Genomic DNA, 141,535 nt, shown 5'->3' on the forward strand with positions numbered 1-141,535 from the left:
GCTTAACGTTTTTCAACAAAACACTGTGCGTGTGGCGCTATGTTAACCACCAATCCTCCAGACCGTTTCTTAAAAAAATGTCATGCGTTTTCCTCTTGCTTTTGCACGTGCGTGTTCTTTTTAACCCCTAAACAGTAGGCTATGTGAACATAATAAAGAAGAATTTGACCCATATTTTATCATCTTAGGAATTATTAAATATTATCCAATAAATACGATGAGGACCATTAATTTCATCAGTTTTCAACCCACATTTGAGTCTTAATGCTTTGCCGAGCACGTGTGACGGTTTGGCAGTGTTGTTATTGCGGAGAACCGGTTCAGACTGGTGCTGTGCAGACACTGATGGGCTTCATAATAAAATATTTAATTACATAGTTGATATGTGCACAATACAGCAAAGCACTATTTTATTTTGTAATGTAGCCTATTTAATGTTTACTCGAAATGCATGCCATAGGATGTGGAATTAGAGATTGCTCCCGGTCTCTACCGTACCACTTGAAAAGCTTCGTGATTATGACTATTTAAACAATAAAGACTGTAGAATTACCCTATGCTTGTTTTCGGTTTTGCTATAGACGACATGTTTGAGAAGGATGGAGGTATGTTATCATCTCTGGGCGTTTGTGATTTTTAAAACAGCTGCAGTGTCATCTCACTGTAAGAGGAAGTTGAAGTACAGCAATTCTGCAGGACCAGAGCGAACAGCTTCAAACCGGTTTCAGCGCTTGGCAACAAAAGCTCAACCATATTGTCCGGGTCTCATTCAGCAACAGAGGATGCCACATCAACATATACCGCTTCAGGATTATAGAAGAAGCTACAGTAGGTTTATAATAGAAATTATGGTTGGGCTATGATATTTTTATTTTGCGGCGTAGCGCTGTCCATCTCCACAGCATACTGCTGAGTTTACGGCAACTCTACAACTGCAGGTGCCAATTAAATATAAAGGTAAGTTTCATAATCCTTGCAGTACTTTGATGAAATAATACAAGTTGTGTAAAATGTGTGATCTAGTGTCTACATTACATGCATTGTTAATATAGGCCTACTTATAAACATGTAGGCCTAATAACATATCAGATAATAACCTGGTAAAAATTTAATGTCTCCGCTGCGATTTATTTATTTTGTCAAAAATGTTTTGTCTGAACAAAGGAGACACAGGATAGGCTTCTTCTGAATTCCAGCGTTTTTCTTACACCAAATACAGTTTCGGATTTTTGAATATATTTATACTATGTAACAGAAGTTCCTAAAAGAGATGTGCGCTCTTGGCATCATCACCCGGTAGATCAAAGCGCGTGAGCATGGCTCCGAGCTGCGCGGTTACAGTAGCCTACACAAGTCAGAAGCGCCACGCTGCTAGAATTGGTGTAAAAAAAAACAACTCAATATGTGAAGTTAACAATCAAAAGCCTTATCCAGTGTCTAGACAGGGTTTCAGTCATGGAGCTAATAATCTATTATTTGTTACTTATATAATGTTTTATATATTTTGATTTATTTATACACTAGTTGGGGTTTCTCTTTGTCATAGTATGAACTAATATTTGTTGATTTATTTCTGTTTCTCTGGCCTTCCTCCAGGACTGCTGTCTCCAGTGTGAGTCTATCAGAATGAGTTCTCCTCAGGGCAGTAACAACATTAGAAAGCCCCTGGATGGGGGCTGGGGCTGGGCCATTGTAGTGGCCTGCTTCTTGGCTCAACTCCTGGCCTACGGCTCACCACAGTCTGTGGGTGTGATCTACCCAGAATGGCTTAGTGCCTTCCAGGAGAGCAAGGCTATGACAGCCTGGGTGGGCTCTCTTGTCTCTGGAGTGGGACTCATAGCAAGTAAGTAGCGAGTCCGAGGTTGTGCAAGTTAGTTTGTGTCTGTGTAGAAGTGACTTGTTGTTTGTGTGCATTGAATTGTGTCCGCAAGGATAATGACTTCACATCCAGAAATGAATAATCAGTTCAGTCAGATATTAAGTGACTCTAGAAATAGATGTGATCACATTTAGACAGGACACATCATTTGAGTCATCCACTCGTTAGTACCTGGTATTCCTAACTGTTTCTTCATAGCTTCAGTGAGCAGGGCTTGGATACATCTTCTGTTCCTTTTCTCACCCTCTCTTACTCCTCTTTTCCAGGTCCTATCTGCAGTGCGTGTGTGGTCAATTTCGGGGCCCGGCCTGTCACCATCTTCAGTGGAGTTATGGTCTCTGGGGGTCTGATGCTCAGTGCCTTCGCACCCAACATCCCCTTCCTCATCTTCTCCTATGGCCTTGTCGTCGGTAGGTCCCCTCAAAACCCACAAGTCATCAGTTCAATCAGTATCGTTCATAAGTTGAGACACCACATATAAAACTCACTATTTCTAGAAAACTCTGATCGGACAATAAATATGACACGACACGATAAAGACCTCTGTATACATCTGATGAAGGGAAAAAGACAATAACTAAACAGCAAGAACAAGGATTATTAAGATGATAATCAGTCTGTTGTGTGAATTCTTTGTAATAACAGTAGATGTTATGAGGCGTGTGTTAGTGTGTGGTATTCAACTGTATTTAGTTATATGTGTGTGGGTTGTGTCTAACAGGTCTGGGCTGTGGACTGGTGTATGCCGCTACCCTGACTATCACCTGCCAGTATTTTGACAAGAGGAGAGGCCTGGCTCTAGGAATTGTCACCACAGGTAACTAGACTGCCTGTACCAGGCCACTGTCAGTATTCATAATGCAAAAAGCTTCCTAACATCAGATAAGTGAAGTAAAAAAATTATGACAGTAGGAAAAATAAACAAGAAGATGAACAATCTTTGTGTTTCTCTTCTCTTTCCTCCTCTTCCTTGTCTCCAGGCACTAGTGTAGGGGGCTTCCTCTATGCCACGGCTCAGAACGAACTCATCGAGCTGTTTGGCCTTGAAGGATGTCTGCTCATTATCGGCGCCCTGGCCCTCAACATCATCGCCTGCGCTGGCCCCATGAGGCCCCTGGTACTGCCTGCCTACTACCTCCGCCAGCGGGCAGCAGCTCTGGAGCAGGCAGAGGGGCACCTGTATGATAAGGCTCTGCTGGCAGAGGAACCTATCAAACCTGCCAATGAGAAGCAGCCACAGGCCTGTCACATGCTAATTACCATAGAAACCAAAGACCCTCTGGCCTATGAGAAGAGCCTGCTAAGTTGTTCCGCCCTGGTGAAGCTAATTAAGACGAAGCAAAAGGACTACTGCAGGTAACAGAGTTAAATGTGTGGGACTGTGTTGTACTGATGTGTTGTATTCAATGACTACTATCCAAACCCATGGATCCATGATTTTGCTTTCTTTCATGTTGTTGCTGTTTCTGTATTCATACCGACCTTGTCCTCCTCTAGATACATATATTCCACATCAGAGCTGCTCCAGGACCGTGTCTTCATGGCGCTCTGCGTCTCCCTCTTCCTCTACGCCCTGGGGGCCTACCCCCCCCTCCTCTTCATGGAGGACGTGGCTCAGACCCGTGGCCTGGTGGAGACGGTCAGCGTCATCCCCCTCGTCTCTATCACCGCCATCTGTGCAGGCGTGGGCAAGCTGGCCCTGGGCGCCATGGCCGACCTGCCCTTCGTCAACAGCGTGCTGCTGTACGCGTTCACCCTGACAGGCAGTGGCAGTGCCCTGCTCCTCATCCCGGTGACGCGGTCCTACGCGGGGCTGCAGGTGCTGTCGGCCGCGCTGGGCTTCTTCTCTGGGAACTGGTCCCTGACGCCCTACGTGACGACGGAGGTGGTGGGGATCGAGCGCTTCACCCAGGCCCACGGCATCCTCATGCTGTTTGGGGGCTTCGGCATCATGCTGGGATCCCCTGTTGTAGGTGAGGAGGAGTGTGTATGAAGGTGTGGTGTGTGTGTGTGTGTGTGCGTTTGTATGTGTGTGTGGTGTGGAGGACTTTCATCTGGTCTTAGATGGTAGGTAGGAGATGGCAGTTGGGGTACTTTAAAAAACGAGTGTACATAGACAAAGAACAGCTCTGGGCAAGCCACTGAACAGGTTCAACTGAACAAACGTATTTAAGGTTTTGTTGCCTTTGTGTTTGTTTCAGGCTTCTTATATGACTGCACCCGGTCTTATGACCTGGCTTTCTACCTCAGTGGGGGAGGAGTGCTCCTGGGGGGGCTCTGTCTGTTCCTGTCTGCCCTGCCCTGTCTGGATCGCCCCAGACCCCAACCCCCCCAGCCACAACCAGACCTTCTCCAGCCTCCTGAGGTCCTTCGCCCAGAACCTCCTCATCCAGACCCAGAGTACCCCAGCACCTGTGACATGGTAGCCTCTGTGGCCTAAAGTGCTGACATGGTCTAATTGTTTCTGAATGGTTCAAATACAGTGTAATTATAATTGGAGGTTTTTCAGTTTCTGTCACAGTTGATACAGGGAGTGAGTTATGTGAGTTGATAGCCTTTGTTTTATGCAGTGGGTTAGGTGAGGATTCATGAATTTAGATTAACTTCTTGTACTCATTCAAGTGAAAACTTGAATGTAATAAATAGACTATTTTCTGAACAACTTCATGCTGAAGATTTTAGACACTTTTTCCGTGCTCCTGTGTACAACATGCCAGTCACAACATGTTGGGAAGTTTCAGGAGGATGCAGTTGGTCTCACTGGCAGACCGTACAGTTTTATGGACTGACCTTGTTTTCTTGTTGCCCAAGCCTTGTAAACAACACCACCAATCATTAAGAGCCACACAGTTAGTCCAGGACATGTTTACAGTACGAGTGAAACTGTCATTCAAAAATGCCCGCTAATGAAAAGGCCCTCTTTGACTCTTTGATGATGAGGTGTGTGTGTGCACATTAGGGGTTTAGTCCCCAAGAAATAACTGACAAGATCTGAAAGCAGCATGCTCAAGGCTTCTTTCTGTTGTTGTTGTTGTTGTTGTTGTTGTTGTTGTTGTTGGATAAGCTAAGGGTCGGCCGGGTTGTTTTCAGTATGCGGAGGCTTGAATACTAATACAACCTTTAGTATTTTTGTTGGAACATATGCACATGTGTTTTTGACTGACTATCATCAGTCAGTTTTACTGCCTGTCATATATCTGGGGGGTATTCCAGAAAGCTGGTTATGTGACATAACCGGGTACGTTAACTCTCCATCTGACACACAATGTTGCAGCAACTTACTGGCAATGTTGCTACAACACTGGCTGTCACATGAAGAGTTAACTTACCAAGGTATGTCGTATATCCTGCTTTCTGGAATACCCCCCTGCAGTATCTATCTAACTCGGATCTGTTGTCGCTGTCGTTGTACTGTATGTGATTCTTTATTTGTTTTGTGGATGAAGTTCTGCCCTTTACTGCATGTTCTATTTGGTGACCATTGAGGTCTAGACCTGGTTCCCTTGATTTAGTTCAACCAGCGCATGGAAACCAGTGGAACAGTCCCAAAAGTACAGACTAAATCCAACGCACCTCATATACTGTGTCGTCCGGATTATCTGAGTTTATTTGACTCAGGGTAGATGCATTTGAGGTGAGGTATGAGAACAAGATGGATGTGCACTTTATCCTAGCAGAACATGGAGTCCTTCTGACTACCTAGTTAGGACCGCTGTAATTTATTTGTCTGACCACACACTCTCATACCAAAGTGCTTGATTCTTAATCTACCACTGCTAACTCTCCTATTGTGGAATATAATTTCCCTCCCTTAAATTAGAATGTGCTCACTCAAAGGATTTGAAGAATTCTCGAGAAATGTATTTATTTTTGGGAGATGCTAATATGAGCTGTCAATCGGATCAGGCTGACTATATTTTGAACTGTAAAGCAATAAAAATGGAAATGGTTCACCGCATCAGATGAGCAGTTTGACCTAGGGGATTGTTCTGAAACAAGCACATTGATAATGATTCTTATTTTTCCTGACATGATCCCTTCAACCCTGTCAACAATGTCTAACTTGAAAAATTAGTTTTTTTTTTTTAAGATAATGGCTTGCAATGTCACCCATCTTTATACCACAGATATCCTTGTTGCCTTTCTTTTGTGACCCAATATTTCCATCGGTTGAGAAAACACCTTTTTGCCATTTTATTTATATACTGTCTTTTTGTATGTTTGTATCTGTTTGTATGTATTTTTTTTTAAATAAAGTACATTTTGACACTGAGAAGTCACCTATTGTCTATTGCTGGTATTAATTTTCAAAGTTTTGACGGTCAGTTCAGTCAAAATATTTGTTGACCTGCAAAATAGAGAGTTTGTGGAATTGGGATTTGGTTGATATTTCTATTGCATGCATGTGTCCCTCCCTCCTCTCACATAAAGATATTCCAACCCTCCCTTAGTATATGTGGTTGTATACAAAAGGCTCTTTCATAGCTGAGGGGTAGGGGGAGAGGCAGGCAGAAGGCTTGTTTTTACCCAAGAGCCTCTGGTATTTAACACTACATCTACTCATCCCAAACTGTACCCCACCCCTCCATTCACCCTGCTCAGTTCCACACCCAGCCATTCACCCTGCTCAGTTCCACACCCAGCCATTCACCCTGCTCAGTTCCACACCCAGCCATTCACCCTGCTCAGTTCCACACCCTTCCATTCACATTGTCTGGTACTTTTATTACACTAAATGCTGTTTCTGGCCTGGTTTAATGGTGTTTATGAATAGAAAGTGAATTTGTTTCTTTCGATAATGCCTTCATCTAATGCAACAACCACGATAGCTTGTGGTGTTAAAGGGGACAGAGCCTAGCTTAGGTCTGTACACAAGGGGGCAGTGTTGTCATATTTTAAATGACAACAGTGTAGACACTGTACATTACACTACATGACAACGTTCTAGTGTGCGGTATATATGTGATTAGATTATTTGTATTAAAGGTATTATTTGTATTAAAAGTACATTTTCCATGCATACAGCCTTTCTGCTGGTATGAAAACACCTTGAACACTGCACGGATGGACATGCGTGTGTAGGTGGAAAGGAGAAATGAGGAGGTGAAAAAGAGAGAGTCAGGAAGAGATAGAGGTGAAGAGAGAGAGGACTTTGCCTCTTACTCTTCTGTGCTTGTCTAACTCAACAGTCTAGCGGAAATCGATGGTTGCCTTGGTCTCCATAGCAACGACCATGAGACAGGGGCCGGTTTCCTCCTCTGGCAGGTGTGTGTTTAGATATTTTTGTTTGATCCCTGTAAAAATAGAACAGGCTAGAAGTTATGGAACAAATCCTATAAAAATGATTTCAAGAATGAAAGCTGCACGCAGCATTGAGCATTGGAGTCCAAGCATCTAGACGACTGAACTCTTCAGTCGTCTAGTTTACTTTTTCATCAGTGGTTCCCTAACTTTTAAAGATCTGGTCACTCATAGAGTAAAAACATTTCATCTGAGAAAATCCCCCAATAAATGGTTTCCAAATGAACAGCCTTCCAGTAAACTGAAAATGTATCCATTGACATTTGTTCCATCATTCCACCAATTATTTTTAAAATGAGTAGGATCTCCATCCTATTTTCAATTTGTTAATAGTAATCTTTTGCCTTCTGATTCTGTATGTCTATTCTTCAGCTCTCAACACTCCCCCCCCCCCACCCCCCCCCCCCCCGCCGCCCTCTTCCCTCCATTGTTGAACCACTCATCCACAAGCTTACTGATCTTGTGAAGTTATTGACCTGTAGACTTCTACTGAATCTTGACTGAGTGTGTGTGTGTGTGTTTGTGCATGCCAGAGAGACAGAAGTGGGTCAGTCAAGTATCCCGTAGTTGTGAAGAGCTATAATGTGATCACTGTAAAGCTTAGAGCCTATTCATTATGCTGCAGTATATCTCAGGGAATAATACTTCAACCACTTAGAGGGAAAGTTTCAAATTGAGAAGGCTCAACCCAACCCATTGGGTATTGTGAAAAAAGTCAATGGGAGTTTAGAAACTCACATTACAATTACAGCTCCACTGGCAACCTACTGTAACCACATCTCTGTTGTGTAGTTAATAAAATGGTCTTGCTTATCAAATCATATAAAATAACGTGAGCCTGTGTGTGCATGTGTACTTTATACTGGATATTGCTGCAGCATGCAATGACTTGTGCAGATTAACACAATCCCACTACCACCGGAGGGATGGAAGGGGATGAGAGGGAGAGGAGGTATGGAAGAGGAAGCGATATAGACTGGAGGGAGAGAGGGAGGGTGGGAGGGAGGGAGATGACTCACCCAGTAAAGGAAACCTTCTCATCACCCCTCCCTCCATCCTTAACTCTCTGCACATTTGGTAATACCCTCACTCACACACAAGAACACGTGGATGCACACACTGAACATGCCAATGAGCATTCAAGTATGCTCTCATTTCTCCGCCACATAAATAGATGCAGAATGGACCAGTGTGCAAAGTAGAGAAGAATCCCACCAGTGCTTGGAGTTGCTGGTTAGTGGAGTACATCAAAGCGCTTTTAAAGGATGACAGAGAATAGGTCAGAATGCAGGACAGGACACTACGTGGGTGAGTCACGACTGTGTGGCGCCACTACTCAGGGAGGTCATACAGAAACACGACCCCCCCTCTTCCCTCTCCACCTGCCAGCAGCTAGTTTTATGAATGGACTTGATGGGCGGGGCCCCACTGCATCGTGACGTGATGTGGGTGAAAAGAACACACCCACTCCGATGCGGGAAAAGCCTCCCCAACCATAAACCAGAAGCCCCTTAAGAGAATCACCCTTCCGATCATGAACCCCTCCCTCTTTCCCACGCAACCATCACCCCCCCCTCCCTCCCTCCCTCCCTCCCCTCCACCTCCCTCCCCCTCCCTGGTTCTCTACCACTCTCCCTCTCCACCTCCCTGACTCCCTCCTCACACCCACCTGTCCACCTATCAGAGGAGCCAGACGGAGGATGTGAAAAGCGTGACGCCAGCAACCCCCCCACCCCCCCTCTCTCTCCCTCCTCCGCTGCCTCTCCTCCCCCTCCCCCTTTTCTCCTCCGCCACAACCAGTCGTATGAATTATTCATGCCCAAGAGCGAGGGAATAAGGGAGGGAGGGAGAGAGGGGGAGAGATAAAGGAGCTTGTGCAGCATCAGCAGCATCAGAAACGAGCGCACAGCAGTGACGATGAACGATCGAGAAATGGAGGGAGCGACTGAGAGCATCGTCTGAAAGCCAGAGGCACAGTGAATCAGGACAGTCTTCGTCTACCCATGTCTGCGCTGGTCGCTGTCGAACAGAACCTGGATAATCGCTGGAGAAACAGACCCATTTGGAGCCCTCTCAGCTGGTTGAGTTGCTGTGGCTGACAGATCCTTGGCTCAGTGATTTGGACGAATATTTGGAGGCGGTTGGGTGGCTGGTGCTGGCAACTTGCTGACCAAGACAGAGGCTACCTGAGGTGGACCCGTGCCCAGGGCTGAAGGCAGCATGTTCTGCTTCTGTCTGCAGAGCTCCCTGCTCAAGCTGCAGGCTCTGGAGGGGGACAGCTGCTCCTCACTAGGACCATCACCAGACAACAGTCCCCCAGGAACACCATCTCAGACCCAGACCCTTAGCCCAGCCCTGGATGGTAAGCAAGACAGCCAGGCCCTCTGCCACAGCTACCCAGGACGGGAGAATGGCCCCTCAGGTAAGAAACACAGCAGCTGCCTCCCACCAACCACCTTTTTCATCTCTGCCTCCACATTCAACTATCAACCCCGTCTCTTATTCATCATTCTTACTTTGCATAGGTGTCTCCCAACTGGCTTTTGTTCTGTTTCTTTTCAGTTTTCAGTTTTTCATCACATCTTTTCTCTCTTTTTCATCTCTTTTCTCTCTTTTCCTCCTTCTCTTTCTCTCACTTTCTGTCTCTCTCTTTCTCTGTCTCTCTCCATTCTGTCTTCTCCCTCGGCAGCTAATGTCCATGTCACGGTTCATGTTTTCGTAATGCCACATGGATGGTCTGCCTGGAGAGTGTGCACGTTACACTTTGCACGTAACACCAACCAACATCTCTCTGCCGTTTTGGCACATCCATATTTCCCTGCCGTGTGTGCAGTGGACATTTATGACAGCAAGACATCTTTTTTTTATGTGATAAGGTTTTAGAAAAGGGTGCTTTTATATTTGTATTCAACCGATTATGGATAGTTTACCATGTCACCCCTGTGTATACAGTGCCAGTATTTTATAGCTGTTTTATGTCAAGAATTGTGTGTGTGCATGACGTGTGTATATGCACACATTTGTGTGTGTGTGTGTGTGTGTGTGTGTGTGTGCGTGCATGGCAAGCTGCCGGGTGCCACTTCAAGCTGGTTGCTATTTTTATAACACCAAATGATGGAGCCAGATCGTCACTGCCAATCAAACACAAAGCATGCACCACACCACAGCATATATCTATCCATCTATACATCTATCCATCTATCCATCCATCCATCCATCCATCCATGTATCTATCTATTTATCTATCTATCTGTGGCTATCTGTCTGTCCGTCCGTCCGTCCGTCCGTCTGTCTGTCTGTCTGTCTTTTCTGCTGTGTGAAGGTGAATGACTAAAAATGACTAAAAGAAAGGAATGAAGGGACCCCTTGTAGTTTACTTTCTTTCTCACTCTCTTTTTGTCTCACTCTCTTCTCCATATTCCTCTCTGGAATCACAGAACACTGGACACATTTTCTGCTTCCATCATTGCCCCACATCACCCAAACCTGTGTGTGTGTGTGTGTGATGTGTGTCTCTGTGAGTTATCCTCATGGATGGTTATCCTCAGGAACATCTGTTGATGAACTGGATGAGTCAGAGAGAGTAGGCTGCTGCTGGTCCTCTTCTATTCAAGACAGAGAGAAAGAGAAGAGGAGAGAGAGAAAGAGAAGAGGAGAGAGAGAAAGAGAAGAGGAGAGAGACAGAGAGAGAGAGAAGAGGAGAGAGAAACAGAGAGAGACAGAGAGAAAGAGAAGAGGAGAGAGAGACAGAGATAAAGAGGAGAAGAGAGAGAGACAAAGACCGAGAGAAAGAGAGGAGGAGAGAGAGACAGAGACAGAGAAAAAGAAGAGGAGAGAGAGAGACAGAGAAAGAGAAGACAGGACAGAGAGAGAGAAAGAGAAGAGGAGAGAGAGACAGAGAGAAAGAGAAGAGGAGAGTGAGAGACAGAGAAAGAGAGAAAGAGAGGAGGAGAGAGAGACAGAGAGAAAGAGGAGAGGAGAGAGACAGAGAAAGAGAAGAGAGAGAGACAGAGAGAGACAGAGAGGAAGAGAAGAGAGAGACAAAGACAGAGAGAAAGAGAGGAGGAGAGAGAGACAGAGAGAGACACAGAGAAAGAGAAGAGGAGAGAGAGACAGAGAGATAGTGAGTGAGACAGAAAGATGTTTCCATAAAATAAATCTGTCGTTTCTCATTCAGTGCTGATACAGTGTGAGAAGATGGTTCTATAACCTCACACTACCCTGACTGAACCTACACATGTTGAACCTTTCAAGCTTTACTTATGTAGCTATAATCTAGTCTGTGCAGTTGTCTGTGTTTAGTGCAATGACTAACATGCAACAGACATGCAACAACTGACCTGTGGGGTATTCCATAAAGCCGGTTATGCGACATAACCAGGTAAGTTATTGTAACTCCCCAGCTGACACCCAGCGTTGTAGCAACATTGCGAGTAGGTTGCTGAAACATTGTGAATCAGCTGGTGTGTTACACATTAACTTACCCGGTTGTGTTGCATAACCTGCTTTATGGAATAACCCCTGTTCAAAGCTGAACAGCAAATATGACTGTTACAATGCTGTGGCAAAGGATGAGAGGCAGCGAGAGGGTTGTCATGGTCCTTGTCCCTAACTGTATGTGCTTTATCTCCACCTCGTCTCCCCCTCCACCATCGTCATGCAAAGCATATGGCATGGCAACGGTTGTCAAGAGTGTCATATATACTGTGGATATAACTCTGTTGTATCTAAGGCTTTGGCCATAGATACAAAAGCCTGTGCTTTATGTAGTGTGTGTGTCCATCCTTGTACTGTATGTTAACCAATGTTTCTACCTCCCCTTTTACCTGTCCCAGCAGACCTCATGTCCTTCCTGTGCTCCCCTCCGTCAGAAGGGGAGTCACCCCGCAGCAACCCCCCCCAGCAGAGTCCAGGGCCCAGCCGCCTGCTGCACCACATCACCGACGGAAACAGCCCACTGCCCTCTCCACGCTGCCACAGTCTCAGCCAGCGCTTCAACTCTGACCCCGACACTGCCCCTTCACCCCCCAGCTCCCAGCAATTCATACTGTAAGGGGAAAAAATGTGTGTGTGTGTGTGTGTCTATAGGTGTGTTTACACATGTCTGGTGCTTGCTTCATGTGTGTGTCTATGTGCTGTGTGAGTATATTCTTGTGTGAATCTTCCTAGGGCTGTGTACTGACCTCTGCTTCCTCTGTGCTGAGTCTGAAAAGTCATTTCCAGACCTGAACTCGTTGCCTGTTACAACAGCATTTCTCTCAGACAGTTTCCAGACCCACATAGCTTGTGCGTCATCAGCTTGTTTTGTAGCGAGCTCCTTTCTTGGCCTGTAGTAGCCATCTGCACCTTGTGCGTCGATGCGTTCAACAATATTTCTAAAAGGCCTCCTCTCTTTTCTTTATATACACACATGAATATAAACTGTACATGTGTGTGTGTTCTCCAGCGCCCGCGGGCTTGACAGAGCCGACCTGCCAGAGGAGAGCAAGGACTCTAGTGTGCCTCTACTCACCAAGCACATCCAGACCCTCAAGAAGAGGATACGCAAGTTTGAGGAGCGATTTGAACTAGAAATGAACTATAAGGTACTGCTCCACAAAAATACGTCATATCGTTTACTGTGTAGTTATAGTAGGCTAACCAACCACTCTACTGTGCTAGGGACATGCAAGCCTCAAATGTATCCTACGCTATTGAACTATGGTTTGCTGAAATGTTCCCTCATGGGGAACTACACTTCTTCTGTGACCTATGGGGTGCACTCTAGTTAGCAGGCTATGCAAAGGATACAGCCTTTCTGTAGTACACTGTTTCATATTTAACTGCACAGGTTGTGACAAAGGGTAAATGTGACAGTCACTGTTTCTGGGAAGTGTCTTGTCTTCCTGTTGGGGACTCTCATCACAGCCACTCCTGTTCCAGACAGGTTCTAACCAGCTTAATCCGGTTATCAGGAAACTTAATGAGAGTAGTCTGTGATGGGAGGGCTAGCGCTAGAAACTACACACACCACTGCTCGGGATAAATGTAAACCTCATAACGTTCACCTGCCCCCTCTAGTGGTTGGAGATTCTCTTCAATCTTGTCTTCTTGTATCACCCTCAGCCTTCACACAATGACAAAAGTGCCAACCCTGAGATGTTTAAACTCATGACTGACCTGGCCAAGTCTCGCAAGCAACTCAAAGGTAGGACGTTCTCAATCCATTCTACATTTTGTGACCGCTTATCTATTTAGACATGCGTAAGATACGGTCGTCAAAACATAACAGTCTAAACCAACAATCTTCCCCTTTTTCCTATTTATTCCTGTCCAGAACTGAAACTGAAGCAGTCTGTGTTTGAGGGGAGGGAGTACAGGAGCGATGGGCAGACAGAAATCTGCAGGTACGGCAGTGTCCAGCAGGGAGCGCCAGATCACAAGCCTTCCCTGGAGGAGACGGTGGAGGCTCTGCTGAGGAGGCTGAGGGAGAAGCGCCACGACCTGGGCCTGCCAGACAACATGAGGGTAGGGAGCTAGCTAGCTACTGCAGCTACACCATCTGTAGGTACAGCCTGCTCTCAGCACGGTTCACACTAGGGGAGTGAGGAGTGATTGGAGGGTTAGGTCTGGTGTGAGTATGTGTGTGTGTGTGTGTGTTTATGAGAGAGAAAGAGGAAGAGTGAGAGAGAGAAATAGAAAGTGTGTGTGTGCCAACTGTCCTGCCCTGGCCCACCCCGTCCTCCTTTAAGCCTAGAATAATAATAAAAAAAACCTTTGCTAACACATGCAGATTGACAGATGTTTCTCTGTGTGCAGGAGATGACCCAAAGACAGATGGCCCTGGAAAAGATGACTCTGCAGAAGTGTTTGCTGTACTTTGAGAGCCTTCATGGCCGGCCGGTGAGGGTGACTCTCCTGCAGAGCTACACAATGTTTTATATGACTGACTAATACTGCTTCACTACTGTCTTTATTCTACCTAACCAGTGTGTGTGCGTGTTGACAGGGCACTAAGCAGGAGAGGATCCTGGTGAAGCCTTTGTATGACAGGTACCAGATGATCAAACACTTGCTGTGTACCAGTCCCATCACTACCATTGTAAGTCTGCTCTCTCTCTACCCTTTCTCTCTTTCACTTACACACCCACACAAATGCAGACGCACACAATACACCAATGGGCTTCTCTTCTTACCATCCGTCCTGACCAGGAAGAAGAGGAGGATTCTGATGAAGAGAATGTCCAGCACTGCCCCACACCCCCTTGCCAACGTTTGCAGCCACTGACCACTGAGGAGGAAAGCGACCGGGAGAGTGACACGGCCTTCGTGTCCCCGCTGGACGAGGTCAAAGCAGTCCGTCTTCCGGCCATCACCATGGCCAACCTCCATGAGGCGTCCAGGTAAGATGACCTAATACCTCTACATGCATAAAACATACACACACACTCCTAACCAGGGTTGGGGAAATACTTTGAATTTGCTGACATTGCCTGCTGTTGTGCCTGATCTTGTGTGCACCAGGTCCGAGCTAGTGGTCTGCCTCAGAGAGACTCGCGTGGAGAAGAAAAGGCGACGTAAAGCCTTGAGGGAGTTTGAGGAGGAGTTCTTCAGACAAACAGGAAGGTGAGAGGAAAGGAGAGTAAAATCACACTTCTCCGGTGGGTTTAAGGTGTTTTAATGAACTGTTACATCATGTTTGGCTTCTCAACATGAAGAGGAGAAAATAAAAAGACAATAAATACAAACTGGAAGGAGTCAGCGGAGTCAGCCCAATGGTACAGGAGCTTCTATCTAGCACATACAAAATGGCTGCTAACAGCTACACAGCGCAACACAAAAATGACACACCCGGAAGAAAACACATATACACGTAACACACAATACACATCTGGTATCACATAAATGAAAAAAAAAATACATGTCACCCTTATTTGTGATATCCACCGATGTACAAAACTATTTAAGGCAACACAAGGGTACAAATCCATTTGGACCACCTCACATTGCTTCAAAGTTGTTTGTTTGTGTTGACTGCAGGACTGCCCAGAAGGAGGACCGCACACCCATGGCAGAGGAGTACCATGAGTACAAGAACCTCAAGGCTAAGCTCCGCCTCCTGGAAGTCCTTCTCAGCAAACAGGAAACCACAACAAAAACTGTCTGAGTGAGAGTGGGACCACTCCCCAATGTCTACACAAGCTTACTACCTAGTGTGCATGGCCCATATGACCTTACTGGGGAAGTAGTAAGCTATTGTGCATATTGGGAAGGCTTCTGCCCAACGCTCTACCTTTCTCTCTACCGTGTGTTCTTATATAGCTCCCCTCATGGTGAGTAGTGTCATCCATAAATCTATGACAGTACAGTAGTCTGTCCAACTGTCTGTAATCCTTGTTTGAGATTTGATAAGGTCAGATATGTTGGAAAGAAAAAGGGAAGGAATTCTGCCTTGTTTGTTTGTTGTTTTTTTCATATTGATCAACTTGTGGACCAAAGGTGTTAGTTTTTTAATCATATTTGTTTGTGCCATATATTGACATTGTAATGCACTTTAAAATTGACTGCTGGAGTTGTTCAGGAGTTTAAAATAGATGTTTAAAAGAAGGGGCATGTTCCATTCCAGAATGTTGTCCGTTCCTATGTGTCCTTGTACAATCCCCTGAAACTGAAATGGAACACACCCTTGTTGTCTGTGACAAGATGCTATGCACTATGTTGTGCTATGTTGTGTTCTAGCCGAAAGACACTTTATATATTCAGGAATCAACAGGAGTTTCCACACCGTATTATTACTGGCATTTCTGTAAAAAGAGAGATGAAATTGAAATCCACCTTTCTGTGTAATTTATGGCACTTTCTATTGAAATGGGGATTGATTTCATCAGCCAAGCCAAATCCCATATGCAAATATGTTTCGAATTTAGCCAAATTTGTTGTCTAATTCTAAAAATACAAAATATGTATTAAACTGACAATATGCATGAATGTGAATGGTCAGAGAGAGAGTGCTAAGGGGTTACAGGGTATAGATTCCCTACATGGACTGCACTGATTCGATTGCATATCATCAACCCTTCAGAACTACTTGTTTGACTTACAAAATTATGCAACAAACACGATAATAATCTTCCTCACACAGAAACCAACAGATACAAAAATCACGATGGAAAAACATTATGCATAAAAAGGAAAGAAAAAGGGGGTTGAATGAAATGTTATATATTTAGTGTTTAACTTTCAACAAAAAATGGGACGACAACAACAACAAATATAACCTACACAGTTCATTTTCTAGCTTTTTATGAAGTTTGCAGTTCTTGAAAAGACCACGTTACTGATGTATGGTCAAATTTATATGTGTGACAATGTCTTAGATGTTCCTACAGTAAATATGAATGGCGCAAATTCATTACTGGGGTTGAGATGAGTTAAGCACTCATTTCAAAAAAGGCTTCAGGGATTCTCTCCCTATTTGTGCAAGTCCACCCCTTTCCCATAATCAGATCTCTACTGCCATTCACTGTCTGAAACAATCTGGTGGTCTGTTGTTCTCTCTCTGAGTCTGCATGCTAATGTCAGCTGTTATACGGTTACTGTATGCTACAATCAGTTGTGGTTATGCAAGATACTATGTTTGTACTATGAGACAGTCACACCCTCACAGACACATCCGACTGCTGAATGCACGTTCTGTTCTCATCTTTGCACTTCCTTGTTTTGCTTGAGATTATCACATTATTGATTATGGATGTTCACTATTTCCTTGCAGTGATCAAAGTCCTTGTATTGTGTACCTCTACGGTTCACCCCCCCATTTTCTATACAACAGTAAAAATAAATATTTTTCTAATCTAGGTTTTGTATCACATTTATTCTGCTCAACACAGTATGATGTTTTTTTTTGTTTTGTTAATACGAGAATAAATAACATCGAATGCTTTAGACAACAGGGTGAATGTGCTGACACCAAAGAGTTTGATATCAAAAACATGCTGCAACTGGAACCAAATCATGCTCTTTCAAAATGCCTCATCATCATGTTAGACCATAAGTTAACATGAATGAGATTCATGATACCTTAATCAAATTGTTTCCATCTATGTCAATAGCAGCTTGAAATCAGTCCTTTGTTACCTTTGGCAAATCATTAACATTGCATCTTTAGTGGGGCCAAACGTCAGTTAGAAGCATCACAGCCAGTTAGGTGGTGAAAGAAGCAATGTGTTACTGGTAGATTGGCTAGGGACCACGCACATACCCATAATGCATTCTGTTTGCATTCATCCCTCCACAGCCTCACCCTAACAACCCATCCTCCGCCAGCTGTTCCCACCCCTCCTTCAGAATTCAAAAACAGTAGCAGGAAACAAGTCTCATGATGTATTTATGGAGGGAACAGAGAACTGTACAAAGTAAAGGCTGTTTGGTCTGAAGCTGTGAATACATGCCATCACAGAGGAGGGAGTTAGGCAGAGGCCGCATGGAACAATTCAACAGTCCAACAGTCTGTGTGTGTTTGGCTTAAGAGAAGGAGAGGGAAGAGAGGGATGAAGAGAGGGAGGGAAAGGATTTAGGCAGGGGTGGCATAAAAGGGGGAGGTGGGGTGCAGTTAAGGGATAGCTTTAGCCTTTAGCCAGTCAGTTAATAAACCAGTAGGACTTTTTATCAGTCAGTGATTAGCCAGTAAGCTAGCTAGTCATTAGCCTGCCAAACTGTTAGCAAGATGGCAGTTTAGCCAGTTAGCTAGCTAGCTGGTTATCCAGCTAGTTAGCCAGCTAGCCATCAGCCAGCAAGCCATTTAGCGGCCCACACTGATATTACAGGTCTTGCAGCTGGGGTCCTTCTTAGCATTGACCGTAGATGAACTCCTCAGCTGATGCCCACTGATCTCCGCCACTGTGCCCAGTGCCAGATCCACAGGCTCTGTGTAGATCACCTCCAAGATCACGTCCTGCGCGTGTCGGAACACCAAGTGTCCGTCCTCCCCCTCCACGCATGTCAGGAAGCGGTTGTCTGCGATATCCAGCAGAGGGAGCCGCTGCTTGCAGAACTCATCCCCAGGGGAGCCTTGTGGGGCCAGAACCAGGATCACATAGTGGTAGGCCGTGTACATGCAGTAGAAGTCCCCAAAGTAGAGGTTGGTGTTGGGGTTGAACAGGGCCTCGGCCTGCACCTGGAAGCGCATGCGGCCGTAGGGGGAGTCTTGGGGGGGCTTGCCAGTGTTGAACTCAGTGTTGCAGCTGAAGAAGATACCCTCCAGCTTGCCGCTGATGGGAGAGCCATGGCTGCCGCTGTTGTCCTTCACAGCAGGCAACATGCGGTTGTTCTGAGCATCCCTGAGGGGAGAAGAGGGGCTGTTCACACCAGGAGCACATTAATGAGGTCACAGCATGCACATAAGTTATGGTTTGTTGTCAAAGGGATTGTTTTCATGGGTGTAGCGACAGAAGAGGTGGTTCAAGAACCACTGTACTCGCTGGTGTAGTGAGTGAGACCAGAGGAATGAGCACGGATGAGTCTATGTGACAGACAGGCCCTTCACTGTCAGGTGGCAGCTTTATACATGCATCGTCTAACAAAGAAAGTTAGGTCATATGAGTAGCTGAAAACATTCAATAGAATGAAAAATGTATGAATAAGGTGCAGCCACTGAGACCAACTTTCCATTTCTCTACAGACTAAATATGCTCAATGCACAGAGGGGGATTTAATGGACTTCCATTCATTCAACAGGGAATTATATAAATACACTGTACAATGTTTTCCAAGGTAATTAAAGAGATTTCAAGAGTGTGTTATGTTACTACATGGCTCCTAAAGAGCTCTTATCCAGTTGGTCAAAAACACATGATGCCAGGCGTGTGTGTGTGTGTGTTTGTGGAGGTCTACAATACACAATCTGGGATTACATTATCAATAATAAACCTACCACATTGCAGCTCTGAATGACTTTATGAATCATTGAACACATACTATCCATATTGGTATTCTGAGCACATTGAGAGCTTCCCATAAGCTAGCTTGTGGTTATAAGATCTGAGCCACCAAGCAGAAAAGCATTATATAAATAGCATTAGCTTGTCTCTCATTATTAATGCATGAGTGTAACTGTGATCCTTTAAAGGTACAATGGCTATTTTAAGATGTTGCTTTATAAAGGATAGAAAAGACAAAAAGAGTATGTGTCTGAGTGGGTGAGAAGATGAGAGTGTGATTTAATGACTGAGTGAGAGAGAGAGAAAGAGAGAGTGAGTGAGTGAGTGAGAGAGAGAGAGAGAGAGAGAGAGAGAGAGAGAGAGTGAGAGAGAGAGAGAGAGAGAGAGAGAGAGAGAGAGAGAGAGAGAGAAGAGAGAGAGAGAGAGAGAGAGAGAGAGAGAGAGGGTTAGAGTGAGTGAAAGAGTATACCTAGCTTGGTCGAAGTATTCCTTCTGCTGGTTGCGGTAGAACACTGAGAAGTTGAGCATCCTGCCGGCAATGACCTCTGCCTTCTGCAGGAGCTGGGTCAGATGGACAGTGGAGTAGTCTGGTGAAGAGACAGACCAGACAACTGCCAATCAAACACCTACAGTACCATGTGTTCAGATTCAACTCTATAGTTGGCTCTCTTACTCTGGCGTGACTTCTTTCTACCTCTACCTCTCCCCTCCAAATCCTTCCCTCCTCACCTCCTCCCATGTCTCTCCCCCTTTCTCCTCCCCCCACTCACCTCCGGTGCAGAACTCTATGATTTCGCTCCATTCTGAGACAGCGTAGTCTCCGTCACTTTGTTTGGATGCTGTTTGCACGGCAACGGTGTACTCTGTACGCGGACTCAGGAACCAATGGCCTCGCACGGTCATGGGCAGGGGCACCGCCTTGGCAACCAGTTTCGTGGGCACATCCTGAATAGAATAGAAGCAGGACAAAATGTCAGTCAGTATGGTTTTTGATATATTTATTACCCTGATGTTGACCTTGTTTTCGTGGTCATGACCTATGACACAGTGGTATCATGATGCAAGGCTCTTGACCTATTGTATACTGTAGCTGGAGGCCTGAAACCAGCATATCCATTTGTGTTTATGTGTGTGAATGAGAGAGAGAGAGGAGAGAGAGAGAGAGAGAGAGAGAGAGAGAGAGAGAGAGAGAGAGAGAGAGAGAGAGAGAGAGAGAGAGAGTGAGAGAGTGAGAGTGAGAGTGAGAGAGAGTGAGAGTGAGAGTGAGAGTGAGAGAGAGAGAGTGAGAGAGAGAGAGTGAGAGTGAGAGAGAGAGAGAGAGAGAGAGAGAGAGAGAGAGAGAGAGAGAGAGAGAGAGAGAGAGAGAGAGAGAGAGAGAGAGAGAGTAAATAGATTCCCATCATCCCTCATTATCTCCTCAAGGTTATAGATGTATTTCATGGCAGAGTGTAGCAGAGTCAAAGAGAGCAGGTCACCTAGCTAAAGTGTGAGTTAGCGTATCATGTCACGCTGCACAGCTGGCCACAGACAGTCATTTATTACAGGACAGCCTCACAGGCTGCTGGCGATAACTCTGTAGAGGAAGGTCAAACACTGTCGCAGCAAAACAAGTCTGTCTCTAACCTCCAGCAGACTCAGAGATGAAAAAGTAACCCTCCACTGGCTACGTAGAGGTATTCATTCCCAAAGATTTCATACATTTGTTTATCCATTCATTTATTCATCAGTCATTCAATGTATTCATGTAGTCATCCATGTATGACTCATTTCATTCATTCATGAAATGCATTGATTTATACTCGGTGTCGTTATAATTACAACCACACAATAAGGTCTGTTGTCCTCTGTCATTCTCCCTGTTCATCCAGTAGCCCACCTTGTGTTTGAACTTGTTGGAGTTCTTGTTCTCCTTCTTGTTGAGGTCGATAAAGTAGTGGGTGATGCGTTCCTTCACACGGGGCTCCATGTCCCAGCAGATCTTGAAGGAGTCGCAGGTGATGTTGCTGATCTTGATGTGCTGGGGGACGGGAAGCTCCTCCATCTCAGCTATCCCACTGTCCTGAGACTTGTTTCCTGTGGGGTTAAGAATAGAGAGAGAGACAGAGAGAAAGAGAGAGAGAGAGAGAGAGAGAGAGAGAGAGAGAGAGAGAGAGAGAGAGAGAGAGAGAGAGAGAAAGAGAAAGAGATGGAGAGAGAGATGGAGAGATAGAGAGATAGAGAGAGAGAGAGAGAGAGAGAGGCAGAGAGAGAGAGAGAGAGAGAGAGAGAGAGAGAGAGAGAGAGAGAGAGAGAGAGAGAGAGAAAGAGATGGAGAGAGAGATGGAGAGACAGAGAGAGAGAGAGAGAGAGAGAGAGAGAGAGAGAGAGAGGCAGAGAGAGAGAGAGAGAGAGAGAGAGAGAGAGAGAGAGAGAAAGAGAGAGAGAGAGAGAGAGAGAGAGAGAGAGAGAGAGAGAGAGAGAGAGAGAAAGGCAGAGAGAGAGATGGAGACAGAGACAAAGAAGGGGAAAGCATGCGATCAATATACTGTACTACTGTACTGTCGGTTACTATGGCAACACCTCTCCTCAATGTGATGTAGTGATACATCCATGTACTACACTCTTCAGTAAATCTACCTACAATGGTCCCCCTCTCCAATCGTTTAGCCCTTAACGCTGGTTGTCCTTCATACAGCCGGTGTACAGACACACATGCACACTCACACACACACACACACACACACACACGCCCACACCAGCAACAATTACAGCAATATCAACATCTAAATTCCTAGTTCAACTCAGATCAGAGGAAATGTCAGTAATAGGACACAGAGGGAGGGAAAGGGGCAATTATTTTCTAGAACCAGGTCAACAAAACCATGACCCACTCACCACTTGCTAAGCACCATGGGAAGGGGTGACAGGGCTGTGGGGAGGGCTGAAGACCCTCGGGGAGGGGAGTGGACGTTTAGGAGATGAACAGAAATGTTGAATATTGTCCTCTCTGCTTTCCTGTCCTGAGTTAGTGTGTGTGTGTGTATCTGTGAATCTCCTTCTGGTTTAATTAGGAGGGGAAAAGACTGTAGGAGGAAATTGTTGGGTTGGGTTATTCACACATAGATTACAGTAGAACAAGTCATTCTAGATTAGACAATCCTTGCTCTGGAGGATGCCCATTGAAGACGCATTGAAAGTTGGATTATAAAATCGCTTTCGGTTTCAGATTAAACTTCAATCTAGGCCTGCATGTAGAAGCTAGCTCATGAAGCATGATGCACAGCCTAATCTCTTCAACTCACACTCATTCCAGTCTAATGTTTACTGAAGAGAGGGAGGGAGGGGCCCGCAGACAGGGAGCTGGAGAATTGGGACACACCATTAGGCTGCAGGATAAGTGCTTCAGGGCTCCGGAGCTACTCTTCAGAGCGTCTCTGAGGGAAGTAGAGTGGAGCAGGGGCCTGACCCGGCTCTGGGTAGATGAATTATAGTGGCTGCCTGGAAGTCAAATATGATGATGGAGTTTCTCTGCTGGATGTTACTCAGCGAGTGCTCGAGTGAGTGGGAGGTTCTCATGGTTATTACCGACGCTGCCATTCAGAAACACAGTCCACCTCATCCCATGCAGAGCATGACATTTGTGAAGCATCACGTGCTGTTCTCCAGCTAAATGTCAGGCTTGTCAATGTGCTTCCTCAGCTGTCCCGCTCTGTTCTATCACAAAGACCGGATGAGAACCCAACACTCGTTTTGACCACCAGGGCCTTGACCACCAGGGCCTTGACTACCAGGGCCTTGACTACCAGGGCTTCAGTCTCTACAGAGAAGGTGTAAGAAACTTTAAATGGAAACTTGAAATCTAGATTCTTTGCTGAAACTTGCTTGCTGAAAAGCCTTTGTGAAACATTTTATTTTGCCCCTACATGACAGCCCAGGGTGCTTTAAATAAATATCTGATTATGTCTGCTCTCCAAAATACAAACAAAACTCATCCATATAAACACTTGCAAGACTCTAAGAATATTCAACTGTAATGTACTTGCAATTTAAACTGAACTAAAATAATAGGTTGTAAGAGAGTCTGACAGTACAAGAGAATCAGACTGGTAAATGAATAGGAACGGAAGCTATAAGACATCTTCTAATTGGTATGTACCAGGAATAAGAGGGTGAGGGGTGAGAGGGTGGTTGAACTATTAGGACAGTGTAGTTACAGCATGTAAGCTATTCTGCTGTCTGCCCTAGACACAATCGTGTTTGGCACTGTTTTCTTCATAAAAAAGCTGCGTACACACACATATAGACACACACACACAGACATACACATCCATTCCAAGGCAATGGAATATATCACATACTGTTCTGTGCCACACTCAGCTTCACCTTCAGCTTCATCTTCACATACAAAGGGCCCATGTGAGTCAACTCCATGGCAATGGAAGGCTACTTGGAGAGGCACTTTCTTTGATATTTGTAACATTGCTGATGTGTCTAGATCATTCAATAGATTGTGACAGCATGTACAGGACAGTATATGATTGTGTCACTTTAGCTTCATGGTATCCATAGGAAGAGTAATCACATCAAGCTAACAACAGGAAAAAACATTGAAAATATGGTTTGAACAAAATTGCATTACCAAGTTCAGGGAAACATCCTCTTTTTATCTTACTCTGGCCATAATCAATTATATCAACAATGTTTAATCCATTGTTATAATAGCCCCCTTAAACACAAAAGAGGATCAAGTCACAAAAAGCTTCTGTAGTTTAATCAGATTACAATCCTGGGATTAAAAACCATAATGGAAAGACTAAAGGCCTTTAGGGTATATGAGATCTCCGAAATAAATGGATATGGTAGTTTTGCGTCATCCCCAGTTCTGGACAGTAAAGCAGGTGTCTGATAGTTTTAACAGTGGTTGGAATCACACCACTTAGTTTACAGAGATGGGTGGAGCCCCCTGAATTGTCCTTCCACACAAAAATGTTTCAGTTTAGGCTTGTGGAGCACTGTAAATCTAACCCCTGGCATGCAACGATGACTCTGCGCCAAATGAACTCATCATAATTCATTTGATTTTATATAACACATAATCCTACAATCCAGAGGTAGAAGCTTTAAACTGTGGCAAATAGATTTTGGTAGTGTGGTCTCACACAAGCAAGGTTATATTAATTTTGTTATGAAAATAATAATCATATCATGAGTTTAAAAACCCAGAGTTCACAGTGAAATTGCTTGGCTCCTAATTGTGTTTCACATGAAGGCATTGCATGGCGTTGGTTACGATGACCCACAGACAGCCAGTGCAACGTCTCTGGTAGACTTGACATCAGGCAGCAGATTCACAACCAACACGACCATCAACAGGTCTCTTCTCTCTGACTAAGTTGATACTGTTCATCACTAGCATACTGACCTCTAAAGACTCTCTGTCAACAGAAACACGGTGAAATCATTCTAAACTCCAAAGCCGCCAATATGATCCTGAGATTACATCTGTGTCCATCTGTGAGAGATGCTGGGGACAAGGTGAGTGAGATGAAGGTCAAACATCTCCATGAACAGTTGTGTTTGCAACGTGGGGCATCCAGCAGCATGCTGATGGTGCTACAGTACAGTTGTTTTACTCACTTTTACAAGAGATGGCAACAACTGGTTGAAAAAGCGATCAGGAAAAATAAGAAAGTATTCTATGTTGTTAATTGTGTCTCAAAACAATCTCGATCATGATTCACGCGAACACAAATCTCAAAACAACTCTAACAAGCTCTGAAGTCTTCCACCAGTTAACTACCTTGATGAAGTCTTCAAGCATAAAGATTGAAGAGGATGTAGACAAGCAGATATCATCCATACACCAATAATTAAACGACAGTAAATTTGCACTGTATGAGATATTTTGTCAAAAACATGCACAACAAAAACGCTTCTTTGTTTTCCTCTCTTCCTCTCAGTAATCTTTGCATCGAGAAACACAAGACAACTGATGATGCAACAGGATTAAGCCTGTGTGAGATTAACCATGAGCATACAGGGTAGAGAATGGTAAAGTCTAGTTCACTCTAGAAATCTGTCGTGGTCAACCTACCAGCAGAAGAGAAGTTTCTCATCATGGTTGCTGGTGGGCAGGAGGCCAACTCCTCTCGGGCAGATCAGCAGAAATGCTGTCAGAAGCTAGAAGGTCCAGCGCTGACCAGACATGTCCTGCGTATGTGAGTGTGTATGAGCGTGTGTTTGCCCCTGCCGCCCTGCAGTTCCCCACATGCTGCCCCAGAGGAACCCTGGGAGTGCACTCAGGCAGCAGCTCATTGGCTTAGCCAGGGATTTAGCGTTTGTTAGTACACGCCCCCAACTGGCACACGCAGAGCTCAAAGGCAGAGCTCAGATTATGTAATTACTTTATCTTGGTCATCATCACTAGCATCATCCAGCAGCAGTGACCAGGGCCGGGCAGAACCAGGAGGGAGGTTGGTGGGGGTGGGGCAGGGGAACTGAGGAGGTGGGGAAGAGGGAGGAAAGGATTAGTGGGGGTAAAGTAGAAGAAATAAAGATGTGCTAATGAGGGCCTGCCTGACTTGATGAAATAATATGTTGCTTTCCATCATATCCAACAAAAAACAACTTTGAAGAGAGAAACAAAGAGAGTAGGTGAGAAAGAGAGAGAGAGAGAGAGAGAGAGAGAGAGAGAGAGAGAGAGAGAGAGAGAGAGAGAGAGAGAGAGAGAGAGAGAGAGAGAGAGAGAGAGAGAAAGGGTGAGAGAGAGAGAAAGAGAGAGAGAGAGAAAGAGAGAAAGAGAGAAAGAGAGAAAGAGAGAAAGAGAGAAAGAGAGAAAGAGAGAAAGAGAGAAAGAGAGAAAGAGAGAAAGAGAGAAAGAGAGAAAGAGAGAAAGAGAGAGAAAGAATTGTACAGACATAGAGAAATCCCTGTCTGCAGCCTGGTCTAGCCCCCCCCTTCCCTGTCTGTCACATTTCCAGGAGAATGACATCATGTTGTTGCACCCTGCAGTGTGCCCGCTGATGCCCTCCTCTCCTGCCCTCCTCTCATGCCCTCTTCTTCTGCCTTCCTCTGGGACTCAGCTAGAGGCGCTGGCAGCCTTCTTCACAGTTGATGTCAGCATATTTTTATTATTATTTATTTAGATATTTTGTCACTTCAGAAAATGTTAGAGTGAAGATTCAAAAGAAAAAAGGAATATATTTGAATATCTTCCAGATTATATTTCTAACAGAATAAATACTATTGCCTATGAAATATGCCATTACGGGGAATGTAATGTAACCAAGATGTTGAGATGACACAACAAAGCTGCTATAAAAGGGTATACTAAATGTGTTTCCGTGCAGGGTCACTGTGACTACTCTGTCCTTTAATAACCTCTGTGTCTGTCGCACAATAGACAGACAGAGCTGTCCAGCCATGCACAAAGACCATCTTCATCCTCCACACTCCTCCAGCACAGGGGCTCTGATTCCTCTACAAGGCCCCCATTGAGAAAGGCTAAGGGTGAAAGGAAAGAGGGAGAGGCCATGGGTGAGAAGGGGGAGAGGAGAAACAGAGAAGGGAGAACATGTGAGAGCCAGAGAAAGATAAATATATAGAGGAAACTTTGTCGGGGAAACATTTTTGAATAAACTGCGAATAGAAGATAGGAAGAAATTGTATGCTTTTGTTTTACGTAGTACAAAGAATGATATGGTACATTTGGTGCAGATACCATTTTTTTCTTTAAATTGAAAGCATATGTCTGTAGACTGGTTAATTCTAATAGCATAATTAAACTGTAAAATAACTGATTGTTGGGCTAAATGATCCATACTTAATGTCTGTGATTTAGGCAGCAGATGGGGCCCCTTTGTTCATCTTCACACACACACACACACACGCACACACACACAAACACACACACACACGCACACCCTTCACAAATCACAAATAAAACAACTATATGTTTTTCAAAAGGCTGTAAACATCTGAATGCAACACATCTATGTTGTGGATTCTGGGCTTGATGTTAATGTCACTACATAGGCTCCTACAGCTCAGTTAAGACCATTAGTTAACCACTACCGCACTATAACAGACCCACCCCAACCCAACCCAGCGTAGGCCAGCACAGGCATTGCCAGCTCAGACCAGACCAGCCCAGACCAGCCCAGACCAGACCAGACCAGTCCAGTCCAGTCCAGTCCAGTCCAGCTGTACCCAGTCTCAGTGGAATCAGAATTTAACATTTAATGGCTTCAGAGCCAGAGAGACCAAAATAGACAGTGCAGCACCTGACGTCATGCTCCAGCCTAATGTGACCAAGCACAATCTTCTGAAACCGCAGCCCAGAGGACCTGGTACAGTATGACATAGGACAGTCCTGCTCCATTCACCTAGGATACACTACATAGTCCTTGCATCACACTGTCCTGTTGTAATCTTTCGCGAACACTCCATCGGATGAATAGTGCTTGACAACCAGTCTCAAGTTCACCTCCATGTTTGTGACCCAGGTGCGAGATGGACTAACGACGCACTGCTGTGCCCTCCAGACAGACCCAGGCAAATCTGACACTGCAAGAGGAGAAAGGATGTTCTGTCTGTCTTGGTTTTTAAAACACCCAAATATGGACTTCATGTCTGCCTCAGGGTACCATGCGATGTCACAATAATTTTCAATTAATTAATGGCATTTCTGAGTGTATGAGACATTTTCTGGGGCCAAGAGCCAGCTGCAGTTTACTGCAGCGCTTCATAAGCAGTAGGTTGAGCATGTAGGTGCTAGAGGAGGCTAGCGGGAGGAGGGCAGTGGACTGCCTGGAGTCACTGCACATTGTTGAACAATTTTCTTAGCTGTTTTTACAAGGCAAAACACTGGTAGAAGGACATGGTACACACAGACACTCTGCTCTCACCAACAGACACTCACGGCCATTTGCATAGCCAGTCTAATCAGGGCTTCACAAGGCTTCAACTACGTATAAATGGCCGTAATTTGCATTTGTGGGCAACCATTCTGCTGATAATCTGTCACAAGAGTCACACACACACGTACAAAAATGCACATGCACACACACACATACACACACACACACAAATTCACAGTAACAAGATAGTAAGGGTGTGGACCCTGCCAGGAACAGTGTTATTGGCAAGACAAGGCGGGAGAAACACATGGTTTGTGTGAAATGGTGCCGCCAATGTTAGCTTCTCACATTTGACACACAGCAACACAACCAAGAAGACAGTCTGTCCTATCTGGCATCAGAATCCATTAGACTGTAGTCCCATATAGAACATGAACCTTTTAAAGGAACACTATTATGCACAGTTGTGGTGGTGGCACCTTATGCCACTGACAAACTGTATTTTGCTTTTGCAGTAATAGGAATATTTATTTTTTCTGAAAGTACAAAAATAAAGGATATGGCTTTCTTTCACCAAAAAAACAAAACAATGAGTGATGCAAGAACTAGCAATATTAACATGCCATTTATTTGTGCTGACATAATACCACTTAATCTCCTTTTAGGAAATGACCATTTCCACTCCAACATTGATGAGTGCTGGTCTACACACACACACACACACACACACACACACACACACACACCTACACACACTGTGGGAGAACACCAGGTGTGGCTTAAAGCTGTAATGCTGCTTTGCATCATGGGTATAGTACTTGACAGATGACATTTGCATTTGGATGTTGTAACGATCTGGTGAGTCTCCCAGCTGAACCCTCCAGGAGAGAGACAGAGCCAAGCCCCAGGGGAGTGCTTCTGTCCTGGGACAACCTCCATCGCCCTGCCCCCACAGACACAGCATCCATAAAATATCCTGCTGTTTAATGGAGACTTCAGTCTCAATGATTAACTGTCTTCAAGCAAGATGGAGATCAAGTGCATTGCCATCATTAGGATTAACCTACTATGCATACATCAAGTTTACAGCAGAACAAGCATGAGCCAGCTCTGCTATTAACATGAAAGATGAATCAGTGAATCAACTGTCTCTTTGACAATCACGAAGAGTCAATAACCTGATTTTGTTGTTTGGGTGACAAGTTTGTTCATATACTCTTTCTCATGGCAGCCCACCAAGGGTGTAATACATGGTTCCTTTTATGTGGGCAGGATCACCTACAATATCAGATGGTGGTTCCTGTCCTGTCTGGTCGGGTCCCACTCCTTTCACATACATCTTGTGCTACGGTTTGGTCAGATCAGTTTTCCCTCTAATGAGGAAGGATTTAAGCAGGGAAAGAGGGGAGGTATATCCCCATGTATCTATGCTGAATGTACTTCAGCACACTTCCCTGAGAGAAATCCTTTCCAGCAGATCAAAGAGAAGGCTGGTTACATCAACAGTGACAATGCTAATCTCGCCCACCACTTCTATAGCTCTTTCTTTCCTTCTCCCTCCTCTTACTGTATTCTAGTGACAGCAGTGGTGAAGGAACGCCAGGTTTCCTAACACAAGACAAGAAGAGGGAGAGAGAGAGAGAGAGAGAGAGAGAGAGAGAGAGAGAGAGAGAGAGAGAGAGAGAGAGAGAGAGAGAGAGAGAGAGAGAGAGAGAGAGAGAGAGAGAAAGAAAGACGAAAGAAAGAAAGAAAGAAAGAGTGGATGAGAGAAAGAAACAGAAAGAAAGAAACCAAAAAATGGGCAGGGGGTGGAAAGCAAGGAACACAAGGGAAGGAATACCAAGCAGGCTCAGCCTCTAGGGCTCCACCTGCCCTTGACAACTTTGGCTCCATGCTCTATGTAAGCCTGCGAGCTAAAGAACAGACACATTAATGACATGAAAGATTGGAATCGATGACTATTTTGTCATTGTTTTGCAAACAATGTGGCACAATCCGCCCACAATAGCCTGCCTAACGTCTAGGTACTGTATGCATCATACAGTAGGAAGCGCAACCTCCCAAACATCCGAGTCAGCTACATTCTGTGTAGTAAGCTACATTCTATGATGTAATGCATTCGCCTAATTGGTCGCTTTGTTACTCCTTTCTGGTGTGTCTTCTTGACTGGGTGGTGTTGAAAATCTTATGCAGAATATACACATTATCATGTCATGTAATGTTCATATAATGTCATTCGCGTCAGTCCATTCAGGTTCATAGACTGTAGATCAGAGAAAAGCTGCGTAAGGATCTGCCCTACAGAGTGCACCTCCTGATGCTGCGCTGTGGTCCGTGTCCATGGTGCTGAAACACTGCGCGAGCAGCGCACTGGCACGTCCGGTAATAGCAACACAATGAAATCCGCGTGAGAAATGTCCACATTTTGTAAAATAACAATGTCATCAAATGTGAGCCAGAGTAGAATTGCCGCAATTTCGCAGCAGTGTTCCTTTATAAGATCAAATATCTTAAATGTTTTTTATTGAGATCTTTCTATTTTACCTTTCCTACAAAAGCTGTGGCATGCATTAACCAATGAACACATGTGCTCATAATGGTGAAATCCGTAAGCCATCCAAACTGTACAACAATGAACAACTAAGCCCCTCAGGATCTATCAAGCCAATTAAACACACAGCTAGACTACAACACAACCAATACGCTGCCTGGGGTCCGGTCAGCATTGCCACCTACCCTCGCGGTCGCATAGCTGAATAGCGTCCAAGCTCAGGTTCTTGATGTCCACGCACGGGCTGGTCGGGCTGCTGATACTGTGTTCCACGCGTGGAACCTCCATTTCCAATTGTGATTCCGGGAATTCTCTCTCCAACTGTGAATTTTACCTCCGCCGTGTCGCAGGATTGATCTTCACCTTCAATACAGTCAGGCCGTCCACTCACACTCATTTGCTGTGCTGTGCTTCCCCTCCCCTCCTCCTCTCGTTCTCCGGTTGCCTCCTCTGGCTGCCCGAGTGAGCGTCAGCACATCGTCATGGCCATACGACTGTTGAGCAAATGTTCTACGAGACGCGGCACTTTAACGGCTGAAAACGGAGAAATGTAGTTCTCATGTAAATCCTGGCACCACCATGAATCCTTCGTACATGATTTATTAATGAGAATCCACAGGCTGCTGCCACAAGTGTTAATGAAGCCGGGAACAAAACGGGTATAAGGGATTTTGAGCATGTGAAACGTAAATGAAAGAGTTCTTCTGTAATCAGATAACCAGGCTGCTGTCAATGTGTCTTTGGAACAATTGAATCCTACTTCATCACTTTTTTCATAATCAAATGGATCTTACAAATTGCCTTGATTACTTGACCCAATCAAGTTCATTTTAATTCAATGTGTCTGTTGGCCACTGGGGCCTCCACAAGGGCACTTAAGTGGTCTACATGAGTGGTCTAATAGAAGTCTTTCTGTAGCAGATGCTAGCAGCCTCAGGTGTGGGTTATTGAGGATCAGAGAAGATTGTAGGAGAATGGGAGATGGGGATGAAGGAGAAAAGAGGAAAGGAAAGGACGAGAGGATATACGAAGACGGAGAATGGACAGATAAAACAGAGGAGAGAAGAAGAGGAAGAGCAGCGATGAGGGATGGGAGGACAGAGGAGGAGAAGGGAAATGGAGAGGAAAGGATGGGAGGAGAGAGTTGTCACTGACTATTTCCAGAGAGAGAGAGAGAGAGAGAGAGAGAGAGAGAGAGAGAGAGAGAGAGAGAGAGAGAGAGAGAGAGAGAGAGAGAGAGAGAGAGAGAGAGAGAGTGAGTGAGAGAGATGGAGCCATCCAACGGCGAGCGTTGATCACACATTCTCATTGGCACATCAGATAATGTACTTAAAAGGAGCGAGTTACGCAAGCCGTCAGAGAACAGAGGGAGAGAGGAGCCCCACTGTGAAGAGTTCAGCCCTGAGCGCCGAGAGAGAGGCCAGCGGAGGGGGGGGGGGGGAGTTAGGACTGAGGGGTTGTGTCTGGGTTGAGAGGGTACTGTGGGAACTGGGAAAGGAACACAAACAAGACAACATCCTTATGACAAGAACCTGTGCAACCAACACAGATCAACCCTCTATCCCTGTACGTCAGGCCCAGCACAGGACCAAAATATCTTCGGACAAAGGTTAGAGAGCAGTGTTTGAGCTTACATGTTCCAGGCCTTATTGGGAGAAACTGCTTTGGAACCACCCCTCTACACTAGTCATTGTTTGGCCCATGTTAGGAGGAGACAAACCCCTGGCCCACTGCCAGCCTGTAGCCTGAGCCTGGGTCTGGATGTCCAGCCGAGGGGAGTGGACCCAGACCATGGTGCCCAACAGGACAGACCGAGGAGGCCAAACGCTTGACTGGCTCTCAATCACCCACCGTCTGCCCGTGTATGCACCTTCCCAACACACACACACACACACTGTGTCGGTGATGTCACATCCCCTATCAGCCCTCCCATCCATCACCAGCATCACTTTTTGTTACATGTATTCGAGCATGCACGTCTTTTGCGGCACATAGGATATTCATTCACCATCAATCTCAGTGCAAGTTAATGAACCCATACTTTCCCCCCAGTATGTCATCAGCAGCGTTAAATGTATCCCAATCTGTCCTCTGGAAATTCTAGCTGTATTAAACTATAAATAACCCTTGATAAATAATTCACAGGTATGACAAGACAGAATATTTCAGATGCTCTAAGATCCCACAATGTCAAATGGGGTGTTCTGGCACCCTCTAGTGTGTAGGAGGATGAAGTAATCTTGCAGAATGAATATTATATAGTAAGCCAGCTCACATGAAAGGCTTTTTCCTGTACACGAGCTCCATGAGCTACATATCATGTGTGGCTGTCAGTGTAGGTTGATGTCAATACAACAATGCCAGACAAGCACAGGGTATAGCCTACTGGTATATCTTCAGATTGGTCATAGAGAAAACACAAGCTACAGCTGGGTTGATGGAGGAACATTTATCCTTGGTCCCAGGGCACCACTAAAAGGGAAAAGCAAAAACTGCTAAGAAAGGAAGAGGAAACCCTACTGCCTGAGGTCAACCTCACCCAAAGGATGTGACATGTGATAGGCTGGAATAGTCACCTCTAATTAGGGCTGACTGGATTAAGGCTCTGATTGGAGGGTCAGAGAGCCACATCCTCTAGGGGCTTCCTTCTGTTTAATCAGTAATATTAGAAAGGCAATTATTTAGATTCCCCCTCCTCTCTCGCTCTGTCTTTTCCCCTCCTACTTGATCTGTCTCCTGCCCACACAGTAAATATTGTATATTTTCATGAAAATAATGAAACCAAATGCTTGTTACTGTAGCCTATAATGTGAAACAGATGATGGTGGAAACAAAGAATGAAGAAAGGAAACACATATTTGACATGTCTGATTTCACAGTATTTCACAGTATAATTATCCATAATTATCCACATAACCACGGCCAGTTCATTTTTCTGGAGTGGATGCTATGAACATCCTAAAAGTCACGTGAATGACTTGATGAGTGTGGACAACTTGTGGTGTAGAACACACACACACACTGGGGACAGCAACATTGCGGTGAGATAGTTGCACACACTTATCAGCAAGAAAAGCAATCCTTTCTTCAAGAGAAAAAAGAAACAAGACAAAAATGTGAATTGTTGCTGTTTTTTCTACAGCAGTCGTCACCACAAACCACCAGTCAGATCCATCAGACTGCATTCCTGCTGTTTAATACAGTAGCTGATGGAATGTGGCTGTCTTTTCACTGTAAACACCTAGCATGGTCATGGCCAAGGAAGTGGTGTGGTGTTAGTAGAGAGAGACCTATTTTAACATCTTATTAGCAAAAGCCGTTTTTACATGCGTGACAATTGAGAAGTGAGTGTACTAGGTGTGAGTCGCGATGCAAGTATACTCTGCAGTCTTCTGCATGCCCTTGACTTCTTGGCAGGGCCAGGGCCTTTGAGACTAACACCTTTGATTAAAAACACCAGCGTGGCAATATGTCTCCATGTCTAGTAAAGTGCTAACTCTCCTAAATCAGATTTATTCTCTATTTTATGAGATGCCCCTCAGCTGAGGCGTTAGCAACCACCAGTCTTCATGGGGTCAGAATAAAGCTACTAAATCATATTTAGCATAATTATTCCTTAAGGGATGTAAATAGAGAGATTGACGTCAGTTTTGAAGTGTTGCTGACGCCTTCCCAGAATTCTCTCTGGCCCACATGGTCGTCACGCCATTCTGGGGCTGGACGCCTCTGTAGAACAGAGGTGACATCACTGACATAGTTGTTCAGTTCTGTAAGAACTAGGGCTGGCTTCCATCCTGTGTCCTAGGGAGTGGTCGCTTTCTGGCCCAATTACACTCAGTTAAACTTTGTATAGACCCACAACATCCTATTACTTTCTATATGCAGTAAAGTTTGTTAAAGCATTGCTTGTGTGAAACGTGTATGTGCTTGTGGTTCACACGTCCAGATATCTGGACCTCCAGGGACTTCCTTTTTGGTCTTGGGGCAAGGTTTGGGTCCCACTGGGGACACCTACCCACTGATCTGGAGGGGCTGAGGGGTCAGCCAGGTGGGGAACGTTTCCTTCAACACGGAGGAGCTACTTAACCCACCATCTTGTTTAAAGGTATAGAGAGAGAAAACCTCACATGTGTAAAGCCTGCCCTGTGGCTACCAGTGTTACAGGAAGTTAGTTCAGAGATTGAACCATATACATGTATGTATTTATAATGTAATGTATACACAATTATGTTTATTTTAAAGGACAGTGATGAGACAGTATAAAAAACACTTACTCTGGTAAAGACTATGATTTTTAATGTTTTGTAACAATGCCTCAAAATGGGATATAACAAATATAAACAGTATAAAAACTATGGAACAACTTTCTCTGAGAACAGTGTGAATAACAACTGCATCTGTGACTAGTTCAAAAGGTCAACTGTAAGGCACTGGGAGATGTGTAATCAATAGACATGCTGAGTGTGGCTATACTCAAGCCATGCCATTTGTACATTCATTCCATTAGATATCATGTCCCTTATATTATCCTTCTGTATTAAAGTATTCCTCTGTCATCACAACTCAACTCTGTTTCTGGTTTGTGGAATAACAATCGGTTGGCCGGTAGGATGAACTCTGAAGTACCAACAAGTACCAAAGTGAAAATACATGAAGCATATTAGGATGGAGGTATTTGAATGGCCGTCATCAGCATCAAGAAGGTGTGAAGATTTACTAACTTATCATCTAGCCTTTAGCTCTAGGAGCCAGGCCATGTCCCGTCCCCCCATCTCCAAACCACCTCCTTTACACATGTAGAGACTGTCTCTCTACAATTTGCACATGATGACTGGGAGTTTACAGCCCTACATAAAGTACAAGTCTCTGTTTCAATAATATTCCCTGTTTAAAGTAATTGTGTTTGATATATAGAAACTGTGAACCGAACCTTTCCTAAACACGTAATACCTGTTGTACCTCTAGCAATACACAAAGTCAACATTCCATAATATCAAAGTCAACACACAATTTTAGCATTACAGTAAAACATTGGATATTTCTAAGGCACTGAACTGCCCAAGGAACACTGTAACCATTCCATGAGTGGTTTACATTTACACACACACCCTGTACCTAGTGGCTGCGTACCTTCTAGAACTGGGGCTTAATGTCTGTTTGAGTTGCGCTTGATTTCAAAAGTCCTGCAGCATGATCAAGCACATTTTATGAGATGAATCCATTTGTTCCACTGGACCAGGACAGATCAATCAAGCACTCCTCAACTCATTATAAAGGCCTGCAACACCGAGTTCAGAATGAAGGAACATTGAATACAGACATGCAGAGAATATGCATTTTTGATGCAAGGCACTGCTGTTGCTTGTCTACAACTAGAAAAAATGGCTTTTGTAACAGACAACTATGAACATTCACAGTTTGACATCAACACAACACTACCTAATGTCCTTCATTGGCGGAGTGTAGAAGTCCTATTGGCTACTTTGGTCCGGAGATGACAAATGTTGTAACAAAACGATTTCAGGACAGGAAACAATATACAAAAACTGTACAATCAATACTGAATAGTGTCCATATAGTCCTCACCTCCACTGACTGGACAGAACATGGATGCTCCAGTCTTTCCACATTCAGATATGTAAGGCAGCGACACATCTTTACAAGGCATGAACTCCTCTCTTTGGGTGGTGCTGTTGACGTGTCGTCTCACCAAAAACACCTCATCCCAAAGAATAGGACCATGCACAGATGGTGTTATTGTATTACAAAACACAACTTTGATTCTGTTCTATAGAATGACATATCCCACAGTAGTTAATCCCAGAATCTAGTATAAGGAAGACACAAATAATGCATTGGCTTTAAATAATATAGGAATCCATAGAGAAATTCCTGTGTATGTACCTCTAAATGGACAGTTCACTAATGAATTCTGGGCCATATTCACAACTCCCTCTAGAAATTCAAATCCAAACAACCCAAGGATTTCCTGTAGAGTCCTATATTATTATTGACATGTGGATCAGAGGACAAATGTATCCACAGGCAAGTTATTTGGTAATAAATCATTTTAAAGTGCAAGAAACTTGTATAACACCAATGGTATTTGATTTCCCTTAAAGGGTGATTTTGTCTGCTCCTGTCTGGTCCCTTTTAGAGATGTCCGCTCTGCCACCTCTGAGGAGTCCTTCAAATATGACCCTTGGGTATACACACACACAGCATAAACAAAAAAAAAACCTTAATCAACACAGGTTTTTAAATGGCCTCTTCCTCAATGTTCCTTTTTGGGGTTACAGTTTTGTCCAGTTGGCAGCAACCGCTGATGAACTCAGGGCTCTGATTGGTTCTACCACCTGCCACTCACACTAGCGATGTCTGTGTGGAACTGGCGCGTTAGCCGGCCACTAGCGCCCCCTTCCAGGAAGGATGACCTTATGTTGGAGGCAGGCTCAAACAGCTTCCTCCTGTTCTTGTTCAGTTCTGATATAGAAGGAGGAATAAATAGTTTTATTTAAAAAAATGATCAAAGCCCATAGGATTAGCTAGCAAGACACATTCCTTAATACCAAGACAAAAATAAAATAAGTAATTCTTCAGCACTATCTCGTCTTCATTCTGGAACAAATCAGGTGACTTCCAAAGTCTGAGGGCGAGGAAGATGAAGCACCAGTCTTCAAGATTGGACGAAAGTAAAATAAGCAATGCTCCCTCTTTAATACTCTTTAAGTGACTGGACTGTCAGCACACAGTGATCAGCGCACACTACCTCAGGTCCCAGGCTGGGCCCAGACTGCAGCATGAATGCGCTATTCAGCCAAAGGCAACACAGGGCCCGACGGGCTGCTGTTAGGAGAGGGCTTTTCATGTGAGAGGAGTGGCACTCTCTGTTTATTGTGCTCTGGGCTGGCAGACAGACAGGACTTGACTGGACCGAACATGAGGCAGGACGTTTATGAGGATGAAAGAGAGATGGAGTGTGTCTAAGATGTGTGTGTGTGTGTGTGTGTGTGTGTATGCGTGTGTGGGAGGGGACGTGCATTACATGTGTATTGTGTGTGTGACTCCAGATGACAGTGGGTCGGTGAGTCCATGTTGGCCTGTGAGCTCAGTAGAAACATAATGATCCAGCCAAAATCTTCTCCTGTTTTCTGTAGCCTGCCTAGCCACACCAGGAAGCCAAGGAACTCATATATACTTAAGTTCCTTATATAAGTAGTTAAGGTTATTGATATCTCAACCAAGATCCACACTGTGTTTTGTAACCACCTGGGATCTACTCTTGAGTGTGTGTGTATGTGTGTTTACCTGAGATGGCTAGCAGCATCTTCCTGCGGGCTCCGAAGGTAGAGATCCCCAACTCCTTCAGGTCCTGGTCTGTCAGGGTCAGGAACGTCTGGAGATCAATCTAACACACACACATACACACACACAGTAATACGTTACCGCATACAGTTATTTAAAGTCACAAAAATGACAAAGCATCTTACATTGATAAAATGTAGGGCTGTCTCGCAACTTTTAAAAATGGAACTTCCCATGTAAAATCCCTCTCTCCATCATTCAGCTACCGTCAGCAGTCAAAATCATGTGACGACAGGTGATTCCCAGGGTCAAAAAGAAACCTGCGTCTTTTTTTGTTGCGTTAAAGTGAGATTGCGTTAAGGCGTTATTAACGCGTTAACTTTGACAGCCCTAATAAAATGACATTGTGCCTGTTCTCAATCTTTTCTATAGTGCTCTGTTCTGTACTGACAGGTGATGTTACCTCCTGCTGTTGGAAGATGTCCGTGTACTTCCCCAGGCCCAGCTTGCTGAAGAGCTCAGGCAGGTCGGAGCCTTTGAAGGAGGAGTTGAGGCTGCAGGCCTTACTGGAAGCCAGGGAGGAGGCTAGGGAGGAGGCCAGGGAGGAAGCCAGGGAGGAGGAGGACAGACAGTCTACGTAGCCCCCTCCTCCTCCACACCCTCCAGCACTGCTGCTGCTGCTGCTCAGGTACTGCTCCACTGGGGACAGCGCACAAGAAACATCAGCACAGGACATTGAGAAAATGTTCTAATGATTCCTGTAAAGTATGTTTTTATATATCTACATAAACTGATATGATAACATTCTGCATACATGTTCCTTAGTAGACAATTTTATTTATTGTTCAATTATGATTGCAGGCTTTGTCATCATGCAGTACTTTGTGCTTAACCAGGTTCAGTCGGGAGAGGCGTCACACACAACTCACCTGCTTTGTTCTGCTTCCTCTTGGGACAGAGGCCTGATGGGTATTCTGAGTGGGCGGACAGAGCCAAGCTGTTCCTGTCTCTCCAGTTGTCTGATTCACTGCCATTTCCCAGGACCTCCCTGCTATTGGAGCGGGATAGGGACAGAGGTGGATCCTGATAGGACACAGAGGCAGGGGGAGGATCAGTGGGAGTTCTGCTCACACATACATGACACAGAAACACACAGAGTTCACCCTGATACCCAGACCAGTAAAGGAAAACTAAGGATTTATCCAAAAACAAGACAGTCAGCTAAACATTAGACACATTTCCTTTGGCCTTTCCCTGAAGGATACTGTGGATGAGTAATGGAGGTGTCTGGTATGTTTCTGTGGTGTTCCAGAAGGTTCCTACCTCGTAGGTGGTGCTCATGGAGGGTTTGTAGGGTACGTGGTTGGCCCTGCGCAGCTCCTTAATGGCCTCAGCAGGCATGGACTTGGAGAAGCCCAGACCAGACCAGGTATTGGTCGGGGTTCGAACCTCCGTCACCACTGGCTTCTTCAACATGGCTGGAGACAGACAGCTCCATATCAGTGGACCATAGGATCATTCAGCTACAACAATGATATTTGTTAACAGTAGATTGATTTTACTAAAGTTATCAGTGCTATTAGAACATTTATCAAGTTAGAACATAATAACAAGTAAGAGACCAAGTTAGATTCAAATCTGTTCAAAAATGTCCACTTAAAAGGAATTGAATTGGAGGCAGACATCCTAACCCAGACTGCGAGATAAATGACATGCTTTCACGGGTCACATCATCATTTACTGAAAGTTACAGAGGGCTTTACCCTCAACAAAACAAGGCATTGTGTGAGTGTGTTGGTGTGTGTGTGTATACTGTCAATCAGAAATAGAGATATAATGATATAGTGGGGCCAGCCAGACTAGTAGCTCCCAGAGCCCCAGGCTCTGCCTACACACTGCAACCAGACAACATCTTTTATAATTTGTGTCATTTGTTATGGTATGTCATCGCCTTATTTTAGACTATCAACACTCCAGGCTTTATATTTATATAGCCTTATGATTAGTATACTATTTATACAGTACTCCATGAAATGCTCCAGTGAAAATACAGTTACACTTTATCTTTCTCTCTCCCTTTCTCTCTGACTCCCTTCTTACCTTTAGTTGCCAGAAGTTTCTTCTGCTCGTAGTCAAAAGCCTACATGGTGAGAAACCAGAGACAAATTGTGTTTATATTCTACAAGTTATACAGCGGGCAGGTCACGCAGATCTGACCTACGTTTCCCCCTCACGGTCCAGTCAGCCCACTGTTTATCATGACCCCATTCTGTCACTAGGGCTTAAGTAGGGCTGCAGTCGCACACTCTCTCATTCTAGGGTGATATTCCCATCTGAGCTGACATGTCAAAGGGGGAGAGAGTAGGAGGGAGGGAGGGAGGGAAGGAAGAAGGTCACAAGGGCTGAAGCGTGTTTCCATACGGCCATGAAGGACACCAAGAGATAGGAAGTGCCATGGACACATGTAAACAGAGGAGATACGGAAGATAGACATTAGAAAAACAGAAAGATGGTGAGATGAGAGTAAGTGTGGAGAGGTAGCTAGAACATTTCATCAACAAAGAGGAAAATAGTGCGAGACAGGTAGAGCTCGAAACGGGGGGGGGGGGGGGTAGTTGAGTATCAGTAAATGGATGGAAGGAATGAAAGATGATAGATGGAGGGAGGTAGTACGACGCATGGACTGAGGGACATGAGGAGGAGCCTTCCATGCGTCCATACCTCCATGTTGGCATACGAGGGCTGAGGCTCCAGCCTGATCCTGTCAGAGGTGTGGTGCTGGGCAGCTGCTGCCCGCTCCGCTGCCCTCTCACTGCCAGGCGCCCGCTTGTCTGCCACAGGGCTGTCAGACGCACTGGAGTCAGAGTCAGACTGGAGGCAGTCGGAACTGGACAGGGTGGGAAGGGGAGGTTCATTAACTTACTTTACTTAAGGCAGTTAGAGGGGGAGGTTGTGTCGAATACTTGGTGGGCGTAGGTCGGGGTACTTACTGCAGGTGAGAGTGCTTGGAGCCCTGTAGCAGATCCAGAGCCTGTCGCTTCCCTGAGGCGGTCTTACAGGAAGCCAGCATCTGCTTCAGCTCCACGCCACTTCCTGACTGGGAGGGGCTTCTGGGCATGCCCACCTCCACAAAAGCATCATTGGAGCCTGGAACACACAACCATGCACGTCAAACACACACTTTCTTCTTAGCACACCTCATAATCTCTTTCATTCAAATACAAAGGAATGAAAGGAACGTCGTTCTTTCATTCCTTTCAGCTATCATTGTTCATACGTGACTTTCAAATGTGGAGTTATTCAGTTCCAGTACCCTGGTCCTGGACAGTCTTGCTGGAGCAAGGTTCTGACGGACAGCGACTTCCGGGCTCCTGGACAGAGTCGCTGTGGTTACTATGGTTGCTGTGGTTACCATGGTTGCCATGGTTGGGGTTCAGCACCTGGTCAGCCAGGCAACCTGCTGTTGACATACGACTGTACACGGAGCTGGGGTGCTGGACACACACACACACACATCATTGTTACAAAACAACATAGACATTCTTGATAGACTCATTGAAGAAGGACCGTCCAAGCTCCTACCTTGACAAGCCCGTTGAGCACACTGACAGCCTTGCTGCAGTCAGGGACCCCATTGGTCTGGGAGTCTCTGGGGGGGAGGCCAGGGGGAGGAGAATGAGTGGAGTGTGTGTACACCTGGAGAGGGGTCAGGCCTGGAGGGGGCGAGGGGGTGGAGTGTGTCTGTGTGTATCCCTGAAGGGGTGCGAGGCCGGGGGGCGGAGATGGGGTGGAGTGTGTGTATCCGTGGACACTGGACAGCAGGATGCTGGTGAGACGGGCTTGGTTGGCTTGATGGATAAGCTGTGGAGGAGAGAACCCTGGAAAACACAGAGAGAGATGCCCTCAGCCCTCAGCCAGGACGGAGACATACAGGGGACATCTGTGTGTGTGTGTGTGTGTGTTTGTGTTGGGGAGCCTTACCAGGTGTGCCGACCGTGATGGGGAGGGAGGGGGGCCAGGGGGTGGGGGTCCCAGAGCCGTGGCCAGGGCTGTGCAGGGGGCTGACGGAGCTGTTCAGAGCATTGAGCAGAGAGCTGTGAGCAGCGGAAGTGGACATGGAGCCTGAGACTGGACCCAACAGACCTGAGAGAGAGAGAGAGAATTAGTTAAAAGCCTAAACCAAACCCTACAAATATCCCTAGGCGTAAACACACTACAGAACTCTCCATAAGACTCAACCATGAAAAAAAACAAGTGAATGTTCAGGGCCTGTGGGTTAGAAAACAGTCATTACGCTCCTGAAATACACATCAGATCAGTCAGAGCTACAATCAGCAGAGGTTCTGCTCTGTATAGAGCAGGTCTCTACCGCACAGTGGTTAGCCAATCCAGGAAACAAGCTAGCTTTACTAACTGTTGACGCTATATCCAGTATCCATGCAGACACAACTGAAGCAGAGCCAGCACTCATAGCTCAGACCTGCGACCGGCGGAACAAAAGCTACTAAAATGACCAACACAAACCACCAGACGAGGTTGAATTTGAGGTGAATCCAGCTCTGCGACTGAAATGTGACGACGACATGCTGTCGTAAATAAACAGGATGTTTGCGAATAGTGGGAATAGTTGAGATTGTGGATGTGTTTCGTCTCACCCAGGCTGGTGAGCCCCAGGCCAGCAGCTGCTGTGGCCGAGGCCAGGATATCCAGCGCTGTTGGGGGCCCGGCCGGGCCTCCAGAGGGGGGGCTGCAGCGGGACCCGGGGCCGGGGGAGAAGGGCGAGGAGGAGGAGGAGGAGGAAGAGAGGAGGAGGAGAGGTGGAGCGGAGGAGAGCCCGGTGGTGTCCAGACCCAGAAGAAACCTTCTGGCCTCGTACATGTTGACTGCATTCCTCTCCACGCTCTTCACTATTACAGACTAGAGGAGAGGAGGGAGGGAGGACGAGGGGATGGAGATGGAAGGAGGGTAAAGAGCAACAGATGCAAAAAGAAAGAGTGAAGAGACAGAAGTGAGACACCAGAAGGGAACCTCCACCCTCCACTGATAGAGAGTTGGGAGTCAAAGATCCCGAGCTTCTGAAAAGCCCTGAGAACATCTTTAGCTTCTCTCCGTTCCACCAGAATCAGCCAAACGGACCAGCTCAGACAAAGCTATCAGGTGTCTCACAGTAACACAAGGAGCCATGCTCCACACTGATCCACTGGAAGTTTAGAATGGAACCCAAGGTTACTCTTTTTCAGATTTACAACCATGTTGAGGATGTGGAGGGAAACACGGGGAATGTTTCCACAGTCTATCCGGAACCACAGCAGGAATCCAGCTCTGATCTACAGAACCAAAGCTCAGGGGTATGATTATAGTCTGAAACTGAGGTGGTTTAGTAAAGACTAGAGACTTAAAAACTGCTTTAGCTTAAATGTATTTTGTAGAGGAAACCCAGGTCTGATTCCTGCTGGTGTGTGCGTACCTTGTTGGGTTGTTTGGGTTTAGGTTTGATGCTGATGAAAACGTCCAGCTGCTCCATCAGAGAGGAGACCATTTGTGGATCTACCTCCAGCTCCTCCTTAATGTCAAACATCAGGACCAGCGGCAGACACCCCTGCAACACACACCCACACGCAAGCACACACACACACACACATTGTGGAGGGGATACCGTCTTGTAAATGAATTGTGCTATGACCAAGCTACATAAATACGTACTGAAGACAGTGTACTTTGATCATTTGTCTATGGAGTGGCGTAGTCCTGGGTCTTACCATGAGATACTGTCTGGCCAGGCACACGGCCTCGATGCTGCCCTGGACGAACACCGTGGACTTCCTCGGGGCGCCGCCTCCCACGCTGCCCGGCTCGGGGAAGTGGACCTGGGCGCCGGTCTTCTGGGAGATGTGCTTGATGTTGGAGGCGTTGCGGCCCAGCATGAAGAGGTGGTGCTGGGGGGCGATGTCCAGCTGGGTGGATACAGAGATGGCCCCCGCCAGGCCCCCCGCCAGGTGCTCCAGCAACACTGCTGTGCCACGCTGGGGTGGACAGAGGGGGGGGGGGGTAAACATGCAGAAGGTCACACACACAAAGGGAGGGAAGGACACACACAACACACACATACAGCCGGGGCCAAAAGTATTGGGAGCAACATACATTTTGTGTTTGCAAAGCTTGCTGGGCCTTGGCATAAAAAGACTGCTAAGATCAATTCAGTAAGTCATATCAGCAGCACAAGGGAAAATGTGAACTAGTTCTAGCCAGGTGAAATTGCTCGATCATTCTGATTGGATTTTACTGTAAGAGCAGATTGACTGCTGTGAGAGAGTACTATTTGCAAATATTGAAAATTCCCACCCCCAAAAACCTTTAAAAATATGAAATGTGCCTTATTGTATTACAGTATTCTATAAAAACATGTGAAAACATTTTCCTAAAATACTGAACCAGAAAACTTTGCAAAACACAACATTTGCCTTTGCCAAAATGTATGACCACAACTGTACACATTCGTTTGTGAGTGATTGTGCACAGTTGAGTACAGCACAGCAGATATGCGTCAGAGCAGAGCTGTAGTGGTGAGCAGGACAGGAGACTGGCCTGGGTCTACTCTACACAGTGGATTTGGCATGCCCCTCTCTGACCAGACCTTCTAGCACATACCACTCATAGTAGGAGGCCCACAGACTAAATATCTTGCTTTCACACACAAGCACAAACACATGCACGCAATACACATGTTAACACGCACACCATAGGTCCATGTAACGAAGTGTGTTCTGTGGGAAAGGAAGAGGCCAGGCTGCACACACACACACACACTGACTCCAAAGTCAGGGGGAGTGTGGGGGAACCAAGACTACTAGACATACAACGTACAAGACTACAGACTCCAGATCTAATTCCTCGCTCCCTGCCCCTGTCTCTACACAGAATGCCATAAGCAAGCCTGTGGCCAGCCAGCCAGTCAGCCAGCAAGCCATCCAGTCTGCCAGAGCATGTATGTGGGCCATCTCTGAGGAGGGGAAGAAGTCATGAGGAAGATGTTACAATAGCTTTATTATTTGCAGGCACAGTAGTAAAAGGGGTGCACAGTTTGTAAGCAGGGATTTTGTTGAGGTAAACCGAACCAGATAACCAATCAAAGCATGGACGTAGGTCCGACGGTAAGATACACTTTGGTAACACTTTAGATGAGCTCACCAAATTCATAATTTATTAACCAATTTGTTACTTATAAGTTAACAGTTTGTTCACCATTAGTTATTTGTTGTTCATACAAAATGTATCATTAGTAAAGCATTAGTAAAGCTAAACCCTAACCAAAGCTTAAACCCTAAACCTAAACCCTAGCCCTAAACCCGAACCCTAACCCTAACTGTGTGAACAAATGCTTTAATAATGATACATTTTGTATAAACAATAAATAACTAATGGTGAACAAACCATTAACTAATAGGTAACAAATTGGTTAATAAATTATGAATTTGGTGAGCTCATCTAAAGTGTTACCTACACTTTCAATCTCTCTCCTTCTCACACACTCTACCTTGACATTGTCGGCGTTGTTCTGCGACCCGCGCACCACGCCTGTGGTCCCGTAGAGGCGCGAGCGCTGCCTGAAGGCCACGGAGATGTTGTAGGTGTGGGAGATGTGCTGGATGGCCGGGGAGCTGGGGTCAGGGTTCACCTGGACTATCACAGGGAGCTCAAACATCAACACCAGGGGCAGCAGCTCCTGGGGGAGGGGGAGAGGAGAGAGAGAAGGGTCACTAACACACTTACACAGACATACACATGGAGGTGCAAGTGCACAGGCAGACACACAAGAGTTACAGTACAGTCTGGTGTGCACGGGGTACCATCAGAAGTATGCAGTGGGTTCCCCCTCCATCGTACAAGGAAGCCACACATTAGACCTCGGCCCCAAAATATGGGCCTGATCAGATCCATGTGCTCAGGGGCCACCTTGGGGAAGCGGGGGGGGGGGGGGCTCACTGTACGGCTCAGTTCTGATTAATGGGGGGGGGGGGGGCACAGAGAGACTAAAAACATACATGTCGTGATCTCTTTTCCGGGACTCTCTCTAGGAAACGTAGGGTGGATGTAAGGATTAGTATTGAGATGAGTCAACCAACACTATAGAAACCATCTGTTTCTTGGATAGACATGATCTTATTATCACAGACATTGTATTGTTTATGTATGACCGGTATTTTATCACCAGCGTGCTGGATGGGATCATTCACTTTGGAGGATCTGGGACTCTCTAAAAAGGCAGACCATTTTATGTTGGTGTTGTGGACGCAGTTCTGCAGCATTAGAGAAGTTTGTTTTATAAACAGTTGCCTAGACGTTTTAGCCTGCTCCTGACCCTGTTCAGAGTCACTGCTGCTTGTAATAATGTATTATGCATAATGGGAAGTGTATTGACTTAGACAATATATTAACAAGGGCTTGTTTAATAGTTGTGATTCATACCACAGGAATGTGATCCATAGAGAATGCGTGGCTAATTTTTAAACAGCCTAATCTGGTTCCGGCATCAGGCCTGCAAGGCACAGTTAATCTAGTGGACTGAGTTAGCGGACGCCTATGAACTTGTTCCACAGGAAACAATGGGAGAATTGGGTTTATGTCGGGAAAATCTGCATCTCTTCTTGGCAGGTAAATGAAGAGACCAGTATTTTCCAGTTTTAAACAAACATTTTAACAAAGAAAGAATGCATAACCCCCCTCCGTCCAGCTGTGAGGATTTGGGTGAGTACGTCTGACGTGAACACTGCCTCAGCTGTCCACTTGGTGGCACTGTGTCAGGATCCCAGATTGGTACTGACTGGAATTCCGCCTTCATAAACAGAAAAAAAAAATAGAAGGCAAGGCCAGTGGTGGGAGATGGAATTTCTACTGGCACCCTCTAAAGTAGTCACGCGAGGAGTTGGAAAGAGATTGAGAGATAGAGAGACAGACAGAGAGAGACAGACAGAAAGAGAGCGAGAGACCACTCATCTCACCACTCATCTGTTGCTTATATACTCTGGAGCCACGGCCCAAGGCCTCTGTATTTCCAAGGTGCTCATTTCTTACAAATTTCTTGTTAAACAATGGTTGAGCCCTATGGTTGCTGGCTGTGGCTGGAGAGGAGAGCAGAGAGAGGGGGCTGGTCTAGCTGTGGTTGGGCCCCTGTGCAGACAGAGAGGGAGGCCGCCAGTCCAGCACCACACTCCACCTTGTTATTCTTGGTCCTCTACGGAGAGGAAGCACGTGTGTGTAAGTGTGTAAGTGTGTGTGTGTGTGTACGTGTGTGTGTGTATGTATGTATGCAGGTTCAATAGCATGCAGAATGTGCGTGTGTGCCTGTATTTCCAGCACTGTTGAAACCTGAGCAGGATTTGGAGCTGGGGACTACACCCATGGTGTACCCAGCACACTACCTTCACCTCCTTTACCTCCACCTATCCCATCCCCTCCTCTTCCTCAACCTACCCCATCCCTTCCTTTACCTCCACCTATCCCATCCCCTCCTCTTCCTCAACCTACCCCATCCCTTCCTTTACCTCCACCTATCCCATCCCCTCCTCTTCCTCAACCTACCCCATCCCTTCCTTTACCTCCACCTATCCCATCCCCTCCTCTTCCTCAACCTACCCCATCCCTTCCTTTACCTCCACCTATCCCATCCCCTCCTCTTCCTCAACCTACCCCATCCCTTCCTCTACCTACATCCTCATCACCTCCTCTACCTCCCCTTTTTAATCCTCCTCCCACCACTTTGACACATCCACCTGGATCTCTGATGTGGATGTAAGTAGAACCAAGACAGACTGATGTAGAAAACAATGACATTCAATAGGACAGAATGTCAACAAGCAGACCAAAAAAACTGTATTAAGGATTTGGGACTGAGAGGGATTTGCTGTTTGCAATGGAAAACGTGCAACATGTGGTTCAACCACGAGGCTAGCCAATCCACAAGGTTTATCATCACAGCTGGACCAATCAGGGTCAGAGTCTTATTCTCCCAGCCTTGGCAGCTGTGTGGGAGTGTTTGTTGTGTTCCCATGGAGATGGAGACGCGGGGGGTCAGATAAGTGCGTGCACACCAGAACTATGCAGCCCGGATGGAGAGTCGAGACAAACACACACGTGCAAATATTGTTACTTACTCTGATTTTAGCTCTGGCTGCTTCTACACCTCCTGGTTGACCAGCAATGGATACCTGAAGGAGGAGAGGGAGGGATAGTATGAGAGAGTATGAGACTGAGAGCCAAAGATATTGAGACAGACAGAGACAGACACCCCTTGAGAAAATAACATAGATAAGAAACAGAGATAGCGGTGAATCATAAAAATCAAATCAAATCCTCCATTCATGTCTTGCATCATGGACACTACTCTAGGGGGAAAAGTGAATCCAGTTGGTATGTTTCATCACTTCTTGGAGCAGCACACACAGACACACAGTTTGTATTATTTTACATAATCTGCGTTTGGGTCTAACTGGTACCAGTGATTTCCACTCCAGCCCCTGGTGCTACCTGTCACCAGCTCCCCTCAGGATCCAGGGAGAGGGGGAAGGCTGTCTCAGCAAGGGGGAGCTGGGCTTCCACAATCATATCTTTGCTCAATATCTACATTCCCTCATATCAACAGGTTGGGAAACACAGGTCACTTCACCACAGACTTCTCCAGACAAACTGCCCCCTTCTCCTGCATGTTACTCCTCTATTCCTCACCTCCTCCACTCCCTTTAAATAAATCTATGTAGATCCACACAAACAGGAACACTTTCCAATAAACACAAACACACTATCCCCCACGCAGTCAGCCAACCATCCAACCATCCAACCAGCCAACCAGCCAACCATCCAGCCAGACAGACAGACAGACAGACAGACAGACACTACTGCACAATAGTATCAGACAGACCTGGTTGCTCTTCTCTGCCTGGTTGTTGCGGTTGGAGTCAGGGAAGTGGATGTGGCAGCCGGTCTCCTCCATCACCTTCTTGATGTTGTTGCCCCCTTTCCCGATGACGTGGGAGTGCTCTGTGTGGGACACGTCCATCTTCAGGGTCACACGGTTACTCTGGCAGGAAGACACAGGAAGCACAGCAGCAGGACTGCTGATCACACAGCATCTATCCACCGAACGTGGCAGGATCGGGGAGGCTGCATGTGTATACATCGACCACGGTGAAAGCAGGTACAGAGTATTTGAATCCATCCCAGTCTGTTGGGTGTCTGACAGGTTCTGGCTGTGTGTGTGTGTGCTTGTGTGTATCTATCCATGTGTCCTTCACTTACCTTGGTGTCAAGCACTGACATGATCCTCTCCTTAGCCTCCTTCACGCTCTCTCTCTTCCCACACACTTTGATGTGAGGGTCTGGGGACAGAGAGAAATAGAGGGAAATAATGAGTGGAGTATAAGGAATCGAGGGCTATACAGACAGATGAGGGTAATATACTTATATGACTGTCATTCCAACCAGCTCACCCTGTCTATAATCTTTGTCTCAAACACAGTCTTTGTCCTACAGTTCTCTGGCTGTATGCTCATAAACCTTCAGTAAATGACTGTTACATCCTCCAGAGCAAATCCATTTCTGGACCATTACTCAAGGCTCCACAGCTGCATGAAGCTTTAACCCAAAACTGGACTGAGTAAACCAGAACAAAGACTCACATTTTTTTTTTTTATGGGTTGTTGAAGTACATGGGAGTTGCCATCTTCCCTTGACTGGAAATGTTACTACAGATAGGACTGATTCCCCTGATGGTACCAGAGTTAACTTTCATGATAGTCTGTGACTCCTAGGTCTGGTCCTCCAGGGGAATGTAAGATGGTTCTGAATGTCAGAGGCGAGAGAGAGAGAGAGAGAGAGAGAGACAGACAGACAGAGAGAGAGAGAGAGAGAGAGAGAGAGAGAGAGAGAGAGAGAGAGAGAGAGAGAGAGAGAGAGAGAGAGAGAGAGAGAGAGAGAGAGAGAGAGAGAGAGAGAGAGAGAGAGAGAGAGAGAGAGAGAGAGAGAGAGAGAGAGAGAGAGAGAGAGAGAGAGAGAGAGAGAGAGAGAGAGAGAGAGAGAGAGAGAGAGAGAGAGAGAGAGAGAGAGAGAGAGAGAGAGAGAGAGAGAGAGAGAGAGAGAGAGAGAGAGAGAAGGGGAAGCCTTTCTAAATTCCTGTACAATGCAGCGGTGTCTCTACTGACCATGAAAACTAGAAAAACATTGATTGGTTCTGATTTAACAATTCGACCGCAAGGAGAAGCTGGTTGTGGGGAGGAGAAAGAGAAAGACAGCCAAGGCCGATCTAAAGACTGGCTAGCTGCTAGCCACGGCGCCTGGGGAAAAGAGCATTACACAAATTACATGTAATATGAGCATTCTCTGAGGCCTAATCCTTGCTGCCTGGAGACCAGCCTGCTAAACTGGGAGTTGTCAAACTCCCAAACCACACATACATATTATAATCTGGATGGGATTCTAGACCCTAGTCGATAAAGTGCGGTGGGAGTAGGAAGTGGGAATACATTGGAGGTCGCAACATCACGATTTCCTGCCTGTCATCTAGTGTCACTTTGCCGTTGGTGAGCCTTGACAACAGCTGAGGTGGTAAGCTAGTAACAGCAGGCCGACGCGACTTAGTCACCACTCAGACTTTAAAACTGTTATTGATGGAGGCTGGAAGTACAAGGCTTACTCACTGTGTTGACTGTTCACGGAAATCTCTATAGAAGTCTTAATAAGTACTATTGACAGACACTTGGAGCACTTCATCAGAGTATTGACTGTGTGTGTGAACTAGCCGTGTCAGTTTCCAGGCTATCGCTCTGCATCCCTCTCTGTGGCAGGGTCAACAGTGAGTGTCAGGTCGGACACACACCATGTGCTGGTGCCTGTTGACAGAGCTGGAACACAGCAGGACAACACACAGCCGTGACAGCACACACTGTGTCACACGCACGCATACACACACGCTTACAGATGGACAAGTCACTACAGACATAAAGTTATGCCCGTTTGCACAAGGTAGTTAGGTAGATACACACACACAGTCATCGTGGGGTAGTAGAGCTGAAGCATGTGACCTAAAATGGATAGATGACAATGTTTTTTGGACCATTTTCTGACATGTGTTACACTACATCTGGCGTGCATGTACTGTACGTTCTGTACTGTAACCACTAAAACACACACACACACACACAGCTGTGTTTGTAAACTTGCTCTGGACCTGTTGATAGGAAGATGACAACAAATCAAGAGTTTGAAGGTGAACGAAAGCAACCACGCAATCGTCTTCAACCAAGTCTAATCCCTGGGAATCAAAAAAAGAAGTGAACATTTGGAAAAGCAATGTTCTAAAACAGCTCTTTCCCTGTCCTCAGCTCTACATGCAATAATGATTCCAACATTTCCTTTCAAGCTACCTTTTATTTCAGTTGGATTCCATGCCTTTTCATCAAGCAGTAATGGAACAAGTTCTTGAGCAATAAACCGACAGAAAAATGTGACTTTGCTCAACGATAATAACCAATCACATATTCAAACACTTATAAGACCATTAAGCTGTCATGAATTCTGGTGAAAAACTGGAGGGATACAAATTACACAAAGAGAGAGAGAGGGACAAATAAAACGAGAGAGAGAAAGACCTTGTTTTTGAGTCCAAAAGCAAGGGTAAGACACAGAGACGTAAAAGATCAAAGGGCAGAGGCAGAATGGCCAGTTACTGATGGAAGGTTCAGTTGAGTCTCAGTGATTGTGCTGCAGTGGAAGAGTCGGACTGTCCCCTGGCTGTGCTCGTCAGAGAGGCAGGAAACATATCTGTTTTTCTACAACATACTTTGAATTGTTGCACAGCCATAAGCAGGGGCTGCACACAGTTTCAGCAGCTCAAGGGCTTTGAGATTATTTGGACCTAAGGGCACTGAAGACACACACACACATATACACACATGCAGTACGGATGTGACACATATTAAGCCACACGCTCACAAACGATTCTGAAAATCCACTCACAACTCTGCTATACTGTTCAGACATCTCCACCTCTGTCTCCTTAGCGTCCACTTTAAGTAGAATACCATCTGTGTATATGATATCACCAGTGAAGACAGCTGATTAATGCTGGAGGTTTTAAAGGGAGGGGGCAGGGGGAGTAAAAGGGGAGTAGGACAGCTTCCTGTTGCCTCACAGATAAAGGCCAGCTCTTTGGGGAATAATACACTGTTAAAACAAAACAAAAAGAAAGTTCCAGTAAAGCACACTTTTAGTCCACTCATCAAAAGTGTTAACTTTAACCAATCATCTAAAACCATATAGCAGACCGCTTCAGCCAATAACTTAATTATCCCTTGTGCTGCCTTCGGGTGACATGACCCGAAGGTTCACAACGAACCATTGTTGTGTTGCGACATTTTTACCCAATACAAAAACAAATAAAAAGCATTTTCTTTCAACATTCTCAATGTGGGGGGTCTGAGACAGCCCAACTGTTAAAAGAAAATGCTTCACTTTGTTTTCGTATGCGGTAAACTTGTCGCAAAACGACAGTGGGTCACAATGACTGATGGGTCAGAATGGTCATAACATTCTAACAACCAAACAGGGCTGTTGTCATGGTGACAACTCATTTTCATGTCCAGAGTGTATGGTTGTTTTTTTTTACACTATAACAAAAGTCTGCAAGAGTGATTCATCTCCCTGGGAACCGGAGGATACCGAACTGTTGGCCCAGACAGGGCCATGACAATGGGGTCCACGGGCCACCGTAAAACCGGAGAAGCCAGCATTCCCTCTGGACCCTGGACAGTCAACCTGGAAGCATGGCACCACACCAAACCAATCAAAGGCCTGGCTATAGGTTTCCAGGGCAACGATCAAGAAACTGTCACGTGTGAGTATGACAATAGTTGTGTGTGTGTGTGTGTGTGTGTGTGTCTGTGTGGGGGGGACAGAGTGTGATTGCACTGAGTAGCTCCAACCAGTGTTGCTCCAGCTGCTACCCCATAGTGGATACCTACAACATAGGCAGGCACCACTCTCTGGTGCACCCATACATCAGCGCAGAGCAGGGCAGTCTGGGACTGGCAGGCCAGGCCACAGGGACAGAGCCTGATTTATACCCCAGGTCATGGTTGCTTTGGCTGGGGTTTGCGAGGGAGGAGAAGTGAGGCTAAATGTCAGCCAGGGTCTCTACCTAGGTTTATGGGTTAAGCTGTTAAAGGTTTTGGCCAAACTTGTCGACTCTGAGAGGACCAGGGGGCCTCAGTCAACAGAACAGAATGATTCCTGTCAGGATGATCACGATGATGATGAGGTGCGAGGTGGCAAAGGAACAGGCCAGGAGTAAAAGAAGGAAAAGGGGACATAAAAAGAGGAGGAGGAGGATGAAGGGAAGGAGGATGAAGAAGGTAGTGAGAGGAAGGAGGAGAAAAAGAGTGAGGATTCAAAAGGTCAACAGGTTAATAGATACATCTCCTCTCCTCTGGCGAGTCCTCCTCTCTAAGCAGTCAGAGTGAGCCCCCTCTGCTTTAGATCTACTGGATGCATCTGGAGAAGTCCTACAGTCAGCTGGTCTCATACCACAGACTGAGAAGGTCTCCCACTGGTACACCCCGGAGTGTTCTGGAAAGGGAATGTTCTGGGAATGTTCCAAACTCTAAAACAGTCTGAGTTCTCTGTTCCGCAGGGTGAGGTGGATGAGCTGTCTATTTCAGCGAACTATCAAACACTCCTACATGCTCACTGTTACTGTCAAACACCGAACCAGCACTGACCAAAACAAGCACACGCAAACACACACATGAACTCACACACTCACAGACATGCAGGCAGACAAGACAGGGTGCTGTTCTGACTCTAGGGACCCTGGGAGTTGGAGTCTGGTGGTACCCCCACATCTCAGAGCTACGCTGGTGTCTCTCTATCTCTAATTAGTCCAGTTGCTGTACACACTATCAAGATAACTGCTCAACGTTATGTAACATTCCTCTCTGTTTAGTCAGCATTCCACGGCATCTGCCAACACATACCCACACACACATGAACACACACAGGCCTGAGATTGGAATGACCTTCGACCTCAACCTCAGCCTTCAGTAAACAGTGCCATTTATGGATGAGCGTACGCAATGTGGGAGTGAGGGTCTAGGGGATCCCTGATCTAAAACTAGTTTATTAGTGCTCTGGTCTAAGTGTGCTGTTATTGACTACGGCATTGTCACTGAAAGGCAAGCGCTCCATCCTTGTTCGCACGAAACAGCAAACACAGGAAACCGTCCCGCTTGGGTCCAGTGACCAGCCCGTAAACACCACCAGACCTCACTACAACATCACAAGGCATGCAAAGGAACGGAAGATCCCTGTGGTGAGTAAGGGACCACTGAGGGTTTAAGAAGCCTCCTTGTCCACCATGTTTGGCTTCCACGGCTTGAGTGAGATCACAGCCCGAGATCCAGAAAATTCCCTGGAATCAATTTTGGAAAATGACTCGAGCTTACATGTCCCTTTCCGTGCCACAAGCCTTGCAAAGGGCTTTTTTTTAGGAGTGTTACCAAGGGTGTACAGTGCAGTAGAGTGCCGTCCACTCCACCCATCCCCTGTAGGGACTCTAAAGGAGATCAGGATGTGAAGGTACATTCAGCAGTGGACCTCCCTGTGGGGAGATGTTTGATGAGACAAACAGAGGCTCCCACTGAGGACTCACCCTTCTTAGACTTGGCCCCAATCTTCAGCTTGGACGGCCAGGCTATCTGGGTCCTGGTCTCCTCCATCACCTGCAGGGGAGATCATTAGACTGTTAGGACAAAAGGGCTTGTTGGAGGAGAGAGATGAAAACATTAAACACACACACCAGAAAGTCATGACAAAGAATTCCCATTTTCTCATGTCAGGTTTGGATACTGTACAAATGTGTGTGTTTGTGTGCAAGGGTGCCTGTGTGTGTGTGTGTGCGAGTCCAAACAAAACAATGTGAACCATGACATTTACAAGACCACCGCTCCACAAAGTTCCTGTCCAGAAACCAAGGGATTTATTAAGACGAAGGACAAAAATGCAGTTGGTGAACTTGGAAAAAGAGCCATGAAAACCTTGAAACCCAGCCCAGCGAGTTTCTAGCTGTCTGAGATGTAGCAGGCTGTCAGGGTCTGTTGGTATAACTGCTGCCAGCTTGAAACACTGTTCACCCTGACCCCGCTCTTGGTACAGTGAGTCAATCTAGCAGATGTACACACATATGGAAACAACAGTGAGTTAATGAAACCAAGTACAATAGATTCTCATCTGTGTACAGTACAATACAGCCATGTGGTTTGTGCCCGGTATGGAGTGCTCTTAAACCTCCATGGTAAAGCTCTGCGGAGCCTCCTGCCTGGGTCTGCTGGTTCAGTCTGGCCCACGGCCCACTGTCACACCCTGGGGGGCTGTTGTTCTGTTCAGGAGTGGACACTGTTCATGGTCTGGTCATGCCAGAGGATACACACACACACACATTCACACATGCACACACACACACAAACACACACGCACACACACACACAAACACACATTCCATCTCTCTGGAGAGGCAAATGTTTGTGTTTTATGACGTGCTATTAAACACATTTTTTTTGTTTTGACAATTTATGTCAGTAACATCAGTAACACAGCAGCCACAAACGCCCACCCTTACAGCACCTACTGCATTAGATTCACTGAAACGTGACACAGCATTACAGAAGTGAATGAAAGCACACACGTGCTCAAACGCAGATGCACAAACACGCATGAACGCACGTGCTTACAGACACACGCAGATCTTACACGTTTGGGATACAGTAGTGTTCTACTTGGGACCAAGTGTGCTCCTCCAGTTGATCGATAGTAACCTCTCAGACGTACTCAGGGCCCAGGGAGCCTGTCTGTCTGTCCGCACCTGTTCTCTCCCTCTCTGGATCCCACTGGATCAGCTGCAGGCTCCCGCCAGAACCTACACTCCTGAACGCACCAGCCAGGACACGGCACAGTACACCCAGTCCACACCCCCACACAGTCCACACCCCCACCCAGTCCACAGCCCCACACAGTCCACACCCCCACACAGTCCACACCCCCACACAGTCCACACCCCCACACAGTCCACACCCCCACACAGTCCACACCCCCACACGGCTCAATTAGAACAATGTTAAAAGAGTGTGTGAATCCGACTGTTAGTTGAGGAGTCTGGTGTGGAGTCAGGTGGCTGAGCGGGTAGCGGATCGTGCTAGTAATCTGAAGGTTGCCAGTTCGATTCCCGGCCGGTACACATGACGTTGTGTCCTTGGGCAAGGCTACTTGCCTCGGGGAGAATGTCCTTGTACTTACTGTAAGTCGCTCTGGATAAGAGCGTCTGCTAAATGACTAAATGTAATGTAATGTTAGTTCAGCTGCTCCTATGAGACCTGCTGAGCTGAGGAGGGAGCAGGATCAAGATGTGTTTGGCCTCCCTCACCCTGGCTGTGAATTCATGTGTCGTCTGGGAGGAACACAGGGTGTCCTGGATCCTTGCTGAACCCTGGTCCCACATCTGCCCCGTGACATCCCGTTTATATTGATCCTATTAAGTACAGCCTGGTTCTAAAACCAATTTTGGTTTGGCTTTGATGATAACTTGATTCTGATTGCCTGGATGATTTGATCACTTTATCTTTAAATGAACTGTGCATTTACAACTCTTGTGAGTCATTTTCCTCTACCCACCACATTTACGGTGACAACGCAGATTTCATATAGTGTGGCGGGTACTTCGTGGTGTTGAGCTATGTTTTGCAGTAGCTACGTTCATACATACCACAGACCTATGTAATGGACCTAGTGACTAACTAATAAAAGAGAAACTGAAATAACTCCTTCCTTAATGAAATACACATGGCTAGGCTAGAGTGCTTCCCAAACACTGAACAGACACATCAATACACACACACACAGTCAGAGAAGAGTCATAGCTGTATTGTATACGGCAACATCTGTGAACTATTAAATGGACTCATCACCAGTAACAAAGCAGGACCTACACCAACGCACAACTCCTCGGGTTCCTCTCAGTGGACTTCTCTGACCAGCATCAACTTCTCAGGAGTCAGACTAAGCTATGATCTCAGCCACTTTAGATTCAGAGATGATTCACAGGGGATTTTGAGCCTGGCTATTTATAACCACACACACACACGTTATTTTGATTAACATTCCCTCAAATAAAAGCTGTAATCTGAGACCAGCTCCTGACCTGCCTGCCTGCCTGCCTGCCTGCCTGCCTGCCTGAGACACAGGCCTGTATTGTCATCCTAAATTAACTGGCTGAGCGTTATCTGGCCCCAACTCTGGGATGAGCAGTTATCTCATTTCATATCACCATTGTTTACACCGCAGATCTGCATAGTCGTTCTGTCAATGGAGCTTCGCATAATACTGAATGTGTATGAATACTTGGGGTCTGGGCTGGTCCAACACACAAGAGCCCTGGGATGAGATGATCTACTTGCCAAGGCAGAGAATCCCAGCAGATTCTATAAACTGACCCTCAGCCAGTTTATAGGAGCATTACTATACTCACACACACACACACACACAATGTGAGTATAGAGATATAAGGTATTAGAAACACATGGGCATCTATCCCACTCACAACCTGGTGCAGGGCAGGGGAAACCCCGAGCTATGGTTATGGTAACCTTAATGAAGACAGAGAGGAATATCCCACAGCCTCAGCACTACATCACACCCCAGAGGAAGCACGCACAGACGCTAAGAACACAGACTAGTCATCTCTCACACTGAGTGGGAGGAAGAAAGGAGGTTGAGGGGAGGAGGGAGGAGGAAGGAGAGTGGTTCCATATGATTCTCCTCCGTTAGATACTGTTATCCCAGAGAATTCACACACAAACTGTCTCCCACCAGTTCATTGTGTTTGTCACACTGATTCTCCTTCACCCTCTTGCCGTGGTGATATCAGTCAGGTGACATCACTGTATGATGTTAATTTGTTTCCATGTACGCAGTTAGAAGGACTTCAAGGTGAGTCACAGTAGAAATCAAACCTCTAATCCGAGAGTGCTTTAGAAGGTGATGGGTCAAAGGAGAAGAAAAGAGGTGGTGGTTTATATTACTTACGTGTTTATGCGTGTGTGTGTGTTTGTTTAAAGATAGTTAATAAATCAGTCTGGCAGGAGGACAAGGAGATCAGCAGGGAGCTTCAGATCAGCAGAGAAGGTCAGAAATATTAGAAATCTCAGCCATCTAAATCTTCTTCTGTAGATTCTCCAGGTGACATTAGCATATGAGAGTGACACACATTGTTCACTTCATTACTATATGCTACTTGATTACCAACCAGAGAAGTATACCTTAGCCTATTAGTAGACAGTAGAGTACAAGATGGTCCCACAGATTACAGTACAACACAGTACAGTAGAGTCCAGCAAAGAAGAGTCTGTCAAGAGTCCAGTAGAGTCCAGACATGCACTACACAAACCCCCCAGGTGTTGACGTCCTGGTGGGGGTTGTGTGTTCAGTAAATGCTCCTGACAGTGAGTATTGTAGTGGGGTGTTCAGAGTGAAACAGGACCTGTTAGGAAGCAGCTCTGGTAAACCACACTGTCACCTCCACTCACTTTGCTAACCACAGCACATGTGTACACACACACACACACACACACACACTCTCAGGCAGGCAGGAGTTGTACACACTTTAAAACACACAGGTGCAGTTCTAATATAAAATATTTGTGCTGCACTCCAGCTTCACAGAAGCCATAGAAAACAAGCATAGGTAAGCCTGAGCAGTGGACTATGTGGATTGTGGGCTCCAAGCAGGATTGTGCTGACTGTACGCCTATACATGTCCCAGATTCAACACTGCAGGACACAAGACATGTTTTCACTGACGGGCAGGAGAAAGGCTTTTAGATTAATTGAGAAAATACACTTCCATGCATCTCTGTCAGCCATAGTGTTGGGTTTCTAGTTGGGTTTGTACCCTGTGGAGCTCCAGGCTCTTCAGCAGACCTCATCTCCACTCACATGGTGAAAGGAAACACTGGAAAGAAGTCTGTGTAGAATAGCCCTCAGTATGGCTGCTGCCCTGAAGATCAGTGTGTGTGTGTGTGTGTGTGTGTGTGTGTGTGTGTGTGTGTGTGTGTGTGTGTGTGTGTGTGTGTGTGTGTGTGTGTGTGTGCGTGCGTGCGTGCGTGTGTTTGTGTGAGAGAGCATGTGTCCATGTGTCAAATGATTGATTGCCTGTTAAATGTTGCTTGTTTTATTATTGAAGCAGTATTGCCAAAGAACACAGGGAGCCCAGCTCAAGACTTTCAGCAGTTGAAACGTGGTTTCATGTTAGAGGTAAAAAATGAAAATTAAAAAGGAAAGAGAAAAGAAAGAGAAAGAGACAAAATCAACCTCAAAACATTTAGAAAACCATCTAAGTCTCATTTGTCAGTGTCTCTGGGTAGTGGTCTCATTTCACATTCCCTGGCAGAGTGTTTAGAAAAAGTATCTCTTTTCTCTCAGTGGGTTTCAACGTAGCCCTGCCAGCCCATGGTGGCCTAGTTTATCATGGTTTAGAAAGCTCCACAACGGTTAGGTGGAAATATGCCTTCACACATCCCAGAAGCTTCCCAGGGATGCCTGCTGAAACAGCAGGACACAAGAGGCAAGACCAGGAACCTAAGAGGAACCCTGTCCATAATCAACCTCGCAACCCCAGGCTGTCGCTAAAGGGACAGTAGTCACGTCTATATGCAGCCTCTGGGAATGAAGGCCCAGTGCACTAAACACATCGAGCCACCACACACTCGACCCTATTTGGTTTTAAGGGTCATGAGAAGACCCCCCCCCCCCTAGCTTCTGTCCCTAACACAGAATACCTACTTTGCCTTTCCGCTGTTAATTCTTCTATATTTACCTGTTTAAACATTTAACCTCAATTGTATTATGAGGGCGGTTTGACCCAGATCCTGGTAATCCTAGAGGCCTCGCTGAGCAGCTGAGCAGACCTGAAACTTGACTCTGGGCAGGAGACGGCATGACGACCCTTATGCTGGTCGTAGGATGAGAGATGGTCTTACCTTCTGGAAGAAGTCCTCGCCTCCGTTCACCCTGCTCTCAGAGGCGGCTGCAGAGAAGAAGAAGAGGACATGTTAAACATTTGCACCCTGCAAGTAAGGAATCACCTGCTCACTCCCACTCACTATTTACAGCTCCGAAGCTTTAGACATGCTTCATCATTGTTACTGCGGCTCCATCTGTTTTACCAATCCAGATCGCTCAATCTTTGCATTTCAGATCGTGGTCACTGTGAACTCCTCAGCTAAAACTGTCTGTGGTAGAAGAGAAGAATCTGATCACTTCAAATCCAATTAAAGGAATGATGATATCAGTGTGCGAAAACCGTGTGGTTTCCAGCCTGGCATAAGATGAGGTAAACTCAAAGTACTCAGTGAGAGTTAATGACAGTCGGCCAACAAAATCTTCTCTCTAGAACACGCTAGGATCATAGATCAACTGAATGATTACAGTCAAGATGACATGAGCACAGAACCACACAGAATCCAATAAATCACAGAGACACACAAAGACAAACCTAAAACATCTTGACGTGAATCTTTGAAAACAAATCCAGTCCACTAGAAGACTGACATTAAGCTGCATTCAATAAAATAATGAGGCAGCACCAATCACAAACACATATAACTTGAACAGCCAGACTGTCTGAATGACACAGGTCTTGTTTAGTAAAATGAGTAAATGAGAACAAAATGGTGATAATGATGTGTTTGCTATAAGTTTACTTATAAACTATTTAACCTCCTGTACAGATATGATGATGGTAATGATGAAGATGAGGAAGAGGATCCAGTGAATATCTAGGGGAATAGTAAGAATCTCTTGTTGCCCTAGAAACGCAAAAAACTTTCTGCCAGATGTCTAATGTTCCACTTCAGGAGTGTGTTGCATCAACAGCAGAGAACAGAACACACTAGCTGCATGGTGTGTTTTTCAGCTGGCTATACAATGACTAGTCAGAGTGTCATCACCAACTTTGAGCTTTAATGGAAATCTTACATAATATATACAGCACAGTCCACTGCTTGCACCGCTGGGTAATGAATGCTAAAACTCAGTTAAATACGTGACATATTACCAGATTATAAACAGACCCAGAGCTGGCCTGAGAGAATCCTCAGCATGTATCCCCCACTGTACAGAGTTTCAGCCTCACTAGATACCTCGCTGTAACACAGTGAATACCTCCCAAGACCCATTTGTTCAATCTAAGGACAATGAATAACCTTAATTCCAAAAGATCCTCAACCTAATCCTGGGAAATACACTAAAGCCATGTATCTGTTGCAAGCCAACTTGGGAAAAATAGTTAACACTGGATTGGACCATGTTTCAGGCTGATCATGCGTGTTTGATTGAGTGGAGTCCAAACTCAGTGTGTTTCGCTGGGCTGTTCTCCAGTGAAGGACCAGCCAGAGCCTCAAACACATTCCTCTCCCAACTCACATCCTGTGCTCCTTCTTTCACTGAACCCTGCAGACCCCATTGTCAGTCAGCCCAGCATCTCATCATAGAGTAACTGAAATACCACATAAATCCAATGTACTAGGGACTGCTACGCTATTGCACGTAGCAGCAAAGTTATTGCTGTTGGTGCTACAAGTGTTACTTTTTTGTTACTAACTACTAGCCAATCCCATGTGTTCCAACAGTCAAACACAAGTTCAGGCCTCTCTCTCTCTCTCTCTCTCTCTCTCTTTAGTACAGTTTCCCACACAACCATGAGGAAGTGGAAAGTGTTTTCCATAATTCCCTCAGTCTGTCTATCAATGTTACGGCAACTCATTAGAATGTAGTAGACTGCAGAAACTATAAAAATGAAGTGAAAATTCTAAACTGTGTTGTTAAAACACAGAATCTACTCCTGGCCAGATGGAGCATCTGTGTATAGATGCTACACCAGTGTTAGTCACTACAGTCAATGTTCCCTTGGTCCATGCCAAGGCCCACACCTGCTTCTCAGATAGGCGTGGGCTTCTGTAGGACTTCAGACATCCAAGAGTGGGGAAGAGGAGCAGGAATAAGCAGAGGTGGTGGATTAATAGGATGATATGGGAGAGAAGGGAAGGAGAGGAGGAAGAGAAGGAAGGAGTCTCATAACCATGATAGCATCACACATGGCAGATTTGACCAACATGGCTTCCAATAACTTTCCATTAATACAGTATGTGAAGAACATGTTGTGTTTTGTCTTTCAGATACAATCTTAGATGTACATATCTGCAGCATATGAGCACACTGGCTTCATTAAACTAGCTCGGAATGGCAGAGGACATGGTGTGCATTGTAGTAATCACATTTCCTGGTAACGGCTGACACGCATAGTGAACTGGCCCAAAGTAACCAGATACATGGTATAACTTCAACATTCAGATGTTATCAACTCTCTGGCTCAGACTGGTCTTGCTCTATTGATGATCTGTAACTATATTACAATCTAAATCAAACAGGCACAACTTCCTCCAGTCTATGAGTTCCAAATGAAAGACATGCTGTACACATCTTGATACAGGGCCCTTCTATCTCACCGCATATCCTCCACATCCATTCAACTTGGTGAAGAAATATCAAAACAGTACAAGGGCAAGAAATAAATCAATCAAGTAGCAGTTAGGCTAAGCATGATGATTTACTGGGAAAGAGTGAGCCTGGAGATCTACTTCTATACCACCTTGATTGAATGCGTAAGCAAACTTTGTGCATCTTGATGAGCCAACTTCTCAATATGATATAAGCAGGGCCCTGCTGGAATATGTCATGCATCATTCATTTGATAAATCAGTGCTCTCATCTGACAGTATTGGTTACAGCTGTGCAGAGTAGCAGACACTTCCACTTGTCTGGTCACATTAGCTATCAGAGGTCATATCATAGAAGGAAGGTTGCATGTTTACAGTAAAACTAAACTGGGTCCGACCGAGCAACTAAACTCGCCAGATGACTGTCAGACAAGGAGACCTGGTGTCTGATTGGTGAGTAGAACTGACTAGTGGGTCCCAAGGGAGATCCACCCACGCTATGAGGACAGATTGAGGAATGTACACTTCTCACCCAGCCAAAACATTACGACAGGCGGACGGAGCCTGAAAGCAAGAGGCAGTCAGAGCAGGGTTTAAACTGTTGCAGAGAAGCATGAGTAACAGGAAATGATCATAACCCTGATCATAACCTTCTTCTGATTACGTTCAACAGGACAAGTACAGATAACGTTGTCAACAAAAAGCATTGAGGAAATACAGATAAATGAATGAATGAATGAATGAATGAATGAGAGAACTCTTCAGCTCCATTAGTGTAGTCTTAGTGTAGAAAAAGACAATCAATAGGGGATGGAGACGCCAATAAGACTGGTTGTTGACATTTATCCTGGGCATTATATCCTGTGCTGACACATGCAAATGTAGCCTATCAATTGTTTTAAAACAAGGTTGATAAATTGTTCAAATATCAGATTTAGTGAGACATTGTCTTTCTTTTTCTTTATCTACCTAACTCATTAAAAGTTGTGCTCTCTACTGTTGTCCCAAAATCCCTTCACAATAACCCCCGGATTTTTCTCACGTGCTCTACATTAAGTCTACAGAAGCTTTGTACATTTACCCAGTAACAAAAGCTCCAGCTTCTTGCGGTCCACTCGAAACCTATCTTCGGTCCACTCGGGGTCAAACGGGGCCGGTGTCCCGCACGAGCCATCCTCCGAAGCAGGTAGTGGAGAGTCCGCACTGCGCTCACTATTGGACCCTGGGTCGGACTGTTGCAGGTATCCGCTCAATGAGTCGCTATGAGCGGCCATGGCATTGAGAGAGCACCGCTGAGTTGTTAGAGCACCCAAGCACAACTTTTCAGATATGTCCACTACTTTCGGACATTCCTCTAGCCAGTAGATGAAACACGTTTTAGTGTGTAAGACAGCTGTGAGACTGGAATCGAGCTCATTTCACTCTCAGCTACCTAGAGTTTTTTGTCCTCTGTAGCGCCGCCCTAACTTGCATCAACTGACTAGGATACATAATTGGCAAGGAACTATAGCTGGTTTCCTTTGAACACAGGCCGATACCATGGCCGATACCGACAATGTGCATGTGTTCCATGCATGTAATTAGGGCATCCTAGGAGCTATGCAAGGCTCAAAGCAGGATATGACGGTGATAAACTATATTAAACTTCTCCATAAAATTACAAATTCTTGTTTCTGTAATCCTTGAAATACAAATACTAAACATTCTAACTAAACCGTATCCTTTGTAAATGGGTTCAAGTCAGATACATTGCCCTTATTTCTGATATAAAAGAGCAAGGCAATACTGAACAACCAACAACACATCTTTATAATCAAACCTGAAGGCAATACTGCCACCGTGTGGAAGGAAATTGGACTGTATATGGCAACAAAAAGGAAAACAAAAAGCTGTGGTACTTCTGTGAAGAATTGTTCACGTCGAATAGCACATCGAATTCGTGTGACATCAAATTGCATGATGCAAACGATGACTGTATGCGGTATTAAATGTAATTCCGTGATACTTAATTTGTTGGCGTGATCAGGTAGGTTATAATAACAAGGCAGAATGTTCGTGAATGAGAAAAGTCAAGTTCCGACGATTAACAATGTAACATTTACCGCTCACTCGACTGAACACTCCGCTCTACCGATTCCCTTCTAATGTTGCGTTAGGTTGGATTGGATGTAATGGTTACTGAAAGGAATGTGCTTTCAATTCTGACACGACTGTCAAACGATTACAGACAAGATGGAGTCTGTAGGTTGAGGCGACTTCTTATTTCACAGGCTTTGTTGTGGGGATAACCAAATGCTACCTGCGTAGTTGAATCAAAAAATATATTTACAGGCTCAGTTGGCGACGTGGTCAAGCTTATAAAGAAACCGAAAGTATAGACGTTGAATCTCACATTTATTAAATTTGGCCGTTGTTTATGAGTCAACGATTAAAAAAAAAAAGCAGAAGACTAGACAACGTTACAGGCTACAGCAGCCTTCCATAGATCACTGAGGTAGTCTGGTTAACCAAGGATGCAAGATGACTGATCAGAGTGATGCCGCTGGATCTCCGGGTACCAGCAACTGTCGGCCGAGTTTGGCTCCAGGAACAGCTGGGCTGGCCGTTAGAACACTGTCCTCTCCACCACCGCCCCCTGGAAGACTTACCTCTCTACGTTCCAGGGATCTGACTTTGGGCGGGTTTAAAAAGGTAGCTGTACATCTTGCATCCTTTGTTACTGTAAGAGTTGCACATCTTCTCGAAAGTAACTATAAGTAGTCTAATAATTAATTATGTTTTGTTTTGTGGCAGAAAACCTTCGTTCCCAATGTGCAAGCAGTCAGGAAAAGCAAAGAAGAGTAAGTGTCTGGACGAGATAGCCTACCCTAATTCATATGATACTACAGGTTTTTAGTTTTTTAATCACAAACACAATGACAATTTTGTTCCATTAGATTAAGAGAAGAAAGTAATTTTGTCCCAAAGAAGGACAGAAGAGAGAGGGAAGAAAGGCACAGGGAGAACAGAGGGAAGAGGAGGGAGAGACCTGCAACCATCCAGTCTACCTCTATCTTTGAACAGGGTCCTGCTGATACCATACGCAAAACAGGTACAGGGTGGATGTCTGTATTACTATTGTTAAATTTGACTCAAGCAGAACCCTTACAGTTGAAACCTTCAATCTATGAACATCTACACAACACAGGAAAAAGCAGTAACACAGTATCTACACACAGGAAGTAACTGTGTTGCTACAGGAAGTAACTGTGTTGCTACTTCCTCCCTAGCAGGATGGAGGGCCAGAGACCTGGGTGACTGCGGAACGTCCCCTCTGGCTAAATGCGTGAAGAAGGAGAAACATGACTCAGAGGAGGATGAGGATGAGATACTAAACAAACTTCAGCGGGACGATGTATGTACAGGTTTCTCAGTTCCTCTACCTGTGGTGGCTGTACATGCAGTGTTATCTACACATCTGAATCATTTTCCTTTTAGTTTTTGGATGATCCTGGTTTGAAGAATGATGACAGCCAGAGGCCCATCCAACTCCCATTGTATCAGTCTAGCAGCTTCCTGAAAACAGATTCCCCTGCTACATGTAGGTACAGGACATGCTACTCACAGTATAAAACGAAACATTATTCCTCTAGGGGTCAGTCTTATTTAAAATGTGTCAATCTTGTGTGCATTCAAGGTATAACTGATGAAGAGGAGATGGCCCCTGAGCCGGCTGTGTTCAAAGTTCCTACCTCCAGGCCCCCTAAAGTTCTCCATGGTGGGGCTGAGGTGCCCAGGCCAGAGCAGCCCTCTGTGGCACAGCTTTTCCAGGACCTCAGCCTCTCAGAGAGGGAAGAGTTGCTCTTCATCCAGTTGCCAGACACCATCCCTGGTAGGCCCAACACGGCAGCTGCCTCTGAAAAACCTGTCAAGAAGGACTCCAAAGCTGAGGACAAGCGATCGGCACATGGGAAAACGCACGTGAGTAAAGTATGGAGCTGTACTTTGTATTTATGATGTCCCTGCCCTCCCTCCTGTTGTGTCCTCTCAGATGAGCAACCTCATTATGATAGCATTATATACCACCCATGTATACATATCTTGAATAATCTACCATCTCACCTTAACAGGAGGCAGCAGTAAGGGAGAGTGTGCCTGTCCTGTCTGACTTCTCAGAGGGGTTTATGGGTAAACTGCAGATCAGGAAATCTGGGAAGGTTCAGCTGGTGCTGGGTGACATCACAATGGATGTGTCTGAGGGTGCAGCCTTCTCTTTCCTACAGGTACAAACTATACATCTATCATCCACCCACACTACGCAGGGAATATGTCAACCAAACGCCAAGCTGATTTGAACATTCTTTTCCATCCTCCTTTTAGCAACTGGCGTCGGTGCGCATTTCTGAGGGTCTGGCAGGGGACATGTGTGTGTTGGGGAACGTCCATCACAAGCTGGTGTGTTCTCCTGACTTTGAAGCACTTCTGCAGGGGGTTCAGCCCAGCAAACACAAACCGTCATCACCTTTCTGACTTGTAGTCCTTTTTGTTTTTATCTGCACTGTGTATTTGTGTGAAGGTTTTTGAATATTGTACAGCATTTTTCTATTACCATGTTGCAAAAACATGCCTATTTATACGTGTTTTTTCATAAATGTTTTTAAACGTTTATTGCAAAAAGGACATGATACAAAACAGCCTATTTATGCAGGCAACTAATACTAAATACATTCTACAAGTAAAAGCAACTTATACAGTTATATTGATAGTTTGGATGTTTTCAATTGGAAAATAGCTCATCTTATTGAAATGACAACTGCTTTATTACAGTAACAATAAAGCATTTCATACAGAGCATGGTGAAACAAAGCATTTTGTGATTCTTTTCCAAGCAATCTGTCAGTTGAAAATGATATTGACTTGGTATTTATACACTCAACTTGGTATTTCTCAGTATGTAATGCCAACCGTACAATGTATGACAGATTATGCACAACTCGTAAGTACTTTAACCGAGGGAAAAAAAACAGTTCGGTACGGGACGGTAACTTCCTAACGCATCCAACACTGCTTCCAGTGGACCAACTCCTTGGCCTTGTTCTACATCAAAACTCAAGAGGCCCTTACAAACAGACATTAGTGGAGATCTGTGAAGAGCTGATGGGTCTAAACACTGTAGTTCTAGCTCAATCGTCCCCACTTTGGCATAGAGGCTAGGGCCTTGTGTCTGATGTGGTTCCTTCACTTAGGCCTTCTTCCCTCCTGCAGACTTCACAGTAACCACTTTCTTTACTACTTTGGAGCCCTTCTTGGCGACAGTCTTCTTGGCTACAGTCTTCTTGGCGACAGTCTTCTTCTTGGCTACAGTTCTTTTCTTTTTGACTGCAGTTTCCCCTGTTACCGCAGCCCTTGTCCTGACCAACCACTTCCTCCTGACCAGGTCTTCTCGTCCAATCTCCACCATCTGCTCCTCCCATGCCTTGATCTCATTCTTGTAGCGCACCATGTCGTCCTCTGATAGCTGCATGTACACCTATGAAGGAGGGAGGGAGAAAACGAAATGGGCATGAAGCAACACTAACAGCAGTGCTTGATATATGTATTTGCAATATCTTTCAGCAAAGTTCCACACACAACTTCACAGCCAGAAAGAGTGAGTTTGCATAGATGGATGGGATAATGCACAATATGAACCATTATGACTTGGTTATTGCTTTTTAAGCATTTTTTTATGTCCATAGAAATGACATCAAAGGTATTTATGTATAACCATGGGTATTAAGTGTTTGTCCTTTAAATGATGGGTTAAAGAGCCTCAGACAACAGCCATTGAGGACTCACTTGTTTCTGAAAACTTGTCTTTTTTTTCCAGTCCTCCGACAGTGTCTTCATCTTCATCTGAGAAAACAATGTATCAGCGAACAAAACAATTTTGTGATGAGCTTCTAGCAATGTAACAACAGGCTGCCAAACAGAAGGTGCACCTTATGGATATGGGTAAATATCAACATGGCCAGGCAGAAAAGCAAAACACACAGGGGCAGAAGGAGGTAGAGAGATTTAGAAAAGGAAATTAGTACATCAAGTTGTCACATACCGGAAAAGTGATCCCTCTGGCCTCCTCAAAGTGCTCTGTCATGTAAATGTTGAAGGCTGAACGAGGACGCTTGGGTTTCCCCAACCTGTTTAACTCCTGGCATTAAGGGAAGGACTGTTTAAGATACATCTAGAGGCCGATATAGTCTTGGATGGTAAAACTAAAAGTTTCTCGTAGGTTGAGTGTTTCCAGAAGCATACAAGTATCAACCAATATTTCTAACTGTATTGTAGTTTAATCTGCAGTCACAAGTATATTAATAATTTGATACATATCAAATTATTGTCGCAAGCAGTTTCTGGGAACTAAAAGTTCTAGGAACTTGCGATGGAAACGCAGCTTTTATTGATGATTTTCCAAAATGGTCCCTAACTAGACTAGAATGTAGAGGTGTCTTGTCACATACCCTTTTCTTTCTGACAGCCTTCCTTTGAGCCAGCTTCTCTCTCCTCTCCTCTGCCAGGGCAATGCTCTGGGCTGGGGAGAGCTGGGCCTGGTACTGCTGCAGGATCACTTTGAAACGCTCTCTTTCCACCGCTGACGCCTCCTCAAAAGGCTGGGAACAGAGAACACTGATTTATTTGACACCAGCTATGGGAATCAGAGAAGTACAGCACCTTTGACTTTCAAGAAAAAGGAGCACCTTAAATAAGATTGGTGCATTCTCAACTGACACGTCACTACATGACACTACACTGCCTGTTGTATATAAGCCAGTGGGTTACCCGTTTCTGCTCAGGACTCAGTGTCCTCCACTGCTGGGCTACCTTTTTGGTGATATCCACAAATTGAATAGCTGTAAAAGGAGGGCAAAAAGAACAGTCATGTAATCAAAAAAACTACTGGGATTCCCTGTCCAGACACAGTAGTAACAATCCTGTCGGAGCTAGACACTGACGTGACAGCTGAAGCTGTGCGAAATATATGCCACATCCTGCTGTGTGGCTTAGGCCTATATCTAACAAATGCTAAAAGTTGTCCATGGAGGACACGTTATTTTGCCTTAATAGGGATAAGGCATTGTCGACCAGATTTTGCAGTACAGATATTGATGGTGTTTAGCTTAAATTAAAGAAGAGTTAAAGAACACATTGGTCACCTGGATTCTGTCTGAGGACTATTGGTCGTTGCTGGTTCAGAAATCGCATATATCCATTGAGGGGTCTTTTCGGGGGCCCTCCTGAGGTTGTGGAGAAGCACTTGGTGGCTGGAAATGCACTGGTCCACCTACACAAGATAAGCACAAACTAGTCAATAGACATTGCCAAGCACATTTAACATGAGGAATCTAGTGAGCTAACTAGTTGTCCATCTATCCGACCAATTTTGACTATGACAGAGAAGGGAATCTACAAACTATTACTAACTCCAAAACGTGTAACTATCTGCTCACCGCTAGCTGGCACTCCAGTTACTTTACATAACTAGATAATGCTGTCTGTAAGTGTCATTAAAATTACTCTATTGCATTGTTAGTGTTGCTTCTTTGTTAATCAAGTGTGTGAGATACACATTTAACTAGCTAGGTGAATCTGCTGGTAAGCAAATTAACTAGGTTAGTAGGTAATTCTAAACCACGAAAAAGGACAAAACAACAACGTTCTGGAATTAAACTAGGCAGAATATGAGCACAGCTATTCCATTTGCGAAACAAAGCTTGCTAGCTACTAGCTAGTAGGTGTGAAATGCATGCCCAGGTGCAATTGAAGACCACGCATGGCCAGAACGTTTACAGTACTGTACCTTGCAAAGCTGGAAAAACTAGCGCACAACCCGAAGGACTTAGCCAGAAGACTACCGCCACTTGCTGACAACAACATTAAGGGAGCCATGACTACAATATTAATTCGGTGTTTCTGATGTCGAACAGACGACGTTATAGTCCCAGGAACGATTTATATTTAGTCCTTTTGCAATAAGCAACTTTCTAGATCGGTTCCTTCGTATCCTCCAGACCTACCCATGCAGGCATAAAGCTGCAGAAGGCGCCTTCAATGTCGCGGTGCCTTGTGGGATAAGGTCATGACTGTGTTTACATAGTTTGTTATTCAAGATGGTACATTTAACAAAATCTGAAAACGATCTGAACAGCACTGTTAAATTAAAACGGCGTAAAAAAAAAAGTTAAACTTCGGAATTTCGGTCAGAATGTTTAATCCGTATGATGTGTGTAATTTAAATTTAGGTTGGTAAGAATTAGTGGATATCCCTTCTACCAGGCAATTTCGTCTTGGAACTTAGAACATGTTCAAACTATAGAATCTGTGCTGTAGTTTGATAAAGTCATCTGCTTATTAGCTTATGCCCATACATTATCTTCTGATTAAGGTTGTGTGCTTTATAAAAAATGTCAGCATACATAAAAAATCCTCTGCAGAAAATCAGAACACACGGACATTAGATAATGATAAAAAGTGTACTGTATTTTAATTTTACAAAAGGTGCCAAATGGCATCATCTATAATTCAAGAGCCAAAATCGTTGTTATTTGCAGAGGATTTACATACATATTTTTAATGATACCTTTACATGTGTATGCGTTTATGGAAATAAACAGCAACAAGAGACATAGGTCCAAGATAGCAATAATGCTATACAATAACAAAAATCTCTAAAAAGAAAATAGACAAAATAATGAAAAAGTACAGTCATTGATTTCTTAATTTGCCACTTATAGTGAGACTGCAACTGTACTGTATTCATGTCTTTTCATGACAACAAACTAAACAATAAAAGGTGCCCAAAACTGAAAATCATAAGATACTAAATCAATGTCACCCCAGAAATACATTGTAAAGACAACACCCCTCAAATCTTCTAAATAATCTATCATTGTTTAAGAATGATAAATGTTTAAAGTACAATGTGTTCAATGTTACCCATGTTTACATTTTTATAGTAGAATTTACAGTGTTTTGTGACTTAAAAAAAACATCTTGTGCTGCATCTTTACATTGCATACTTTTGGGTCCATTCTTTCGCTAGTCTGTTGTATCTGGAACACAAGAGCAGTATGAGTGCACACTAGCAGCCCAATGATTCCCCAACACTATTATGTTCAATCAGAGAATCACAGGGGCTTTGGTGGCTGAGAAGCACTTGTTAAACACTTGCTCAAGATTTTGGACATAATGGCATAAATGTTACTCAAAACAATCCTAAATTCCATACTCACTTGTCTTTGTCTGATTTGTAGATGTGTGCTATGTCTGGGACTAGGGGGTCATCAGGGTTGGGGTCACAAAGCAATGAACATATGGACAATAGAACTGTAAACCAAAAATAGGTTTATTTTTATAGTATGATTAATCAAATCATCACAGGCTGATAAAGTAAAACAATTGCCATGTCATGTTCAGTGCACACATGGTACAATTATCACTTACCGATGCAGTACAGTTATTGAATTAAATTATGTTCTATTATGTAAGGTTGATAAATAGTATAACATGATGGAACTGATGATATTATTTGTTTACCTTTTGATACCGTTAGTGCTGGGGACCACTGCGACCTCAATATATCCAGGCAAATACTCCCATTACTGTTAATGTTTGGATGGTAAATCTTTGTTGTAAACGCTACCTACAGAAAGACGGTAGTTGGTTAAGTTTGGGGAGTCTGAGCTCACCCTAACCCTGCGTATCCACTCCTGCGGAGCGGGCGTCACGTCGGCGTTGGCTTCCAATTCATTTTCAATGAACCCGGGCGCGCCGCCTGCTCCGCTGTAGTGGTCACGCAGCCTAACAGTAAACAGTAGTCAAGTTCCCTGAACCTGACTTTACACCTTTACACTGAAAAGAAAAGATTTCTTGGAAAATTCATAGTTAGTCCATGACTAGATTGTATATCTATCCAGAAAACTGGAACTTTATTGTCGTTCAAAGTAGAGTAGTAACTGTGACTCATTTCTTGCCTTAGGTGGCTTGAAGGGATAGTCGGTGGGAAAGTGGATGGTGAGAAAGAAGACACCTCCCTGGTAAGGACTGTCGGGCTGTTAGATGGAAACATTAAACCAGGCAGACAAATTAAAAGGTGAAGGTAATCGATTATGCATTTTCTATAATACCTACAATAAGAATACGTTTTGCATTTTGCCTTCCAAAATCCAACCAGTGCTGCAATCAAACATTATAGACTGACAGTATAAACAAGCAGTTGCTAGTTCTAGGCTACCACACCTTAGTGCTGTTTAAGGTTTTGGATTATACTTACAGGTCCCATTATTGTTGCTTGCCAATGGAACACTAATAAAGATAAAGAGAGCATGAGAGAGGGAAAGGTCAAAGGGGAAAGTGACACTACAGTGTGGAAGTTACAACCCCAGTACAGTCACTTCACTTACAGTCCTCCCCCACAGGTCCAGCTGAACACTGGGCAGGAGGGTCCCTCTGCAAGTCTTGAAGCTCCTAAAAACAGAGAACATGGAACAGGAAGGAGTGTGTATGTATGTGTGTGTGTGTGTGTGTGTGTGTGTGTGTGTGTGTGTGTGTGTGTGTGTGTGTGTGTGTGTGTGTGTTGTTGAAAGAAAAAGTACAGAACAAGTCAAACAGGTCATTGAGATATTTCAGCATTCTAAAATTGTTCGTTCAAGGGCGACTGGGCCACACAAGTCTGCCTTCAAAGGTATCTTCATGACCAGTGTCATACCCCCAGAAAATAATGTAGATACATGTAGTAAATACAAGTATTATTAAAAACCCCTAAGCTATGTCACAGCTTCTTTTGACATGTAGTACTAGCTGCCGCTAGCTAGCACAACTGAAAATGAAAGAATTCCAATTTGAACATTGAAGTTCAAGTGACAACTGTCTAGATTCCACGTATAAACTCCAATCCCAATGCCAGTTTAACATTCAAGCTATCTAAGTGGGGACACAACTGTCTGCTCTGATTATTATGATGTGACATTCCTATATTTGCTTTATTACAGCTAGCTTGCTAGGCTGTGGTAGCCAGCTAGCAAGTGAAGTGGCGAAAAGATGACAGTCGATGGGCCACACTGAGTTCAGCTGAAGAGTTAAGTACGACTCACCTTCTGTATTCTTTTCAGTGCCATAATTACTGACTTCAAAATACGTTGATTAGTCTGTGTTCACTTTCTCTTTTCGTAGATGTCGACTGTAATAGTATTGCTGATGAGATACGGATAAATTCAGTTTCCCTGAACAGATCATCAAGGGTGTGTTGTTGGATGTCTTTTGTTTCCGCCTTCTGTTTACGGTTGGCCTTGGCCAAAGGAATGCTGGGAATTGTGGTTTTTAAAACGAACAACCAGTTTCTTGTTGCCCAACTCTATTTCTCAAAATTTCTATAAATCTAAACAGCGTCTCGCTCTTTCCATCTCTCTTTTTTTCTCTCTGTCACTCTCTGTCGCTCAATCACTTACACTCACACAGAAGTAAAATGCACTGAAGATGAGAAATACCTGCAGTTGGTACAATCGTGTTTTTCTATTATCAATGCATTTAGACTCACACTATTTGGAGTAGTCTCTCAATAGAATTCCAAGAATGAAAATGTATATTCATTATTGCCAGTGATGTAGAGAAGGGAATTGTTATTCAATGTGAATGTCACAACTAAATCATACTAATTTACCATGTTTTATCATGATGGGAATAAGGGGAAATAGCGGCGTAAACAGTGGAGCATTTAGTTTACAAACCCTGTTTAGACAATATTGCTCCATTAAGATGTTCCATAAGATATGCCCAATTAGGCCCATCTGTGCAATTACCACTGTGGTAGTTATTCATGTTTTGATCACCCCGATAAGTTGAAAGCCTACACGTTTATAAACACACCACACCAGTTAAAGCAGAACAAAAGTATACAATTTCGGGAACATGATGTTTTGCAATACCTTTCTTATGACAACGGTGGAATGGACCGCGTGGTTCTAAATCACACACTTCCTACATGAGTTTCCCAACTGAATCTGGTGTTATAAAGTACAAAATTGATAAGTCATGTAGACAGTAATGGAAAATCCACAGCACTGAAGTTCCCAGAAGCGTTTGCGACAGTAGTGGCACTGTCGTAAGAGTAGGTAGGCGCAGATTCCTAGCTAGCTAGAAAGCAAGGTGTCATGTTGATTGCCGCCCATACTGGATATGATAATCTCCAAAATAGGATTATACAGAACTCGTCGAAGATTTCCGGAGCTAACTGTTTTTCCATCGTCGTATTCTACTCTTCTTTTCTGATTGAACGAGCTTGTACGTCGTCAGACATAGATATGTGATGTCATGCAATATCAACCGAGCAAGCCAGCCTGCGGTGTGGAACGTGTAATGTGGCGAGGTAGCTAAGAACCAGTACCAGAACCAGTTTATGCATAGATTTTCAAAATAGATAATTAAGCTGTCTCGTTCAAAGAGGATTAGTTTCGAAAACAATTCGGAGGTCGTTTGCCAATATCGGTCTCGTGTCATTATAAAGGCAATTTTGGGGAATCGAGGAGTGTTTACGTCTCCCTCGCGAGGAAGTGGGATGTGGCCAGCCTGTATTTATGCTGCCGTTCAAGATATGAAAATCATTGTAGCAGTGGTTTTGGAGCCTCGCTACATAGTAAATAAAACGGGATACTCGGCACTGGACGATAGCCCCTTTGATAAATTCGATGACGACTCCTACATCCTTCGAAATTGTTCGGGGGTATCTCTGATTACATAATATCAATATGTGAATCTGACAGGCTACCTATACATTTTTTTGGAACACCATTTATTGATCGCGAATGTCAACTCAACATCAGATAATGGACTCATCTTTAGCTCTGGGAAGACTGGAACTGAACAGCCCCATGGTCAAACGCGGAACTCGGCTCTCCGGCGGCCCGGTGAAGGAGAAGAGCGTCCAGCCGAGCTTGCAGGCTCACCTGAACGGATGTGTGCCGCTTTCTCATCAAGTGGCGGGTCATAAGTATGGCGTTGATAAAGTTGGTGAGTGACTGATCTGAAAGGAAGACCCCGTTGTCTTTCAATGGAACACAGTGATTGTAATGTATAGTCCACCATATATACTTTCCAAACACATCTTATGATAGGTGTGCAGTGCAGTCATTTACAATGTCTGCTGACATCCAGCTCTCCTAAATAGTAATGCCTTGAGAGTTTACACAGCAGCCAGATCAGAAGCAGCTCCCATAGCTTTGCACAATGTTTTACTAGTAAAATGTTTCTGTTTGGCTGCGACTTATATATCATAGACCCCCCCCCCCTGCTTTCTACCCCTACAGTGTAGCATAGAGCCTGTAGTTTTGTACTGTGTAGCAAGTCTCATAAAGGATAGAAAACTGTTGAATTTGTAACTATTTTGGCAGGTTACAATTTGCTATTAATCGTTTTTTTTTTTTTTTTTTCCACAATGGACAATCATCTACCTCTCACCTTTTTTTTTTACTCGCACTTTTGTTCACCAACGGGTGGAAAGCTACAACATATGGGGTCAGGGCACTGGTCAACCCACTATCAAAATGTTCCTACTATTTATATTAACAAATGAACTCCAGTTGGGTAGACAAGGCCTAATAAGGTGCTTCTTGCAGTTGAAGATTGTTGAGGCCAATTAGATGACATTCTTCTGCCGAAAGACACAGAATATTCTGTACCTGGGATGTTTCTGTTGTCGTATGATGTCTGATGGCTGGGCCTCTCAGTGTCTGTCATAGGTTACAGCTTTAAATCCCTGCTGCTTTCCTTATTTCCTAAGAGCATGTTTATCCTGGATGGTTCAGGGGGTCAGCCCTATTGAGGTCCCTGTCTTACTGTCCTGACACCCACTAAACTGCTTGGCTGATTACTGGTGGATGGAGAATATGAAAATATGGACGTGGAGAGGTAGAGAAAGAGGAATAGAAAAGGGCTGAGAGGGATGGATGGATGCACTGACAGAGTACTCCTTTACTGCCATTGGGAAGGACATGCCAGACCAAATCATCTGTACAGAAGACAGACAGAGGGAGAGAAAGAGGCAGAGAGACAGAGAGGGGACAGAGAGATGGAGAGAGAAAGACAGAACGGACAAGAGCAAGGCATAGAAAGAGAAAGCATAGCTAAGGGCTAGCTAATCCTCAATCCCCAAGCCCAGCCCAGCATATATGTAATCAGCACTGGCTTGCATACTGTATATGGTGATGTAACATACAGAAACATGCCCCAGCTTCCCAATCCTGTTTTGTGATTCACTTAAGCTTTTAGATCCCCTGCATCTCAACCATGTAAACTGAGTTCATTGTCCAACTGATACAGTTAAACTGAACTGGTGGAATATGCCTTTAGACCCTATCATCTTTATCTAAGTTAAATTGTGTACAAAGAAGAATTAAAGTGAGTGTAGTATGCGATGAGAAGAATGTGAGCTCAGTCCACACATTCTCGAGTCTAATCTAGCGTGGGCTCAAAGTCCGCGTGTTGTTCTGTAGTTATCAGGAGAGATTATTCATCTGCTACATGCGCCGTTGTCTTCGATGAATGAGTAAGCATTGATATATGACTGTTTGTTAAATATTCAGACCTTTGGACATCTCAGGGTCCTTCCTTCCTGCTCTACCTGTTAACACAATTAAAGCAATGAGAGTGAAGACCCTGCCACATTGCTGTCCCCATTCTTGTGAAACCGTTCTACTTTTGGAGGTTACCACCGACAAATACTGACTGGCCACTACTGGATGAGCTTAGACAAGCAGGCAATACGTGGGTAACAGCTTTCGAGTGTGTAGTCGTCGGGTGACAGCTTCCTGTTGCGTATATAATGGGTGAATGACAGCTTCCTGTTGTATGAATCATAGGTGTGTCACTGCTTCATGTTATTTCCAACAGGTATATTACAGCATCCGGATGGTACCGTACTGAAACAGCTGCAGCCCCCTCCTCGAGGCCCCCGGGAGATGCAGTTCTACAGCATGGTAAACACGGGATTTCCTCAATCTCCCTCTTCTCTGATCACCCTTACTTATGACCCTGTGCACAATTTAGTTCATGGGGGCTGTCGAACTGATCTGGGCCTACAATGTGGTACCATGTTCTGTTCACCGTGATGGATCTCAATGAAGACAATGTCGACAAATAGAGTAGCTTGAGGTGGTCTATGACCTTGAATCTTTCTCGCATACTCTTATGTGTTACATTTACATTTATTCATTTAGCCGACACTTTTATCCAAAGCGACTTCCAAGAGAGAGCTTTACAAAAGTGGATAGGTCAGTGATCATAACACCGAGATAGCCCCAAACATTGCGGGTAGCCTAACATGAAGCATATATTGTGAAAAACCAAAATAAGTGCAAGTTACAATTAAACAACATAAACCTCAAAAAAGTGCAAGAGTGTACCTGTAGAAAAGCAAGCAACAGTATAAATATTTCACAGCGAGTACAATAATTTAAAATCAGTAACAGCTGAGCAACAAGTCTCTAAGTAAGAGTCATTGTGATCCTGGAGGAAACTAACATTAGGTCCAGCAAATCATTCCTAGGTACCGTTGTATTCCTGGAACAAGTGTGTTTTGAGCCTTTAGTCTCAGGACTGAGTTTTATATCTTATTTAGGAAAATAATATAGGAATACAATAGTTTTCAAACTTATGTCAGCCCACACTTGTGATAAACTGACACAATAACCCTGCAGTCAACAGTGACTGTAGTGCTGATACAATAAGGAAGCCTGTTCCAGAGAGTTCAAGTTGAAACTGTAGATCATTTACACTAAGCTAATAAAAGTGAGTGATTATTCATAAACTGTACTCTCATGAAAACGGCCCCAAAGACATAGGAGCCCCAGCAGTGTGTCTATTTATCTGTCTCAAGTGGGTCCTGTAGTATTACAAGCCATAATTGGTACTGTAGTTCCCAACAGGCTAGGAGACTAGGAGGGGTATGGAAGAATCTGCGAGGCAGGGTTGAAGCCAGAAGGGAGGATGTAAAGGCCAGGAGGTGGGTAAAGGTATCGTATGCCACAAGTAGCTGGTTGAGTAGGGTAGGGTGTGGCAGGCTGAAGCCTGTTAGTTGTCAGTGCCAGAATGCGTAGTTCAGGCTGGCTAGCCAGCGGGCTACAAAAGTCCTACACGCGGCCAAAGCCCGGGGGTTAAATGTGTTTGGTGAAAGGCTTAGCAAGGTGTGGGCCTCAGCAGGTCTGCTGGAACAACATGAAGTCAGAACATTACCAGAGATTTCCAGCCCCACTGTATAGCTAGTTCACGACCATCCTTTGTCCTGTTCCAGCGAGATGAGTGGCAGGGCCAGATGTACTGTCTATAGACGTGCTCTCTACATGTGCCGCCTTTAGATGTGCTCTCTCTAGGCACGCTATCTAGACGGGCTCTCTGGATCTGTTCTCTCTAAACGAACGTGCTCTATAGATCTAGCGAGTGTGTGTTCTAACAGCGTGCCTCCTTCCTGGTCTCATCGTGCCCCAGGTTTGTGATGCAGATTGTCGTGACCCGTGTCTTCTGGAACTTCAGAAACACCTACCCAAGTACTTTGGAACCTGGTCATATCCTGACACACCCAACGGTAAACACCTTCCCAGTGTTTTTTTAACGTGTGAGGTTGTTTGTTGTTGGTTGAACCTGTTCCATGAATATGTAAGCACACTCCCTGTATACACTGTATAGTAGTATCACAGCACCACAACTCGATGCGTGACACATTGTCAATACAGCTGTCTGTTTGAGTTCAAACAATCAGGACATTGTTCACACTACTGAAACTGTCCCAATAAAAACAAAGACCTCTATCATCTGGCAGAGATATGCAGATTGTTTTTAGACGTCCCATTGAAATTCTGAGCAGTAGTGATGGATTGTAACAGTAGGTCTGTCTCTTCCCCTCCCCCTGGCAAACCTGCTCAGACCTGTACCTGAAGCTGGAGGACGTGACCAGGCGCTTCCACAAGCCCTGCATCATGGACGTGAAGATCGGCCAGCGCAGCTACGACCCGTTTGCCTCGCAGGAGAAGCGCGAGCAGCAAGTCAGGAAGTACCCTCTCATGGAGGAGATTGGCTTCCTGGTCCTGGGCATGAGGGTGAGGCCTACTCCCAAGCACGGCAAAAACACGTTCCTTAGACTCCTCTCTCTTAGAATACTAGAGGTCCCATAAGTCATGGTCAAGAACTCGATGGTATATAACTAAAATAAATCCATTGGATTGTCTGGTTGTTTTGAGGGAACTGTCTATTTTAAAGGGTAGCTTGGTATTCATGTGTTTCCCCCCTCCTGCTTGGCTACAAGAAGTTCCCCTGCTGGCCTCGCTGGCTCTCATCAGTCTCCCAGATCACTGTTCACAACGCTCAATCACTTAGAACAGGAATTAATTTGTTTGTCAGAAACTGTGCTCTGAAGACAGCAGAAATAATTTGGAGATTGGACTTCATTTTGATTCAATCAGGATATTAAATAATATATATCAAATATCCCCATGTTTTGGCAGTTTTTGCAAAGAGTAGAAAAACTGATTGTACAGTGGTCTCTCAGGCGGGGTTTAGCATGGTCCTGGGACCAGGAGAACAAGGGACATCTGGGACCAGATGGACCAGTTTGGATTCTTGAACCAGATAAGCCAGAAACTGTGGAATGCAGGTTTGAGTCAGGGAGCCAGCCCTGGTTACACTGTCATGAGCTGCTTGGGGGCGGACGTGCTGGCCAATCCACTGGATGCCTCTATGTTGTTGTTCAGTGAGTTTTAAATGAGCAGTGTCTATAGTGATGCAGCAGGTTCTGGGACTGTGAAGCCTAGTCCCTCTCACTGGTCTTGTTTAGCAGTGAAACAGGTGAAGTACACCAGCAGGTCTATAAGAAGGCTGTAGGTGATGTATATCTTTCAAACCTCAAAGCATGGACATACCAACACATTATTTGCATGTATGCAAGCAGGTCACCAGTGAAAGATGAAGTCTCCTCCTTTGTCAAGGCCTTTACATTGAGGCTGTCTATTTAGCTCCAGTAGGATCTAATGTGTGTTGTACAGTACTAGAGATACTTCTTTTTGAAGTGTGCTATTGGCCTACATAGAAAGGCATTCTGTGTTTGTATATTGTAGCCTATTTATTCCGAATGGGATTCAAACTGACAACCTGAGTGTGAAAGATCCAAGCTCAGCCATCTGGGCCTCTGGACCCCAAGCTCTCCAGGGTATCGCGGTAACCAACAGGAAGTTAGTAGTTAGCCTATCACAGAGACAGGAAGAAGGGCTCGGCCTAGTCTCACTGTCCCAGGCTGACTAATCGGTTCTCCCACCGGCATTACCCCATTCTACGATCTCAACTGCTCTGGGGTTTCCTCCCCTGTCTCCCAGGGGCAGGGTAGAGTGTGTATCTTCTTCACGAGACTCCCTCCCTAATCCTCAGTCCCACGATAACAGACCAGCAGATTGAGCGCTACCAACGCGCATGGTAAACACTGTCCCTACACACACTCCCTACACACACTCCCCACACACACACTCCCCACACACACACTCCCCACACACACTGTTTAACCGTCAGGTGCTTGAGCTGCAAACCCACCTTGAGCACACATAGGAAAATGCGGTGAGAAGATAAGGTGATTTAGTACAGCATGGAGATGCTTTCAGTGACGGGCTTGCCAACCTGACCCAGCCTCATTATGTGTGTGTGTGTTACACTCTCCGTCTAAATGACAGCTTTATCAGTGTCTGCTCCCACCTTGTGTATACAGTGCTGTATGCCAGTAGACCTTGTGTCGGTCATAGTCCACCACTCCCCTTAACATCCGGGACAGAGGACAGAGAAAGCTCAGGGTTAGGTCAAGAACACAGCCCACACAGTCTTAGCTTTTTCTGTCTCAAGTGACAGCTTCATGACCTTGTCCCTAGTCTGTGTGTGTACACGCACTATGGGTATATGGACATGTAAGTCACACTCCACTCCTTGCCCTTCAAGCTCTCAGCCCTCCTCCTAGCCTTCCTCCACACCCTGGGCTGCATCTCAACAATGTCAAGTGGCATCCCCTCCTCGCCTTGCTAAAGGGCAGAGGACAGTAGAGAAATAAACAGGCCTGGTTTGGACTACTAAAGGGAAGAGTTGTTTTTGTGAGGGCAGAAGCAGAAAGAACATTTAATTATATCTGTTTGGCTCGCAGCATGGAAAATCATTCTTATCTACTGCGTGTTTGTGTGTTTGAAGGGATATATATCATTAGTGGTAATGAGGATGTTACTGATGGTTAGATATGCGGAGGGACATGTGCATTTAATCTGGTTAACAAGCCTGATCAGTCTAAATGGAGATAGGACTGGTGCGACAAAACCACAGATGCTCAACACTCATGCACTCATTCACACACACCAGAATAGTCCTGGCTGTCTTATTACTATAATACTATATTAGTGTAGTATTCTACTGTTTCCACTAGAGGGAGGTAGTGTGTCGATGCTTTTATCCATACAGTCTGCACAGTTCAGTGCCAGAGAGATCTGTCACCTCCTTTTTGAAGTTGTGGGATGTTACAGTGATGCGTTCTCTCTATTCCTCCCTCCCCTCTCCTCACCTGCAGGTGTACAAGCTGGGCTCTGACAGTTATGACTCTTACGACCAGCACTACGGACGCGGACTGGTGAAGGACACCATCAGAGACGGTGAGTTGAACTTGAACCAGTTCTGTTGGTGTTAGGCCAGAACAAAGAGGTCCAGGCCCTGTGGGTATTCTAGAACAGGGCGGGCCCCATATCTTCTTCATCTTTATGTCGGTGTTGAATCGACAACAACTTTTTCATGCGCGCACTCGTCATGTCCTCACCTGCTGTGCTACCAGGTCTATCTAAGTTCTTCCACAACGGGCTGGGTCTGAGGAGAGACGCTGTGTCGGCCAGTATCCTGAAGGTTCAGAAGATCCTCCAGTGGTTCGAGGAGCAGAGCCAGCTCACTTTCTATGCCAGTTCGCTGCTCTTTGTCTACGAGGGCCTGCCCACCCCCAATCCCAGCTCTGGGGGGCTTCTCCACCACCCCAGAACCCCCCTGGAGAACAACGCCACCTCCTTATTGGCTGCTGATGGTGACGCGGACCAGGAAGAGGAAGTGGTGGAGTACAACAACAACGTCCAGGTCGGCGTGCCGCTGGACTATAGCCAGTCCACCACATACGCCATGCACAAGAAAGGCTGTCCCAAGGGCCATCACCACGGCAAAGGCCCCGCCGTCAACGCCTCTGCCGCTGTTGGCGACGAGGACATCACAGCGCCCAACGCCATGGAGGACAACACGGCCTGGAAACGACCGGACGCCGCGGAGCAGCCAAACGGCAACGGTTGTCAGGGGCAACTGGAAGGAGAGGGGGAGGAGGGGGTGGAACGGGGGGAGGGGGACGAGGGGTGGGCATTGGAGGAGAAGGAGGAGGACAGCCTCAGCAGCAGTGTTAGCGGGGAGGTGGAGGTGAGGATGATCGACTTTGCCCACGTGTTCCCTTCGGAGAGCCAGGACCATGGATACGTCTATGGCCTCAGACACTTACTGATGGTCCTCCAGCAGATCCTGGACCAGCCCTAGACCCTCTCCTCTCCGATGGTCCTTAATGGTGCGTGTGTGTCCTTGACTGTGTGTGCGTGTGTGTGTTGTACTGTAGTCTGTGAGTGTGCGGATGACTTCAAGGCCACCTCCCTAAACCTAATGTTCTGCACTATATGCACTATCCATGAAGGCATTACAGTCCTGCTCTCTCCCTAGAGACCATCTTTAGATGGTCTCAGCCATTCCTAATTCAGTATGCAGTAGAGATGGTCTTGAGATATCTATTTTCTACAGCAACTCTGGATATGCAGATGCTAAGATTCTTAAAATAACTACTTTTAAGGTTTGGATTATGGTTAAAAGGATGGCGAGATTAAGGTAAGAGTAAAATCTTAAATTGATAGTCAATCATCTGTTGAGCCATCTTTAGGCGGCGCTATCATGGCATAATGGCACGTTGTTTGTCTATAGCTCTTCGATGTGTGTGTATGTATTTGTTTGTTTTTAACCACTGTTGACAGGTATCTAACTCAGGTAAACAACTGTATTCAACACTCAGAGACAGAACCCTCTAATGTAAACTGTCAACCAGCCCACAAATACTATCTGCTATGTTTTATAGGATTGAATCAGTCTTTGTTTTAAAACCTTTTCATTCCTTGTGGTTCTTTAAGGTTTCTGATGGAGTCTTTTTTTATTATTGATCTCTTAACATTAGCTATAATTATAGGTGAAGTACTTTTTAATGACGCTGTTATTATCATGTAGTTCTATATTTTGCTGCCAAATCACCTGCTCTTTGAGAATCTGTGTTCTTACAGTGAAATTTGTGTGCGGTTCACCGAAGATCAGTTTCTAGAATGTCGCCCCCTCTGTCATGTGACGTGTCTGTGTCAGGATCCGGAGGGTCATAGGAAAATGCAATAGTTTGTTGTGATGACAATGAATTAATCAAGCTGACCAGGCAGAAATGGAGAGAGAGAGTTGATGAGATTGTTGGAGTGTCTGTTGGTCAGAAGAATAGAATGCCAAAGTCGCGTTTTTTTTTGTATTTAATTTCTTTTATCAGAGCGAAAGATAGAAGGCTTTGTGGTTTCCAGGATGACTTGCCTTTCTTAAGCACTGGTCTGTGATCAGCTGTCCCTTCTCCAGTACAACTCTTAACTATGAGAGGGGAAAGCATACAGCTTGCCTGAGACCAGTGCCTAAAGGTCGGCTTAACCTATGAGAGCACCAAGCCTTCCACCATGAGGCCTAGAGGGAATACTGGTGAATACTGGTGAATACTGGTCCACGTGTTGCTGTTGTCTTAACCCAGAACATGCTTCCAAAGTTTCATCTCCTTCCAACATTGACTGTATTTAATTGCACAGAGCTGCTGTCCTCTCTGACTCTCCCTGAATCTCATTGATCGCTATAGACATTTTGTTTATTTTCATTTTAATCAAACATATGCATATATTGACCCTACTTTTATGTTGCTTGAAAGTATGATTTATTGCAGTTGTATCTGATGAAATCTTAATTTGTTGCGATGTGAAATTACCTTGATATTTCTGTTTGATTTTAAAGGTATGTTGCACCCTATAGAGTCTGCCGGTCTTATCTATAAATTGGTTGATTTGCGGCACATCAGAAGCAATCTCGAGGACCTTGGCAGTTAGAGAGATGTTTACAGTTGAAAGATGAGCATTTGTGTTTCTCTGTCGTCATTGCCTTATTTACTGTCACTCCATTAGCCCCATCTGATAACGGTGTATCGCGCAGGCAGCTTTGTGAGGATACTCTCAACACGCCAACTCAACGTGTTGTCGTTGTGTTGTTGTATCACACTCACGCCATCACCCAGCAGCTTCAGCGTTTTTCTCCACAGGGCATTGTTTGTTTGTTTGTTTGATTAGTAAGAACAAATCTCTCAGTTATTGATTAGGAAAAGAAAAGGGCATTGTTGATTATTATGCAGCCCTCAACAACATGGTAACATTCCGACCTTGCCTCTGTGTCCTGTTCCACATTCTGATGGGGCTTGTTGAATGTGGACGTGGAATGTGTGAACCGACCAGACCACATTCTAAGGCAAGAGCCGGGTGTGGCGGCGTGAACGCATAAGAACCACTATGGTTGGAACAGGAGTGTGGGCTTGAGAATGGTCAACCGTGTCTTGTTGAAGATTGATTTTCAAGCTGTTCTACAAATAATTGAAATCTCTTGTTTACATTCTATTGATTCTATTTGATTCATCTGGGTAAAATGTGTCTTTGTAGTTGCATTATGGCCAAGTAAATGCACACACGGCCCATGTGATGGCCAGGAACCTAACCATGTTTGTTTTGTTTGCTGGAGTCTTCTATTCTTACATTTTTGTATCAATGATGCACTGAAAACAAATGAATAATAAATGTAGAACATATATTTTGAACCCTTTGCTGTGAACTAACCAATGACTTACAGTGTGAGGGGCACAGCGTCATTCCTAGAGATCACCTCGCTGAAATATGGATGTCCGTAAAGGGTGTATTATTCATATTAGGTTAGACTGGATTTGTATCTGATAAATTGAGCCAAGCAGAAGAGTTTTCCTTATTGTATATAGAAAATACTTAATTGATATACTCAATTCTGCAACGAATCACTTTATTTTTTATTTAGCAACAAACTGTAAAAGTTTATCAGACGGTTTGATTGATGGAATTGTTTGTCAGTGTGTTCTCCCAGTTTGTTCTTGTCGTTCATGGGTTACCAGCAAACCTCTGGAGAGAGTTCCCGCCGTGCCTTTCTCCAGATGGACTGGAATATGCCTCGCAGAACACAGGTGTGGGTCAGATGGTTTTTGAAGTCCTTTTGAGTTCTGGGCTTGACTGATGGAATCAATGGAATGTGGTGCATGATGACGGTATCACGCTGGTCCATCTTGCACATGCCCATTGTGTTATTTGAAAGGAGGATTTCAAAAACAGTTTGAACCCATGTCTGAAATAGTTTAGTTTTTTTTTCTGAGTGGGGTCCATGGTTACTCCACTGTCATCTTCCCCTCCCAGTGCTGACCTCGACAGGAAGAGGAGAGGCAGAAGAGGAAGTGATTTGATCTACTGTGTCCCTCTCATATCAGAATCATATTGAAATGGACTAATTACTACTATTTTGTAAATTACATATATGTAAATGTATAATATGTAGACGGACCCAATAATGGCTGTATATTTGGCAGATTATTATTACTAATAAAAATATTCCCAATGACAAAGCTGTGGGTTTTTCTTATGTTATCATTGAACAACCTTTAATATATTTTATTATTTCAGTCCACTACGCAAACTAAACTCATCCTAACATCCCCCAAAGTAACAGTTTAGTAACATTACTGTAAAGACTGTGGTTGAATAGTCCTGATTTCAGACAGCAGAGGGCAGTGTTTACTCAGGAATATGCTTTCAGATCATTGTGGTATGCTGTCCTCTGTTCTCAGAAAGAACGCAACACAGTCCAGTCACTGAAAAGAAACTCGCATCCTCCCAACAAAAACACACACAGTGGCACGCAATACACAACACAGAATAAACACATGTGAACAACCAGTAATTACCTTGAGAAGGTTGTCCATTCAAGACAATTGTTATTGGTGTCAGATTAATAGTTTAATTATGTCTCTCACCCAACATCCAATCAGAACCGTTACATAAGCAGCTGAACGGATGTTAAACTATCCTTCAGGGAGGAGACATGACAGTCTAAAATGTATTTGTTCCAAACTGATAAAGTTACACAACAGAATCACACAAAAGCACATTTGTTTATGTAGTAAGTACAGCATCAGTAACACTGTTAGTGGGTCGCACACTGTACTTAAACTCTGCCCGACCTGTTTGATAACCTATTCCGTTGGTATTCTGCTGCTCCTCTTCACACAGAATATTAATTATTCATCTGTCCTCTCTGGAGCCTATTCCAACAGGATCAAAACAGGGCTGGGAGATGTCCAAAGCAGGCCCCTGCAACAAAGCAGTGTGGACCAGGAGAGGAACCAACATGTGCATTCCACATGTGTGTCCGAGACATCAGAGATCAAAAAGAGAGACACTCCCCTAGTGACCAGTGTCATGCAGATTCCCTCTGATAGTCTAGTGATTTCACTTTTGCTTTGAAACTGACATACTGTCAGTCAAGGCTATGTAGATGTGTGTGTGTGTGTTTGTGTGTGTGTGTGTGTGTGTGTGTGTGTGTGGGGGGGGGGGGTGTACCTCTTGCTGCTTGCTGTGTGTAAAAGGCTGTGGATTGATGTTTCCAATTAAAGGCTGCTCTCAGTCAACAGTCTGACAACTGAACACACCTCACAGGGAGTGATGGTAGATGGCCGCTTCCACACACACACACATGCAGTGCTGCTCAACCAGGCGCCTCATCAAAACCCTGATGGCAGGAGTCTGGCAGGCCCACCAATCAATGTGTGTGTTTGTGTGTGTGAGCGAGAGCGAGCGAGCGAGAGAGAGAGTAGTGTGTGTCCGTGTGTGTGTGTGATGCAAAGCTTTGCATCATGACTGGAGAAAAACAAGGTGCTTAGTAGGCATCACACATTCAATTATGGCAGGTTGAGAGGATGTGATCTTTCCTAAGTGTCCGTCTGTCACTTGCCTGGGGCACAAATTCCCAACAACAGCAAATTTCCAAAACAACACCATTTTCCCAGTAGCATCAAGATGGTTCTGATGACTTTTTTTGAAGAAAAAACAAAGTTATGATGACCTCGTCCTGAGAAATAGAAGCTTCTGATGACCTTGGGCTCTGGCCTGAGCTTTTACGGGGCAGCAGGCAGGGGAGTAAAGTCAGATACTCCAGGGTCCTTTAAACATGTGATTAGAGACAGATTGAAAGTGTGCACACGTCTAAATGAGTCCACTTTGCCGGACTAATTATTTGCCTCTGCTCAACCACTTCAATTATTTTGTGGAACACGGTCGAGTCAATGCCTCTAGGTTCCCCTGACCTCCAAAACCCCCCCATGGCACCGCAATTACCATCCTACTCACTCGGCACAAGCAGGGCTCATAGCATAATACATGTTTAAATTCTGCTCAGAGGAAAACGCAAATCTTCAAAACGTCTTGAGCCAGGAGCCTGAGGGAGTCAGGACAGCTCATCAGCCTGGCCAAAGCTTTGAATTTCAAAGCAGGAGCATCAAAAAGGCTGGCACTGACCTCCACCTTCTGATCAGGAGGGAAGAAGAGAAGCAAGAAAACAACAGGCTGTTGTCTCTGTGTCTCTGGAGACACTGGAACATACTGGAATACTCCGTACTGGAACTGCCACAATGTGATTACACCCAGGAATGTGTGTCTGCGTGAACATGTATTTGTTTGTGTATGTGTGCCAGCACTGTGTGCACCTGTTTGTGTGCATGCAAGTGTGCCAGAGGTATGACAGCCAATGAAAGCATGATGAAGCCAAAAAGACCTTGGACAGGAAACAATATTTTTCCAGTATAACTCCTGTGCATTCCCACAGTGTATAATTGGCACTCTGTTGTCCCAGTGTAAAGGTCAGTCAGACTGTACCTTTTATCTATTGTAGCACGTCTGGCCTCTGCTCAGAAAAAGCTCTTGTTATTTACCTTTTAGCGCCGGCTCCATTACGCAGAGAGAAGGGCCTGAGAAGCGAGGCATTAATGATTGTGGGAGCCTATTAAATCAATGAGCTGACTCCTTTGGGAGCCAACTAGCAGCAGGAACCAACCAATCAAGTCCAGCGCCCAGCCCAGGCTCAACGGGACTATTAAAAAGCTGCCACACACACAAGTAGAATTATGCAGAAGCTTTGGAGGCCAACATTTAAAGGGGATGCAGGAGGAGAGGACGATGGTGGCTGTGATTTATGTCTCATTTGAAGGGCTTTGCATGGGAGGGATGAGGCAACACAGGCAAACAAAACAGGGACACTGGGGAGGATCTGGAGAGGAGAGATGTGAACGAGAGAAGAGGTTGCCTCTGCTCAGAGGAATGTCGATTTGGAGAAGATCATAGACTAGGTAATGTTTGAGAGACACGTCAACATCTCATTAAATCACAAGTAGAGCACTCATCTAAAACTGCACTCACTTAATGACTAACTCCCTTCCTCCCCTCTGTCGTTTTGTCAAGGAATATTGTATGTAGTCTTTCAAAATCATTAAGTCAACCTTTAGAGGTTCCTTGGAGAACCCTTGGAGAACCTCTATGAACCCCCAGGGAATCCTTAAAGAACTTAGGAAAAACCTCAGAGAACCTTAGTGAATCCTCCGGGAACCCCTGTGCTACTGAAAGCAGATTATATCAAGCTTCTACCCTCTCTGAAGTAGAACACAGAAATCAATGTTTCTTTATAATGTAAAATAGTATCACGAAGCAGGCCACAGAAGCCTCAATGTTCCAATGGTTATTTCAGGTCTGGTAACAAGTGCTGTATTGGGATAACGTTGATTGGTCTCTTACTCCCCTTTAAATATGTATGAGAGAAATGTGGTTTAGCCAGAGTGCCCTTTAGGCACTGGTAGGTTTTTGTGGATGTAACAGTAATCCATGATAACACCTCGAGCTCTCAGTGCCATACCAGAGAGCAGGCTCATGTTTGCCCTGGTGCACAGCACTGATGCTGCTTCTCAGCAGTAAATAACAAATGCAAAAAAGTCAACGGATGAAGAGAAAGGAATATTGATGAAATACTCCCAATAACTCTGAAAGATGCAACTTCAATATGCAAACTAAAATACTCTATTACACAGTTTATCTGTTTCTGTCATTATCTTCCTGTTAAGGACAGTGACAAGGTGAGCATGTGTGTGTTTGTATGTGCGTGTGTGTGTTGTGGCTATAACTAGTGACTTGCCTAAGAGATGTGTGTGTAGTTGGTTAAAATACATATGTTATGCGACGCCCCTTTGGCTCACTGGGTATCGCTTGATGCAGGAGCCCGGGTTTGAACCAGGGGCTATTTCTTCCATGTATACCTCTCTCTCTCTCTCTCTCTCTCTCTCTCTCTCTCTCTCTCTCTCTCTCTCTCTCCCTCTCTCTCTCTCTCTCTCTCTCTCTCTCTCTCTCTCTCTCCCTCTCTCTCCCTCTCGTCTGCATGCCTGCCTGCCTGCCTCTCTTTCTCTCTTTCTCTCTCTGCCTTTCCTGTTTTTGTGTTTCACTGTCTCAGTCTAATAACCCCCCCAAAAGCAAAAAAAAACAAAACATTTTATGTATTCAGGATTCTCAGTCAGAAAAGAAAAATTCAAATCACATTACAGCTTCCATGGACTAACTCATTACTGATGCAATGCCATTATTTCCAATTAGTGAGAGGAAACAATTCTTATCTTTCAAAGGGTCTAAATGTAAATTGCCTGGCAAACGTCTGCTGAGTCAAACCCAGAGGCTGGGATGGGCCCATTACTTAGCGAACACGCTGACACAGGCACTGTGTTTCAAAGTGTGTCTTTGTGTGTACGTACCCTTGTGTGCATAGACTAGTGACTAGTGTGTGTGTGTGTGTGCGGGGGGGGGGGGGGGGTGGCAGGGGGGGCATTACCCTTGGATGGTTTTAGAAATGTGCTGTAGGTACAACGATGTGACTTGATGGTGAAAGCACATCACAAACTCACATGGCACTAAAATAACCTGCCTCTGGATGGCTCCATCTATTATGTAAATCAATAACAGCAGGTAGTCTTGATCAGGACTGTACAGATTACATAAACCTGAATTCAATTTTCCACAGACGACTTTCTATGGGAAATTACAGAGTGAGTGATTGTAGACGGTGTTGAGGATGAGGGGGAGGTTGTAGTTCAAGGAACACTGTGAACATCACAAATATACTGTGTGGACTGTACAATAAAATAATGCACACAATCTCACAAAAATACATCTTATAGTTTGGCAGACAGACCAAGACACAGATATTGATAAGTAGAAAGGATAGCACTAATTCCACAGACACTCCATTCTCACTCAATTTTTAGGAAAATAGGTTTGAAATATAAGGTTTTATGGTTGTTATTGCTATTGAAGCTCTAATGAAATATTGCATTAGTTGAAAAAAGGTTTTTGTGTAAACATCATTTCTTTTCCCTGACTGCACATAATTATAATAACAAGACAAAGTGAATTGGACTTCATTAATTGGACAAATGATGTAGTCATTTGCTACACAATGTATTAAAGTTTTAATTGCTCCCGACATAAATTATTAAAATATGATTAAGACATTACTGACGATAATCATAATTCAGTTAGTCTTGTACTGCAATGTTGGCAGGATTAATGGAGTGTGTTTAAAAGTTGCCTATCCTAGTTCATTACTGAAAACTAGTCACACATCCATCCAGTCACACACCCATTCACACATATACACACATACACACACACACACAAGTCCCTTTAATTCAGAGAAGATTTATCATCAGCGAGTCTTTGTCCCTCCTGACAGGGTTTCTCTGTGATTTACCTCTGTCATCAGCAGGCCAGCCTCTGTCCAGAAAACTTGAGGAAGAGGGGAGGGAGGATGATGAAAAAGAGTAATGATAATGATGATGACGATTGTCTGGGATACACCGTCTGTCAGCCACATAAATGAAAGATCAAGAAGACATGGAGTAGGAGTGTTTTCATTTCTTGAAATAATTCTCACATAGACATGAACGTATGGAGCAAACAAGGATATAGAGCGAGATAGAGAGCGAGATAAAGTGTGAGATAGAGAGCACACCAGTTAAATAACCCTGTCACTGTCTTTTGACTCAAAAAGCTGATAAAAAATGTATGTACGCCACCGCAGGAAAGAAGGAAAGTGAGTCCCAGAGAAAGAGAAAGACAGAGACAGACTGTTAGGGAGAGATGGGAAGAGAAAAATACACACAGGTAGAGGTCCAGAGATAAAAAGAAAGGAAGACTTAGAAATTGGTGGAAGGGTACAGGGAGAGGGGGGTGGGGAAAGGTAAAGGAATGCCGAGAAAGAGACAGAGAGGGAGATAGTTGGGTGAATATAAAAAGAGATAGACAGACAAAGAGAGAGAGAGAGGTAAAGAGAGAGAACAGATGAGAATATTACATGACATTATTACCCTTCCCAGTGCCTCTGTTGCACTGTCATATCTCTCTTTGATAAAATGAAATTCAATGACTTCAATCTGAAACCTCTGAACCTTGCTATTTGTCAAGGATTCCTCTGCTTTACATTTTAATATCTATAAGATCACAGGCTTTAGATCGATGAAACCGTCTTCAATGACAGTTCATACGAATGGGAATCCATGGAGACCTTTCTGCTGGTTGGCCAGGCTATCCCTATAGACACATCACCTCAGCTACTGGTATTTGTGTTTATTTGTGTGTCAATGTGTGTGTGTGTGCCTCTGTCCCTCTACCCTCTGCCCCTTTTGCTGCTAACTTCATGTGGTAACCTCTCAATGGAACAGTGTCAGAACCCACCCACGGTTGGTGTGTGAGTGGGTGTGGGGATATTCCTGGAGAGAACTGGTCTTGGACAATAGAGGTGGAGGGACAGCCTTGTGCAGCCCTGAAGAACAGAGCAGAACAGCAGTGCCACTGGGGTCTCATTAGAACCCTCCAATTCTGTCTGCCAGGCTTCAGGGCTGTGGTGATGATCACCCAGACTGATCACCTGGAACCACATTACTGTATGTGATGCCAGAATTGACATGCATGGACACACCAACACTCCCACACGCAAACACACACTCCCCCCCCCCCCCCACACACACACATTGATACTCCCCATGCAAGGTACAAAGGTAAAATATGTAAAACCACATGTATGGTAAATTCAGTTGCAAAATGTGTGATTAGGTTAGGTAAATTCAATAAAATGAATACAATTAAATGATAAAAGAACCCCAATGAAATAATCACATTAAATATTGTGATCACGTTATTTCACGTCACATTCATATTTTGAAGTGATTGAGTTGCATTCATAAACCTAATGGGTATTGGTAAGTGCTGATGAGACAATAGCCTGTTTGCAAACCCGTGTGTGATTCAGAGGGCGCTGACAGGAATTGTCTTATTTTAGAGTATAAAAAACTCTGCTGCCTCACTGGACTTGGCTGGCTCAGAATCCAAACTGCATTCCAACAGCATCAGGTTAATAGTGTGCATGGTGAACAGAACTCCAGACAATTCATAACAAAAAGCCTTTGGCAGCCTGACAGATTCATGTGCTATGTACAGCAGACATGCTTGCTGTCCCTGGGCGTTGGAAGCACAATGGGCCTTACTTACATCCACGTGCCTTAGAAGCCAAGAGTGTTTGGAGTCTGCTTCCCGATGTATACGTCCCCACATAGTCAGAGCTACAAAATGGATGTCATTTCACAGGAAAGGTGGTATTTAACCTTCTGAAAAAAATGATGAGCAAAGTTACAATAAATGATTTGGCAGACAGTGTGTCTGTGTGTGAGAGAGGTACCGAGATAGAGAGAAGTGGAAAGAGAAAGAGAAACAGCGAGAAGGAGAGACAGAGAAAAAGAGAGAGACAGAGACTGACAGAAAGAGAGAGATATGATGACACTGGTGGTTTGAATTGGCCTAAATAGAGACACAACATTTGGAGAAGATGATTCTGCTGTTACTGCTGCCCACACTCCCTACCCAGAGGATGTAACAACTGAACAACGACAGAGAGAGAGAGAGAGAGAGCACAGAGAGAGAAAGAGGGGGAGAGAGTGAAGGACAGAAAGAATGAGAGACAGAAAAAGAGAGAAATAGCCTTGTGCGTCTGGGCTGCGAGGAAGAGATAGGTTTGTTTGTGAAAATGCATTAGCATCCTGGCACCATTCTTCTCTGTTCTCCAGGCCGCCTGTCCGCCTGCCTGCCTGAGTGTTTGTGTGTGTTTGAGCAGTCAGAGTGACTGACAAACAGAAACTGGCTGAATTAGCCTATTCTGCTGAGGTCCTAATGCAGGATTACTGGAGATTGGGAGCAGTCACACATCACTGCATCTTTCTCCAGGGAATCTATGATCCAGATACCCCTGTCAAAGCTTCCAGAACCTTATGTGTGGTGCTTCCTGATAAGGTACAAAGACAAATAACTGACTTAGTCCAAACTCAGGCTGTCATTCTCTTTGCTCCCTTTCTCCCTTTCTCCCCTCCCCATCTATCTAACACAATTTGAGCACTTACCACTATAGTAGCAGTATTAGCAGCAGTCAGATCTTCAAAAGCAGTAAGCAGGTCACCATATAGTTTTCCAGGCCGAAGTTCTTGTGTTGCTGTTTTTAGAGATTCAAAGCATGCCTAGAAGCTGCTAACAACAACAGTTCAAAGTAATTGTTCCCATTCTGAAGCTCACCCATTTACATTCAACCCAGGGCACCTCGCTAATTAAAACCTGCCCAGAGCTCAGCTAAGCCCAGAACTGTGCTGCTGAAGCATGGGAACCCGAACCAGACCCAGTACTGTACTGCTGAAGCATGGGAACCAGAACCAGGCCCAGAACTGTGCTGCTGAGGCTTGGGAACCAGAACCAGACCCAGAACTGTGCTGCTGAGGCTTGGGAACCAGAACCAGACCCAGAACTGTACTGCTGAGGCATGGGAGCTAAGCCAAAACTACCCGCCTAGGAACTCACCAGTGCAGACGTCAGCCAGGTTAACATTGGCACTACAAGATCTGTCCATATGGTGACTCTGTAGGGAGTGAGGAAGATATCTCTTTATCTAACATGGTTGAAATCACAAACATACACACACTCAAACACACACACACACTGCTCGCTGAAGCACTTTAAAGCTTAGGACACACAGTGGAACTGCAGGTGTGTGTTGACAGATCACTGTGATTTGTATTGCTTAGTTAGCACACCCAGCACACCACAGCATAGAGATGCAGCACTCGAACATCCTGTCACCCCCAACCTGACCCAGTTCAACTGCTGAAGGTAGCTGTCCTCTCAGTAGGAGTAGCCGTTCTTCAAGTAGTTCTACCATTCCAGTCAAGGTGAATAGATAAAGCCATGACAGAATGCTCAGCACTATGTTGAGTGTGGCTCAGTGGTAAAGCATATGACTGTTGACCAAGGGCACAGGATCAAACTTCCCCCTGTTCTTTGTTTGGATAAAAGTAAATTATTGCCTTACTGTTACCATGACATTTTGTGTCAGGATACTATGTGTCGGGGTATAATGTGTCAGAATACTGCAGTGTTTGGCAGTATACTATAAGCAAGTCTACTGTAGGTCAGGACACTTTGTCTCAAAGGTACTGTTCAAGACTTTGAATAAGGATGAGTGGCCACTTCAGGAATGGTAAAAATGTGTTCACTGTCATACTATAAATACCATCCACTGAAAGTAATGGAAGTAAATGGTCATGGGAAAATAAGAAGTGAGAAAGCTAGATCGCCAACCATGTGCTTTATGATTAATATTAAATTGGCAGCAAAAAAACATCTCATGGAGAAATAAAATGGAATTGTAAGTAGAATAATTCCACACAGCCAAGTCCTCCACCACTCTCAGACCACCCACCATTTCTTTATTCTCGTCGCCATTACAGGTGGTGCATGTTCCTCAGAGAACTAATCATTGAACATGTATTATTTTGTAATGTTCCAGGTATTGTGGTAGTCATTGTGTTCGGTCTGCAGGTCAGCTACTGCTAGCCTACAGTGCTACAATTTATCCTGTGTGTGAGAGTGTCCGTGAATAGTTAATAATACTCTCACAGAGGCACGGGGAAGAGAGGACTGGGCAGAAGGCAGCACTGTGTGCTCTTGTTAAGAAGCACCTGCTGACAGGAGCCATTGTGGGAGAGCTGGGGAAGGGGGGATAACCTCTCATGGTCCCTTGCTGTCCATTTTTCTGTTCTGTCACTCTCTCTTTCACACACATGCACACTAAACTCATCTCTCTTACAAGTCTCTCTCTCCCTCATTCTCCCTCTTACTCACTCTGTAATCTCCTTCTCTCTCTCCCTCTTCCTTTCTTTTTTCACTGTGACGTTTCTCCTCTTACTAGAGACTATGCTAACTGTGCCTACTGACAGCAGTGAAATTAATCAATAATGTGGGAATATCATGGTAAAAATAACACGAGGAGGACATTTAAGTGGAGCAGACCGTCACAATGTTCACAGTCTGCCTGGCAGCTTAACCAATGGGAAACAAGGAAACAAATTTCAATGAAATCCCCAAACTTCCGTCTGAGAAGTCTGATAAAACAAAACAGTGAAGCATTGTTTCTGTGTACAATTGTGTGTCTGTCTGTGTGTATATGTGTACCATGAGTTTGTGCGTGTGTGTTAGCTAGAGAGGCGGTTCTACTCCACTGCCCTGCCAGTTAGGAGAACCAGGCTGACAGCCATGGTCAGAGAGCAGAACACTTCAAGATCCTTGGAGAGGTATACTGTAGGAACCAATTGCCTTCATGGTGGGAACCAAGTCCTTAATCTATAAACCAACTATCGTCATGGGCTGTGAAACAAAACCCTTTCCTCAGAGTCAACTCTGTTTTGGGGATATATGCGGTAACCTGTGTGACTCAACTGATAATGTCAGCTGTATACGTACATTACATTTACATTACAAGTAAATGTAAAAACAGGTGTAAATCCCACTAGAAGTCTCATAAACACATCTATTGATTAATTTCCTGTTAAGTTCTTCAGACACAAGTGCCTGGTAGGTTTGGAGATATAAACCAAGTTTCTGAAATTCGGCCAATTAGTTTATAAAGTGTGACTTGCTCCAGCAGTCTGATGTATGCAGGGATCTATCGGTTTTAATAATTTTGGACTGCCCGAGGGCTAGATTTTGTACTTCTGTGCAGCACTTGATCACAAACGACCTTAGGGTCCACTCAACAATATCTTACACAGTCACAGGAAAATGTATGTTTCCTTTGCGATACCTATTGGTATATTTACTCCAAAGCTGATGTCTCAATCCTTACAGGAACTTAATCGGAAAGTAATCGGTCTCACTATCTAGAGTTTATGCTCGCGTGATAACTAAACCTGTCTCATCTTTCACAATTGGTCAGGTACATAAACAGTACCTGTCTCACTCTCCACAATGTTGTTAACCTCTTAACAGGTGGACCTGGGCACAAGAGGTCACATATTTTGATGGCACTCATTACAATATGTGACCTCCCTGTTACATGGCTGAAAATGTCTGACACACTAACCAAACCATCTCCGATCAAACTAACTGGTTCCGAGAATTATCAATTGAAACATTTAATATTTTGTGACTGAGGCTGAGTGGTTAGACTGTGGTCATGAAGATGCTGTGGTTAGACTGTGGTCATGGAGATGCTGTGGTTAGACTGTGGTCATGGAGATGCTGTGGTTAGACTGTGGTCATGGAGATGCTGTGGTTAGACTGTGGTCATGGAGATGCTGTGGTTAGACTGTGGTCATGGAGATGCTGTGGTTAGACTGTGGTCATGGAGATGCTGTGGATGAACTGTGGGAGGAGCCCAGTGGGGTGATCAATGAGCTGTTGTTTTTGCTAGTCAGCTCGGTAGACTCAATCAGAAATGTCTCTTTCTCTTTTATAATCTCTGTCTCTCCCACTTTCAAAGTTAATCTATATCTCCCTTACATATCAATTTCCATTAGAGTGAGTACTGCAACAACAATGGAGAGCCCATGTTTTAGCTTCAGAGCTAAAGTGTTCATTTTAACTTTGTAGGTGAAAGTCAGCCAGTTATTTACTCTCTGTTTAGGGCTGTCAGGCTGCACCATCAGATTACATGAGCAGAAAGCAATCTATTCCTGACTGAAGGTGTGACACTGAACTTTGTGAGAAGTGTCAGCGTAGTTGGGTGAAGTCAGTCAGACCTTGGAGCCTAGTTGGTGTGAATTGGTGTCAGCAAATATGATCATTTGTGTGAATTCATTAGTTGTTGTTCACATTAAATACTCACTCAATATGATTCCTTATGATGCACACAGATGGTCAGAAAGAGTCAATTTCATACTAAGAGGATTTATGGTTTGTATCCACATGTAACTTCACAGTCATTTGGAAATTGTTAGATTCCAAAAGAGGGTAAATGTAACATTGCCTCTAACGGTAAAAAGGCATTATTCAACTCTCGGAGGACGGTGAGCTTGTTAGCATTTTAGCAACTTTGGCACAGCCTCCATCCAGAGTGTTTGGTTGGCTGACTAACCAAGCATGATAGAAGAGAATTCATCCATGCTCCCTACTTGATAGAGTCTAGTCTCCCCGGAAGAAACTTCAGCTGTTTGCTTGCAATTAAACTGCAGGGCTCCAAAATGCATCTATTTATATTCTCAAATTTTGCTTCTAATAAGGATAATTAGTGGATTGGGGCATTATCTTGCATCATGCCCTCCCATCTTTGTCCTGGAGAGTATTTGTGAAGGGGACCATGGTTGGACGGGCTCAGTATGTCTGCCTATGTGGATACAGGCGAGCCTTGGCTCGAGGAATTTCATGCTAGATCAACTGGACATAACGATCCCACCTGAAAGGCCTTCTATCCATCTGTCTGTCAGGATGATCGGTCCCTTTGGCCTCAGCTTTAGAGCACTCCTTACGCAGTCGTCAGGCACACGCACTGGAGAGAAACACTAGAGAGACACACACAGAACACCCACAAACTAGAAGATAAACATTGAACATATGCACCAGATGCACACTGACTGTCCGGAGACTAACACTGAAGATACACTCTGGAGATGGAGCTCATTAATATTCTATATGGAGGCTTTAAGAGGGTTATTAACTCAGCTGTAGAAGAAGCAGTAGTCTTGTTCTTACAGTAGTAAAAGAAATCCACATCAATCAGCCACTTCTGTTACAGAGAATAACCCCCCCCGTCAGTTGTTCTGTTAAGCACCTAGGTTAAGGACTAGAATGTAAAAAATTATGAATTAAACAGACTCATGTACAAATACATTGGTATATTTGCTTTTTTATGTTTGGAGTTGCATGGCATATGGAAAACAGCTTTATAACAATTATAATTACATCACAACTCTGTCAAATCTATTTAGTTACCTTATTTCAACCTTTAAATAACTGAGTTGAGGGAGCCAGAGGAGTTTCACTGTTGGAGTGCGTGTTCATGTGGTAATGAATGAGTTTCTCTCAGAGCACTAAGCTCATTATGCAGCCTCTCTGGTGACAATACTGATATTAGATCTCCTTTTTAACATGTACGATTGATGTTTGATGTTTATGAGAAAGCACACTCTTAGCAACAGCCTCAGGATTTGCTCTTATATGAGATTTTAATCACACAACTTCATAGCCATTATCCTCATCCGTGGCCTTGGCCATGAGAATCCGTAAAAAATTATTTCTTTCCTGTCAAATTAGGAGTTTTTTTGGTTTTATGTGTTGATGTTATGGAAACTTAGATCTATCTGTCCATTCATCCATCCATCTATCTCAGTGCCGGTCGTAGCACATTTGACGCCCTAGGAGCACATTTGGCGCCCCCCAGGAGCGCAGCTCAGGGTGCCGCCCCCCCGACCACAACACGGACATATGACGTGGTGCGGTTGGCGCCCTCTTCTTGTAGTGCGGGAGGGTTAATTCATGTAATTAATGGATGCAGTTCGGAAAATGCAGCCCCCCTCTGCATGCCGCCCTAGGCAGCTGCCTATGTCGCCTTTAGGACGGACCAGCCCTGATCAATCTTAGATAACTGAATAGTTTCTATCACTGTAACACGTGTTCCACAAGGCTGTCACAAGACACTTTGATCCTTGTTAGGAACAAGGAGACAAAGGCAGGTGAAGCACTTTTACTTGTACTTTTAGGACATTTACAATATACATTATTTGCATAGCATAGTTTAATGCAAAGACATTTACCCAGTGCCTGGTCTGAACAGGGATTATATACTGTGTGTAATTGATGATGATGTGCAGGTGTGTGCAATAATGAGGTGTGAGTCGGTCTGTGTTCCTCCGCCTTTCTCAGTACTCTGGGGGACTAGACCGTCTGAGGGGTGCAAGAGGAGGATCCGTGACAAAGGCAGGTGAATAATATCCAACTACTGTCCAGCACCATTGCCCCCACATGACATGCATCTGGTTAGTAAGGCCTTCATAAAGAAACAAGTAATGTAAAACACCATCATTTATCTTCTGTGTCCTCTCTCCCACATACATCCCTTTCATTTGGACGGCTTGTTTTTCTCTGAGGAGAGCGTAAAGACACTCTAGCTTAATGGGTCCAATTCACTGTCCGGAAGCAGCAAGCCTGTCATCATCAGATTGCTACAATTTTACCAGAATAATGACCAGCACTACCTCCTCCTTTCAGAGACGTCTGGACACATGCAGGGAACGAGCAGGAGGAAGAGAACATACTGGGAACGAGGACATCCAACTCACTCGTTCTCCAACAACTTGGTTTCTCTCAGGGGTAGTTCCGTTAGATTGCAATACCGATATATATCACAATATTGCATCTGAGTACCTCAACTGCAGCTGACTTGGTACAACCTGCTAAAGTACTCATAGAAGAACACATGACTCACAACACTGATCTGGCCACCTACGTCAACAGAAATCGAAGTATTAATAAGGCCGGGTTGGTGGTACTTCTACTGAGGAATGAGTTTCAACAATTCAACTTGGGTCCAGTTCAGGCTATACATCCTAATCTGTCTGTCACCACTCTGAAACAAATTACAACAACAGCATGTTTATGCACTTGTATTGTAATTACGGTTTATTAATATATCAAGGTCTGAGGTCTGGCTTGCGACAGTAGTAGAGTTTGTTTTCACAACTAAAGTGTGAGGGTTCTGAGCCAGACAACCATAACCAGACACAGGTATCCACCATCTGTGTATCTGGGGCTGAAGTAGGGAACAGGTCTGAAGTGCCTGTCTCCCACCGCACACAACATCAGCGTTTGGCGTGTGTGTGCCAGTGACTGCAGCCTCGGGGACCCGTTCTGTGTGTGTGTTGTATTGGAAATGTGTGTCTTGAGATCGGGGACAGGACCGTCAGTGGAACAGGTCCCAGGTGTCATGGAGGTCTGAGAGCACCATCTGTGTCTGAGAGACGGCCTGGAACCGTGTCCATGTCTCTGTCAGCTCAAATTAACTGTCTGCTGCAGTTTGGACTGGAAACAGCAGTTAGACTACTACCACTGAAGGCTCAGGCTGTCTTTTGGGAAACCACAGCAAACAGACCCCATTAGGAATTGCAGTTGCAGGTGTAACCCGAATTGGGATGCGATCACTGCTGCAGATGTAATATGGGTGCACCAACAGTGGCTTTAAGCTAAGAGAATAGGGATTACACTTATGGCCGTGTCAAACTAGTGATAAATCCTGAGGGATATACACAAGTGTCTGGATGTGGCAGAGATGGTTTAGAACCAGCACAGTAGCTCTTGCATAGAGACAAGCCTGCCCAATTCTTTTGAGTCCATGTACAGCCCTCGTAATTCAGGGATATGCACTTGCAGTAATGGTGGAGGTTTGGTCTTACTGTGTGAGAAGCCTGTGTTTTCCCCTCTAGTCAGACTTGGAAAGAAGTGAAATATAAACTTCTGAGGCTCTCCTCTCAGAGCAGATGGGCAGAATGTTTGGGTCTCTAAAAGGAAAGATAATTGCTCTGAGAACAGTGGAGAAACAGAGTCTCTTCAAGCTGTCACAGGGACAATGTGCTTTCTCTCTGAAGGTAGACACATCTTTTCGTGTTGAGGTGTGTATTCTGTCTGAGTCGGTTAGCTCTCCCAATCAACAGGATATCATTGGCGACCACAGCTCTTGTGACAGGCAACCAGTCACAAGACTTTTCTATGTGATAGAACATTTTAACCAGATGTATCAACACACACACACACACACACACACAGTTTCCTAAATAGTAAACATGCCTTCACTCACAAACAAGTCCTGGAACAGGAACATAAATGATTCAAACTAATTGGAGGTAAAATGAAGATCAAAGCAACTTAATGAATAAATCACAACCCTTCTCCACTGGCAATCACCATTCAGGAGGAACCTGTCAATTATTTTCATTGTCCATGCATATTATAAGTGTTATTGTGGGGATTAAACAGCTGTCAGTGTGTGGCAGCGCCCCTCCCTCTGCAGAGGACAGCTGTGATGTGGATGTCACTAGCCCTGGATGTTCATGCAATAAATGCAGGCCACTCCATAGAGTACTTTATAGTCCAAGTATTGCTCTGGGCATTCTGGAGTTTTTGCTCTTTGGACATGATTTCTTCGATAAACACAGCTATCATTCTGTCAGTCTAAGATGCTGCCTATGTTACCTGGGGACAGCAGCCGGTTTTAGCTGAGAGGGAGCGAGGATATAGAATGACAGATGTAGAGGTGTACAGAAATGAGAGAAGAAGACACAGCACGAGGGAGTTGGAAATGGACTGATCCCTCTCTAGAGGTGCCAGGTCTTCTTCACTCCACGAAAGCAGGATAGGAGAAAACCATCTAACATCTTTACCCTACTCTATATATTGCTCTATCCTCTTTCTCTTCACATGGAAATTGCCCAAATCCCAAAACAACCATTACCAATCAAGGACAGCTAATTCAAATTATATGGGATTAATGTAAGCATGTAGCTGTGACTACAATTTACCCAGCTTTAACAGTTCGCTCATCTACAACAACATGTGTTTGGTATTTGTGGTTCATTAGAGTAAAGGTTTATGAAGCTCTTGTGAAAATGTATTGCTATTAAAACTCCTCACAGTGTCATTGATTAAGGACTTGTAGGGAAAAATGTAATCACACCCACACTTGAGTCTAGCTGGATTTCAATGGATTCTTTCTTTGAAGTAGAGCCTTCACTTATAACGAAAGCTACTACAGAGTCAGTACTGTCAGGTGTGGAAGAAATTGGGATTTCCTATGTGCTTACATTATTCACTAATCAAAAGAACTACATTTATACTTAGTCATTTAGCAGACAGTCTTATTCAGAGCGACTAACATTAAGTACAGGGACATTCAGAGCGGAGAGAGACATGATTGAGACCTAAGCCTAGTGTTGTGTTGTCATTTATTGTCAGAGGTCTGGTTTTCTCTCCGAATCTGCAGATTGATACTATTTATGAAAATCCAGAACTCAACTGAACTTAGTCACTCCGTTTATGAAGAAACGGACAAAACACTTTCTTCATCACAGGCATCGAAGGGCTATCAGATCCAGACAATGTTGAGTGAATTGCAATTGCTTCCAGACACAATAATTGAAAATCAGTTAAGTCAAATTTACTGACAAGATTTGGAGATTACAATGGATTATGTTTGGGCCGCAATGTCAGCACAATTTACAATTGTGTTAATTAACTACTGAATCTGTCAAGAGTATACACATGGCGGACCACACACAGGCACACCAACCCCACACACATTAATATTCTACGATAAAAGCCATCAAAGTTAACTGAATTCATATTGATCTCCACAGACTCTAACCTGAATTGAGCCTGCAGAAACTCTTTTCTGCAAGGTTGCACATTCCTGCTGACTGTAGTTTGTGTGTTGCAGTGGGGGCAGGCTGGGATGCTAGTGATGTCACTGCACAGACCTGCTGCAGATAACGTAATGTAACGTAGCCAAAGGAGAGGGAGGATTATGATCAGAGACAGGCTTATACCCTGCCAACAAAGACCTCACAACAGACACAAATACACACATACACAGACACACACACACACACACACACACACAAGCTGACAAATACTTTGTAGACAAGCTGACAAACACCCCAACATTTACCACCCATGGAGTCCATTAGAAAATCTCTCACATTCTACTATGCATTGTAGCCTTTGGTCTTTTAGATACCATCAGAATGATTTTCATGCCTTCTCCAGAAGGAGTGCTATGCGTGGAACTAGAAAACCTATACTTTATGGAGCTAAGGCGTATGAGCGATAGGAGCTAGGCTGTATGAGAGATAGGAGCTAGGCTGTATGAGCGATAGGAGCTAGGCTGTATGAGAGATAGGAGCTAGGCTGTATGAGCGATAGGAGCTAGGCTGTATGAGAGATAGGAGCTAGGCTGTATGAGAGATAGGAGCTAGGCTGTATGAAAGATAGGAGCTAGGCTGTATGAGAGATAGGAGCTAGGCTGTATGAGAGATAGGAGTTAGGCTGTATGAGAGATAGGAGCTAGGCTGTATGAGAGATAGGAGCTAGGCTGTATGAGAGATAGGAGCTAGGTAGTATGAGAGATAGGAGCTAGGCTGTATGAGAGATAGGAGCTAGGCTGTATGAGAGATAGGAGCTAGGCTGTATGAGAGATAGGAGCTAGGCTGTATGAAAGATAGGAGCTAGGCTGTATGAGAGATAGGAGCTAGGCTGTATGAGAGATAGGAGCTAGGCTGTATGAGAGATAGGAGCTAGGCTGTATGAGAGATAGGAGTTAGGCTGTATGAGAGATAGGAGCTACGCTGTATGAGAGATAGGAGCTAGGCTGTATGAGAGAAAGAAGCTAGGCTGTATGAGAGATAGGAGCTAGGCTGTATGAGCGATAGGAGCTAGGCTGTATGAGAGATAGGAGCTAGGCTGTATGAGAGATAGGAGCTAGGCTGTATGAGCGATAGGAGCTAGGCTGTATGAGAGATAGGAGCTAGGCTGTATGAGAGATAGGAGCTAGGCTGTATGAGAGATAGGAGCTAGGCTGTATGAGAGATAGGAGCTAGGCTGTATGAGAGATAGGAGCTAGGCTGTATGAGAGATAGGAGCTAGGCTGTATGAGAGAAAGAAGCTAGGCTGTATGAGAGATAGGAGCTAGGCTGTATGAGAAATATAACCTAGGCTGTGTGGAGAGAGGAGAGCTAGAGTAGCTTGTGGGACAGGAGAAGGTTGTCTGGAGAGATTTGGGATGCCATAAGCTGTATGGGGGACTGTCTTGTTTTGATACTGGTGTTGCCAGTGAATGACTGTTAAGGTCTGATATGAAGTAATTTTGTTAGCCAGCAGCCAAGGTGACTAAGGTCCACTAAGTAGAAATTAATTCAGTCAAAGACAGAAAAGACATGCTGGATTTACTCCTTTGAACTGCAGTGTCAAGTCTTGTTTTAATACTCAGCAATGGTTTAATCCCCTGTTTAAATGTTTGCCTGAGCCAGGCAATGTTTGTAGACGACCGATGGTGCATGTTTTCCCTGATAAAAAGTAATTGTTACCAAGCATCGATGCTGTGAACTCGAACATCTTTATTATCCTCCTGCAAACACACTTATGATTAAATAACGTGGACGTGCCTGCGTGCACACACACACACACACACTCACAACACTCACACACTCACACACAACACACACACTCTGCCTAATGAAGATCCTGTCAGGGAGTAAGATCACAGGATGGCAGCTCATAATAACACACACAGGGAAGGACAATGATGAGCATTATCAGAATGTCATTATCATAATGACATTAGCATAATAATGACACTAGCTTGGGAATGACCACCTGAGTTTTATCTGCTGGTTCAACAGCAATCCAAACTAGGTGCATGTTAAAACTCCTGTTGCGTGCTCTCTAAACATCACTTCCATTACTTTATCCTTCACCATCTTGTCAATCTAACGATACGGACAAAAACACACCAAAACACTTTTTGTTCTAAAGTAAGACATTACATTTCCTTTGAGATTAATTAGGTAAATTGATTTGAACGTTCATTCATTTATTCATCCCATCCCTGTTTGTCTTGAGCTTAGCAGTCTGTGTTTGGTCTGTCAGCTTCCTCTGTCACACAGACCAAACACGCTGTGCATCGCCCTTCTGTAATTTAGGACTTAATTAAGCCTGTCCACCGTCTGCTCAGCGGGACTTGGAACCCTCCGGTATATAGTGAAAGGAGGGCTAGAGGACTGGAGGAGAGGAGGGTGAAGACAAGGTAGGGAGGGGGTGGGGGGGTCTGGGGGCAGAGTAATGAATGGGAGGCTGGAGGTGGGCTGGGGACAGAGGAAGGGAGAGGATGCTGGAGGACTTGAGGAGGGGGTGTGCAGAACAGGAAAGGCAGGCTGTGGTGAAGTGAAGGGTTTAGGGCAAAGAAAGCGAGGGATAGAGGGAGAGTGAGAGACTGGGGAGGGTGGATTGGAGACAGGCATGGGAAGGAATGGGTGACAGGGGAGAGGATGGCTGAGCATCCATATTAACTTGAAGTTCTTCCATGTGTGACGTGTTGTGTAGCGCTGCCTGCAGGCCGGACTCATTAAAGGACTGGAAAGACGGAGAAAACAGAGCTCACACTCTGAAAGCCATCATTATCTAATGCTGCCCCAATAATCCCTGTCCCCCATTCCGTCTTCCGTTTCTCGATCTCTTGTCTGTTTCTTTCAAAAATCTGTCTTTCTGCCCCTCTGTCTCTCTCTCTCTCCCTTTATCTGAATTATGTCCTTTCTTAATCTGTCTCTTTTCTTTATTATCTATCTCCCTCTCCATTGTTCTGTCTTTCTCCCTCGTCCCCTTATTCTTTCTGTCACTTGAGGCTAATGCTAACACGTCTGTCTTTGAGAGTCTTGGAGACACAAGCCAGGTTTGTGTGTATGTTAATGTGTGTGTATATAGTATGTGCAAATGAGGCAAATGTGTGTGTGTTGGGGGGGGGGGGGGGGGTCCTGGGGGGGATCATCAGTGTTGTGCCCGAAAGAGAAAGCGGCCAAGAGATGAGGCAGAATTGGTTCACATTATTTCAGATGCATTTTTTTGGCTCAGAAATCTAATTTTCCCTCCATAAGTGCTATTGGGGAGAGGGCATGGATCCAGTCACGGAGGGAGGATAGATGGCTGTTATTAACTCCCTCTCACACAAACTCACAGACCTAATGGATGAATAAAAGTGATGTTCAGGTAGGAATAGACACTCTGAACAGAGGCAGACAATCCGCTCATTATTTTCCTCTCCCCTCAGAGTCCCAGCTCTTTTTGAATCTCCCCGGGTCCGTGCGGTCCTGTACCCCCTGTCTTGTCCCCTTCTATGGAATCTCCCGCAGCCTATCCAAATGCAGCTCCCCTATTCCCTCCACCAACACACTATCCCACCTTCTCCTCCTTAAGCTTCTGCTAGTCTCCTCTCTATTTTCAGTTACCATTCCTTTACCACATCCTACTCTATCTCTCTCTCTTTCACTGTCTCTCTTCCTCTCTCACTCCCACACACACACACAGTTTCCCCTAGTCTATCGCTCTCCTCTGAGTCAGTCAAGAGTGAGCTGCTAATGCAGTGAGTCCACACGGTCCTCATGGCTGATTTGGGCTCTAATGGTGTGTGGTTTGGGTTGCTACACCTAGAGATTCGTCCAGGGTTCAGGCTACATGGTGATCCACTCACTTTCCTACAGAGTACTGACAGTATGACACATATTGAGTCTGCTCAGGCGTTGTCCTCCATGAACCTTCATCAAGCTGGTTCCTTCACCTTTATCTGTCTGTCTATCTCTATTCATCTATATATTCATCTAGGCTATCTATTCATCTATCTCTATATATCTGTCTATATGTCTGTCTGTCTGTCTGTCTATCTGTCTCCTCAATTTATGTGGTGCTTATTGCACAGTACTTTAAACGATATCGCCTATTTTGTCCTTCATTGCGTTATGTACTTACAGCTATATCACCAGTTTAAAGACCAACAGAGTTGGTGGAAAGCAAGGTCGGGGGCATTTGTGATCTGACCCTCTATTACATTAAATGTTCTCTCTAGCGATGTAAAATAAAAACAAAACTTATATCATATCGCCGCCGTCCTTTAGCTCCTGGTCGTTCCTAAACCAGAGTAAATGCACGGCTCGCGATACCTGCACCAAATGGTTGTAGGCTATTTAAAGTCAAATGTGTTATAATTATCTTTCAATTGAGTTTAGAGATTCGTACGGCTCCCTGTATGCATGGAAAGTCCATTCTCCTCAGTTAAGGAGAAGACACGAAATACAGTAATAGTGCAACCCAAAGCTTGACTCGGATTTTGCGCGATTTCAGTTTCAACCAGGGCTTTCTGTGTACCATTGCAAAGACATTTTACGTGTCAATACTCAACACCCCTACCCCCTCCACCAACCAGGGCAACACTCCAGTAGGGTGAGCATATATGTACCCAAAGAGAAAGAGACAGACAGAGACAGACAGAGACAGAGAGAGAGAGAGAGAGAGAGAGAGAGAGAGAGAGAGAGAGAGAGAGAGAGAGAGAGAGAGAGAGAGAGAGAGAGAATGTTGGTTACGTGCAAGGTAATGCCCCGAGCAACTAAAATAACTTTGAATTGGGGAAAGAGGTTTGCACCTTGGAATCTTTATTTTGTGGGGAGAAACAGCAGTGCCATGCAATAGGTATTGCGAGCAATCAAGCAAGTAACGGTGCAGTGGTCGTGGGGTGACGTTAATGGGAGGAGACTGAGAACGGGTGAGACATTCTTCATAACACGCAGATGATGCTAAATATCCACCGACTTTTGACGAACGCCACTCAACTGACTGACACTGTTGTGATGAGCTGCTTCACCGCTGAGTCCATTGCCTACACACACGCCTCTTTGCCGTGTCTGGGCACACAAGCTTCTCTGTCGGACTATTCTTAACATTTTAGTCGGAAGAACATTTACAGAGCGTTTACCTTTGGATCTATCGTTTGGCGTACTTCGGATATGTAACTGGATATACGGTTGGATTAGAGGATAACTAAAGGAATTCACAACACGCACTAGGTGAGTTTGTCAATCCCCTTCAAATAATGAATTGGATAAACTTTCTCATCAAATATTACACTGTAACCTATTGTGAAGAATGACATGTTATACATTTGGTAAAAGTGTACATTATAAACTAAATTCGAATGATATGGTATTTGGGTCTACCTTTTGGCGGCGTGCGCGTGCTGCAGAACTGTATTGAGTCCGGAGCTCTTCCCCCGCGGCCAATCCTGATATTTCGAGGACAATATTGTTAACGACTTTACAAAAACCGCAGTTACCAGTGGGCTTTAATTTCTCAAATAGCCTACATTCTCCTCAAGCGTGTCAATTTCCAATTAAGCATGTATTATGTGGTGTAGCCTATATGTTATCAGACATGGTGCAATTTCAGTTTACTACAAAACACCCGAGACCCGGGAATAGCGACTCCCTCGCAACTCACATTCAAACTCATGATCTTTTACGAAAACGGTCAGTTTGTAAAGCTATTTTTGGAATTGCTCTCATTATTAATTACCCCCCCTCCTTCGTCCATCCACCACATAAACACAGGATAATTGATGGCATTCACCTGTTCCCCACAACAGACCTGCATCATAGGATACCTGTACATGTGTGTGTGTGTGTATGTGAGAGAGAGCGTGAACGTGTTGTTTGTTGACTCATGCATAATATGTATCCCCGTCACTAGTTCACCGTGAGGTTATGTTATCTCCCGCACAGAGCCGCGTCCTATCGGTCGGACTCGTGTAGGATGTTGGGATGATGCTCCCAGTTCCGAGACTGAAAGGCCAGCCCCCTCTGTGGCAGTTTACCGGAGAACCCCCACCATGGGTCTGGATAATTCCTACCACCTCGGGCCTTTGTCGGATCGCTTCTTCAGCCCCTGCCGCACCCGCTCCAGTGGTCATCCCCTCCCCTCCTCCGCTGCTCCAAGCTGTCTCCGGCTGGCAGCTGGCTTGTGATCCCTTCTTGCCTCTGATGCGGGTCCCAGCGGCCGCGGAGCCCGCCATCACACACTTCTCTCTTCCAAACGTCCAGGTAACAACACACCTCTGACTGCTGCCTGACTACCTAATTATAATTATGCAAATATTAAAACCTTACAGTACTTACACTGACCCAACGAACACACACATGCACACACACACTGTAGAAATGTGCATATTAGTATGGAAGAAAGGGTGCATTTAGCAGAATGGATGGATTAAATAGGAGCAAAGAAGGAGGGTAGATAGAAGAGAGAACAGGAGAGAAGAGCATGGGAAAATAAGATTGGTGACAAAGATCTAAAGAGGGAGTTTAAGAGAAAGGGCTTGATCAACACTGAACTATAGATTCTTCCTGGCGAAGTCCCTGCTGTTCCTGTCAGTCAGTCCGTTCTCAGGTCTGACAGAAGGGCCTAGGTGGAGGGCGGGGCTGTAGATGAACGTGGAAAACGAGTGGACAGGAAGAAACCCTGTTAGGAAAAAAAACAGTTTTGCCATGCAAAGAGTTATTTTTACAGAGGCCTATGATTGATTTTTAATGTGGCTAGAGGGTGAATCAGCAAGTTGCTTGCATATTTTGTGTCTAGCTGTTTGTCTGTTGTCCAAAGCTTAGTCTTGCAGGGGAGTGAAAGAGGCAGGTAAGAGGGAGGGAGGTGGAGAGAGAGAGAGAGAGAGAGAGTCCAGTGTATGTCAGTGATTAGTTTTACTTGCGAGTTGGTGGTATTGGTTTTTGAGGCTTCAGGGTGTTTTGTTTTTGTGTGTGTGTTTTTCTCATGCTTGTGTGTTTTTTAGTGGGAGCTGCCATCCAGGCCTCATGTTCTGGGCCTGCCTCATTCAGCCAGTGTGGAGCTATTTCCTGTGTACCCTCCTGTGTATCGCTCCACCCTCCCGCATCACCTCGCCAAGACATGGCTGGAGAAACGAGCATCCGACTACAAGGTAAACATCATGCATTAACTACCGTAATCCATTTGAGTTTACACTAGCAAACGCTGAAAGTGTGAATGGTTTGTATGGTTGTGGTGGTTCCTTACCCTGGTCGCATGTGTTTGTGTGATTCAGGTACTCCTGAACAATGCCTTGGCTCTGGAGACAGTGTGGGCGGGTCCAGAGGAAGTGACCCTCCTCCAGAGGCAAGACAAGCCTCTGCTACTGACCAATCAAATGGCCCTGAGCATCTCCAGGCCGGCCTCTGTCTCTGCTCCCAGGAACCTCAACTCTCTGCTGGTATCCCCCAGGCGAATATCAGGTGAATGTTTACTACCTGTTACTACCTGAGCTTACTTGCAACTTTACTACCTAAGCATTTAGGTGGTATGTTTTGGCAGGTGTACCAACCAACTAGTGTTGTAGCAGACCATACCTACAAGTGCATTACCCCCAAATAATGTGACTTTGTGGTGTAGAATTTGATGTTCATATGCCTATATTGGTAGGTGTAAATACCATTTATACTAGGTATTTTTGTATCCTATGTGTTGTAGTTGTACCCTGGCTGTAATGTAGTCTACTGTAACCAGGGATACAGAGCAATGAAACGACGTATCAAACCCCAGAACCAGAGCACTTGAAGACACGACTGTTAAAATGAGAAGGTTATTCTCTCAGATTAAATGTAATCCCTGATTTTTAGCAGACTGTAGACATAACAAACTCTGTCAATCTGTATTTCACTCAGCTTGTTAAGTCTTTAACGACTTTCGCCATCTGTGTGTGTGCGCGTGTGTGTGGGAGGAGAACGAGAGAGAGAGAGAGAGAGAGATAGATGTTTTTGATAGCCTCATTAAACAAATTTCAGATCCAATCCTACTTCTCTGAGCGGGAAGAGGCTGGAAAGTCTTCCTAGGGTTTTGTACTACATAAATACTGAACTATTACTTTAAAGGTACTTTCTACTTTAAATACAGATGCTATGCCTAGTTGTGGTTGCTGACTTTTACGAAGGTGTTTGTGTCTGTTATCGCTGATGGCAAGGCCAGGATGAGTGGTATACTTTTGCTGTCTCTTCTCCATCCTTATGCTGCTGTCCTCTCTAGCACAGAAATAGGCCCATAGGCACACACACATACACACACACACACATCCACACCCACACACACACATACAAACACACACACACACACACACACACACACACACACACACACACACACACACACACACACACACACACACACACACACACACACACACACACACACACACACACAGACACACGTACACACACACCTATCCAAAAGTAGATATTGTTCTTTATTATTCTGTCCTTTTATAAGCATCATTATAACCTTATATGCAATAGAGTATGCTGTCTTTATGTTGTCATTAGGACCACAGAAATGTTCTGCATCCCATCCATCACATGCCACCAGCTACACATATAAAAAACACACAGAGGGCTCTGCAATCCTGTTTACAATCATTACAAGGGTCCTCCTGGTGTAAGAGCTGCAGTATTACTGTAAATCCATATCACACTAAAAAAGCAATAAGAGAAAACAAGCATAGAATAGCCTTGTCTAGTCTAAACCATCATGGCTTTGTTCAGCTTAACCTAGCCTAGCCTTGCCGAGAGTTGATTACCACCCAGCATGTCAGCTAACCTGCCATGCCAGTCCATCAGTCAGACAGCAACCCACATTCAGTCAGTTCAACCATCCAGTCGGTGAGAGGAAGATTCATACAGACAGGGGCTGAATGTGTATTGCTGTCTGTGTGGTAATTAAACAATCAATGGACTGTCTATGTGATTGAGGGCTGCTCTTGTGTGCTGCTTGCAGTGTGCTGTGGTCCAGAGCAGGCCAGAGGATCTTTCTCTTTAATGAGCTCATGTGTCTCAACAGACTGCTGACAAGGACAGCTCACCAGGTCCTAGGCCTCATCACCATATCCCCCTCCAGGTCCTATCTAACCTTGGTATGCTCAGAACAAAGGAAAACAGGGCAGGAGGAGAAAAACTGTAGGGCCGCTTGGCCCTGGTGTAGAAGAACGTTCTGAAACAGTTGTAGATAGTATCCTCTATCCAGGTCAGTGAGAAATCCCATCGTTTGGAATGTACTCATCTCAACTGGTCCACAGTCATTTCAAATCAGATTTAGAAAAAGGTCTGATCTCTACCCCTGAGTATTCTAGCCAACCAGGACACTACTTCTTGAAGTTGGTCAACGGAGTGTGTAAAGACAAAATGTACTCAAGTTATGAGACTAGACATCAGCAACTGAAAAACATAATTTTAGCTTCCATTGCTTCAAATACATATCTATCATTTCCTGACAGTTGGTCTGTGTCACTGTAGTCTATCAGACCTTTCAGACAAGGTCATGCATGAGTCAACTAATCAGCAAGTCCACATAGCCAAGAGTCACTATTAGTCACACTGACACATTTTAATTATCAGGAGTTGATTTGCTCAACTCAAGGGTTTGGAGGACTCCAGGCACTGTGTAGGTGTTTTCTGACACAGTGAAGGACTGCGGTGCTGCTTGCAACTTTTGCCAGAGGCAGAGCATAGGATGACTTTGCATTGTTAAGCATTCGTCTTCTCTTATAGAACTGTCTGTTCTGGGCTAGTGGCAGCATGCTTCTCCTGTGGAAATGTTTGTTATGGCAGGCAGGTAAACAGGCAGGCAGGCAGGCAGGCTGGCAGGATGCAGATAGGCTGGCTGGCACTATGGCAAACAGGCAAGAACCCAAGACTAACTGGCAGACAGGTAGACAGGCAGTCGGTCTAATAGCATTGTATATTGCTCTGAAACAAGAAGGGAGATGTACAGTGTGTCTTGCAGCTTTATGACACTCCAAAGCTTTTACTCCTTCTAAAGATGATGCCTGCAGCAACAGACAGCTTTGTATACTTAAAGATGGAAAAATTCAGAGTTATGATCACATAAATCCCTACACATACACTTCTTATTTCTAAATGGCCATCATAAAGCTGTTTTGTCACTACCGACTACCATTTACACTGTAGGTTGATGTCTATTCAGGACCCCCCCCCCATCATTAAGATTATTTTCTGTTCTACCCCCCACCCTCCCCTACTCATTCACATCTCTGGGAACATTCTTCAGAGGTCACCTTGTCCATTCTCAGGTGAAAATCGAATCGATCTGTTTTTCCCCAGCAACGCTACCTTTCAGCTTCTGTTTAAGCCGGCTTCATCGATGAAAGTCAATACAGCATGTGTAGAGGAAGTTATTATGCCTATATAACATTCCTCCTCTCCTCACCCTCCTGCCCTGTGGCAGGCCTCAACAACACAGTTGTGGTCTAGGCGTTAATGTAATAAACACCATATTCTCACGGGTGAAATATTGAACAGATATGTGTTTATTTTAGTCAGACAGACTTGCTGACTGTGTGTATATGTACACAAGGTATTTTTATATCTACAATTAGGTTTGTAAGTACACTTTAGTCCAGTTAGGTTTTAAACCTCATTAACTGTTATTGCCAAGGTTTATCCCACGTAACCTTTGTAGCAACCAAACCAAACCAAATAATGATAATACATTTTTTTTATATAGCGCTTTTCAAGGAACTCAAAGTCGCTTTACAGAGTCCAGCATTCATTCAGACACAGTCAAACCGGTGGTGGTACAGAAGCGTGGCTGCCAATCAGCGCCTACGGCCCCTCCACCACCACCAACATTCGATACCAACATTCATTCACATTCATACGATGCATGTCTTTATGATGGTGGGGGAAACCGGAGTACCCGGAGGAAACCCACGCACGCATGGGGAGAACATGTAAACTCCACACAGAAAGGAACTGGAAGCGGCCGGGGTTTGAACCAGGGACCTTCTTGCTGTGACAGTGACACAGTGCTAACCACTGAGCCACCATGCTGCCCAAAGCATATAAACTATGTTAAGTGAATACAGAGTATTCATATCTATTAAATATACTATATGAATACAGAACTGAGAAACCCATTTAATTAACTGCATAGTTTGTGACCTGGAAGGGATAAGGAATTGAGGAAAGTGATCGGGAAGGTGTCAACCCAAGCCTTGGCAGGTTTCTAAGATACCCAGCTGGAAGGATGGCCAATGAGGGAGAAGGAGCAGAGAACAAGGGGAAGTAGTGAGGCGAGACACCATTGTAGGACAGCATCTTCATTCTAGAGGAGGGGGTCCATCCCTCACCCCCCTCACCCACCCCCCACTCCCCCAGCACACACACATTGTCTGGAGTGCTGGTAGACTCTTGACAGAAATCCTGTACCAAGATCTCTAACGATATTGTGGCTGTTTACCAGGGATACAAACTCCCAGGTCCCCTGTTAGACTTAGAGTACATCTTGGTGGCCCAAGAGGGAGATATTCTGGGATACAATTTTAAGGAAGGGTTAACTCATCACTTAATACTTTCCTGGCCAGCTGGGCTGGGTTTCCATGGACAGGTGAGGGTGCGGGTTTCTCTGTGGTCCACATCAGATTTCCTTGCAGGTGTCTGAATACCAGCATACCGAGAGGAGCTAATGCAATGTGAAAGTCACTGCGCAGATCCTGTCAAAACCCCACAGGTGCTGGAAAACAGAATGTGAAGTTGATTGGTCAATTTGCTGCAGGAGCAGCGGTGCGATCCGCATGATTGGCTGGTCTGGTGTTGAGACCGGGGCTTATGTGCCCCCTGGGTTCTGTAATCATACAAGCAGACGGCCGTAGTGGCTCAAATGGCAGGCTCACTGATAGTGGACAGACAAAGGATTACCCAAGATGAGAAATGGTAAATACCTTGAGAATTTACAGCACCAGAACAAGATTATTTATTCAATCAATAGGAGGATATAGTGATGTGCTTCGCCCTGGACAAATGGCTTCAGAGAGGCAGCCAACTGAACGGTCCGCTCAGTTTTTTTCTCCCCTGGCCTCCTTTCCCCATCTTCTTTTCTTCTTATCACACATTCCTACCCTTCTTTTTATTCCCATCTCCCTTTCTCTCTTCTGTGGGCCATCTCCCTTTCTCCCCCCCCCCCCTCCCTCTCGCTCTCTCCTCATTCTCTTTCCTAACTTCCTCTGCTCACTTCCTCATCCTCTCCTCTGCACTCCTCTCTCTGAGCTCTCCTTCTCTCCTCCTGTCTGTCCTCTGAGGGTGAATGCTCCAGAACTCTGGCTAGGAGCGGCAGACTGTCACGTCAAGCCTGCCTCAACAACAGTCATTAATATTTCTGTTTACTGGGTTGGTGTCTGCGTGTGACTGCTCGGATTCTACCCTATGCTATTTAGACATCTGAGGCATCGCCCCAGGTTCAAACAGAATCACTATTCCCTTCCAACCCCATCCAACCTGTTTGTTATTATTATTGTTATTATTGTTAATCTGTGTGAAACCTATTGTATGTTGGGTGAGGGAAAGTGGAGGTTGAAAAGGGTTCTGTGCAGGCAGGTGTGCGTTTGAATGCCTGTGGTGGTGAGAAATGGTAGAAAAGGATACTGCCGTCCAGGCATGCACGACCACGCGACATGCCGTCATTAACGTGCGTGACTCTATGAGCACTAATGAGGGAGATGCCCTCGGTACCTTACGTTAAAAACAACAACCCTAATGCATACATTCACACCCGCCCCCACACCCCACACACACCCACACCTCACACCCACACGCACGTCTCTCCTCAGGCCTGAGTCGTCCAGATTAGTGTGAGAGCAGTGCTTCGTCTCAGTGGGCTCTGCTGCTGCTGTTCGTCTGCGCTGATCCGTTTTCCTGAGCAAACAAAAGCCCTCAGCATTATTATCCCGGCTTTGTTAAGCAAAAAAAAAAATATATTCCATTACAGGCAGAGAGCTGAGGAATACAATCATTCAGCAGAAAGGATTTAGATTTCCCTAAAGAGGGAGCAGAGGGCTTGGAGTAGCCTGTTTATTATGGGTTGCTAATATGAGGGCCAGCTAGGAGAGGGCAGAGGGGGCAGGGGAGAAGCTCTCACTGTGGTGTAGAGATGAACCCCTGTAGGAACTACTGCTGTCTGACTGATAGGCTGCCTGTTTGGATTTCAGTATTGTATTTCAGCACCACAAATGAGTGGACAGCTCCCCTGTGTTTCTACAACCTCCACCCTCCTCCACCATCAAATGCCTCACATGTACAATCCTCTGCGTGGGTTTCCGTTCAAACTAAAGTATTGAGCAAGGCACTTAACCCCTTAACGAGCTCCACGGGCCAGCGCTGCAGCCGCCTCCCTGGGTGGTTCTGTTGGCAGGAGGAGAAGCAGAGAGCAGAGAGCAGACTAAGGGGGTAGGTGAGATCAGTCATAAGAGACTGTGATGGTTGTCAACAGGTAATTCACTGACTCTGGGGCTGAGGACAGTATTGTGAAAGTAGACAGAGCGGTCAGGTTTTAGATTGTGTCTTCACACGCCCAACATGCTTGTCCAAGAAAAGTGTGTGGATGGATCACCAATATGTCGCTGTTAGAAACCAAAAGGATTCAGCCACAGAGTTATGGTCAACTGAAGAAAGCTGCCTGGAGAGAAGATGTCCCTGGGATGTATTTGCTTAAGTTTGTGTTTGTTTGAAGCAGATGCACCTTTTTCAAAACCGTCTATGAGTATATTTATGTTTGGTTTCATTGAGACCCTGTTGAATGTATCATTTAATGAATGAGTGTTTGAAGATCCCCCCTTTAGAAGCCTCCCCAAACCAAATGGTGTCACATTGTTTATGCATTTAGATCATTGCCTGTTGAAGATGTTGCACTAAATTTTTCATCAGTTTTGACCAAACGGTTCCTGAAGTTAAGTTTTTGCTTGGTCCCTGAAGGGGTTCTGAGGGAGATTTCTGTGAGTGTGTGGTTATTGATGCTTTTTATGTGTGTGTGTGTGTGGGGGGGGGTTAGCGTGCGTGTGTACAGGTATGCGTGTGTATATCTGTGTATATAAACAAGGTTATAAATCTGAATGCAGTAATTCAAAGTGAGATTTCCCAGATGACCTTATGTTAGAAGTGTGCTCATGCATTTTAACCACAGTCCTCAGATCTTCCAAACCTGACATTAGCTACTCCAGTAAAAATAAATGTGCTTTCTGACATTAGCTTACTTGCCACGTTAGCCTGCCCGCCTTCAGCCCATCCATTTTTTTTTTATCATCAGCTGTAACACTAGCTACCTACTTAGCTTACTCCATCCTTCAACTTCCAGCCTTGCTATATCGTACCTAGTTTCCTTCGTCAGTGGGATATCAGGCTGATTTATCTGTGGTTTGAGCTGCATTTAGACCATCCCATTAGCATGCAGGAGTCTCCTGCTATTACATTGCATGTGGTCTCCCTGAGCATGGAGAGGCTAACAGGGAGTCTCCAGGGAGATGGTTCCAGAACACAAAATAATGTCTGTAATGACTCTTGAGTTTGGAGTCTTGAGTTCAAATGATCAATGTTGGGAGTCATATTTAGCGAGGCCACAGTAAGTGCATTATCATATAAACTGAGTTTTCTCCTGTTTAAGGCTTTTCTTCCCCTTTAGTTAATCTATATTTTATCTCCAGGACAGAGGCTAGTGACAAAGCCGACCTTGTTCTATGTGATCCTATTGGTTGCATTGGTAGTAGCAGGTGCTCAGTTTGGGAACATAGAACATAATAGTCACAGTGAGGGGCTTGATGTATTGATGCATTTTGTTCCATTGAATGTCTGTAGAGAACTGAGGCTGCTTTAGAAAGAAGCATCTCTTGCTGTTTTGTAGCCCAGGTTGAAATAATCTGTTATTCAGAACGCTGTGTATGTGTTTGATGATGTGTGTCTGTAATCCTGATCAGGGGTGTTTGATGTGTGTTAGCGTGCATGTGCATGTGCATGTGTATGTGTATGTGTTTGTCTATGTGCGTGTGCGTGTGTAATCCCAATGTGTCGAGAGTGCTGTATTCACTGGTGTTTGGAAGCGTGGATCTGGCTTGTTTCCTGACACAGTTTTCCTGTGTAGGCGTCCTGATGTTGCCGTAGGCTACGACTCTCAGCTGTTAGAGTGGGCAGGATCACATCTGATAGTTCTACATTGGGTAAGAGCTGAATGGTTGAATAGTCCAGAAAACCATATGGGGAGATGATTGTTATCTGAAAAGTTCTGTTTTCCCAGACTAAATGAGCACAAGCTTTGATGGCGCAGGCCTGCCAGGCTCGAGGGAGGACACAAGGTGTAATGTTTCTAAACCAATGTGTGTGTGACGGATTGAAGTCATCTGTTTCATGAAATCCAAATTGGCGTATGGTTGAAGACCCCGGGACATGGTGAATATGATACGGAAATGTGGAATCATCAGACGGCAACGATTACACCATTTATTTTCTCATAATCAGAGGGCCATTAGGCTGTCTACGTTTCAGCATTCATCTTGTGCATCAGCCAGTTTAGATATCCGCTGTGAATATGGTCACAATGACACATGAAATGTATATTCTGCGGTTGTAATATGCAGTTAAAGTGAATAGTTTATTCATATAGTAAATTGCATTGGGGATTACCTATGGGCTCATATTGATACGTAAACTGAAATTTTGTAATTTTCACTTCTTGAATTGCTACCTCAGCTTAACTTTCCCCATGTCTGTGAAAATGCACCTTTAGGTGAAACAAATATTCTTAATCGCCTGTTGGTAGTTTACTTTCACAGGAGGTTAATAGGTTTGTTGTATTGGATTAGATCTGATGACTCCAGGTTAACCAAAACTGTCATGTTAGCAGAAATGTACTTGTTTACAGACATCTGTTTATTGTTGTTTCATGTTTATATATATATATATATATATATATATATATTTTATGATGTATATTTAATATACTGTATATGTATAGATATTTAAATATAATATATTATTATTTTTCATTATTAGTATTATTAGTATATTGCTATTCTTACAATTTTTTGTAGTTGGCATATTAGAATACAGCAGGTTAGCTAAAACAGGCATGTTAGGCTAGAGGAGGTAAACTGTAAATGTCAGATTAGACAAAGTTAACTAGAACAAGTGTGTCAGACTACAGTAGGTTCACTGGAGCAGGTAGGTTAACTAACGAGGCAGGTTTGACGAGAGTATCAGGTAGGTCTGTATGGGTTCTGAACTTAGCTGTGTGGTGTGGGTCAATGTGTGGGTGCTGAATGCACCCCCCACACAGGGCCATGCAGTTTGTCTAAGCTGCTTCTTCTCTGCAGTCTGCAGCTCTACACCAGCATGAGAGCTACTGTTTCCACCTCCTCTTCGTTTTCCTCTGCCTCCATCATTTCCCCCTACTTCTCCTGTTCCTTCTCCTACGCCTCCTCCTTCTCTTCTTCCTCGTCTCCCCGTCCTCCTCCTCCTCCTCCTCCTCTCTACAGTAGCATCATGCTTGGATGCTTTTTAATCTCCATCCCCCTGATGCTCCCCAGCTCAAACGAGGCTTGTTGATATTGAGTTTCCTCCTGCAGGTAGTGGATTGGCAGCCAAGCAACAACATCCTCAGCTGCATGAATACCAAGTTATGTATTATTATTTATGATCAGTACAACTCCTGGGCCCCTCATGTTTCCTCTTGCCCTGTGCTGACCCCTGGTGCAGGCTATAGGAAACCCCTCAGTATCATGGAGACAGGGTATGTGCTGGTGCTCTGTATGTGGATGTTGATGCTAACGATGGTGTGTGTGTGTGTGTTTCTAGGCTGCCCTGTGGCCATCAGAAGAGTGGGCAGCAACAAAAGGATAGCACTGGCTGCAGCAGCCATGATGGCCGTGGAATCAGAGAACACCCAAGGCCTCTCTTCCTCCTCCTCCTCCTCCTCCTCCCCCCCTTCCTCCGCCTCCTCCTCCCCCCCCTCCATCCATCCTCTCCGCCTCCTCTCTCTATCGCCCATCAGGATCCCCCTGTTCTCTCATCCTGCCCCAGGTAAGAACCAAAGGTTGTCACATTGCTGTGTGTGTGTGTATGTGTATATATATGTTTATATGTGTGTGTATGTGTGTGCTTTGCCAGGTCTCATTTAGTCCGTTTTTGGCAGCATGGTGAGTTTTGAGTCTCACACAAGCGCTGTGATGTCCTAATTGGTGGATTGTAATTGCAAATGTCCTGCATTACGTAAATCTCCATATTAAAGACCTACTGTTTGTTTTTCGAGTGAAGAGCCACTCCAGCCAGACCCCATGAAAAAGAATATCCTTTCATGTTGAACTTCACAACCTGTACATAAAAGCTGATTCCTAGGTAGATCACACTGAGGGTTGAAACATTGTGTTTCCACTTCAGAGAGATTCTAATGCAGAGCATGTGTTGGCCATGAAATTAAAGTTAGACTTCACAAACAAGGGGCTCATAAACAGTCATCAAATAGAATATTATGTACAAAAGCGTGACAGTCAGTGCAGTTTTAAGCCCAGATAAACCGATTTGGACAGCTTGTTGGTCCACATCCCAGCCAGGGGTTATTGGACCTGACAGTACTGAGCAGAGGTGGACCAAGGGACTGGGGTGGATGCAGGGATGCTTTTAGCAGCTCCTCCCCCTACTCCAGTCTGCAGCCTGCTGGGCTCCCACGGTGTGACAAATGAGCAGAGGGACTTTCAGAGGGCTGGAGTGGACACCTCTAAATCAGTGGGTCACAGAGTTAATGAGTGGCACCCCTGGATGGATGGAGGGCTGCTCATTTACTGGGGCTGCCTGACCAAAATCTCTATCTCTTTCTCTCTCTCTCTCTCTCTCTCTCTCTCTCTCTCTCTCTCTCTCTCTCTCTCTCTCTCTCTCTCTCTATCTCTCTCTCTCTCTCTCTCTCTCTCTCTCTCTCTCTCTCTCTCTCTCTCTCTCTCTCTCGCGCGCTCTCTCTCTCGCTCTCTCTCTCTCTCTCTCTATCTCTCTCTCTCTCTCTCTCTCTCTCTCTCTCTCTCTCTCGCGCGCTCTCTCTCGCGCGCTCTCTCTCTCTCTCTCTCTCTCTCTCTCTCTCTCTCTCTCTCTCTCGCTCTCTCTCTCTCTCTCTCTCTCTCTCTCTCTCTCTCTCTCTCTCTCTCTCTCTCTCTCTCTCTGTCTCTCTCTCTCTCTCTCTCTCTCTCTCTCTCTCTGTCTCTCTCTCTCTCGCTCTCTCTCTCTCTCTCTCTCTCGCTCTCTCTCTCTCATTCTCCCATGCATATTGATTAGTTTTGCACCGTGAAGGTAGATGGCCGTAGGCACATGGGCAAAAGACACAGAAAAGGAGAGATAAGTCATTATGTAGGGTGTGGACGCACACGGGAGTGTGTGTCTGTGTGTGTCTGTGTGTGTGTGTGTGTGTGTGAAGGGCAAGATTCCACAGAGCTGTGTTTTCCCAGAGCTCCCTGTGTTGTGGCCCTGCTGGGACCACGCCGGCCTTCATGTTAACATGAGAGGAGAAAGAGGGAGAAAGGAGAAGAATCCAGCCAAGTACATAATCAAGCCTATATTCTGTACATTAAGATGGCACCGTTGTCTCATCTCCCCTTGTACTTCCACCACAGAGACGTGCGGCCACGGCTCCAAATACCTTTTAATCTTAGTCCCACAATGCACCAGTTTACTAGTTGCGTGTGGGTGGATGCGGACGAGCTTGTCTCACACGTGCACCCCGCTGTGTGTGTGTGTGTGTGTGTGTGTGTGTTTGATGCACTAATATATTCTGATAGAAGGCAGAGAGCTAATGTTATTTTTTTTTCTTTAATGCATTCATTAGATCAAGCTGAGACAGAGATGTCAGTGTGCCATCTCAGTCTCCTCTGCCAGCCCATACCGCCAGAAACACACACACACACACTCACACACACACCCTCACACACTCACACTCACACACACACTCACACACAGTGTCCTAGTTACATATCACAAAAGCATTACTGAAATGCTACCCCAGAATTACGCTTGTATCAGTCGGTAATTACTAATCTCTGTCTTGCAAAAAGTACCTGTAGACTGCACTCGATAAAAGCGTTATAGACGTGTAGACAGAATTCTCTAATCCCCACACATATTTATGGAACAGAGGGTTCCGAAGGTTCTTATTTTGTTACAAATGATTTGTTGCAAGTGGAAGGGAGGCAATGGGCTGGCCTGTATCTGAGCTTGAAACCCAGACAGTCTATGAAGACAAATGTCTCTTTAAGAAGCAATTCATCTCCATGTAATCCTCAGCCTGAGAGCTGCTCATTAGTCACCAGCTCGAAGAGGAGTGATGAACTGTGACATTGATACTGCAACTATCAATCCAGTGATATCATTAAGCTATTATTATCTAGTGATATTGCTCAGTAAAGACTACCCTTGTCTCACTTTGGTACATAAACACATTAAAAAGTTTTCGAGAAGCCAGTTTACAGACAAACCAAGTCCGTTTACACCTACACTGTCTTTACAATGTGACCAGCAGCCCCACAGAGCAGAGACAAACAAGCAGCGTGTGTCCAGTGGAGAAAGGACCCACCATTGAATACTGATTCCTGAGCTGCCACAGGTAGACATTAGACCATAGTGTAGTAGAGGTGGTTGGGATCCAGGCTCCCATGTTGAGATAGCCCTGCTTATCGCCAGGCAGCAGGGAGTGGAGGCCGTGGTGAGGAGGGGTGCTCGGGATGAAGTTCAGGCTGTGGTGATTATGCTCAGGTCCTGGCTCTCCTCTCCCACCCATTCTCCCTGGAGAGGTGAGGCTTTGACTCTCTTATCAGCTCTCGCACTGGGGTCCTCTCTGACTACCTGCCACCGCTGGCACACACACACACACACACACACAAACACACACACACAAAGACACACACACACACACACACAGGCATACAGGGAGCACATGCTCTTGCACACAGACACAAACACACGGATGATGCATGTGAGCTCCAACACGCACACTAACTCTCTCTTTCTCTCTCCACTCTGTCCTTCAGATGCACTTATAATTCCATTGGTCTACACACTGAACACTTTCCCAGTGAAACCCATTGGACAGCACCATACATAGCCCACTTCATCCAGCCCTCCCCTTCTTCTGTGAGCAATATGAATCTGCATTAGAGGACTTTTAAAGGTGTTGCCTGAGCTAGATAAAGTGACTGTGTGAACCCAACACAGCCCCCCAGGGCGCAGTTGATGCTGAGTTTCTATATACGCTGTATATTGTGTACCCCGGAGTGTGTGAGTGTGTGTGTTTTGTGTAAAAAATCAGGGGTGTTGGGCTTGAACAGTGTGTTATTGATCTTCCGGCTCTCACCCCCTTCCAACCTCCCGAACACCTGCCGTTGGATCCCTTCCCCCCCCGCAGCCTCCCCAACTTCCGCTCCTCGCCTCAAGCTCCTTCCCCAGAACATTAGCCTTCCTCCCCCCCATCCGATCTTCTGCTACCCCCACATGCGATGGAGACCATATCTTATCCACAACAAACCCCCCAAGCACACTGAAAAACGTTTCCTTTTGGAGCTGTGGGATGTGCTTCCGAGAGGGCCGATGTGAAATGTATCAAGCACGTTGTGTGATGTCACAGCTGTCTGATGTCAAAAACCACCTTGTTAGCTCGTTAGCTCATTAGCGGCTCAGCAGGCCTGTTGTCAGACTGGTAAAAAAAATAATTACCTCCGAGAAAGAGGAGCAAGAGGGGGAGCAAAGAGGAAGATGTTGAGGGAGGTGGAGGAGAAGGAGAAGAAAGAGGAGGACAAGAGGATGCGGAGGAGGAAGGTGAGGTGGAAGAGGAGAGGAGAGGAAAGGAGGAGAAGGAGGAGTCTAGGTGTCAACACACGCGGAGGCTCATGATAGACAGAGACGGATGTTGAAACACCTGGTTTGACAGTAGATGGTAAATAGGCAGTGTACTCACAGACACACAAACATACACACACACACACACACAGTGTGATTGTTAAATATAGACCATTGCTTGAAGAGTGTGCTATTGATTTATTTTAGTTGGATTGAATTGTCCTTCCTATTGTCTTAAGATATACTAACATTACTTTGGACCCAGGGTCCAATTTATCTTATCACTCAACAAATGTGAAATTTGGCACAGTGTTGAAGCTATAAGTGTAGAATATAAACAACAGTCAGAAACAACATCAGATTGTTGTCAACATAAATACATTGTTTTTTGGTAAACCCCTGAACACCAATTGGATTTATTGGTCCAATATATAACAAGTTTGGTGTTTATACTGTGATAGAAATGCTACTGCTATACTTAAAAAAAAAGCCTCTGCCCATATGGTACCTGCTCAGTCTGGTGCCACCGGGACACCCCCTACCTCTGCTGCTTCTAATAGGCTACTAATGTTTTATAACCATCTTACAGACACCTGCATGTATCAATGAGAGTAAGGAGAGAAACAGAAGGGATGACCCATCACAAGAACTCACACAAACACAGGTGTGGTGATGTCACAGTCTGACTGGGAATGATTCGAAAGAATTGAATCTGACCCTATAAAATCAGATGGTCCACACCCATGGAGAGAGAGAACAGCTTCAGTCTCCCTGCCTCTGTCTTAGTGACGGTCTGGCTATCTCCAGCCTTCAGGAGGACGAACTGTACTTCAACCCTTTTTCTCTAATCTGGATGAAGCCTTCATGAGAAAATGAGAGGGTGGAGGGAAGAACGAGATAGGGGGAGAGAGAGAAAAAGGGGAAGGATCTCTTCAGGAAGGTCACTCACCCCCTTCTCTTCAACTTTCATTCTTCTTCAATGCAGGGCTTCGCATTAATATTCTCTTTCATATTTTAATCAGTTTTAAAACTTCTGATTGTACTGTCGCCCTGAAATGCTTCCTTTCCCTGTCTCTCTCTCTCTCTCTCTCTCTCTCTCTCTCTCTCTCTCTATCTATCTCTATTCACCTCTTTTGTCTTTGAACATATAGTCTCTCTTGTCTTTTAAGCTCGACCGTCTGATGTTGTGAACGGCTCAGCAAACTAAAAGGCCAAAGGAAATAGTATTACCTGGATTGAACCTCCCACTTCAAGCTAGGTGTGTTTGTTGTCTCGGAGTGTGACTTCGTGACTGCACTGCATCCACGGATACTTTACATAGAAAAGTGACTCTGAACCAGGTGTGAGAGAGAGAGATGGAACTCTCCCTAGGGTCATCTCTCCATGTCTGTGATGCAGACAGCAGACCGGACAAGGTTGAATCAACAGCATGGTTCTGTCAGTTGGACATTTCTTCTTTGCTCACAGTTCTAGTTTTTGTGGGTGTTACCGATACTATAATGTCTGTGTGACGTCTGTCTGTCTGTCTGTCTTTCTGTCTGTCTGTTAGATCGTTAAAGCTACATTGTGAATCTCCCTGTCATTTTCAGTGTTTTTCCTATTACCTGTCCCTTTACTGATTTGAGTCTGTGGGTTAGCTCTGCTGTTGTGGCTCCCCTGTGAGACTGGAGCATTACTAGGGCTCATGGTGTGCTGGTGGGGACCAAGTGGTCCATCTCAGATGCTGTCTGATTTACAGCAGCACTCCCATGGCCCTCAGCTGCACACACAGCTGTCCCCACACCACATAGAAGCTGTCTTTTTTGTTTTATAACCGACTGTCTGCTCTGTGTGTCTGTCTGGTCCACGCCCACAGCCAGCCAGGTATACTGCACCCACAGAGAAGAGGGTCTCTGAGACACACACTGGTTGTTCAGACATCTCTTTTTCAGACAGACGGATGGACGAACAGACAGACTTGAGAGAAGCTCACTTGCTTGATAATGAGCAGCTGCCCCAAGTTCATGTGCTTACTGGTGTGTTTACAACAAGCAGCTTTGGCAATAAACAATGATTTGTTTGGCTAGGCTTCCGTGGGTAACTGACCGTAGTGTTTTCTCAGGCCATCATCCTATTAAATGGGATTAGAGAACAAGAGAGTGCTGTGCCTGAAAACACAGGAGGACTCCTCCACGCACTGCAGGCTGCTTTACACGGGCCTGCTTTCTTTAGTCATCTTTGTCCCACCAACTGTTCAAAGTGGTTGAGAATCGTTAGACAAACGATAATTAGCTGAAACGAAGGCAAGCAGTGTTCCACCTTTATCCTGTTTTAGTCACGTAATACTCTGTCATGAGTAGATATGGCTTATGCAGATTCTAAGAACATATGGCTGAGGTTGTGTAACACTGTAATGCTGTGATAATGTCCATAGAGAGTCATTTAGCTGTACTGATGTACTGACTTGCATTGAAGTGGCTGAAGCTGTCACATGGGAACAGGTGTGCCAGGCTCATGTACACAGCACTGCAAAGACATCATGCTGTTGTAAAGCAGAGGCAGTTTGCTCCCTCCCTGCTTTAAACTCCAGAATGAGAGTTTTTTAAATTTTGATTTACTTGAGTCAGTATCTCTCACTCCCTCTCTTTCTTCTCTCTGTCATCTATCTCTTCTCTCTCTCTCTCTCTCTCTCTCTCTCTCTCTCTCTCTCTCTCTCTCTCCTTATGAGAATCCAATCCTTGGCCTGACTGTGAAACGGGCAGACATTGCACACCTGGTAATATTTAATAATAATATATAAATAATTTAAAAAACAATTGACTCCATAATCACTATTGGTCATGCTGCCCACCGTGTGCCATTAACTTCAGCTCTGCCCCCCCCCCCCCCCCCCGGGCCCACCTGCTCAGCTAGCACATGGATTGGCTTCTAGCTGAGATGTTTAACTTCCAATTTCTGCGCGTGGTCTTAAATATTCTCATTTCACACTTCAAATTTGTCCATCAACGAGGAACCTTTATTTTGACGGACGTTTATCATAGAATGTCTGGAGTTATCTAAAGTGGAAGTGCTGAGATGAAATGACTGGCAGATACTACGTTTGGGAACATGCATGCACATGCACATGCACATGCACACAAACAGTCACACACTCATGGGTATATACTGTATTCTATTTTTGGCTCTTTCCCCCTTCTCTCTCTCTCTCTCTCTCTCTCTCTCTCTCTCTCTCTCTCTCTCTCTCTCTCTCTCTCTCTCTCTCTCTCTGTCTCTCTGTCTCTCTGTCTCTCATTCTTTCTCTCTCTCTCTCTCTCTCTCTCTCTCTCTGTCTCTCTCTCTCTCTCTCTCTTTCTCTCGTTCTTTCACTCTATAGAGCTGTCTGTCTTCAGAGGACTGGTCTGTAATGGGAATCTGAAGTATAGAAATGAGTTTTCACTGGAGTGTATAATGTGTTGCTGTATGAGTGATAATGCTGTCTTCACTCTGTTGCTTTCTGACAAGGTTTCTAAATTCATTTTGTTACCAGTAAAACTGTTTATTTTTGAGGTCCTTCCCTGACTGTCTGAGCTGAGAGAGAAAGAAAATGGCCCAATACCTGATCACCCCGTCTGTTTGCAAACATACCGTAAAGAACAGGGTCAATTTCTTGAAAGTATTTGGGACACGTTTGATTTGTATTCACAAGGTACTCCCTTATGGTCTGATCCATGGTTGCATTGCACAGGATCAATCAAGCGCATCCCATGTATCAATATAGGAATTGGCGCCAGTCCTATGCGGAAAAGTCTACGCACACAGACTGATTTAATAGCTTTTGCTGAAACCCTGCTGGGCCATGCATCATAAATGTACACAGCCAGATATCATTCTAAAGTTCAGACACACACAGACATGCACACACACAAACCCACACATACACTCACGCATACAACACACACACAAAGAGCATCAATGTTACTGGTAGCACAGCTACCAGTAGATAAATTGCGAATGGAACTTTTTTATTCCTCAAAGTTTACCCTTCCATTCCTGAGAGAACACTCTTTCTGAATTATTAAGCATCGTGAAAAAAATGTTTTCCAATGCAGTCATGGCATGGTGGTAAAGTGTAATAGGCTATCCATCTCTGAAGATAGCAAGCTCTGTACATCTCGCCCTCACTCTACCACCCTGTGTTGTAGTGCCACTGAATATTTAATCCAGTCCACTCTGCTGTTTAGCCTGGCCAGCCTGGAGCAGGAGTGGAGAAGCCCTGTCTGCCTGACCTGGGTCAAACTCCTCAATCAATTATTTGGAAGTATTTGAGGTGATATTTATCTGGGTCTTATACTGTGATTCCTGTGGTAACAGTGTAAGGGGTTAGGTTAAACAGACATCAATCACGTAAGCAATATCATCACAAATACTTTTTGGCCACATGGTTTGGTTATACTGAGTCATGTTTCGGGTTGATGCGTCCGGGTTGGTGTTGTGGCAGGTGTTGGAGAGTTGGGGGTGTTGAGGCAGGGGTTAGGGTGTTGAGGCAGGGGTTAGGGTGTTGAGGCAGGGGTTGGAGAGTTGGGGTGTTGAGGCAGGGGTTGGGGTGTTGGGGGTGTTGAGGCAGGTTTTGAAGTGTTGAGGCAAGGGTTGGAGAGTTGAGGCAGGTGTTGGAGAGTTGGGGGTGTTGAGGCAGGGGTTGGAGAGTTGAGGCAGGTGTTGGAGAGTTGGGGTGTTGAGGCAGGGGTTGGAGAGTTGGGGTGTTGAGGCAGGGGTTGGAGAGTTGAGGCAGGTGTTGGAGAGTTGGGGTGTTGAGGCAGGGGTTGGGGTGTTGGGGGTGTTGAGGCAGGGGTTGGAGAGTTGGGGGTGTTGAGGCAGGGGTTGGAGAGTTGAGGCAGGTGTTGGAGAGTTGGGGTATTGAGGCAGGGGTTGGGTTACAGTAAATAGAACCAGTGTGTCATCAATGTGGGTTGCAGAAAAAGCATTCACGGCTAGTGGATTTCCCCAGAGAGACCACATCCTGGAGGGACCTCATCCATAGTCTCTCCTCCTCCGTGCTCTGCACTCTCTCTCTCCCTGCCACCGCAGTGTGAGCTCCGTGTGGTGTCTGTGAGAGTCACGATCAAACCTCCCGCTGTGAAGAACAACACTTCTCTGTAGACGCTTCCCGCTGTGATGAGCTGCATCAGGAAACACTGATTGGCTTATAATCTGATAAGATGACAGCCAATAAGAACAGCATGTACAGACACCTATCCACGTGGTCACACACATAGCCACACGCCAACACAAACACATGCACACTGACAGCTTAATGATCTTGTAGAGGGAGACTGGGAGACAGAGAGGAGATATGTTGAAAAGCTTCCCAGCTGAGGGATAGCAGTCACCACTCCAGCCCCAGTCCCATCCTGCAGAGACGGGAAGAGCCAATCGGCAGCCTGGATGCATTTAGAACACACTTGACCTGATTCCATAGTGTTAGAACCGCTTCAGGGTGAGGTTCCACTGGGGAGACACGCACAGACAGAACAAGGATCAGGAGCGAAGCAGGTTCTGCCAGAGAACAGCAGATCCTGCCAAGGACTGAGAATGGAGGTTTTTTTTAAGAGAATAGAGAAGGTTTGTACTAGAGAACAGAGCAAGCTTCCTGCTGAGAACATAAGGTACTCAAAAAGACCAGAAGGAAAAAGAGCACCTGAAAATCGACCAGAAAATCTAAGCATGTTTGATAACATTCTACAAGTGAATGTAGGGTTCAACAGAAGGCCTGCAAGTTCTAAAGCAGAATAGAGTGCTCCATCTGAGAACATAGGGATCAACAAAAATGGGGATGAGGATGTAGTTTGAGAATGTCACCAATCACACTCCTGGTCAGGCAGATATTTAAACATCAAAGGAATCCCTTACAGACGAAAATGGAGTGAGACTCGCTGAATCGATTTGCTGTGAAGGAGCAGTGTGCATACGTAGGACATCTTTGAGCTGACTTTTTTCTTTATCGAAAAGCACAGTGATGGTTGGAGGGTATTTTTCTCTGTCTTTTGTCCCCTGCACGCACACACACACTTAATCTCCCATTCAGATGGTGATGAGGATAGATCCTGCCACCAGTGGTTTCTGTTCTCTCTCTCTCTCTCTCTATCTCTCTCTCTCTCTCTCTCTCTCTCTCTCCCTCTCCTCGCTGGTATCTCCAGTGAGGAGGTGACAGCTAATGGTCTCCACTGAGCCCCTTCTGTGTGTGACTCAACACACCATCTCTCAGAACTCCTGTCTGTTGATTGGCTGCTGTGACAGACAGGCCTATGAGCAGAGGGGATTGGTTTGTTCTAGTATTTAGATTTACAGATGCCGGAGGTGTTTCTGTGGTCCTGTGGCTCTGGCCCACTCGCCCAAACACACGCAAACATGCACACACACCAAATTCTACACATCATACATTTTTAACAGCATGTTCCGTTAACTGCAGTGCCCAGATCCTCCTGTCAGGAGAGAGGATAGGGACCAGGAACGAGGGTGAAACAAATGTGGAGAGAGTTTGTGTGAAAGACGAAAAGCGAGAGACTGAGGGAAGAAATGGAAGGAGAGAGACCAGGCAGATAGAGAAGAGAGGGGACACCAGTGAGGAAACATAAAAGTGGAAAACTAGGGGAAATCTGTCAAAAGGAATGAAAGGAGAAATAGGAGGAGAGATCTGAAGAAGACGAGAGAAGGCTGGAAGTAGAGGCACATACATTATAATTCTGCGGGCTACATCTAGAGAAGTCAAGGTGTAGATTTAATGCTTAAGAAAACCTGTGTTCCAGAACCAGCTGGGAACATCTAGTTGTGTTCCCAAACCAGCTGGGAACAGCTAGTTGTCTTCCCAAACCAGCTGGGAAACCACTGGATTTGTTTCCAAATGTGCAGAAAACCGCCAGGTTTTTATAAAATCCCCATGGCAAGTGTTGGATGTTTTGGAGTTTGCTTTGTCTCCCCCTGAATCGACCAATACATGGGAACACTTAGCTTTTGTATGTCTGTATATGGCAATAACTGTAGATAGCTTTGTGACCACTGTTTGTGTGTTCTTCTATTGAGACTCTGGGAGCCATTAACTGTCTTTCTGCTTTCACTCTTTTGTTCCTGAAAGAAGAAAAACAATTTTGTTGTCATCTTCTGTATTGAGTCTCCTCTGCTGAATTCTAAATGGAGCTGCTAGTCGGCTGCCAGCCCTCTTCCCTTCCTTCAGGTTTATGAGCTATTGTTCAGGTGTGGATGTTTTGTACAGAGGAGTGTGTGGTTGCGTGTACGCTTTTTTGCACAAGTGTACAAGCGTATTTTTCAAGTCAAGTATAAAGTAAATGTGTGTGTATGTATGTGTTTATTTTAGTTGTTTGTGGTGTCTGTGTGTGTATACCCAGAGGGAGCTGAACATGGATGGAGATGAACAGATTAGTCAGTGTGGGAGATCAGATAGGGAGTGTGGAGTGGGCTTCTGACCTCCTCCTTGACACCAGTGTCCCTAGAGCAGAGAGCAGACAGCCTGTTAAAGCACTGCCCTGAGAGGAGCAGGGAGGAGGAGGGGCTGGTGTCAGAGTTTGTTTTAGAGGTGAGTCAGTGCAAATTCACAGCCTGCCCAGACATGCTCCCTCCCTCCCTCCCTCCCTCCCTCCCTCCCTCCCTCCCTCCCTCCCTCCCTCCCTCCCTCCCTCCCTCCCTCCCTCCCTCCCTCCCTCCCTCCCTCCCTCCCTCCCTCCCTCCCTCCCTCCCTCCCTCCCTCCCTCCCTCCCTCCCTCCCTCCCTCCCTCCCTCCCTCCCTCCCTCCCTCCCTCCCTCCCTCCCTCCCTCCCCTCCTGTCTTTCCTTCCTTCATGTCACTGTATGTGTTCAGAGAAGAACACAACAATTTCCTAAAGAATGGAAAGTTCACCCTTTCTCACTTGTACAGTAGAGGTAACAGGAGAAGTGTACACAGTTTGTTTGTGTGTTTGCTTCCTTATTTGTACATGTCAGTACCTGAGTGTGTGTGTGTGTGTGTGTGTGTGTGCGCATTTTAGCACCATGACCTCAGTGTTAAAAGGTTTCTGTCCAGGTCTGTGCACCTGCTGATCGCCTGTCAGACCAGTTCTGTTGCAGCTAAAAGGTGAGTTTAGTGAAGCGAACTGCCATGGCTAATCTCCGCTCTCAACCCCCAGCTGCCTGTTTAAGTTTCCAGTTATTAGAAGGTCTCCCCTGTGCATTGTTTATAATGTATTTATCAACCAGTATTATGTATCTCACTGCTGTGTATGAGTCGGTATGATAGTGCTGGCTGAAGTGTATTTGTGTGTGCGGTCATGTGTGTGGGTGGGAGTGTGTGTGGGTGTGTGGTAAAGGTGTGTAGATCGCGGTGGTTTGAGACTCAACTGAGTCCCCTTGGGAACAGCTTCAATATAATTACAGGAGCATGTTCGTCAGAATCTTAATGAACAGGCTGCCAGCGTCTCCTGGCTCCCTACGCCACTGTTCTTATTACAATTAAAACATCAGTGCCTGACCTCTAAGCGTGGACGTTTAACTGCGGCACTCCGCGAGGTAATCTACCTTGCTGAATGTGACAGGCAAGAGACAAACCGGATCTGGAAAAGGTGCATCCAGCGTTCGAATTACGGGGGGGTTGTGGGGGGGGGGGCTGTTTGACCCCCCTAATTAAGACGAAATACATCGTTCTTACCTGTAATCGTAAATATTATTGTATACAATTGTCATTGTATATCCCTCTGAGTGCATCATCCATGCAGACTTGTGTGGGATTGGCGGACGGTGTTGAAGCAGACAGGTTTGGCATTGGAGACTAGACAAGTCACTTCCTGTTAGATGTTTCCCCATAAACACTGGGCGCCGGATTCAAGGTATTTTAACTTTAGTCTGCCATCATGCTGCTTCCAGGGAGTCTGCGGAGGGTGGCGTCGATGTTCAGATAAGGGCTGCTGGCTCGTTTGACAGGAAGACAGCAGGATGTCGGCACTCTGTTGTAAAAAGGTTTATCTGTCAGAGATGATGCGCTGACCGTCTTAAGATCTAATGGCTGATCGATTCCTGCCGAAACACAAACCAAGGGAGGGGGGCCCCGCGGCTTCAGGCTTGATGTGTTGATTACAGTTTAAACCTGAAGGAATCTACACTCTACAAGCTTGGCTATTGATTATGCAATATAACTAGCAACACAAACAAACACTCAAAGCTTTTGACTGGTTAATAGCTATTTCTGAAAACAAGTGCATTCACGTAATGCTGCTCTGACATACAGATTGGTGCAAATGTAAATACACACACACACACACACACACACAGATGTGTGGTCAGTTGACTGGGTTGGTCAATACTCATATTGATATATGGCGGTAATAAAACAATGTGAAAGCTTTCTCTCTGCAAAACATTCCAGGATATGCATAATGCAACATTTCAACCACAATCAACCATCATTTTGAAAACTCAAAATGGCACCAAATTAGGCATTTGTTGTATGATGTGCTTATCTACAGGACTAGCATGAAATCCATCAAGTGCTCACTTATTGAAAACACAACAATACCTTCATGTAGAGGGGGCATCACAATGTAGTCATTACAGATGCTGAGCTTTACATTTTCAAGCCCAAGTGCGTTTTGAGAAAATGACAAAAAAAGGCCTGATTTCATCAGTGCACCAATGCGTCGGGTTTCATTTGCAAAATGCATTCTGTTTGTCAGATGTTCTGCTCGTGGCTTGTTTCTTTAACAGGGCTGCTGACACCAACCTGATCATACTGTGGGGTTCTTTATGCCCTCTCACACACCTGCTGTCCTCACCCGTGCCTGCTTATCTGCTGCAGGGTCTGGGCTGGTGCAGAGGAGGTGTGTGTGTGTGTGTGACGCTGTGTGTTTGTGAAGGGGGGGGGGGGGGGGTTACGTGTGTGTTTGTGAGAGGGAGAGATTGCCAGTGAGGTAGTCTTACAGTCATGTGTATCTCAAGAGGAAGAGATACTGTGTCTTAACTCTGCATGTTTGATAGGTTCACAAATCTCTGCCTCTCATGAATGATTTATAATTGGATTGCACGAGAAGAAAATATCTGTCTTGCATTAGATAAGCACAAACATTTAACCGAATGTGTGCAGTTTTGTGTGGTAGTGAGGGGGGGGGGGGGGGGGGGGTGTCTGTGTGTAGCTGTCTCCTCTCTTTTATAAATAAATTGATAAAGGAGTCACATTCTTATTTCAAACACCAAACTGCTTCTGCACCAAATGTCAAACTGCATCCCCACTGCACACACACAAACACACACACACACTGTACCACACACACACACACACACACACACATATGTATAGGTTTATTATCTATACATCAACAGCACAGAGGCATAGTTTTTTTTCTGAAGAACCAGAGCGGATAGAGAAGAAGGCCTATACCGTTCCCCAGCTCAGAGATGCTCTCCTCCAAGTGTCTCTTCTGAGGTGCCAGGGAGTTGGACACCAGTCATATGTTGATCAAGCTTCCTGAATGATGCAACCCTATGTAAGTATTAAGAACAACAGGGAGGATATGAGTAATCAGTCTCTCCGGCTGCTCCCCTGTCGAGTGACTCAGCTCCTCCCCATGATAATATTCTGGAAAGCACAGCCGCAATGAAAAAAGAAAAAGAATATGGTATTATTAATCAACTTTAAAATCATGTTTATGTGTCTCAAAGAAATATTTCAAAGGTGTTTCCTTTTGATGAGCTCAAGCTTTCCGCACTGTTGGGACATTATCTACAGAAATACAAACATGCACTCCATTGCGCTGCATGTCTCAATACAAAACAAGACAAATACTATAGATTTGGTATGAAAGGCAATGTGAGCTAAGTTTGTCTATATCTGAAAATATGGATTGATGTGACCGTGGTGCATTATTGGCTATGCAGTATAATGTAAAGGGGGTTCATCGTATGGCACAATGCAGAGTGTGTCTCTCTGCTGCTTAACATTCTTCAGTGGCTCTGATCAGTATCACTCTTGACCCGTTTTCATGATGAGAGAGGTGGAGCACAGTAATTAGTATTCTGACTAGTAGGCGGGATCAATAACATCCGCGGCTTCTCTCAGATTGCTCGAGTGAGCAGGGGAGACGGGGCAGACAGATTATCGGGCCTATCACGGCAGAGGACAGAGAACAGACAGCTAACTTGACCTATCTCAGCAGAGGGCAGACAGCTAGCTTGACCTATCACAGCAGAGAGAAGATAGTTAACTTGACCTATCACAGCGGAGAAAATATAGTTAATTTGACCTATCACAGCAGAGGATAGACAGCAAACTTGACCTATCACAGCAGAGGACAGCCAGTTAACCCAATTCTGAAGATAAATGGAAAGTCGTGACATTGTCTTCTTTTAAAATGAAGAGATCCTCAAGACGATGATCTCCCTTGGTGAACCCAGCTTGTGGAACACATTAGCACTACTGTGTTCTCTGCTCCTACAGTGGGTTCAGCTCTCAGTGGAGATGTGTGATTGATGATAACCAGGACCATCTACATGGCAGGATGTAGGAAGAAGCAGATATGCTAATTACATGATTAGCATAAGTGCTTCAATGTAACTACTGTAGGGAACTCAGGGAGTGCGAGAGAGAGAGACAGAGAGAGAGACAGAGAGAGAGACAGAGAGAGAGACAGAGAGAGAGAGAGGCTGAGGATGTTGGAACGGATCTACAAAGCGACTGACAATCAAAGCGAGGCAGATTTCTGAACTAACACAACCAACATGTGACTGGCTGTTTGGTCATCTAAAAACCTGAGTCAATCATGTAATCCGACCCAGCCAATTAAAGTAACCAGCAGTTAGACTTTACCCCTGTGAGTAGATCCTTCATGCAGCGTGTCAGGGGACGTTTCCTCTAGCGCTCTGATTGGACAGCCGCTCTAGGGCATCTCGCCATGCATGAACCAGGAGGGCCCTGAAGGAGTCCCTATAGAGTGGCTCTATAGAACGATAGAGGTTCTTACAACATATTGTCAAGCAAGAACTCTCCACAATTCTCTTTGTGAATGGTCCTTGAAAAGGCTGTGAAGTTTGAGTCGTACCTGTTGAAGTGGACGTCTCGAGCTTTAGTGTCGTTTGTCTTTACGAGGTGGGTGTAGGGCTGGTGGAGTGAGAGGTAGTGTTTGTGGACTGACAAGGAGGTGTGTGGAGGACTGGATGAGGAAGGGAGGGGACACAAGTGGTTGTTCTGGAGCTGGAGTGTGTAGGACAGGCCTTGGGGCGGAGATAAGATTTGTGTGTGCGTGTGTGAGTGTGAGAGAGGTTCACGGTTTGAATGAGAGGAGAAACAGTGTAAGGATGCCTGTCTCCTTTGCTCTCATTGATCCTGATGTCTCAGCTCATTCTGATGCATGCTGGGACTGAACTGGGTCACCGTTCAAGCCTTTGTTTCTCTGATGCTGTTTTCCAGAGGAGTTAAAAGAGAGAGAGGGATGAAGGAGAGAGATGTTCGCTGTTTGAATGCTTTGAAGTTAAACGGCTGTGGTTGATGTAATGATGAAAAATAAAGTAGCTCATTATGACAATGGCTCTCCTACTGATGCCTGAGTCATACTGTCAATAGAGAAATGAATATTGATCGGCAGAGGAACGCTTCCAAGTTGATGATGTGAATCAGCTCAGTCGAAAGGAAACAAATCCACATATTGGTCTTGCATATACTCGAAAACCCAGAGATATCCTATCAGACACTGAATATTATAGATCAGATATCTAAATGCAGAGTGTAATGTCGGCCACACAGTTGATTTCCCCTTGGAGAGAGTGAGGGTGGAGCCCTGAGTGTCATCCATCACAGCTGTGTTTGACAGAGTAACAGCAGATTGGGCTGAAAACACAAAGCAATCAGGGGCTATTGATGCGTGGCAGGCGCCAAGCAGCCATTTGTCTGGAGATCCCTGGACAGACAGAGAGACAAACAGGGATTAGTCTGCACTCTGATACCTCGCTTGTAGTTCATAGTACAGAGCACACCCTGTCGCGACCTGTGGCGTCAACGAAGCGGGGGGATCAAAGCCCCGGGTTCACCCGGTTTAAGCTCAAGTCACAGTTTGTCATTGAGGCAGCGAACCACCTCAGCTACACAGTAACACGCCCTACCAGACGCCTGATGTTACTCGATGCTCGTCGTTCAGAAGCCTGTGGATGTGGAGAGTCGTGATGCCGTCGGACACGTCTCCTGGAGCTGTCGGGCTCTGGAAGGGCTTCAATCTGTTCCAGTGCTTCACTTAAGGAAAAGGGTTCATGAGGTGAAGATATGGTGTTTACCTTGTAAGAAGCCACACAAACACACACGTGCAGAGCAAGTACAGAGGGTTGGCGGAGACAATATAAACTGGCCACTAGGGTGTTAACAGGGACACAATGGATGCCTCACTTACTGCCGCCTGCATTACTGTCCATTACCATGGCGATGTTTACCAATATGTGTGGAGATGCTGTTATGGGCTGTTGTCTCAGACGAGTTTACACCCCCTTCCTCCTGTCCCCACCCCCCTTAACTCATACACACACTCAGAAACACACACACACATCAACAGCACATTCTACTGCCTCCTCTCTGTCTCCTCTGACCTTCTCATCATCCAGCATTACTGATAATGAGCTGACATCTGCCTCCGTCAAGCCCCAGTCCTGATGAAACAGCTTCACCACGGACGCTCACAGCTTCTCCACACAGTCCTTCACCTACACCCACTCCTGCAAGAACACATAAGGAGCAGCTGCACTCTGATTGAGGGCTGCTTTTCCTCGGTTTTTACGGATTCGATGATTTTTCGTGAAGTTTGTGTGTGTTGTAGGATGGCAGGCAGGAATACAGACATGCAGGTGGTCGGACAGGCAGACTGACAGGCAGACAGACAGACAGACAGACAGGCAGGCAGGCAGGCAGGCTGACAGGCAGACTTACAGGCAGACGACTGGCTGACTGACTGACTGACTGACTGACTGACTGACAGGCAGGTAGGCAGTCAGGCAGGCAGGCAGGCAGGCAGACTGACAGACGGGCGGGCTGGTACGCAGGTGGGCTGGCAGGCAGACTGACAGGCAGACTAATAGGCAGACAGACAGACAGACAGACAGACAGACAGACAGACAGACTGACAGACGGGCGGGCTGGTAGGCAGGTGGGCTGGCAGGCAGGCAGACCAGCACAACAGTAGGCAGTTTTTTCTAACAGCAGCAGTCTGAAAAGGCTCCAGATGTGTCTCCCTTTCCTCATCGCCAGCCTTCTGGCTGGTGTTCAGCTCAGTCTGTCCTCCTCCTCTGAGCTGCCTGCCTATCTGCCTGTCTATCTGGTTTTCTAACTTTCAGAGGCTCAATAACAAAGTTGTCCTGCTGCTGCCCCCCCTCCATTCAGCCTGCCCATCACCCCCCCCCCCCCCCTTCTCCCATCACCTCCTCCCCCCTCTGGGCAGACTCGAGTGGGCTGATAAAAAGCTGGTTCTCAACAAGCTACTGATTAAACACTCCAGCAGTACAAGGAAGGTAATCATGTCAATACGTGAGCCAGCCTGTAAGTCAGGTATCCTGTCACCTGTCCAGGCAGCCAGCCAGCCAGCCAGTCAGTGAGTCAGTCAGCCAGTAAGCCAGCAACTCATTCACCTAGCCATCCAGCCAGTGACTCAATCAGCCAGTAAACTGAACACCTATGTTAGATTGCTCTTCCTCTGAACTGTGTCCTCAGCCCCACTCGCTGACAAACCCCAAATATCTTCTGGAATGTTCTGCAGCCACCAAACAGCTACCTGGTGGGGCTCAGAGTTTTACCAAGAGTTTTACCAAGAGTTTTACCAAGAGTTTTACCAAGAGTTTTACCAAGAGTTTCGACGGTATTGTTTACAAACACCACAACAGTCTGGTCTGTGTGTCACACGCATCCCAAATGCCAGACCCTCCCTCCACTTTGATTTCAATCCGAATGAATGTTCATGAATACTGCATGATGTACTTAGCTAATGTGCCACACAGCTGTGGTGGTTGAGTGCCTGTGGGCTTGTAGGATTACACAAATGTGCATTCCTTTCTCTCCATTCTCACTACCAACATTATTCATATTTGATATTGCCACATTTCCATAAGTACAGAGAGCCCGCTTCTTTCAAGGCCTGCCAAAGACCGAGCAGCAGCCGGGCCGTGTCAGGGGAAGTCATGGTGGTGTTAGACTGTGGGGAACATGTTCGTGAAATACTGCAGAGGGGCTGCGAACGTGTTGGCAACACGTTCTCAGGTTCGCTCTCTACCGACTGCCTCTCAGAGGCAGCGTTATGTTGCTTTCACGCGTGGGCTTGTCATGTTCGTTCACATGCTGGATTCAGCAGGTAATACCACGTTTAGTTTGACATATTAACTCTGGGGAGTTTGTTTCAAAGCAGCTTCTGGCTGGTGCTTGTAAAAGCAGATCAGGGTGTCTGTTGGTCCAAACTGATTTTACGTGCAGTGGTTTGTGTGTGCGCGTGTGTGCGTGTGGTCTAAAAGTGGAATTCACTCCCCTGAATGGCTCAGCGGGTTGGCACAGTGTGGTCGGATTACACAAGCAGCTTCACCACTTCTTTAATCTTTAATCTGATTGCATGATCTGGAGAGAGATGGTGTTGAGACCTGGCTTTGTCTAAGCCAAGATCAAAATGTGTGGGTGTGTGTGTGCGTGCATGCTTGGTTAAATGTGTATTCTATATGTGTGTTAAAAGAATGAATATGTGGGAGTGTGAGCGTGCATGGGTGCATGTCTCTGTGCGTGCGTGCGTGCGTGCCTGCCAACATGCGCGTGGGATAAACTGGCACGCCCCAGCAGGATGTGTTAACCAGTTACAGTGCTTGGCTCTGTAAGGGATGCTGTCATTAGCCTGCAGTTAGCCAGTCACTGCTCTCCTGCTTCCAAACAATACAGAGTGGCTATTAACCCCTGAATCACCCATTACCCCTGCCAGGAGAGTTATAATGGTCTATTATAAGTTATTACACAGTCATTAGCATAGACTGTAAGTGACTGGTACAGGATTCTAAATGCTTGTGTAATTGGCTGTCACAATTTGTAACCGTTGAAATCTGAAAAATAAAACCTAAAAACAACAGCGGTATTGACACAATACAAACATGCACACGCATACACCACACAGACACATGGCAGTGCTGCTGTACGTTGTAATAGAACTGGCCTCGCTTTCCAATTTTAAACCTCATTAAGAGAAGAAAGCCATTGTCATGCACAGTTATTGTTTCTGAAGGTGTCAGTATCTGCTGACTGCTGTAGAACATCCATTGATGTGGTGCACTGTGTCATTTTTGTGTGTTTACATCACACAAACACACACACACACACACACACACTAGCATGCACACACACGCTTAAAGATGGACACGGCATCCATATTCATGTGGACTAGCAGCTGCTTCAACTCAGCTCGTGCAATTTTCAGCCTCCGCCTGCTAATTTCAAACACAATTAACCTTTAGAAAGACGCAGCACTTATGGAAGTGGATGCAGGCAGACAGCGTGCAGAGGAGAGGTGAGAACACTTCCTGTGTGCAGAATGAGTTGGCAGCTGAGCTGCTGTTAGTGTCTGTTCCTCTTCCTCAGGGAGTTGAGCAGTCTACACTCTGATGATGTCACTGATGATGGGAGTGAGGGAACACACACACACATGTGTGCACGTCACACACTCTCACACACACACACACACACACACACACAGACAGCCGCATTACTTAACATTCTTGATCGGGGACTGTGCGAGTGTGGAGTTGGGAGTGGTAGAGCGATGGATAATGGGACAGTGAGAGGAAATGTATGTAGCATACAGAAACAGCTCATGCCAGGGTGGAGAGCAGGGGTCCTGCTCCGACACCCCCCCTCCTCCTGTCCTGTCAGGACACACAACAACACACACTCCCACGACACACTCAGGACACTGCCCTGGACCTGTCTCAAAGTCATGTTTCAGGCCTGACTTAAACCCCTTGTTTACTGCCTGGGTTTAACCCCGTGTGCCTATGTGTCCTGCAGGAGTGAGAGGCGGCTCTTGGGGGCGCTCCTGGGAGGGCTGGCTGGAGCCTCTGCTGCCCGCCCAGCTGGCCAGGATGGCGGGGCTGGCAGCACCTGGGGTGGCACTGATACCTGGTCCCTGGAGAAACCACACCACTGCAGGTAAGCCATGTGTGAATGGAATGTTGTGATGCTGTGTGCTGTGTGTGTGTGTGTGTGTGTGTGTATATGTGACCATATGTGTGGAGGTGCTTTGGCAGCCCACTCTTTTAATGGTGAGACCCAGCACTGACATTGACATGAACCCATTACCCTACCTTGTCATTCTTCTTGGTCTAATGTTAAAGGCCTG

The 141,535-nt window shown here is 45.2% G+C and overlaps 10 protein-coding genes across 14 annotated transcripts in view; 6 read left to right on the top strand and 4 right to left on the bottom strand.

Moving 5' to 3' along the window:
- Window positions 1–646: 646 nt before the first annotated feature.
- Window positions 647–6,159, top strand: slc16a9b (solute carrier family 16 member 9b). The gene is made up of 7 exons (XM_084670288.1): window positions 647–957; window positions 1,597–1,843; window positions 2,146–2,289; window positions 2,601–2,696; window positions 2,860–3,235; window positions 3,377–3,852; window positions 4,081–6,159. Exons 2-7 carry the CDS (start codon window positions 1,627–1,629, stop codon window positions 4,317–4,319), a joined length of 1,548 nt encoding a protein of 515 aa, XP_084526414.1. The 5' UTR covers window positions 647–957; window positions 1,597–1,626; the 3' UTR covers window positions 4,320–6,159.
- Window positions 6,160–9,400: 3,241 nt separating this feature from the next.
- fam13c (family with sequence similarity 13 member C) lies at window positions 9,401–15,326 on the top strand. The gene is made up of 10 exons (XM_084670951.1): window positions 9,401–9,602; window positions 12,016–12,229; window positions 12,627–12,765; window positions 13,286–13,367; window positions 13,497–13,687; window positions 13,979–14,062; window positions 14,169–14,261; window positions 14,372–14,562; window positions 14,684–14,785; window positions 15,200–15,326. The coding sequence occupies exons 1-10, from the start codon at window positions 9,401–9,403 to the stop codon at window positions 15,324–15,326; spliced, it is 1,425 nt and encodes a 474-aa protein (XP_084527077.1).
- A 177-nt stretch (window positions 15,327–15,503) lies between these two features.
- On the bottom strand, window positions 15,504–30,866 carry phyhiplb (phytanoyl-CoA 2-hydroxylase interacting protein-like b). 3 transcript variants are annotated; one of them, XM_084670953.1, is made up of 5 exons: window positions 30,672–30,866; window positions 20,975–21,171; window positions 19,869–20,043; window positions 19,568–19,685; window positions 15,504–18,498 (listed from the first exon to the last, which is right to left on the bottom strand). In XM_084670953.1, exons 1-5 carry the CDS (start codon window positions 30,772–30,774, stop codon window positions 17,961–17,963), a joined length of 1,131 nt encoding a protein of 376 aa, XP_084527079.1. In that variant the 5' UTR covers window positions 30,775–30,866; the 3' UTR covers window positions 15,504–17,960. The 3 variants fall into 3 exon arrangements, with proteins under 3 accessions (XP_084527079.1, XP_084527078.1, XP_084527080.1); XM_084670952.1 differs by having other exon boundaries at window positions 15,504–18,516; XM_084670954.1 differs by lacking the exon at window positions 30,672–30,866 and adding an exon at window positions 25,172–25,321 and having other exon boundaries at window positions 15,504–18,516.
- Window positions 30,867–34,765: 3,899 nt separating this feature from the next.
- Window positions 34,766–63,869, bottom strand: bicc1 (BicC family RNA binding protein 1). Its single transcript, XM_084670690.1, has 21 exons — window positions 63,463–63,869; window positions 59,865–59,911; window positions 54,488–54,557; window positions 49,084–49,163; window positions 48,707–48,865; window positions 47,943–47,996; window positions 45,326–45,514; window positions 43,551–43,814; window positions 43,259–43,390; window positions 42,447–42,708; window positions 41,773–41,934; window positions 41,374–41,669; window positions 41,105–41,285; window positions 40,782–40,938; window positions 40,513–40,678; window positions 39,892–39,931; window positions 39,115–39,269; window positions 38,721–38,874; window positions 38,255–38,490; window positions 37,795–37,894; window positions 34,766–36,969 (listed from the first exon to the last, which is right to left on the bottom strand). Exons 1-21 carry the CDS (start codon window positions 63,653–63,655, stop codon window positions 36,836–36,838), a joined length of 3,231 nt encoding a protein of 1,076 aa, XP_084526816.1. The 5' UTR covers window positions 63,656–63,869; the 3' UTR covers window positions 34,766–36,835.
- Window positions 63,870–64,238: 369 nt separating this feature from the next.
- On the top strand, window positions 64,239–67,025 carry LOC146259740 (DNA-directed RNA polymerase III subunit RPC4). Of its 2 annotated transcripts, none has more exons than XM_084670611.1 (8): window positions 64,239–65,072; window positions 65,175–65,221; window positions 65,318–65,472; window positions 65,651–65,775; window positions 65,859–65,961; window positions 66,058–66,341; window positions 66,491–66,643; window positions 66,741–67,025. In XM_084670611.1, the coding sequence occupies exons 1-8, from the start codon at window positions 64,902–64,904 to the stop codon at window positions 66,888–66,890; spliced, it is 1,188 nt and encodes a 395-aa protein (XP_084526737.1). In that variant the 5' UTR covers window positions 64,239–64,901; the 3' UTR covers window positions 66,891–67,025. The 2 variants fall into 2 exon arrangements, with proteins under 2 accessions (XP_084526737.1, XP_084526738.1); XM_084670612.1 differs by having other exon boundaries at window positions 65,654–65,775.
- A 133-nt stretch (window positions 67,026–67,158) lies between these two features.
- On the bottom strand, window positions 67,159–70,459 carry tfam (transcription factor A, mitochondrial). The gene is made up of 7 exons (XM_084670613.1): window positions 70,198–70,459; window positions 69,554–69,681; window positions 69,180–69,250; window positions 68,861–69,010; window positions 68,455–68,550; window positions 68,199–68,255; window positions 67,159–67,890 (listed from the first exon to the last, which is right to left on the bottom strand). Exons 1-7 carry the CDS (start codon window positions 70,284–70,286, stop codon window positions 67,603–67,605), a joined length of 879 nt encoding a protein of 292 aa, XP_084526739.1. The 5' UTR covers window positions 70,287–70,459; the 3' UTR covers window positions 67,159–67,602.
- Window positions 70,460–70,856: 397 nt separating this feature from the next.
- Window positions 70,857–73,841, bottom strand: ube2d1b (ubiquitin-conjugating enzyme E2D 1b). Its single transcript, XM_084669520.1, has 7 exons — window positions 73,490–73,841; window positions 72,800–72,863; window positions 72,670–72,701; window positions 72,371–72,448; window positions 71,934–72,039; window positions 71,630–71,723; window positions 70,857–71,449 (listed from the first exon to the last, which is right to left on the bottom strand). The coding sequence occupies exons 1-7, from the start codon at window positions 73,511–73,513 to the stop codon at window positions 71,404–71,406; spliced, it is 444 nt and encodes a 147-aa protein (XP_084525646.1). The 5' UTR covers window positions 73,514–73,841; the 3' UTR covers window positions 70,857–71,403.
- Window positions 73,842–74,470: 629 nt separating this feature from the next.
- Window positions 74,471–86,163, top strand: ipmkb (inositol polyphosphate multikinase b). 2 transcript variants are annotated; one of them, XM_084669518.1, is made up of 7 exons: window positions 74,471–74,760; window positions 75,234–75,401; window positions 77,280–77,365; window positions 78,873–78,969; window positions 79,308–79,480; window positions 81,970–82,051; window positions 82,228–86,163. In XM_084669518.1, the coding sequence occupies exons 1-7, from the start codon at window positions 74,706–74,708 to the stop codon at window positions 82,956–82,958; spliced, it is 1,392 nt and encodes a 463-aa protein (XP_084525644.1). In that variant the 5' UTR covers window positions 74,471–74,705; the 3' UTR covers window positions 82,959–86,163. The 2 variants fall into 2 exon arrangements, with proteins under 2 accessions (XP_084525644.1, XP_084525645.1); XM_084669519.1 differs by having other exon boundaries at window positions 74,471–75,401.
- A 22,189-nt stretch (window positions 86,164–108,352) lies between these two features.
- LOC146259744 (transcription elongation regulator 1-like protein) lies at window positions 108,353–120,521 on the top strand. The gene is made up of 6 exons (XM_084670457.1): window positions 108,353–108,585; window positions 109,297–109,614; window positions 110,355–110,501; window positions 110,625–110,811; window positions 120,199–120,291; window positions 120,511–120,521. Exons 2-6 carry the CDS (start codon window positions 109,336–109,338, stop codon window positions 120,519–120,521), a joined length of 717 nt encoding a protein of 238 aa, XP_084526583.1. The 5' UTR covers window positions 108,353–108,585; window positions 109,297–109,335.
- The window catches only part of LOC146259745 (transcription elongation regulator 1-like protein), a 28,837-nt gene continuing 7,591 nt past the window's right edge, over window positions 120,290–141,535 (top strand). The window contains exons 1-2 of the mRNA XM_084670371.1: window positions 120,290–120,423; window positions 141,205–141,345. Of these exons, the coding sequence (XP_084526497.1) occupies window positions 141,279–141,345 (67 nt within the window). The 5' untranslated portion in view covers window positions 120,290–120,423; window positions 141,205–141,278. The remainder of the gene's footprint in view (window positions 120,424–141,204; window positions 141,346–141,535) is intronic.

Source organism: Hypomesus nipponensis, chromosome 13, assembly GCF_054491055.1.
Source record: "Hypomesus nipponensis isolate SF chromosome 13, ASM5449105v1, whole genome shotgun sequence".
Taxonomy (NCBI): Eukaryota; Metazoa; Chordata; class Actinopteri; order Osmeriformes; family Osmeridae; genus Hypomesus; species Hypomesus nipponensis.

Bases quoted from the DNA above. Each gene is read 5' to 3' on its own strand.
- ube2d1b (XM_084669520.1), bottom strand. From the start codon at position 73,513: ATGGCACTGAAAAGAATACAGAAG. The intron at 72,040-72,370 runs GCAAGAAATGAG...GTCTTTCTGTAG, and splicing joins ATCCCTTCAAGCCACCTAAG to GTAGCGTTTACAACAAAGAT. The intron at 71,450-71,629 runs GTGAGTATGGAA...CTTGTGTTCCAG, and splicing joins TACAAATCAGACAAAGACAA to ATACAACAGACTAGCGAAAG.
- ipmkb (XM_084669518.1), top strand. From the start codon at position 74,706: ATGCAATATCAACCGAGCAAGCCAGCCTGCGGTGTGGAACGTGTAATG. The intron at 75,402-77,279 runs GTGAGTGACTGA...TATTTCCAACAG, and splicing joins GTATGGCGTTGATAAAGTTG to GTATATTACAGCATCCGGAT. The intron at 82,052-82,227 runs GTGAGTTGAACT...CTGTGCTACCAG, and splicing joins GAAGGACACCATCAGAGACG to GTCTATCTAAGTTCTTCCAC.
- phyhiplb (XM_084670952.1), bottom strand. From the start codon at position 30,774: ATGGAGGTTCCACGCGTGGAACACAGTATCAGCAGCCCGACCAGCCCG. The intron at 20,044-20,974 runs GTGGGCTACTGG...TATTCTATTCAG, and splicing joins CCAACAAGTTCAAACACAAG to GATGTGCCCACGAAACTGGT. The intron at 19,686-19,868 runs GTGAGTGGGGGG...TCTCTTCACCAG, and splicing joins CATAGAGTTCTGCACCGGAG to ACTACTCCACTGTCCATCTG.
- slc16a9b (XM_084670288.1), top strand. From the start codon at position 1,627: ATGAGTTCTCCTCAGGGCAGTAACAACATTAGAAAGCCCCTGGATGGG. The intron at 1,844-2,145 runs GTAAGTAGCGAG...CCTCTTTTCCAG, and splicing joins TGGAGTGGGACTCATAGCAA to GTCCTATCTGCAGTGCGTGT. The intron at 2,290-2,600 runs GTAGGTCCCCTC...TGTGTCTAACAG, and splicing joins CTCCTATGGCCTTGTCGTCG to GTCTGGGCTGTGGACTGGTG.
- bicc1 (XM_084670690.1), bottom strand. From the start codon at position 63,655: ATGGCCGCTCATAGCGACTCATTGAGCGGATACCTGCAACAGTCCGAC. The intron at 48,866-49,083 runs GTAAGTGAAGGA...TCTTCCTGCCAG, and splicing joins TGTCAGTGCTTGACACCAAG to AGTAACCGTGTGACCCTGAA. The intron at 38,875-39,114 runs GTAGGAACCTTC...GTGTCCTATCAG, and splicing joins CCATGAGCACCACCTACGAG to GATCCACCTCTGTCCCTATC.
- LOC146259744 (XM_084670457.1), top strand. From the start codon at position 109,336: ATGATGCTCCCAGTTCCGAGACTGAAAGGCCAGCCCCCTCTGTGGCAG. The intron at 109,615-110,354 runs GTAACAACACAC...TGTGTTTTTTAG, and splicing joins TCTCTCTTCCAAACGTCCAG to TGGGAGCTGCCATCCAGGCC. The intron at 110,502-110,624 runs GTAAACATCATG...TGTGTGATTCAG, and splicing joins AACGAGCATCCGACTACAAG to GTACTCCTGAACAATGCCTT.
- LOC146259740 (XM_084670611.1), top strand. From the start codon at position 64,902: ATGACTGATCAGAGTGATGCCGCTGGATCTCCGGGTACCAGCAACTGT. The intron at 65,073-65,174 runs GTAGCTGTACAT...GTTTTGTGGCAG, and splicing joins CTTTGGGCGGGTTTAAAAAG to AAAACCTTCGTTCCCAATGT. The intron at 65,222-65,317 runs GTAAGTGTCTGG...TTGTTCCATTAG, and splicing joins GTCAGGAAAAGCAAAGAAGA to ATTAAGAGAAGAAAGTAATT.
- tfam (XM_084670613.1), bottom strand. From the start codon at position 70,286: ATGGCTCCCTTAATGTTGTTGTCAGCAAGTGGCGGTAGTCTTCTGGCT. The intron at 69,682-70,197 runs GTACAGTACTGT...TATCTTGTGTAG, and splicing joins AGTTTTTCCAGCTTTGCAAG to GTGGACCAGTGCATTTCCAG. The intron at 68,256-68,454 runs GTATGTGACAAC...TTGTTTTCTCAG, and splicing joins CCAGAGGGATCACTTTTCCG to ATGAAGATGAAGACACTGTC.
- fam13c (XM_084670951.1), top strand. From the start codon at position 9,401: ATGTTCTGCTTCTGTCTGCAGAGCTCCCTGCTCAAGCTGCAGGCTCTG. The intron at 12,230-12,626 runs GTAAGGGGAAAA...TGTGTTCTCCAG, and splicing joins AGCTCCCAGCAATTCATACT to CGCCCGCGGGCTTGACAGAG. The intron at 14,786-15,199 runs GTGAGAGGAAAG...TGTTGACTGCAG, and splicing joins TTCTTCAGACAAACAGGAAG to GACTGCCCAGAAGGAGGACC.